The 144,179-nt window shown below is 40.5% G+C and overlaps 3 protein-coding genes across 6 annotated transcripts in view; all 3 read right to left on the reverse strand.

The window, feature by feature from the left end:
- Positions 1-5,812, reverse strand: part of cercam (cerebral endothelial cell adhesion molecule) — a 13,939-nt gene extending 8,127 nt beyond the window's left edge. The window contains exons 1-7 of the mRNA XM_037752856.1: positions 5,610-5,812; positions 3,207-3,317; positions 1,676-1,793; positions 1,341-1,475; positions 934-1,138; positions 684-803; positions 375-451 (exon numbers count right to left, since the gene is read on the reverse strand). Coding sequence (XP_037608784.1) covers positions 375-451; positions 684-803; positions 934-1,138; positions 1,341-1,475; positions 1,676-1,793; positions 3,207-3,317; positions 5,610-5,812 — 969 coding nt within the window. The remainder of the gene's footprint in view (positions 1-374; positions 452-683; positions 804-933; positions 1,139-1,340; positions 1,476-1,675; positions 1,794-3,206; positions 3,318-5,609) is intronic.
- Positions 5,813-26,936: 21,124 nt separating this feature from the next.
- urm1 (ubiquitin related modifier 1) lies at positions 26,937-40,499 on the reverse strand. Its single transcript, XM_037753654.1, has 5 exons — positions 40,404-40,499; positions 37,214-37,284; positions 30,363-30,444; positions 28,392-28,440; positions 26,937-27,819 (listed from the first exon to the last, which is right to left on the reverse strand). Exons 1-5 carry the CDS (start codon positions 40,436-40,438, stop codon positions 27,751-27,753), a joined length of 306 nt encoding a protein of 101 aa, XP_037609582.1. The 5' UTR covers positions 40,439-40,499; the 3' UTR covers positions 26,937-27,750.
- Positions 40,500-45,682: 5,183 nt separating this feature from the next.
- sh2d3ca (SH2 domain containing 3Ca) lies at positions 45,683-108,694 on the reverse strand. Of its 4 annotated transcripts, XM_037753068.1 has the most exons (16): positions 108,523-108,694; positions 106,529-106,795; positions 105,887-106,400; positions 100,945-100,984; positions 61,054-61,182; positions 57,768-57,917; positions 55,445-55,722; positions 55,254-55,331; positions 54,308-54,435; positions 53,853-54,225; positions 51,349-51,478; positions 51,080-51,195; positions 50,617-50,788; positions 50,413-50,524; positions 50,121-50,327; positions 45,683-48,022 (listed from the first exon to the last, which is right to left on the reverse strand). In XM_037753068.1, the coding sequence occupies exons 1-16, from the start codon at positions 108,539-108,541 to the stop codon at positions 47,847-47,849; spliced, it is 2,889 nt and encodes a 962-aa protein (XP_037608996.1). In that variant the 5' UTR covers positions 108,542-108,694; the 3' UTR covers positions 45,683-47,846. The 4 variants fall into 4 exon arrangements, with proteins under 4 accessions (XP_037608996.1, XP_037608997.1, XP_037609000.1 ...); XM_037753069.1 differs by lacking the exon at positions 55,254-55,331 and having other exon boundaries at positions 108,523-108,692; XM_037753072.1 differs by lacking the exons at positions 105,887-106,400; positions 106,529-106,795; positions 108,523-108,694 and adding an exon at positions 103,840-104,057.
- Between the last annotated feature and the right edge of the window lie 35,485 nt (positions 108,695-144,179).

The raw sequence follows: 144,179 nt of genomic DNA on the forward strand, positions 1-144,179 counted from the left end.
AAAAAATGTTTTATTTTTCAGTAATAAAGCTTCAGGTTTATGCTGAATAGTATTGTCCATTGTGCGAGTTTGAAAATGGAATTAAAAGCAGCTGTCAAAACAGGCAAGACACAGCAAGGCATAACGCCATGATTTTGATTAATACCATCCAGGAATCAGAGTAAATATGTAAGAATTTACCCCACTTACAATCATTTCAGACTTAAAAGTTGAGAAGTTACAATGTCTTTCCACAGATGCTGGGACTACCATGGTGGTCAAAACACAATCTAATGTGTATACACAGTATACAATGTAAGCAGTATATCAATATATCAGAAATGATGGCGTCCCTAAAGCTACTTCTACCAGAAAAAGAATGGGGTGTCTCTCACCTCATCAAAGCCCATGAGGTCTCTTTGTTTGGGGAACATGGAGACGAATCGTGAGGGGTGCATCGGAGGACCATCGACTGTTTGACAAAGAGGTAACACATGTTAGAAGAGAAGGACATAAACAATAAAACAAAGCTGAACCAACACAACACGATGAACTTGCACAGACACGGTTGATATACAGTCAGACAAATGCTGTTTTATGCTTTTCATCTATTTTTTTCAGTCTGTGTGTCCCTCGTTTTTTTTTTTATTCTCTGTCAGAATTTGTCTTTATTAATATTATTAGTGAATATAATCTCTTCTTACTCATTGACTCAAGCTGGACATGAACAAAGTTGAGGCGATCGTCTTCCAAGGTGTGTTGAGGCTTGGCCGGGACGTTCAGGTAGCCGTAGCGCTCCTTGTTACACAGGTACATCTGGACCTCTGAGCAGCATAAAATTATGAATGAATCCATAAATAGACATTGTGTAACATCATATGTTTTCCCTCTAAAAGATATAATTGTGGACGTGATTAAAAAAAACATAACCACAAACAAGAAGCGCTAACGAACCTGCAGCCCGGCAGGAGAAGGCGAACACGATGATGTCGTCGTAGGGCCACGAGTAGTCGCTGTGAGGAGGGTAGAAGGCCAGTTTCTTCATGCCTTCCTTTCTTAAATCCAGCAGCACGGTGGAGTGGATCATGGGCACGGGGAAGCAGCCCAGTCTGTGGCGATGACGGGTTGGAAAATACTCTGCTGTTCGACGATAGTATCCCTGAGAGAGAAATGGATTAGGATGTACGGTGAGAGAGTCAGGACAAAAAAAAAAGGGCAATTACTTTAAAACAAATATTTACAGGTGGGTGCAGGTATCAGATATCCATGTGTCGGAGGAATATTGATATAAAGAAGTTATTTTTTCGTCATTTTTGCATGCTGCCTCATGTGTCCCCTTCCACTATCAAGCTCACACTCACCTGTGGAGTGATACCACACCAGTAGTTGGAGTACGCTCCCGGAGAGTCCAGCATGGGAGCGATGGCCGACTTGTTCTCCGCTATCATCAGGTTGAGGGTTTCTGGGTTGGTGAGGATATTGTCTGTGTCAGCGTACTGAAACGGAGACACAGAGGAGGAAAGAGACAAAAAGCAGATTGAGAGTGTCGTGTCTCTGGAACGATCGTTGCCAAAAGTTTTTCTTGGATGCAAAAACGGCAACAGAGAGGGAAGAAAATCTCATCGGATAAATCAAGGGGAAGGAGCCAACATGAATCTTACGCTAATGTCACAAGAGAGATTATCTTATTATGTACCAGGATGTAATCGGCCCAGCGTTTCCTGGCGAAGTTGAGCGCTGCCTGCTTCAGCTTCATCACGTACTCATATCTGCTGTTGGGCCAATGCTTAGGACCCAGCTCTCCTGCATAGGACCTGAGACAGAGATACATAATAAGGACATTAAAGTAGATTGTTGCACTGATTTGCCATTTTCTCATATCTGTATCATCTCATACCTCATGTACGTATTCCACTTTGCAATATCAATATTCTGTGCAATAACAACATTTCATATTCATATGTGCAATATTGGGAAACCACTTATTCAGTCTCTTTTTTGATATCTTGTTTTTTACTGTACACTTACTGAGTATATCTTTATTGTGTACTTGCTTATTTATTAGATCTTCTTTTGTTTTTTTAATGATGCCTGTTGTTGTTTGCCCTGTACCCCTTTGCTGCTGTAATCCTGCAAATTTCCCTGCTGTGGGTCTAATAAAGGATTATCTTATCTTATCTTATCATATCTTACCTTATATCTCATAATCTACAACTAGTTGAATTAGGCTGGTCTCTATATGTAGTTAACACTGTATATGTCTATAATAGATCGCGATTAATTGCATGATTGTCTGTAGTTAATCGCGATTAATCGCAAATTAAATTTTTTATCTTTTCAAAATGTACCTTAAAGGGAGATTTGTAATGTTTTCAATACTCTTATCAACATGGGAGTGGGAAAATATTCTGCTTTATGCAAATGTATATATATATAATGAACAACACAAAACAATGACAAATATTGTCCAGAAACCCTCACAGGTACTGCATTTAGCATAAAAAATATGCTCAAATCATAACATGGCAAACTCAAGCCCAACAGGCAACAACAGCTGTCAGTGTGTCAGTGTGCTGACTTGACTATGACTTGCCCCAAACTGCATGTGATTATCATAAAGTGGGCATGACTGTAAAGGGGAGACTCGTGGGTACCCATAGAACCCATTTTCATTCGCATACCTTGAGGTCAGAGGTCAAGGGACCTCTTTGAAAATGGCCATGTCAGTTTTTCCTCACCAAAATATAGCATAAGTTTGGAGCATTATTTAGCCTCCTTTGCAACAAGGTAGTATGACGTGGTACCCTACCTTTAAAACTGAGACTGCTATAACCTAAAAATCGCAAGTTGCGTTAAAGAAATTAGTGGCGTTAAATACAGCTAGACTGACACTTTATAGAGTTCAGTGACTGTAAGCTGATCAGACTGTATCATTGACAAGCACAAATAATTTCCACTGATGGCCTCTTCCGCTCAGACAGATGTCCACGCAGATAAGACGTACGGACAAGCAGAGGCGTGCTGCATCATTCCTCATTATGCAAAGTGCAAATGAGCGTCGTCTTGAGGCAACACAGTGGAGGTGCACTACAGGCTCTAGAGGCTATATGGTAAACTTTCACGTGTCCTGGGTTAAGATTTGCTTAGATCTACACATGATGTTCGCTTACCCAGATCCCCTGCTGCTGTTAATAACAATTTAATACATTCATATTATTTGGACTTACGTGGGCTGGTCCATTGGTCTCCACTCAACATAATGGTAGAATTTCTGCATGACAGTAAGCCACTCTTTCAGTATAGCTGTGGTGTTATCTGTGTTGTGATCCGTGGCTGCCCTGAGGAGCACAGAGAAAGGTTTTCAAATGCTGGTTTAATGGAGGAATAATTCATTTCAACACATCTTTAAGTGGAGACACCCCAGGTGAATAAGATAAAAATTTCAACGAATAGATATCACCATGAAACTTCCCCAGTTGATTACTTACATAAAGTTTTCTGAAATATTATGTTTAAAAATGCAAATGAGGCACTATCTAATGCTAACTGTTGGTGATTTTAGGAGACATCTACACACAAAAATAGATAAAATAAACCCCTAAATGTGTATTTTGGATGTTTTCTTTTCACTTGTCAAGTGTATGAAAAACAATAATTTTGCTCCGGCGGTGTCTCGTCTTAACACATACAAATAATTACCATAATACCATACCATACCATACCATACCATAATTACGGTCTCATCTCTGTGGTTGAGGAGCATTTTTCTTTTTCTTGTACATGTTTAAGCACATTCTGCTGAAACATTCAGTGGAGCAGCTGACAGTTATGCATATGATATTCCTATCAAATGTGCGTTGGATCTCTTTTCCCTCAGACAAATTCAACAATTTCTGAGAAAGCTTTCTTTGAAAGAGAAGATGGTCATCACAGCACCTGGTATAGTAGACCATTTTGGGCCTAACTGTAAATCAATTAGAAGAACTTCTCTATTTACAATTAGGGCTGCAACTACGATTAATCTGTAGAGTATTTTCTCAATTAATCGATTAGTTGTTTGGTCTATAAAATGTCAGAAAATGGTGAAAACTGTCGATCAGTGTTCCCCAAAGCCCAAGATGACGTCCTCAAATGTCTTGTTTGTCCACAACTCAAAGATATTCAGTTTACCGTCATAGAGGAGTAAAGAAACCAGAAAATATTCACATTTAAAAAGCTGGAATCAGAATTTTGTTTGACTTTTTTTACTTAAAAATGACTCACACAAATGAATCGATCATCAAAAAAGTTGGCGATTAATTTAATAGTTGACAACTAATCGATTAATCGTTGCTGCTCTAACTGCAATTGTTGTTAATTTTTCTTAAATGACTGGGAGAGCTCAGTAATAAAATTGTCAAATCAGGTTTTAGTTGCTTTTGTGAGTTGATATACAGCGAATGTAACGGATTGTGTTAAATGGGCATATTATATCGTCTCATATCGATGGCAGGCCCCTGAATTGAATCAAAATCGTACCGTGGCAGACTTTGTGACATCAGCAAATATCGTATCATTGTCCAAAGAATCAATATAATATTGTATCGTGCTGGGGTGGATTAATGCACAGGCTGGCCTATAGGTTTTAGCCTATAGGGGCCCCATGTTTATGCCATGCCAGTTTATTTTTAATTAATTAAATGTACTTCAGAGAAAAAAAAAGAACAACCTTGATCCCTACCAGCCCATAAGAAACATTTGAAAAAAATTAAGCAGCTGATTTTTTTTACTGCTACTGGACAGAATAACTTCAACGCGGAGCATAAAAAGCACAACGGCTGAAAAAACACCGTGACCAAGATCTACTAAAGAAAATCCCTAAATTGCTAAATATTTTAAGGCTTAGTGTAACGGCTGTCTCAATGTGTGTGTTTCCAAGTGTGTACCTGTGGGCCGTGGATTATTCCTAGCACACTTTTTACACATGGCATGATGAGGAGGGGGCCCCCATACAAAGAGTAGCTTACAGGGGCCCCTGACCACTTTAATCCGCCACTGGCATGGTGATTTATATATATTTATATGATCATCACAGCTCTATTTGCACTGTTAGGCAACCCAGCAACAGTTCAATCTTCCTTCTCACATCCAGGTTCGTCAAAATCAAACTTTAAAATGAACAAGCAGAATGGATTTTAAATGAGATCAGGGTCACTTTATGACACATTAAACTCCAACTCCAGCACCCCACAGAGGCATGTAATACAGCTTAACTGCTAACAGCCCTTAGAGGACAGTTTAGTTTGTGGGTTTTTAATCATTAGCTGCATTTTTTTTTTATGAAAATGATTGCTATAAGATCAGTTACAAACAAGCTGTGACAGAAACTAAAAAAATGGTCATGCAGCCCACCACAGTAGGACCCTGAACGCGTCACAGTAGGACCCTGAACGCATCATCCCTGGAGCGTGAAAGGCTCACAGAGGGAGGACAGAGGGAGGGGTGCTGCTGCTGCTTTCACCAACTCATTTAAATGCAATTGACCTTTTGAACGGCTGCTACAGCCGGATAAAAGGGTGACCCCCCTCTACAAACAAGCCTGGCAGACAGACAGACAGACAGACAGTATCCATGCAGGAGAAACAACCCACCACACAGAGATGCGTTCTTTGGGGTAGTTGAGTCTCTCCAGAGCTCCGAGGTAGTAAGGCAGAGAGTGAGCTGTATTCCGGGCTATGAGAGCGACCACCACCGTCGGAGGCTGCATTTTCGACTCCTCCGGGAACAATTCCTCCGAAAAGTAGCATTCAGCCTGGAAAACAAAGGCCCCTAAAGCCAGAAAGTGGAGTAACATGGTGGAGGTGGAGGAGGAGGTGAAGCTGCTGCTGCTTACAGGAGCTCCAGCTACAGTACGTAGCCGGTGGACGCGTCAGCAGTCCAAGAAGAAGAAGGAAAAAAGAGGAGTTTTCCCAAAATGTTCAACCCCCTCTTACTTAGTGTACAAGCTGGCTTCGGTTTTTTCCCCAAGAACAAATCCAAACGGAGAGAGTTACCTACATTACAACTTCCGCTTTAGGCCTGTATAGTAGCAGAAGAAAAAGTCTGCTACATCTAAAGAAGAAGAAGAAGAAGAAGGCGTGATTTGGCTACATTGTAGTTCTCTCTAAACTCTGACGTTTAGCAGTTAACATCCAGAGGAAACACAGTGGGGAGAAAGATTTGTGATATAGATACTGCATCACTAACAAACTTAAGGAAGTGTCTTTCAGAATCAGAATCAAAATCAGAATTAGAATCAGAATCAGAATCAGAATCAGAATCAGAATGGTGTTTATTGCCAGGTGTAAGAGGTATACACTAGGAATTTGCTTTGGATCTGTTGGTGCAAATAAGTAGTGTAACAAAAGAATAGATAAAAACGTTAGAATAAAATAAGAATTAAAAAAATAAAAATTCTACCAATGTACAATAAACAATATAAGCTATAAACAAAAATAAACATGGTATAAACAGATGCACACAGATGCAAATATTGCCAGTGTGCAAACAAGATATTTTTCAAGATATTACATAGAATTTACCCGTTAAAACTTGTGTTGAAAAGATTCAAGCTGGATTAAAAGTGTGATTTCTGTGGACTTGATAAAGAGTGTATTTCCCATCTATTCTTTCACTGTATATATATATAGAAGAATGTTCTGGAGGGATGCAGCCAACTTTCTACAATACATTTAAAGCTGCAGTTGGTATAATGGAGCAAATATGATTATTATTTTTTTATAACACGGTCACTATATCCTGACAGTAGTGCATAAGACAGGTAATCTTAAAAAAAAGACACCGGAGGCACCTGAAGGTATCTGCAAGATTTTCCCTTAAACTAAACTGTTTGTTTGTTGCCTAGACCTAAAGAAGTTGTAGTTTTGTTGCCTAACCCTAAAGAAGCCTTTTTGTTTGTGTATAAAACGTGACGTTTCATTCAGTTTTACAACATGTTAGACCATGTTGCTTTTAAGTTTCACTTTTACGATGTAGTAGGCGTAATCGGTCCCTAACCACCAACATCTATGGAGCTTATAGCGACTGATAACTCACATTTAATGGCCTGGCCCACTCAAATCAGGTGCTCCATTTCCATCTGAGGTCTTTACTTACTTTGCCTCGCGTTTGCATTAGCTGCGGCCACCATGACGATGGTGCTCCTAATGGCATCTGCAAGATTTCACAGACCGGAGAAAAAAACAACCAATCAGAGCCGAGCTGGAGCCTTGCCGTCTCTGAGCAGCTGTCAATCACTCGCAAACTCTGATCAAACTATGACCAGATATGAATCAATATTCTGTTACTGTAATGCCTATATTTTTCACATAAAATGTTTTCAGAAACATCTTGTATAGTATACTTTTTAGCTGTAAAATGAGAAAGTTTGTGACACAGCAGCCATGTTGAGATCAGTTGAGGAAATACCAAGCACCGCCCACCAGGTGGAGCACAGCCAATAGGAACGCTCTCTCTCTGAAATTACCTGTTTGGCTAAAGTCTCCCGTCACGGGCTAGATTATTTAAAGCCTGAAAACAGAGCCATGAGGAGGTGCAGAAGTCTAGTTTTCTCTCAGAACACTTGAATTACAATATGCTGAAAGGTTATTATGGAATTTTTGCCCAATGATGCTGAAAATATGAATGTTGAAATAAATATGTTTGATGTAATGCTATATTTTAGTCAAGATAATATTGTAAATACCATGCTGTATATCACACAATTATTTATTATCTTTTAGAAAATGGCATATTTATAAGAGAAAATGATCAGGAACGAAGCCAACTGTCCTGCATTTTATTAATGAATTCAAACAATATAGCACCATCGTACCCAATATTAAAAACCATTAAGACTTTTAAATGATGAAATGATTATAATATGATGTTTATAAACATAAACACTGGCATTATGAAACGTAAATGTAATTATTTTTGTTTTGTCTTCTTTTTGTCCTTTATTTTTCAAATGTATCTGTTTGTACCTCTGTTCATAAAATAAATTAATAAAGAAAGCAACATAACATTTTTTTTTAACAATCTAATACATCAGTTTAGCTAAATCACTTGTAGCTACACGTGTCAAATATTAAAAAAGCATAAACATTGTTACTTTGTGTCAACAATAGCACTGCAACTCTTTTCATTATGTTACATTTTTGTATAATCTGTAAATCAACAGATACATTATGCACATTTTTTTAAGGTTCAAAGTTCAAGGTTCAATGTTATTTACTTATTTGTCACTTTTCAACTCCAGCAAAGCAGTCATTGGCAATGAAAATCTTTGCTCTCAGCTTCCTTCAACTATGCTCATAAAATATGTATATATAAAAGGGGAAATCACACAAGTAAAAGTAAAAGCAAAATGATAATCTAAGGCATAAAGTAGTGCAGTTGGGGGTTTAAATATAAACATAAGTAAACATAAAATAGTAATGTAAATGTAAATTTGTAATTTTGCTAAAGACAGTATTTCAGATGGGAATGTAAACAGGATGTAGTATGCATGATAAGAAGTAGTGTATGTACACAGAGGTGTAAACAGGAATGTAGTATGTTATAATGAGAAGTACTAAAATATATATACAGAGGTGTAGACAAGAGTGTAGTATGTATAGAGAAGTAGTAAATATGTATAATATTGTTTGTAAAACAGTATGTAAAGTATATAAAGGTAAAAAAGTAAAGTAACAATGGTGAAGTGTGTTTAAACTGCAGTTTTAGTGCTTACACTTATATACACATTATTATTCACATTATTATTATTATATAATACATTATTAGGCATGTATATTTATTGTTATGAAATATAATTTGTAAGAGAGATATTAGATCAAACTGTATTCTGAAATATACATCAGTAAATGGTTGTTTTATTCTGGCTGCAGTTTCACAGATTCACCAACAGAGGGAGGATTTGATCCAATAGAAGGTCCAGTATTCAGGCTGTGAGTGTCTGTCTGAGGTCAGATCTTATGGTTTTCTTTGGTTTATGGTGGGATGTAACTAATTGCATTTTTCTCAAGTACATTTCTGGAGTTGCTCGAAATTTATGTGAGTATTTTCATGGTGCTTTTGCATTTATTTGGCAACAATAATCACTTTTGCAACACAAAGATAATATATGATGCATTGTTGCAGGTTAAAATACATAACAGTACATACAGTATGTTAAAATTAGTTACTAAATTGTAATAATATAACACACTGAAAGGGAGCATTCTGCATAATGATGACATTTGAGGATTTAAGTACATTTTCCTGATAATATGGGGCGGCTGTAGCTCTATAGAGTGATCATCCCTGTTTCCTACTGCCTGCATGTTGAAGTGACCTTGAGTGAGACACTGAACCCTAAGTTGCTCCCTCTGTTCCAATGCAGATGTCAAATTTCATGTATGTATATGTTGAATACAATAAACTTTAACTTATAATACTACTATAAGTATTTTTACATCACACTCTGGTTTTGCTATACTTCCACTCAAGTATTTCTTCCACCACTGGGTCACAAGTACTGTATATGGCCTGCTGTGTGTCAAAAGCCACACTGAGATCTCTTTTTTTTCCGGATCTGCTGCTATGGGAGCGCATTGAATTACCTCACACACACTTGTGAAGCAATTTGAAATTTCTCCAAAAAAAAGATGATGATTGAAAAAGGTACAAGTACTTTAGGAAGAAAAGCTAAATTGAAAATTAGACCTGAAATAATTTAAGATAACAGGATCTAAATCTCTGGTTGGGTGATTGCATGTTTGAAGCACAGACAAGCTGGTGGGATGCATGCCACAGGGGCAGGAGGGCTTTATGGCTGAAATAGTCTCCACTGGAGGCTTGATCAGTGAAACAAGGAACGATCCGTGGGACTGATGTTCAACCTAATATTCACATTTAAATAAGGAAGAGTCCAAACAGAGCTGGGAGGAAGGCTGATCACTGAATCAGTGGAGTCATGGCAGTTCTTAAAAACAACATTGGAACGCTTATATTTAGCCATCAAAATTTTAAATACAACTCATAATTTGTCATTGAGAAGAGGGTCAGTTTCAGAAGAAGTAAACAGGTGGGGCCAGAGGATCCAAACAGGTGTATCGTCTTTATGTGTTTTGTACTGATGGAACAAGGCCAACAGTTACAAAGCAAAGAAACCAGAAACTAATGGGAACGGCACTGTGGAGATAGCTTTCATTACTCACTTCAATAAATAGTTACTGGTATTTGTCCAGTCCAAGGGTCAACAGATCCTCTTATTTAATAGTCTCCTCCTGATGAGGTCATAACTGGTATAAGCACTTGCATTTCCTGCACTCAAGTGATCAGTTCAGGTTTTGCTGCAGTGGACCACCTTGAACCCCCTCAGTGACCCCTGGAGGTCCCTGGGACAGCTGTTGTTGGTGCTGTTTTCTTTCTTTCAAAGTTCTTTTTATTGGACTTTTACAAATAATCTTACAATACAGTTGTAGGTGGTACAGTCAAGATGTTAAAATGGACTATTTTCAAAAGAAATACAAGAAGCAATGTCCATCACAGGTTACAGCCAGCAAGTTTGAATCATCTTCTTAGTGTGTCAAGAACATTGTCAAAAATGACATGCGTGTGTGTTAACATAACCTGAACCAATAATCTAAATCAGATAGATTACACACAGTAGCACTAAACAACAATCTAAATTAAAGACCACGATCATACTCTACGTACGTATGCACATGCACACGGTTAAATCTTCAAAGAAATCTGACTTATGTCAGAAGAAGAAAGCTTTTTTAAGAATGAAAAATAGGCTACGTATTGGAGCAGTTTGTGGAAAATGCAATACTCATTTCAAGTGAAAAATGCTGTTGTGACACTTAAGATGAGACATTGATAAGTTTCCCAATGGCACATTTTTAGCTAAGAATTGAGTAAGGCTAAGCACTCAAGTGAAAATTGAAGATCAGAAGTTGAGGTTGACAGGACACAGGCTGTGGAAAAAAAGCAAAAAGAGCAGTGATGCGAGCAGAAGAAAGAGGATGAGGATGATGGAAAGAACGGGGAAGAAACGAGAAGAGTCATAAAGACATAAACGCGGGTGGAAAATAATAAGCAAAGTGGTATATAATGAATTTTGACGCCTTTTGGCGGGCTCTCTGAATAAACGGAGGCAGTCACGGCTGACAATAGCGGAGTTGGGTTGAAGGGGTCGTTTGTGTGGACAGGTCAGTGGGGTCTGAGGGTCAAATCTCTCCTATTCATGACACCACAAGTGTCGCCACACTCACACACAAACACACGCACACACATATATATACACGTATGTCAGGGGCACTTTCCCAGCATTTGCGGCGGAGGGAGATCTGGGAGAGTTCAACCTAGGGTGCACTAACTTTTCACTGCGAGGTCAAGGGTGGAGATGGCGTTTGTGTGTGTGGGGGGGTGAATTAAAGAAGGGAAAATCTTTATTGTTTTGACCAGATTGCAGGAAAGAGACTGGGGAAAAAAAAAGAAAACGTGGATAAATTGCAGTTATTGAGACTTGAGTACTTGTCTTAAGTGGTTGGATCACCCAAACACAGGGCTTTCACCCAAGAGGCCAAGGTTTGCATCCCATGTGAAACCATCCATGTGTAGTTGTCTTTGTGTTCTCAAGCGTTAAGTTTCACATTCACTTTTGAAAAGTAGTAATTTTAAGCCAAAACACAAGGTTTTTCCCTAAGCTTAACCGAGTGGTTTTGTCGCCTAAAGAAGTTGTAGTTTTGTTGCCTAAACCCAAAGAAGCCTTTTTGTTTGTGTTCAAAATGTAACGTTTCTTTCACTTTTACATGTTAGAACATGTTCCTTTTAAGTTTTGCTTTCGCAACGTAGTAGGTGTAGGCCCCGACTGACCCACATCACACTTTTTATAGGCTACTCTATCAAAACATAAGCACAACTACAAGCCAAGTATACCTTATAGGCCTATAAGGCAAGAATACTTAATTATACTTTTCTTAAGTATATCGCGATCAAAAGATTAAGTACGAGTAGGCCTACTGTATAAGCCAAGTGTACTTAGACTTTTCAGTATACTTGTCAGTATGAGCCAAGTATTCTTATGTATACCTTTGTTAAGTATATCTCTGATAAGTATATAAAAAGTAAGTGAAAGTATTTAAAAGAAGTATACTAATAGCACACTTGAATAAACTTATTTTTGGTAAGATTATGGTGCTTACAGTGGTGGATGAAGTACCTGAAAGCCACACTTAATAAAAGTACAGATCCCTAACCAGAAAATCACTTTGGTATAAGTTAAAGTCACCTATTAGAATATTATTTGAGTAATAGTCTTAAAGTATCTGGTATTTTCTGTACTTAAGTATCAAAAGTCATTTTCTGATATTAAATGTACGTAAGAATTGAAAAGTTCAAAAGCTCAAATAACTGCTGTTAATTAAAAAGCAAGAAAGTCAGGATTTTGAGATTGATGAAGTGTATTCCTCTTAACATATACACCACTTTAAAAAAGGAGGCTATATTAGGCTTGAAGAAAAATGAGGTCTTCACAACTTAAAGGATTTCAAGAGCAAAATCCAGTTTTTCCTTCTCTCGTAGTCGCATGTAGCATGATCTGACACGCAGCCTGCCTTGACTTGAGCCGAAATCTAAACTTGACTACGGCTTTGAGAGACTTGCAAGCTAGGACCACTAATTCGCCAAATCTGCTTTCTTGCAATAGTAACGAGTAACGAAAAAGCTTCGGGGAAATGTATCTGAGTAGAAGTACACATTTTATTTAGGGAATGTAGTGCAGTAAAAGTGAAAGTTGACAGAAGTATAAAAACTAAAGTAAAGCACAGATACTTCCACAAAATACTTAAGTACTGTAACAAAGTATTATTACTTCGTTACATTACACCACTGGGTGCCATAGCTACCGACAACACCTATTTAATGGCCTGGTAACAGTCGAATCAGGTGATTCAATGGAGGTTAATAGAATTTTTGTGGCACTCAAAACACTGAAAACTGACATTTAGAAAGATCAAAAGCAATGTGTTTTTTTAGAGACAATTCTCCAGATAATCCAGAGTATTTGCTGTGACAAAGTAGTGAAATGAAAACTGAAAAACAGCATGTTCTGCGGATTATTCTGAGTAGCAGAGAGACTTATTCTGAAAGGTTGCTGCTGACTTAATTTTGTTTTACTATTATTTCATTGCTGGGAGCACCACAAATGAAATTCCATTCACCTCCATCGTACTGGAGTGGCTGCAGAAATCTAAATGACAAATATCTCAAAATCCAAGCATAATCTGAAAACGAAAACTCATCTGCATGATGCCACTGAAGATAAAAATCAGTTTTTTGGGAATTACTCATGCATGTGCACACAAATGTGCATATCATCCCTCCAGGCAGCCACTGTGCCACCAATCTCTCCTCCATCAGTTAGAGGGGTTTTAGTTAGCGTGAGAGAATGAGTGGCTGCAGGTTAGGTGATGTGTCAGAGTGAAAGTGCTTCTGTCTTTGTGTGTTGGGACCGGCGGCTGCTATACAGGCAGCACAGAGTCGTGACATTCTCACAAGCTTCCGGGACCTTTATTGCTGTGGCAATAATCAATAGCGTTCCCACAGAGACGTCTTTTGGCTGGGCGGGTCAATACCTGTCACTCAGGGTCTGAGCCGTGGTGGCACATACCCTCTTACTCAGCAGCTACAGCAGCCTCGCTCTGTCTGCGCCCCTCCTCCCACGTCATCCTGTGGATCTCAGGAGTGGGATGGTTCCATAATTTAAGGAGTCGTGTGTTTTATCTGAAGTCATGTCCAATTCAGTATACCTGTATCAGTGATTTTTTTTTTGTGTGAAAATCTATAGTGAATAATCTACATATCTAAAATCCATTGGTGTTCCAGTTGCACTTCTATAAAACAGGGAAAAGCAGCAGATCTTCACATTTGAGAACCAGAGAATGATTTTTTTTCTTGATAAATGACTTCAACGATCAGTCCATTATCAGCATTGTTATTGAATTTTTCTGTCAGTCCACTAATCACTTAACGGTCTTATTGATAACATTATTATATACACAAATATAAAAAAAAAAGTGTGGCTTTTCCTGAAAAAAAATTATAATGATGAATTAATCATTTTAAAAATGTTGGTGGGTCCACAATGAATGTTTTGTTTATCTCTGTGGAAGATATCTGATGTTTGGTTCCCACCTCTAACAACGTTTGTGAGCCAATAGTAAAACAACGTTGGTATCACGTGGTATCTCTGGGGCGTCAGTTAGCGTGGAAAAAAACGCCTTTTAACCGTACATTGCCTGGCAATGACTTGTTGTAAAGTAAATGCAATGGAACGGGAGAGGGAGGATACGACACCTTTAATCTTTTCAGCACTAAACTAAACTTTTTTTGTAAACTGAATGATTATGTAATCAACTGTTGATTCAAAAAACTCTGACCACTTGATGCTTCTGAAACTCTTTCAAAAATGATTTTTATGAACCAAGAATTTCACTAAATCCTGACAGTAGTGCATGAGACAGGTAATCTGAAAAAAATCATGTGCCTCTGTGTCCTCCGGTTTCACAGACCGGAGGAAAACAACCAATCAAAGCCGAGCTGGAGCCTTGCCTTCTCCGAGCGGCTGTCAATCACTCACAAACTCCGATCAAACGGTCAAACAGTATAGGCAACGCTGATCAAATATGAATCAATATTCTGTTACTGTAATGCCTATTTCTTGCTTCAAATGTTTACAGAAACATCTTGTAGTGTACTGTTTAGCTGTAAAATGTGAAAGCTTGTGACCCGGCAGCTATGTTGAGATCAGTTGAGGAAATACCAAGCACCACCCACCAGCCGCAGCACAGCCAATATGAACGCTCTCTCTCTGAAATGACCGGTGATTAGATTTTTTAAAGTGTGAAAACAGAGCCATGAGGAGGTGCAGAAGTCAATTACAATATGCTGAGAAGTTATTATGGAATTTTTGTCCAATGATGCCAAAAATATTCTACCTACTGCAGGTTTAAGTAAGCAACATGTCAGTGTGTTTGTAAATTGATAATGTTTGAATCACAAATTGTCCACCTTACAGACGTCATGTTTCTGCTCACAATGTGTAAAGAGGCAGCAGTATAGATAAATTGATTGCCAAGCCAGGGGGTGGGCTTTTTTCTTTTTTTTTACCCAGGTGGCCAATACTACTGTTTGACTCAAGCACTTAAACAGAATTGCTTCAGTAAAAAAAAAAAAAAAAGACCTGTGTACGTCAAGTCCGATCTTTACACAACACCACTTAGTCAGCACAAAGATGCTCAGACTGAATGCTCCGGAGATGCCTGTAATAATGAGATTATCAAGTCAGTTAGCTGCTGTCATGAATATGAAACAGATCATCAACGAATATATATATAATTATTTTATTTATTTATTTATTTTTTAAATATTCAATTTCAATGTTGTCAAATGAAATACCTGCCCAGTGAATTGATTTAGTAGATAATGATGACAGTGTGGTGTAAAGTCACGGATTTTGGTTGCCAAGGCATGATTTAGGAATTTAATCTTTTTTAACTTTTAAAAAAACTCACATTAATTTAAAATCTTGCATGTTCACTCAAAGGTATTCAGGTTTACTTTTGCATCTTTTAATCCTGCAAAACACCGACACACAATAACAAATTACAGGATATTTGTGAACGCCCTCGAGCCCTGTGATCTCGACAAAGTAATGGTGAGATTAGCTCAGACTTCTCTGCTTCTCATCTTCTCCGTTACTCCCTGGATGACGCTGTCCGTCGCCTCGTTGCCAAGCAACAGCGCAGCCACTGTCAAAGAATTCTGGGGGATGTTTAGGCAGAGGCATGCTTGGGGGGAAGGTGTGTGTGGTTGTGTGTGGTGATGGTGGCAGAGGAGAAGTGGTCTGAGTAGAGAGAGAAGCAGGACGGACACTTTCTCTCTCAGATGTGCATTTATAGGAGAATTTCCTTTTAATCTTTTAATCCCAGCTATTATGCCACTTCATCAAGATCTATTTTACAATCCAGCCTTTCATCATCGGTGCTACAAAGTACGTACATCGTGCGTAATCTCTGATGAGTCAACTTTTCTCAAACCCCAAAAAACTTCACACTCACTCAAATATATGTTTTTGAGGTTTGCGATGAGGTTTAGCCTGGTCACAAGGTCAAATTCTTGACCCCCCGACAACATCGTGGAGCAATCTCCTGTCGGTAAAATGAGATTTGGCTTCTTCCGTTAAAAAGTCATAAAATATTTCGCCCATAAGCAACACTACAGCTTGGCAAATGAATGTGCAGAAAGCAAAAAAGTGCATGTTCATATGAGACTGTAGGACACAGAGAATTTATAATGAAAGCTAAGACTGTCTCTAGTGTGTGTGTCGTGGCCTTAAGATTTCTATGCCTCTCTGTAATTGGCTTCCTGCGTTTGCTGTCTGTCTCCTTTAATGCCCCCAGTTGTGCATCATATTTCCTGCCTATCTCTTACATTTTCTCCACTAACTATTGCGAGCTGCCAGCACAGAAGAACAAGTCTCGCTTTTATCACGGCTGCTGGATGAAACAAGTGTATAACGCTGCTCTCGAAACGATCTTTTTTAGAGAATACAGTAGCAGGTAGATATATGGATGGACTTGTGTTTGTCCACTAGTTTACCTCTTTGTCCATTTGACTCTATGTCCTAACATGCTTCCCACTATAAATTCCAATGACATTCCCTGCCACAGCGTTGCCTCTCTCTCTAACCTCTCCATCCTCTATAGCCGTGCCCTATAGCAGCGGGGAGGAGATGCCTTCACCAGAGGAGGTTTATTTTAAGGATTCCCCTGTTCTCTTTGTCCCCGCTCTCCTCTCCATCTCTCGACGGGATGGTTTCATAGCCCACCCCCGCCGACCGGGCCTCCCTCTCCCCTGCCAGGCCTTTTAGCCAGCGGGTTAAACATTGATTTGTGAATGGAGGGGAGCACAGTGGCCCCTGCGTAGAGTGCAGCGGTCCCCTACTGTTTCTGTGTGTACACACACACACCCCTACTATACACCACCAAGACTAACAGCCGACATGAAAGCTACGCAGCTAAAAGGCCTTAATTCAACAACTGAAAAAAGTTGATAGTGCTATTTAGCCTTAAATTGTTTTGATTAGATTTTTTAGAAACAATTTGGGACAATTTTCATTGTGTTTTTTTTTTACTAACTGAAACCAAATACACACAACTTAAGGGAAAGAGCTAAAGGAACGGCATTTTGAAGGGACAAACTTCTTTCAGTGCTTGATCTTAAAGTGGTCATTATCACCTAAGAACCCGATCGGCGTATAAATAGCATGATACTACAGGGACATTCCACGTGTCAGGAGGACGCATTTTAGGCTTTTCACGTGCCATTTGTACACCATGCAACAAAACAACAGGAACATCTGCAGTTAGGGTTAAGGCAACAAAACCACTTAGTTAGATTTAGGAAGAACGTCATGTTTGGGCTTAAAATAAGTACGTAAATTAAGTAAAATACGTACAGAAACAATGCAACGTATGTGCGGAAAACACGTCACAAACATCACGCAAAAACACGTCACCAACTTCACTAATGTAACCTACAAAACCACTTAGTTAGGTTTAGGAAAAACGTTATGGCTGGGCTGAAAATAAGTTTGTAAACTACGTAAAATACTTACAGTAGCAATGCAACATAAGAACGGAAAACACGTCACCAACATCGCTAACGTAATTTACAAAACTTGGTTAGGTTTAGGAAGCATGTCATGGTGGGGCTTAAAATAAGTACATGAACTAGGTAAAATACGTACAGAAACATCGTAGCATGAGTACGAAAAACAGTCACCAACGTCACCAACGTCACCTACGTCACCAACGTCACCAACGTCACCAACGTAACTTACAAAAATAACACCAGTCTCCTGTCTCCTGAATGGCCTGCGTTTGTTGGACCCATCCACTCCCCTCACAAATGACTCGCCAAAAGCAAGAACGGCGTTCTCACTGTGGGCTAAAGGCCATGCGAATTATCGTGTCATTCCAACAGTCTCACTGCAGTTCGTGCAATAGTCATGGAATTTAATCTATTTGATTCGTGTACATAGACACATATTTCCTTATTTTTTCATGACACTCAGCACGACTTTCAACAACGCAATAGATCGACTTAGTTAGGCTTACGCAACAAAACTACTTAGTTAGGTTTAGGAAAAGAACGTGGTTTAGTTTAGAATAACACTGGAAGTGGCGTAACTTAAGTACGGAAGTTTGGCTGTGTCAAATAAATCAAAGTTCACTTCTGACCTCCTTCATAGATGGCGTTTGCTGCTCTCTATACTTCCTCTGTACTCTATACTTTGGTTCAAAATTTCATGGATTACATACAAACTGATTTCATGCTGACCATCAAGAAAAAATGTGAAAATACATAAATGTGTCAATATTTCGGGATTATTTCACAAACTGCTGTGCGACTGGGCTGGTCATTCATTTTGTGCCAACGGGCTGCAACTAAAAAGTATAACCTATTCATAAACGTTTCACTATCTGAAAACTACTACTTTGCAGGTTTAAAGATGTTTCTTATCCACAAACAAACAAAAATGTCATACTGCAACTGATTCCACGTATCATGTGCATCACTTGTTGAGCTGTTGAGTTTTTGCTACACATATAGGCAACATTTTTAGACCAAAATAACAAATCTTCATTGCAGGTGTCTCTTGTGATCTTCACAGCATGTCCAATGTGGTTTACAGGGTGGAAAAACGTGAATTTGCACTGCCGTACTGGTACACAGTATACACCGAGAGTGTCAAAACTCTTCAGATCTGTATACCACAAGTGAAAGGATGTCAAGGTGAGAGCGAAAGTGGACCCTCTTGACTTCTCACTGGGTTTCCCGCCTCTGGAAGAGGCAGGGCATGAAAAGGCAAAGAGAGGGAGAAGAGAGGGGAGTGGAGACGGAGGGGCTTGCTTTTCACCACTCCAGAAAAGAGCAATGAATGAGTGACTGGCTGAATGAATGAGAGGCGGGCCGGAGCTGAGAGGGGCTCTGGCCTCGTGGATCAGCAGAGGTTAACTCGGCTTCTTCAGAAGGATGAAAAGGGGGAAAAAACGGATTGAGCTTTAAAGAGGAGGATCCCCCTGCGCCTGGGGCGGGATCAGACAGGATGATTTATTAGAGAGAGAGAGAGAGAGAGAGAGAGAAGAGACAGAGAGAGAGGAGGTGGCGTTTGTAAGCATCAAAAAGCTGCAGAGCAAACGCAGCATTCAAAACTGCTGATATGCACGACATGAGGATGGGCTTGATTCAGATTCCAGAGAGAGAGAGAGAGACACACAAACACTTCTCACCTCTTGAATCTCACATATTGGGGCATTTATGCAAAAACCATTTTACGCATGAACATTTTTCAGTGTGCTTAAAATGCAATTATGTGGGCACACACACACACACACACACACACACACACACACAGAAAAAAGCTCTTTAATTTGGTTCTTTTGTTTTGATGCTTGTAAAAAAATCCCATTAGTCACACAGTGTTCAGGATGGAACCAGGTGCGCCTCGGGGGCTAAAAGATTTAACCTTGGTGTTTAAAAAATAAATAAATAAAAAAAAAACAGCTGCACAAGTGCAACATAATGGCAGTTTATATATAGTGGAATAGGACACTGCAATAAACAAAATGACCATTGCATTTGTGCAATTTTCTTGTTTTTTGATTGCATCTTTTTTTGTATATGAACTGTGCTATATAAAAAGTCATTATTTAAAAAATAGAAGGGCCTCTGTCATATGATGAGCACCACATAATAATCCACTCATTTTTTTTTTCTATACAGTATAGGCTGCCCTTTTCTGCAGCAGACATTCCACGTGTCAGGAGGACACATTTTAGGCTTTTCACGTGTCATGTGTACGCCACGCAACAAAACAACAGGAACATCTGCAGTTGGGTTATAAGGCAACAAAACCACTTACTTAGATTTAGGAAGAACGTCATGGCTGGGCTTAAAATAAGTTTCTTAACTACGTAAAATACTTACAGTAGCAACGCAACATAAGTACAGAAAACACGTCAGCAACGTCTCAAACGTGATTTACAAAACCACTTGGTTAGATCTAGGAAGAACGTCATGTTTGGGCTTAAAATAAGTACGTAAATTAAGTAAAATACGTACAGAAACAATGCAACATATGTATGGAAAATATGTCACAAACATCACGAAAAAACACGTCACCAACTTCACTAATGTAACCTACAAAACCACTTAGTTAGGTTTAGGAAGAACGTCATGGCTGGGCTTAAAATAAGTTTGTAAACTACGTAAAATACTTACAGTAGCAACGCAACATAAGTACGAAAACATGTCACCAACGTCACTAACATAATTTACAAAACCACTTAGTTAGTTTTAGGAAGAATGTCATGGCTGGGCTTAAAATAAGTTTGTAAACTATGTAAAATACTTACAGTAGCAACGCAACATAAGTACGGAAAACATGTCACCGACGTCGCTAACATAATTTACAAAACCACTTGGTTAGATTTAGGAAGAACGTCATGGTGGGGCTTAAAATAAGTACATGAACTAGGTAAAATACGTACAGAAACATCGTAACATAAGTACGAAAAAACATGTCACCAGCGTAACTTACAAAAAAAACACCAGTCTCCTGTTTCCTGAATGGCCTGCGTTTGTTGGACCCATCCACTCCCCTCACAAATGACTCTTCAAAAGCGAGATCGGCGTTCTTATTGTGCGCTAAAGGCCATGCAAATTATCGTGTCATTATTTAAAAAATAGAAGACCCTCTGTCACATGATGAGCATCACATAATAATCCACTCATTATTCTGTCGACACTTTGCAACACACTCAGGCCTATACAGTAGGCTGCCCTTTTCTGCAGCAGAACAGGCTGCACATGTGCAACATAATGGCAGTTTATACAGTGTAAATAGGACACTGCAATAAACAAAATGACCATTGCATTTGTGCAATTTTCTTGTTTTTGTGATTGCATCTTTTTTTGTATATGAACTGTGCTATATAAAAAGTCATTATTTAAAAATAGAAGACCCTCTGTCACATGATGAGCATCACATATAATCCACTCATTTTTCTGTCAACACAGGCCTACAGTAGGCTGCCCTTTTCTGCATCATGAACAGGCTGCACATGGTCGCTGAAGGCACCGCTTTATATCCAAGTGCCTGGTTACAGCTTTGCACTATAGTTTGCTCACTCAGAGAGAGAGAGAAGAGGGGGGCAACACAAGACAAACACCAAACGTCATGCAGTGCGGTCAGAGAGTAAACAGTGTCGGGATTGTAATCTCTTTTTGGGGTAGAAAATAGGGCTGTTGTGTCTTTAAGAGGAGCTGCTGGTCCTCTCATCGCAGCTGCTGGCGTGTGTGTGTGTGTGTGTGTGTGTGACATAGAGGACAGCGGAGATTCATTACTTAAGCAGTACAATGGACATTTATCACCCCGTGGTGTTATTCAAATTCAGTACCAAGCGAGGACCTTCTCCACTCCTCTCCTCCTCTTCTCTCTCTCTCTCTCTCTCTCTCTCTCTCTCCGCCTTGGAGCAGCAGCAGCAGCGTCTATTTGTTGGAGCAACGTAAAAGGAAAAAGCCAGAGAGGGCAGAGAGACATGCATCCAGTCAGTCAGTCCGAGAGACCCGTTCAGGAAGGATGGAAGGAAGGATGGATGGAAAGCAGGAGCCGGGATGTGGACGATGCCCGTTGCTCAGCCTCCTTTTTTTTGTCAGCATCCAGCGCGCCTCGCTGGGGGGCTTTTTTGGACGAACGCAGAGAACGCACGTCGTGGGAACTGAACCAAGGACGCACCAACGGGAACTAAAGGGGTTTCCTTTTTTCTTTTTTTTTTTAAATAAATAAAAAAAATCATCACCAGCTATAGAGGAAAGAATCTAAACGCTGCAGGTGTTTTTTTTTTCCTTTTTTTTTTTTTATTATCATCCGTGGAAAAGCCATTGTGCATCTTGAGGCACCACAACTGAACAGTCTTCCTCCTGAATCGATGACACTATACACACAGGTGCAGAAATGGCGTTTTTTTTTTTCTGGCTCGGGACTTTAAAGACGAAATGAAGTCCACTTTGATTCCTTTCTTTTATTCCACCAAACCTTTTCTTCTTTCTTTCTTTCTTTCTTCTTTTAAAAGTGCGACTCTCTTGTGGTGAACCAAAAGGAGATGACATTTTTACTTAAAGATGCAAATGGCACATTCAGCCATCTTAAGGGGGCCCTGAGATGTGTGGACAGACTTGGGGGTTAACTTTACTAAACTATAGCAACCAGTGTACTATAGAGAGAGAGAGAGAGAAAGTATAGGAAATAGGATGCTTTCAAACAAGCAGTAGAAAAAGTAACATTGTGTGGCTGCAACAAAGCCTCCTTAGTATTTTGCAAAAAAAAAGAAAAAAGAATGGACTTTCTTCTAATGTGGAGATTGTGCTCAAGCATTTGATGCGTAAAGATGCGTAAAGTTGCACTACAGGCTTTATTTCAATGTTTTTCCATCGCAACAAATAGGCTATCTGGAGTTTTTTTTCTGCTTTAACACAGCTCACTGTTGGAAATACACTCTTTCAAAATAGAATCCGAGGCAATGCTGAGCAGAGAGGATGTCAAGAATAATGCACAGTACTGCAACTCCCTATCTGGTAGAAAAAAAAGGGAAAGAAAACAGTTTTCAGTGTCAGACGCTCAGCCAATACTGTCAAAGGGCATGTAGGCAGCAGCAGCAGTAGCAGGTGCAGCTGCACGGGGCCTATACAAGAACTCGTGCCACACTTTGTGATTTAAATAATCAAATGCTTCATTCCTTCTTCTTTTTTTTTTTTTTTTAACCTTGGCAGAGGATATACAGAGTCATTTAGCGACTGATTGTCCAAACGCAATTCTTGAGTAAACTCAAAATTCAACCCCAAGAATTGTGTATGGACATCTGTTGCTGCAGACTCACATTCATCACTGCTGCTGTCTTTGGCCAAGAGCCACACCAACACTGTATGTACTAGGCCTCTCCAGAGCCACAAAGAAAGGCCTTTTAGTCTCGTTTTGTGTTGTAACTGTCTCGTTTTGCAGGTAAGATACACATTTTAGCATGTTATGGAGAGGAAAAAAGGGCCAATAAAGTGGAGGAACCCTTCTTCTGATTGGTGTGTTTTTCTAGATGCGCGTCGTCGTGTTTTTGGCCCTCGATTGGTATTTACACTTTTGTCGAAGATCTAATCAAGACTGTTTGTTTTAAATGGCAAATATCGACTTGGGAGCATCGATGTATCGACTGTGTTTGGCAAATAGTAGAAAAGCAGTGAGTTGAGTGCTCGCGCGGAGTGAGGCCTGCACGCAGCACACACATGCACGTGAGACGAGGAAAGCTATATAAAAAAAAACTGTTCCATCAGATGCATGAAGTCATGAACAGATTAAATAGGTTTTTATATTTTAATAAGTTTTGGTTAAGCCTAAAAGCTACATTTGGCTGAAAAAATAGCTTCTTAGATAATTCTATAATTTATTATATATAGAGAGGCTATTTAGAGCCTATTAAGGCAAAGTGCATCCTACAGGAAGGCTCTTAAACCACTGATATATTACTTAAAACGCAATTTTTAAATGCTTCTAAGGGAAAATCAAAGCCTGCTATATTACAGTGCTGTAAAGACACAAGAGGCCTGATGATGACTGATGCTGCCAAACAGCGTCACTGATAAATCACGTGGGGACACTTCTTTGGCCCATTATCTTTTTATCTTTTTTCATTCTTTTCTTTATTTAATTACTTTTTAATAATTGTTCTAATTATTATTATTATTATTATTTTTCAAAACCACAAATTGTTGAACATTTAAACTCATATTAATCTAATAGATAATTAAAACGTTTTTTTTTTAACGAAAATATAAAACAATATATAACCCCTAAAAGATATTTTCTTATTTCAAATATCTTTTTATTTTATTTTGTATAGGTTCCACGTTTAATTGAAAATAACACACACACATACACACAGCCAATGTGTGTGTGTGTGTGTGTGTGTGTTGTTGAACATTAAAGGCTAACCTTTCTTAATTCCAGGGGATCAGTTGCATCCTGTTTGCATCAATGCCTCTGTGTAAAATGGACTGTGCTACTGATTCTCTTTATTTATTTTTACAGAATATCAGTAGCTTGTAAAAATACAACCGTGTATTAACTATTTTAATTGATATTTGAAACACAAATGCGATGATTTTTGCACGTGTTAACAAACACGGAATGTGTTTCTCATAAATAAAGAGTTCCTTTAAAAATAAATAATAATAATAATCAGTAGGTTTAGTGTAGAAAAGCTAAGTCTTGTTACATTGTGATTGTGGCAATAGATGCTATAAAATGCATCTAATTAAGTTATTTGGACATGCATGCTGTATAAACTATATATTTCTACAGTGTTTTTGTTCACACAACTTAACATCCCTGCAGGAAACTATGGGTGCAATATATGAAAACACGATGGAGAGCAAATCTGGCAATAGTTGTTTTTGTCACCATAATCGAAATAATAGGGATGAAGATATTTTCTTCAATGCAGGAATGCAATTTTTCGTTGCAGAAAAAAATCATTTTACAAAATGATCACCCTGATAGTAAAAAAAGCCCCAACTAAATCAATACTGTTATGTAAAAGCATAATCTAGCAGTTCATTTGTATTGGCTAGTGTTTATTATAAGGCTGTTTATTACAGACTGGAGATCACAGGCGCTTTTTATACCCACTGTTGTAACATGAACTGCTCAGAGTCGTTATGATACACGTGTGTGATCTGATGGTGCTGAGGCCACCAGCCAGTCAGTCAAGTGTGTGTGCAGGATGCACTGGAAACTGTGCAGGTCCAGGTAATAGTCCAGACTCTGCATGTATTTAGTAGCAAATGGAAACAGAGAGGGAATAAAATGTGGGTATGATTCCCACACAAGTTATGGAAAATAGGTTGTAATAGATACAATCAAATGTTTAAAGACTTAAGACATCTACAATAGACTTTGAAGCCTTTGATTTTCTTAATATTTGGTCCAAAAATTGTAAAATGGTGGCCTATAAGAGGCATTAAATCCATGCACACTTGCACAAACATGTTTTAGATCATGCATAAAAGTCTCCCAGTGTCCCCAGTATCCCCAGTCAGTGTGTCTGCAGGATGTACTGGAAACTGTGCAGGTGCAGTTAATAGTCCAGACCCTGCATGCATTTATAACTGAGTAACAAATGGAAACAGAGAGGGAATAAATATGATTCACACACGAATTATGGAAAATAGGTTGTAATAGATAAAATCAAATGTTTAAAGAACATTTGAAATCTACAATAGACTTTTGAAGCCTTTGATGTTCTTATAATATTTGGTCCAAAAATTGTAAAATGGTGTTCTATAAGAGGCATCAAGCCCATGCACACTTGCAAAAACATGTTTTGGATCATGCATAAAAGTCTCCCAGTGTCCCCAGTATGCCCAGTCAGTGTGTGTGTGTGCAGGATGCACTGGAAACTGTGCAGGTCCAGGTAATAGTCCAGACCCTGCATGCATTTGTAACTGAGTAGCAAAAGGAAACAGAGAGGGAAGAAAATGTGGGTATGATTCACACACGAATTATGGAAAATAGGTTGTAATAGATAAGATCAAACGTTTAAAGACATTTGAAATCTACAATAGACTTTTTTGTTCTTAATATTTGGTCCAAAAATTGTAAAATGGTGGCCCTATAAGAGGCATCAAGCCCATGCACACTTGCACAAACATGTTTTGGATCATGCGTAAAAGTCTCCCAGTGTCCCCAGTGTCCCCAGTCAGTGTCTGCCACAGTGCTACACTTTCTCCTCTCTGTAACCCCCTCACAGCAGCCTCATTAGCATTTCCTTTCTAGCGGCCATTATCAGCCGGTTTCCCGTTGCAAATCGGACTCCACAGCCGAGAAAAGGTTTTAAGTCGCCCCGGGCGTTCAGGGGAGGGCAGCCCGGGGGCTAGACCTCGACCTCCCGCAGTGGTCCTGGAGTTCACACCCCACCCACCACCACCACCACCACCACACACACACACATAGGCCTACACACACACTATCACACACACACACACACACACACACACCACCACCACCCCTCCTCTTGTGCATATTCCAGCTGAGTGGGGCTATAGGAAGGTAAAATCTTCCTCAAGTCTCATCTAATCAGCCTAAAACTGCAGTGTGATCACAGAGCTTGGCTTAAATCGATCAGATATAAACCATCACCAGGAATTATCGAAGCGTGATGTACAATCCTAATTGAGAAAAGCTGTTTGGCTGTATAGGCCTCTGCATGTGTGCGGTATAGGCTATATACAGTGGATCCTTGCAGCCTAAATTGCACTTTAGAGAGATAAGCTGCAGTTTGTCTAGTGCAGGAACACACAGTGTGGGTTGGGGAGTTGTAAAAGAACAACCTTTACATTGGTGAACAATAATAACATGGAAGACAGCTTTAGAAATTCAGTATGAATATAATTTTACTGCAATTGCAATATTCTTAATACATTAAAGAGAAAACCATCTAGAATTACATTCCCTAATTTATTTATCTTTAATGCATTTTTTTATTTTTTTTAACCAGTGTTTATAACTTGAAATATGCACTCCTGTCAGGAATGCATAAGTGAAATCAAGTAAAGAATACATGTTGTTTAATTGTTCACATATTTTGAAAGAAAAATACTATTTTGATAATTAGAAATTATTGTATAAAAAAAAAATAGTCAGGACTCTTTAAAATTTCTTTAAAAAAAGCTTTTAATCTTTTTTTTTTTCAATTTTGTGAGGAAAAAATATAAGAAACAATTAGAAGTATAAAACATATTTTAAGAATTTATATTTTTTTGCAATCTTATGGTACCAAAAAAAACAAAAACTTTTTTTTTTCTTTGGCAACACTTTATTTTAACCCACCTAATTAGCATTACTAAGCACAATATACATTTTTTTAATAACACACTATAATGGAGTTATAAGCAGATGTAGGGACATTGGTTGGTTTACTAATTATTTGTCAACAACTGTAACTTCACATGAAAAGTATCCATAACTGGTTGTTGGTGTATAAACAGATAATGTATAACAATATCATAAAACACAGATAAAATACATGTCTTATAGGAGAAGTTATAATTGTTGACAAATACATTAATAAATGCTTAAAATGTCCAAATATCTGCTTACAACTATTACAGTGTGTTATGCATCTATTATTACATTTTAAATTAGGAGGGGGTTAAAGCAAAGTGTTACCTTTTATTTTATATTCTCGTGCAAGACTGAAGGTCATTGTGGACCTTGACATAAGGTCATTTTGTCTTTCATGGTCATGCTAGAAGAGAGGATGCTGGGAGATGAAGGTTTACACACCAACTGTCGGTATTTAGCATGTACAACCAGAGCTTCGTATGATAGCCCATTACACCTGTCCAGTTTGATTTTAAAAAAATGTTACGCAAACGTCCACAGAATTGTCACCACACAGTTTCAAAAATGTTCTTCACCTCTGAATTTCCCCTCATTCCTGCACACCAGCATCAATCACGGCCAGACCTCACGGTGCAAGGCTGACACATCCACAGCGTCCAATGGGGTGGCGTGTTGTTGAGATGTGGGGTGGAAAGAGGAGGTGGAGAAAAGGCTGTTACAGAGATTGCAAAGATATGTTTTTGCTATCCTCCATGAAGAGTAGAAATAAACACAACGTTGTCTTGGTCTTGCAGTTGGTAGTCCAGCTCCCCCTGAGGTTCAGAAAACACACACAATATTCAATATTCAAACATCTCTACGAGTCAAAAGGAGAAATATCTGTCTTTTGCTAATACAAATGTGTGCATCGCTCCTGTGTTCCCATCGGGGTCCAATCAATGACAAACTTTTCATTTCATTTACATCCTGTGCTGCGTCCTGTAATTGAATCAATGGATTCAAATTGAAGCGTTCACACCGTGTGTGCATGTAAATATGTGTTCAGATATGAGACCCCAAGGACAAACTTGTCTTGCAGCTGCTTTCACGTTGCATGAAACATTAACTGACTCAAAGAAAATGAGCAATCTCGGTGTCAGTGAACACGCAGGCTAACCTTCACACTCACACACACACAGTCTTGAATTAAATGTTATGTGTATAGTTATATGGATCTATGTATGAAGACATGATCTCCACTCATTTAACACGGTAATGGTGCATCCTGAAAACAGACAACATTGGTTGAGTTCAAAGAGTTCAAAATAATGCATGTTTTTACAAGCTGGAAACACACACACACACACACACACATGTGACAGTGAGCATGGCTCCCAGTGCTCACCATTAGCTCCCAGTCTGCATCATTGATAAGCACCAGTATCCCAGGTCTCCTGTGGGAAAACACACCGTTTTGAGTCAGACCCATTTCCCAAAGGTAACACTCGTACGTATGCGTGTAAAATATAGACAGGGATAGCAGTAATGCCTCCACAGATGTACGTAAAAAAACACAATAAGGGAACAAAATGATCTACATAAAAAAAGCAAATAAAACAAATCAAGAGAAAATGTTCAAGTTGTTTTGAAATATAACAAAATTAAATGAAAGAAGATTAAAATGTTTAACAAAAGAGAAATGTCTTTTTCTCTTTCTCAGGGATACGATTTTTTATTTTCTCTGTGAATGTAAGTCTGTCAAATTAAAACACATTTTGAAATATATATATTATTACTAATTCAATTCTTACTAATTATTCCCATTTAGTCTTTAACTTTTTGGGGTGATGAATTGGGACACAGGAGTCATTTGGAGTCATTTCTTTGCAAGCACAGCCTGACTATTTGATAATTAGATGAATACACAAAAGTGTACACTAGAAACATTTTTTTTGCTGACATTTTTTCAGTCAAAAACTATGATATATATATATATATTTATTTATTTACAATTCATAGGAAAATGTAGCCCGGAGAAAATAGGAAATCAAGTCCGGTGTTTTAATTTTCAACACTACACAGTATAAAATGAATAGACAACCAGTATTATCTATGTAAACAATCAGTATAAGTGACTGCATGTGTGTGTGTGTCCATGTTACAGCCCATATAGGACCATAAACAAGCACTTAACGCATTAAAGCTATATACATTTTTACACTACTCTATCTGCAAATACTGTATGCGTAAAGCACTGTTATTATAGCAATCCCAAACTCTCAAAATAGGGACAAGAGTTTAGAAGAAATTAGCAATAGCTATAAACTCAGTTTCATGCCCTGTTTTGGAACTATGTTAAATTGCATCGTCCCTATCAAATCAAAATCAAATCAAATTGTTTTCTGCCTAACAAGGATTGAAAATAATATATACATATTTTTAAAAATAAAAGAGACATAAGTTGCTGAGGTAAAAAAAGAGTAGAGAGATCGTGGGGGGGAGAGAAAAAACAAACTGTCACTGGAAATTAATAGCGGCCCAAAAATAACATACAGAAGAAGCTTAAAAAAAATCAGCACCCTTCAAAAGAGGATAATGGGGATAATGGGGGGGGAGGGTAACAACAAACACCTATGGGTGCAGCCTTCTGAACGTATGCTGGTGTATTTTATCCCTGAGGAAAATTATTTAGGTGATGTGGACGGTGAGAGAACGCCTGAAGCCGTTCAAATACGCTTCTCTCCACCTTGTAGATGCTCTGACGTCAATGTGAGAGGAAACCTGCGAGTACAAACGTGTCCACACACACACAAAAAAAAAAACAGGGCTGCTTTGAGAAAGAACAAAAGAATTAAAGAAAGGTAAAGATTGTAAACTAATCACACACACAGCAACCCATAGATCTTTTTTAAAAGATAATGAAGAAAACAGCCCTGATGATGGTGTGCTGCCAACATAAAGTACACACATCTAATCTATACGGTTTATAGGTAGGCCAGCTTTTTCTCCATTCATTGGTTAGGTGGTGCTATAAATAGTCCTGCACAAAGGCAGCTGTAAAAGTCAGCCAGTCCTATAAGGCTGCTGTGAGCCCTGGAACCCACACACACATACACACAAGCTCACATGCACACACAGGTAATCATCTTACTGAAACCCATAACCTGAAGGGCTAGACTGTGTTTTGTTTTTTTCCTCAGCAGTTTGGAACTGCAGGAAAAAATGCTTCAGAAAGCTCCTCGACTTCAGTTTCATTTTCACTTTGATCAAATATTACAGTCATATCATGGCAGTTTTGTGTGATGTATAACATATCATATCTTTTATATTGTTGAACACAGATCCAAGTGGGTGTCAAGTGCACGCACACACTCACACAGAGTCTCCCTGGACAAAGAGCTCGGGCCGTTCCTTCAGCAGGTTCTGTTGGATCCAGACCAGCAGCTGCTTCACGTCCCCTAGAAGCACACACACACACACACAAAGCCCATACACAGGCAGACAACAGAGGTCACAGGTCAGGGGTTAAGGGTCAAGGTGCACGGTTCCAGCCCCCTGGTCGATGTGACGCGACAGAAGCACCAGGCGGGACGAAGCTGTGTATATGTGTGTGTGTGTGTCTGCATGTATATTTATGAGTGTATGTGTACGTTGGGGGGGGGGAAGGAGAGGACACTGGAAATGGGGGGGAGGGTTGACTGATGTCAATGGCCAAGAGCGACATTGTTCACCTTGGCTAGAAAAGAAATTAAATTAATGATTTGTGTGTATAAATCTGGAAACGACCCGAAGAGATCTAGAAAACAAAATCCGTCTACACACCTCGACATTTTTTAAAAATGAAGAAATTAAACCCAGGTATTTTCCTAAAAAGCATCTACTTCTTAAAAAATATAAATGCAATAATATTTCTCTCTAGCATCACACTTTTAGTGCCATTTTTTTCAATGCAGGACTTAAATAAAAATGATCAGAAAACCCAATTTCAGAATCTTTCTTTTGTTAAGAGTCAAACATTAAACGCGTTGCTTTCTCGTCTGAGCTTGAATATCAGCAATGCTCGATTTTTTTTCTATGAGTCTGACCTCTTGAACAATCAGACTGACCTCGTCTCCACAATAGGTCGAGCCTCACTCAGACCGACTGACAGAACGCCAGAAAGGCGACGACAATGAGAGGGTTTTAGGGTAAATCCCCACTAAACAACTAACGATGAATATATTAGAGTTACGGCTGTTGTTAACATCCAGATTGTGAGAGCTTTTAGAGAGTAGTAGTAATGCTTCCTGTGTTTCCTTACAAAACTGGAGGTTTTCTTATAAAACAGTGTAATAATATGGACACACAAACACAACAAAAACAAGGTGAATGCAACAAAACACATTTTCTTGTGACCATTTCCTGTGTGTTGCGTGTTCGAGCGTGCGGTGTGTGTGTGTGTGTGTGTGTGTGTGTGTGTGTGTGTGTGTGTGTGTGTGTGTGTGTGTGATCGCAGCTGTCCTCCTAATGTACATGAGCACGACGCCTCGCGATAACAGTTGAGAGCAGTGCTGCAGTTCCTGGTAGCCATATCACACACACACACACACACACACACCATCAAAATTAACAGTATCGGCCTCCTCGACCAGATGAACGATAGAACAGAGGAGACGAGGGATGGAAATGTACAAGGAAGAGAGTAAATAAACGGAAGAGAGGGAGCGTTACAAGGGTGAGAAGAGGAAACGAGAGCAGCAGATGGAGCACGTATACGAGGGTAGGAGGACGACGGTGAGTCAGGTGTGAGGAGAGCGGTGAAGCCGTAGCAGGTAGGCGGCGAAACCACACGAGGGTTGAGGAGTTCAGCTGGATCAAAGGCAGGAGCTAATATCACATTACAACTATGCAAAGACTGCAGGTTTTTTTTACATGAAATACATTCACAAATACGCAGGAGAAAGAAAAACAAATGCTGCATGGTCACAGGTGGTATTTGCTTTCGTTTTAAATTAATTATTCTGTTAGATATAGTCTTACGTTTTGTGCACATCTAAAATTACTGAGACATTTTGGCCAAACATATCTGCTTTTTCACATTATGAAATTATACAGAGAAAAGGGGTTATAATCAAATCTAGGTCCACACATCAGACAGAAATGTGTGTCACCTTATACCGTTCAAGGTTTCATTTATTCAGCCATGACATCACAGAAATGACTGTGCTTGCTGATTACAAAAAATACAAAAAAAAGATACAATAAAATGAAATACAAACTAAAAAAAACAAACATAAAAACCTATTCCACACACAAGTTATAGGAGACATATTTGAAGGCCTACTTGCAGCATTTAGCTTGGGACAAAAAGATTTGTAGAGGCACCTGCGTGGTCACTGTGGCTATGAGGGCAACAGACTGTGATCTATAAGGGGTGTGTGTGTGTGTGTGTGTGTGTGTGTGTGTGTGTCTGCACGTGCAGCCTGTGTGAATGGTGCTCAGGTTAATTGCAGTGCTGCCGGCCAGCTCAGTAGTATAATGATAGTGCTGGTTTTCTACGGTTCCAGGCCTCCATATAAAGAAAACGACAAATACCTCCCCTTGCAACACACACACACACACACACATACACACACACACACACACACACACACACTAGAGTACTAGGCAGTGAATATTGACCTGCACCTCTGCGGGGCTAAAAACAGAACTAATCACTACAGCAGTCATAACTCCTTCTTTGTGGTGACTCCTTTCTTTGCTCTCTCTCTCTCTCTCTGCCTTTAACCATTGGTAATTTTTCTCCACCATTACCCCTTATTCGCTCTTTCATCCTCTCGCCCATTTACTTTTTCATTTGCTCTCTCTCTCCGTCTCACACACACTCTCTCACACTCTCTCTCATTCTCTCATAAAACCTCTCTTCTTTTTCTCTCCTTCATTTCTTTCGCCTTCTTTTTTTTATTTCCCTCCCTAGAGACACACACACATAAGCAAACATGTTAAAAGTTGCACATAGGAAATAAATAGGTTGTCTCAGCTCAATACACTCAGGTCGCTAATAATTCAGACAGCTTCTTTTTTTATAACAGAAACAGTCATCATGGCGCTGCCCTTTTAATGGCTTTCTTGTAAAAGGTTACACATAGGGCTACACATTTAAATCCCCCAGAAGCTAAAAAGGTGGCCTTGTATAAATGAACTGTTTTAAAAAATGGAAGAAAGAAATAAAGAGTTAAGAGAGGTGAAAGAAAGAGATGGTTTTTGATAGCGCGTCGCGGTCCAGGTAGAAAGAAAATCAGGGAGCAAACAGACAACAGAGAAGGGGAAAATGCGTCACAGAGCTCCTGAAGCATCTTGGGATAGCTGCGTTGCGTGGGTGGAAAGGAGGCAAGGAAAGGGAGGGGAGGGGGAAAAAAGGCGCCATTTTGACGCCGATTCAAAACCGTGCCCGCTTTTCTTTTGTGCGTGCAGGTTTTTGTCACCCCCCTTTTCTTTCTTCTCCTTTTCCTTTTCTGTCTTTGTGCGATTATGACGGTCATGTGAAGGGGGGGATGAGCTATCCATCTTTCTGCTGATGCGAGGGGGGCAAAAAAACTGTGTGATCCTTAGACCACGGGGGTTTTGTTGTGTGTGTGTGTGTGTGTGTGTGTGTGAGAGTGAGAGAGAGAGAGAGAGAGAGAGAAAGAGAGAGAGAGAGATAGAGAGAGAGAGAAAGATAGAGAGAGAGACAGAGAGTGGGGGTGGGGTCTTTCAGTCGAGGGTCATCAATCACCGGCTGGGGTCAAAGAGAAATACGAAGGATTCAGAACCAATTATATCTGCCTTCACTGCACCCCTTCTGTACCAACACACACCCCACACACACACACACACACACACACACACACACATTGATGTGTGAGGCGAAATTAGTTCGGAGCGACATTTTCAGGATCAGCAAACCTGCCAGACGCACACAACCATTCCAGACTTCAGATCACAGTGAGCTAATACGTCCAGGAAATGTTACGTCAAAATGTCCCAGTGCTCCTGTGGCGTTAGAATTATGAACTTTGTGCACAAAACATGGCAAAACCGCACACACACACACACACACATATATATATACATATATACACGCAGGTCGGCTGGTGCAGCAAGGTCATATCTGGCTGACATTCCCTGTTCTGGTCAACTTTTGTCTTTTTGTTGTCGTGGTAACATCAGCGCCATGGATGAACACCCTTTGTTTAGTCAAAGACACATATTTCTCTCGTTTGTTCCCTCTCTCCGTAACACACACACACACACACACACATATATATATATATATATAAACCCACAAGACATTTTAACCTCGAAGCAACTTCCATTCTCCTCTCTTTATTTTCTCAATGACCCGGGTCCTGAGCAGGGTTTGGGAAATAAAATCGGGCTGCGGGGCGGGTTTTCCCTCGACTCCCCCATGCTGAGTTAGTGACCCATATTGGAAGGTGCCCGAATCCCACAGCAAAATAAAATCTAATCAATTTGGATCCTGAGGTGGGAGAAGTTTTTATGAACTGAGAAATGAGCACACGCCTGCCTAGTCAGCCGAAATGATCTCAGACCCAAAAAAGAAAACAGCTCCGTCACCCTTTTTGCGACCCACAGAAAAAACACATTATCTTCCCCTTTTTGCCCCCTTCACCACCTCCGTTCACATACACACATTGGCATTAACAATGGGCCACATTCACAAGTGAAAAGGGTAGAAAGGGTCAGTTTAGAAGTGAGGATGGAGGTGAAGAGAGAGAGAGAAGAAATGGGGAAGTGATTGGAGGATAATGGCTTATAGGATATACAGAGAAGTGCAAATAAAAACGATTATAAGGCTTATTTACATTGGATTTAAATGGGTTAATAATAGAGCTTGCATCAACACCGAATATTGACTAATAGATTTTGCTGTTGTATGATATGATATTATAGCATAATGTCAACAAAACCTCAGAATATGGCATATTGGTTCAAATAAACCTGAAGTTCTAATGTTCTGTTATAACATTGTTGTGTTACATCAGCTGTTATAATGTAAGTGTGTTTTTTAAAAGACATAATTTTCTGTCAATTTAAATAAACTAGTAGCTGCTTTTTGGAGCAACACGTGTCTCCATTATATGCTGTTGCAGCAGTGCCATGCCCGCTACACTAAATAGATATAGCCCTGAAGCAAAAAAAAAAAAAGGTACTGTATATCACAAGCCACAGATCACAAGATGTGTCACCACCCTCCCTCCAAAAATCCTAATGTAAATTAATTTCCATATTGTTCATATTTCACTACCAGAGGCCTGAGCTGTATGTCAGGTTATCTCTTATAAAGGAGATAATGCATCTCAAAATACGTTGTAGTGCTGCCATCCCATATAAAGGGCAGATGAGGTGGTTTGGCACTAGAAAACTTTAAAAAAAGGGATGTTGAAGAACCGGGTCGATACGCAGGAGTAGTGCAATAACGTGGCATTTATTAACAAAAACCTGGGAAATTCAATAAAACAACATTTAACCTGAATTAAAGGAACACCAAACAAAAGAAAGCTACAGCCTCACAGCAAGCTGACAACTCCTTTCTCCCCTTCCCTTCCCTTACTCCGGTGAATGGGATTTCACCCAACCAAACCTACCACCTGTCCAGGTATGTTAGTATAGGGTGAGCTAAGCCGAGCAAGCATCCAAATTCACACAGAATAATGAACATACCATTAATACAAGATCTCTGAGTTACTGCTGACATCTCAATCTATCTATCTATCTATGGGCACCCATCCATGGGCACACCAAAGATTAGACATCGAGTGTCATTTACTGCAGAACTATCTTAACTATCTTACAAATTAACAGGTCCCAGCTCCTCCCTATTAAGAGGACATAATTTGTAGGAATGTGCATTCTCAGAAAAATACGATTTGATAATCACTGGGAATTAGTTGATTATTTTTCGAAAATTGCCGCATACCATACACACGTTTTATCGGTGGTAGTCGATTTTTTATGATTTAACGACTATTCGAAAAATTGGAAAATCATGACCAATCCCTTATAATTAGGCATACTTGTTGGCACTTTCCTTGATTGAGGCGTTGAACAACTGATCTACCTCAACATCCTAGGCAGAACAACAAAACGCCTATGAACCAATAAAACAAACAAACTAAACAAGCTTGTGCAATTTATACACCTTAATTGATAATGCATCAAATAAACTGAAACATTGGACTGAAATTAATAATTAAGCAGACACAAAAACACAGTTAAATTTTGGGGAACAGGGCCTAGGGGAAAGGGGAGAAGGGAAACCTTTTCACAGACTTCCTTGCTAATGTTTGGCCATTATGATATAAAAAGAAAACATTCTTTGTACCACGTTTATTGTTTTGAGATAACGGCTGTAATTATGTGAAAATCAGCACAATGCTGATACCTTCGCATTTTTATGCAATCTATCCATGATATTTCCAAACCATTCTCACTGAGGTATATAGGATGATCACAAACTCTTGACTGTGAAGAAACCAAAGAATCCTGCACACTGTCAATCAGGTAAAAGACCAAAACGTCATTAATAAAGTGAATATAAGTGATCGACAGTGTGAAGGATTCTTTGGTTTCTCCTCAAACCATCCTACCTGACAGGAAACCATTGGTTTCCATTCATTTCAGTACACCATGACAGTCATCTTGGCGAGGCTAAACTTGATATGTAAACCATCACACTGAACCTAGTTCATTTAACATCATCATCACACGGTAATGCAGCTAAAAACATGGATTCATTTGAGAGGTCAGCAAAGGTGATGCGTTCATGTGCTGGTGGACTGAGTATTGGTTGACCACATTACATCAACTAAACGGTCCTGTTAGAATATTAACACCTGACGACAAATAACATGCACAGATGGATGTTGTGAACACGATTTCAAAGTTAAATGTAAAAGTTTGTGCGGTAAAAAGTTGTCATTTGGCAGCTGAGATTTCTGATGTCTTGGATGTGATTTGCAGTAAATGGACTAAAGCTTGCAGAAACACTGGACAGGTCCTTTAAGTGACAACTCTAAACACAAAAGTCATTAGGAACATTTCTCATCCTGGGATGCAGCTATCTGACATTGTGTCACTACCAGTCTCTTACACTGTCAACACAGCATTTATTTTAAAGGAATAAAATCAGTTTCACAATAAGGCTCTAACTCTGACATGCACAGACAGGTGACAGGTGATACTCACAAGGTTCGGACTGGTTTGGAAGAGTCACATGATGTTGCTTCACACCATTGAAAAGCAACTCTGCTCCACCACTAGAGAAAGTAAAAAAAAGAGTCAGATAAAACACCTGTACAGATAAAGAACACATACATTTAAGTGGCCTAAACAGGTTGCAGGATTACATATATAAAACTCATTTATGCCGGGTTTCCATCACTCTGAGCCCGGGGCAGTTTGGCCATACAAAGGGAAAGGTTTTGTATATTATGCGTGTCTCAGCGAGGAAACTCGGGGTCTTGAAAGAATCCATTAAGACGTATTGGCAGGAGGTTTAGGCTGTCCAGGTGTACAAACTGCTGCTCCACAAATAATCTGGAGATCAGTGGAGGATGTTGCATCATGGTGACCAAACTGTTAAGTCACATAAGCACACAGCTGTTTAAAGTCTTCTGGAGCAGGACCAAGTCAAGTCTTTATAAGCAAACTCTGAGTGATGATTTAAGTCTGCCATGTCTCTGAGCTTCAGGTCAATAGTGTATTTCTATAGGATGTTTGCATCACTGTGATTAAGTACTTTGAACTGTCAGGTATTTAATTCACTGGATTAGCCAAAAACATTATCGGTTGAACATTAATGGATATTTTATCCATTACTTTGTCAATTGTTTGAAATTAGGTAACACTTTAATTTCACTTCCTAATGTTTTTTTCTTGGGAAGTTTCCTGGAAAGAACTGTAGGTTCATTTGGCAGTAAGTATAGGAACTGATATGGGTGACGTTTGATTGTATGAATTGTACCTGAAAAATGTCTGTGGACCAAAACGTTGTTAATAAAAAAAAAAAAAGAGTACAAGTGATCGACAGTGTGCATGATTTCTTTTGGTTCTTTCACAGTCACAGATCCAACGCACCTGACCACAAGACTTTCTGGGGTGCAAGAACTTGAAGAGATGGTCATTTTGAAAAAGTTCTGAAATCGTTTTTTTTTAAGTCAGTCGTGTTGAGTTTACAAACAGTTGTTGAGCCGTTATTTCGAGGAATTTTCTTGAAAGAACGGCACAAAATCTTAACTTCTTACACGTATAAATCACCCGGGTCGGTATCCCATGCGCGCTCGCATATGCGCGCTCGTGTGTGTCTACGCTGTTCAGACGTAGACTCCAACACAAACTACACGGAAGCACCAACACCACAAAGTTATATCTAGTGAAGCCCGTCTTGCAAAACAGTGTTGGCCGCGGTCGGAGGACGTTGGGGAGACCGCAGCTTTGGTCTCCAGGGCCGGAGTCTCTGCTGTACTCTGCTCCTCTGCCTGCCTGCCTGCCTTCAGTCAGCTCGCTCCACCTCACGTGGTTGCGCGCTCACTACACACTGCAGAAGACTTCGTAGCTCTGAGAATATCCAATGAATGTACAGTGGACGTTTGTGCAGAAATAAATGCTGCAGCTCCTCCAGACCAACAGAGGTTTTCCGTGTCTTGTGAAGACAGCGAGAAACGCTATCGTCTCTGACCGGGTGCCGGTGTCTCCCCTGTTCCCTTCGACCGCGGTCAGGAGACTGAAGCAGGAAAAGCCAACACTAAGATCAGCAGTGATTCATGGAGTGACCTTCGTCTGGTCAGCTAACATTACTGCCAAGCAGGTGAAATATAGAGTGATATTGTGGTTTTAGCTGACGTGTGTCGCCTCACTGTTTTGAGCGATGCTCGTTCATGTCTATTTAGAGCGAGCACAAGCGCGAGCCCGACGCTGACTTTCGTTGACTAAATGGCCACAGGTGTCGATGTTAACAAGCATTTCTGATTCTCACAAACAGTCCCTTTAAATGACTAGAAAAACTGACATTTAAACCCAAGAAAATATTTATTATTGGAAACTTTATTACCCACATTTGTTAAATTGTAGGATTGTCTGCAGACAAATGTCACATTTTTGCATGTTCCTCTGACCTGCTATGCACTGACTAACTAAAAGACCTTCTTCCTATAAATTACTGTAACATATCAGTTCCTTTTAAGGAAATTATAGGGAACTATGGGACCCATAAAATAAAATATTTTCAAAAAAAATAAATGTATATAAATAGGTGCCAGGCTGTTGTGGCTGCGTATGGATCTTCCACCGCTACTGAGGCTCCTGACGGTGTATTAAATGAATAAAGTGTAAAATTGCCAACATGTCTTGTTTGTTCAATCATCCAATCCACCAAACAACTCAAAACAAGAGTCAACACCAACAGGAGAATACACTGTTTACAACTGGCAGAGCATTTTGGCAATTTTTTCTTGGGTGCTACCCACATAATCAGCTGTGCTGCTCATCCCACAAATGCATGATCCTTACAAGTTGGACATCATTGTGAAGGTAAATAAACAGGCTTTCCAACGATGTAGAATAAAATGCCAATTAGCATTGTAACAACAGAGAAATAATCGACCAAACACAAATTTCAGAACCATGAAAAAGGACTATATACTTATCCCCCACCAGCACCACCCATGTGCTTCTGTCTATTGCTGTCATTTTTATTGTTTTATTGAAAAGTCAATTCTCACAGCAGCCAAGCTCAAATCAAGTCCTCGTTTTTTTGTGATGCACTTGAGTCTAAGCTTTATAGTTTTGATGGAGATGGTTCTCCTTTTGTTTTGCAGGTTATTGATTATGTTCAGTCAGATCCCTGCTGGCATGTTTTGCCAGACAGACTTTGCACATCTGGATGAGCTGCAGGAGGAAACGGGAGAGGTGATCACCAGTCCTACCGAGGATGTGCTGGTAGGTCGTGGAGGAGGAGAGTGAGATAACCTCACAGTTTGAGTGTTTTACAGGCTGCACAGTGCAGCATGGTTACAAAGAGAAGATGCTAAAGTCAGCTCTGTTCAGTGCTGCTACTGTGCACGGTTATATGAGTATTTTCCTCTCTGGTTTCTTCTTTTCTAAAACGTATTAGTGCCAACATACAACCTGTCTCTATCCCTGTCAAATGAGAGAGAAGAAGCGACTGCAGGACGGTAGATATTTCATATAAACAAACTCTAAACTAGCAGGCAGCAGCTGTCACACTGATTTAAGGTCTTTATTTACATGAACGAAGGCTAACGATGCAAAAACAAACCAATACAGAGGTTTACTAACATCTCGTCTCCACAAATCTGCTGTCAGAACACCAAAACAGGCAAACTAGACCATAATAAAGAGGTTTAAAGTCGCCTACCCAAACTCCAGGTGGATCTCTGTGGACGCTGCCATACTGTCGGCACACACAGGAAGTAGTGGGGAGGGGAAGTCGGAAGTGACGTATGTGGATACAATTTGGATACAATAAGAGCACACATGAGGTAAAAAAAAAGAGGTTTGATATAATCAGTAAACAAATGTTTTTTTTGTTTTTAATATAATAAATTTAAGATAACGATTTTGGCTTTTTTTTTTTTATTCGTAAATGTGAATCCAACAATAAAAAAAAACGTATTTAGTTGTTTTCCTGAAGGATGTTGAGTAATATGTGAAACGACGAAGTCAACTAACAAAAAGGCTATAATAATAATAATAATAATAATAATAATAATAGTAATATTATTATTATTATTATTATTATTATTATTAATAATAATAATAATAATAATAATAATAGTAATTTCTTATTTAATTGATATTTCCCAAATGTCTTTTATTGACATGACCATAATCAAGTATCAATCATCAATCAATCAAGCTTTATTTATTGTGACTTTATATATGTCAAATGCAATTCAAAGTGCTGTACAGACGATTGACAAAAATGTAGAATGTTAAAAATGGATTTAGAGACTAATGCACACCAAAACAACCAATATAAAAGTTCATTGAATAAGAGATCAATAAAAGATGGGTATTTAAGATAATAAAAGATAAATAAAATACAAGGACATAAAAATGACAGTAAAAATAAATAAATAAAATTATGAAACTACACAAAATAAGCAGATTGTATTAAAATAATGAAATTTACAGTATTGCTAAAGCATGTTATACAGGTTTACAATTTATGTGTGATGATTCAGAATGAAATAAAATAGAATTGTTTGCATACCACTAAATTGTATAGCCTCCACTAATGTATATACAAATATTTAAAATTGTGTTTATGCAATTATCTCTATACATTTGCCAATTCAATCATTTTGTTAACAATTTGTTTACAGGGTAGTTTCTGTCTTTTTTGTTGCTCAATTACTTTTATTTATTTGATCTGTTATATTTCATTTTGAGATATTTGCCCTCAGAATGAGGAGATAAGGAGCCTTTGAGCAAATTCTTTTGATATTTATATTTTGCTTTTTATTTACAACGTTTTATGGATTTCAATTTCAGTTGTAGACTCACGTTATTTAACTTGAACATGTAAACATTTCGGATTGAGTTTTGTTCTGCACACAATGTTAAGTTGTGCTTCTGTGAACTCCAGAATCAACATTGTAAATACCAACTCCTTTATACCAAGGCAAAGAAAGTTTATTAGTATAGCACATTTCAAAGTAAATTAAGTATGTTTTACATAATGCATTGAAAACATACAAAAATAAAGAAAAAATGCATAAAAAATAAAGAAATTAAAGAATAGAAAATGAAATTAAAACATTAAAAACATATATTGTATATAAATACAGGATAGGAGAACAAGATTGTGTTTTTATTCTGGATTAAAAGGCGGTCAAAATTGGTCTAATTTATTATATACTGTATAGTCTAATATCCTCTGGACATTTGTTCCAGCTCTGGTGCTTCTCCATGTTTAGTTTGGAAACCGTAAGCATCTCTGTAACTGATTCTGTGTGACAGTGCACCCATTTATGAACTGGTATTCCCTTGGACTTAACTTTATTTTAGAAAATCATTATATTGGAAAGTCATTAGTAGCCTATACACACGCCCTGTGCATGTGCATGTCTGCATGTATTTGCATTGTGTCTGTCAATATGAAAGTGTGCAGAGGCCTGACATGAGTGTGTGAATGCACATCTGTCTCTCTCTATCCCTCTCTCCCTCCTCACATACATCCTCAATCATACTGGTGACAGCTCCGGTCCCAGTATACGGGGCCGGGGAGGATGAGGTGGGGGGTGGGAGGTGGTCGGTCAGAGGTTTGAATTGCAAATCCGCTGCCTTCTGTTGGCGTCCAAGCCTTAGCGGGCCCTTCCCTGTCTTCATTCATGTGTTAATGAGGAGTCAGTGCAGGGGCAGATAGACAGATCGACCAGGGGCCTTGGCGTGGCGGGGGCGAGGGGAGAGAGTGAGGCGTGGGCGGTGGGTGGGGAGGCAGGCGGGAAAACGAGGGGGTCCTCTTGATGGCGGAGGCCGCAGTGGAAGTTTTGAAAGATGATGAAGACATGATGAGTGGCTGCAGCCTTTCGTTCTGGGACGAGGGAGTATATACTGTCATGGGGCGAGCTCAGAGGGAGGCAAAGAGGCAGAAGGTGGGGCGTGTGGGTGGGATTGTTATGGCTGTATGTTTCATGAGTTATCCAGGAATGATCACACCATCACTTGGGTGTCACGTCACATTTTGCTAAGCTGCCTTGAGGTGCACGTATACAGCCGCGCTTCTGTTGTGCTCTGATGGACACCTTGTGCTTTCTACATCTCAGTATGCAGTGAACAAAAGTGTACACAAATAGTTCGTATGTAATATGATTTGTTTTACAGGTGTAAATATTCAAATTAGAGTTCAAATCGAGAGGATTTTGAGATATTTTAATATTTTAAATGTATATATTCAGTTGAAGATGATGTGAAATACATCTTAACCTTAAACTTTGCAGATATGCTCAATCTCATGTTCCATAATGCTTTAAATTTACAGTTAAAAGGATGTGCTCTCATCATCCAATGCCAATATTCATATGCGCTTTAAATTACAATTTCTCTACCTTGGACTCACTAAAAACAGGATTCACTACCTGATTCATGAGGACAAACATGTTTTCTTAGTTTATTTTTAATCAGACTACTATCTAATTCTGTGAAGGAGTAGCAGTGACCTCTGACGTGACAAATACCATGTTTTTTTCCCTGTTATTTTGTTGGCTGTCTCCAACCTGTATCCCATCCAAACTTCGGTCGTCTCAGCCTCTCAAAAGTTCCATATCTTCCCGCCGTTGAACGTCAAAAGTCAGCGCTACGCTGCCAGGCACCAGCTATAGAGCAGCCCGGGGTCACACATGATCAGATGACAATGACCCACACAATGGATTAGCTATAAAAGGACTGGGGGGAGAGATTAGGGGTGAATTGATGACGGTTGGCTGGCTGGTTGGCTGGCTGGCAGGCCTGGGAGACCTTGGGTCTGTTTCAATAAGGAACATAAAGCGCTGAAATTAACATGTACCATGATACCAAGCAGAGAGAATCCTCTTAGAGATTACATCCATAACATGTTACGCCTATGGAAGTGTATGGAGAGGGGAGACAAAGAGCAGAGCGAGTGATAATTTTCTATTGTGGCATCCTATTCTGCTCTACTCTGTTTGATTCTATTGTGTTTTCTGTTCTACATTACAGCTTTGTTCATCTCATTTCTTCATTCTTCTACTTTCTGTTTTTTCCCAGGAAATGTTTTCACCTGGAATAAACTGGACCCCCCCTCAGTATGACAGCTGCCAGGCCGCACTACTGCCTCCTTCATGAAGGGGGTAAGCAGCAATAGCAACAGCAGTATCCCTGCAACATCTGTGTTGAGGCGCACATACACACACATGTTGACAAAAGCACACGTTGATACGAAAACACACGCATGCACACACACGTACACGCTCACACATGCATGGACACACACACACGGTCCATCTGTCTTTGTCTCCCTCCCACCGCCATCACCACCGTGGGTCTGTCTGCGAAACAATGTGTGATGCTTCGCACAACACGCATGCTCACTTCATACGGTGCATTTTCAGTTCAACGCGAGATGCAATGCAGATTTTTATGCATAATGAACATTTACAAAACACTTAATAGAGTAACCAAAGTGCTCAGGAGGGTGCATGATCCAAGTTGAGGATGATCTTTTGGTCTACCTGGGAAGGAACCATTAAAACTCAGGTCTGCTTGCCACCTAAACTGGACAAGGAACCAGGATGTTCAGTTGACTAAAAGAGGGATCACTGAAAAGTGAATATATAAGAAGGGTCAGCTTTGGTTTGATAGTGAAATGATGCCACCTATTGGCTACCAATGTGCATTGCAAGAGAAGGCTCTTTAACCTTTTAAATGCTAATACATTCTAAACTAGTCGTTGCAAACTAGGAACTGGTGTCTTTTGCTACTAAAACAATGATAGAGAGATAAGTCATTTGTGTTTATATAGCTTTAATGATAAGCCTGGCAATCATCTATATGTTTCTTATTTCTTATTCTCATTTCATTTTTCTAATAATCATTATCAGCATGAAAAGACAACAATGTGTTGTCAGTCTCTCAATACTTTCCAACTTCCTCAGGCTTTGTCAGTAAATACGTTTATGTAGGATTGACTAAAAAGTGTTCATGGTAATGAAGGAACATGCCGGTGCAACAGTGTGGCTCATTCAATGGTGTAATGTAACTAAGTACCTTTACTCAAGTACTGTACTTAAGTACAATTTCTAAGTACTTTACTTGAGTATTTCCATTGTATTCTACTTTATACTTCTACTCCACTATTCAACTACAATTTAGAGGTGCATATAGTTTTTTACTCCACTAAATGTTTTTGTTACTTTGCAGATTCCGATTAATAATACAAAATATAAATCAACGAATAAATTAAGATGTTCTATTATGGATTATTACACGGCTGTGTTGAATACTCGATTCTGATTGGTCAATCAAGGCGTTCTGCGGTCTGTTATTTCCTTATAACAGAGCGTTGCTATGTATAGCAGACCGTTGCTATGGGCGCAGCTCTGATGTTGGACTCTGGCGGACCTTTTTTGTTTCAAAATATTGATTTCTTCAGTCAGTAGCCGTGTAATAAGTGGGATAATGTACAGCTTTCACAACAATGAACGGCTCGCTGTACATTATCCCTTACTGAAGCTACCCAGCAGTATATACGTATAGTAAATTATCCCCACATACACCAGCTGCACTACAGTAATGTACACATTAATGTATCAATAATTATAATCCAGTAATATATAATACAAATGTTGCTGAAATGGGCCATTCTGCATAATGAGTACTTTTGGTTATTGAAGTATATTTTGATGATAATATTGTTGTATTTCTACTTAAGTAAGATTTTAAATACAGGACTTTTACTTGTAATAGTATTTCTACACTGTAGTATTGCTACTTTTACTTAAGTACAATATCTGAGTACTTCTTCCACCACTAAGCTCATTGTTTTTGGACAACAACTGAGGTCTAAGTCACAGAGGAATAAGCTATATCAGTTGGTTTAAGTCTTTTGGTGGAATTTGATACCAGCAAATCTAGCTTACATTTATGTTTTTTTTTTCCGTAACGAAACCAAACTCTTCAACACAAGCAATCATTTTATTTGAAAAAAAGTGAATTGCTATGTACAGTATACGTAAAAAAAACATGAGATCAGTCCTGAAACATTTCTTGTCTTTTTTGCTCTTCACGTTCGTCTCACACAGTCCCGTTATTTAGAAACAACAACGGGAGAATCCACACACTGTCGGAGCATTCCTGTACAGCATTCAACAAATAAAAAAATTTTACATCATCACTTTTTCATCATCATAAGTGTTCTCAGATATCAAACCTAAACCGGTAGGTTTGATATCTAATAACATTGATATCAAACATTGGTCTCAAAACACACACAATAAATGTGTTTTTTTTTTGTGTCTTCCTATTATATTGTATTACAATTAACGATTCAGTATTTTTTGCTGACTAAAGGTCGCCCCCTGTTGGACCACAGCGGGAACTGGCACATGGCTCCTCACCTCATGAACTGATCTGTACAGGTTCACACTAGAAAGACAATCAAACATCCATTTAAGAATCTCTGATATGCAACTCTCTAGAAGCATTATTTTAGAATAATTGCTGATTGATTGATATCGGATATGACTTTAGTTCATATATAGATTATCAGTTTGGATAGGGTTAGAGAGAACAAAGGATATACATTTAAAAAAGGGGCAAAAAGTGGATATTGTGAATGGGTGTCTGTTCCTCAGGGCTCTCAGCCCTTTGTTGAAATGATTGCATAGCTCTGAGAGTTGGCTCCAGCCCTCTCAGGCCCACATGCTGTTAATACAGCAATGATTTAACACAAAATGTAATCCTATAGCAATAAAAGGATTTGCTTGATTGCTGAAACACAAACTCAAAACTAAAAAGACATTCTGTGTAGCAGGTCTGTGTTCAACATGTCCTTATTTGACCCCGTTTGGGAACTTCTTTTATCATTCATTGGTTTTAAAACTGGAAAAAAAGATGAATGACTTCTCTTCGTCTGTTTGGTGTCATTCAAGATTATCCACGGACCTGAAAGATCTTCACTGTATCGTCTGCATATTACTTGAGTTTGAAAAGTTTGACACATTGTTATATTTAAATTAGTAGTTTAAAGCAACATTTGACTTGGTACAACATTTATATCTGCATGCATCAACCATTTCAATTATTTCTGCAACTTTACAAACTGAATGTTGATATACTAAGTGAAACATTGCTTAAACTAAATTTAAAAAGAGCATAAATCCCATTTTCATCCATCTCTTAATGTCGTTTTAAGCAAAATCATGTGCACAAGACACACACTATCAAATGTATTAGTCAAACAGCTACAACAGCGGGAAGTCGCTTTGTCCTCTGAACATTTTTAACAACTCGCAAAGCCCTCATATTGAAGTTGCTGCGTTACTTCTGCAAATGTTTCATTTCTGATACATTTATTAATGCATGCCTGATACATTTTTAATGGGATTCAATGGGACTGCTTGATACATATTTAATGAGGTTTTATGAACATGGCTCCCTCAGAATGAGCACTGGCAGATTCTCACGAGTTTGGTGAAGCAACGTCCATGATGTTGAGATATCTTTTGATCATAACAAATAAATAAGACAAAAAAAAATATGTGAAAGATTAATAACATACAAAAATGAAGGAATGTAAAACATACACACACTCACACACACACTCGCTCACACAGACAAAACATCTATATATGAGCGATGTAAGTTATTGTTAGCATTTCTGCTACAGTGTGTGACAACATTTGTTTAAAACAAGGGAGAGTCTGTGTATTCTCGGAGCAAAGCCAAACTCTGCAGCTCTGTTTGGCCCTCGGGGACGCACCGTACACATGTCACTGTTTGTCACCCACCTCCCACCATCTTCTTTTCCACTTAGCTTGTCTCCTCTTCGACGCCTTTTAAATATTCTAGCGCTAAGTGAGGAAGTCCACATGGAGAAACAGAAGGAGAAGTCCACATTGAGTGCAACACGTGTTTTAAGTGAGACCCTCTTTTCTGTATTGCTCACTGCACATGCTCCGTTAGCTGCCTCTTCATCCCCCCCCTCCCCCTTCCCTCCCAGTGTTCACGCTGGACTCTTCCACATCATCCTTTGCGATGCAAAACAAGACCGTACCACAATGAGTGGTGAGTGCAGATGGGTGTGTTTTGGCGATGTCGTTGGGCGTTGGGGCAGGTGCTATAGCTCGCTGTGGCGCACGGGAGGCTCCAGCTTGTGCGACAGAGCGGTGAGGACCTTGTCAAACTTCTCGTAACGCTCCGATTGGCTGCCCTCAGAGCCGCGGCTGCCCCACAGGAGACGCATCTGAAACTCTGTCTGGAAGATCTCGTGTATTTCTGCTCGCTCTTGGAAGCCTGGAGAGGAGAGGAGAGGGTGTTACTCTTTGCAGATGACACCCATATCATCGTTAACAGAAAACGAAAAAAGTAGAACTCTCCTCGACCAAAAATAAATTCTAGTCGACTAACACTCATACGATTTTGTTGACTAATTGATTAGTTGATTTAATCGACAGATCTGTAAAATTGAGTTTCTCCACAAAGTATCACACAATAGCACCACTCTAAATCTGGTGTTTACCAGGGATGTGCTCATAAGTTTCTTGGAAATAAGTCATTCAGCATAAAAAAAGCATAACAAACAACTAAACGACTGAAAAAATATTAGTCGACTAAGACCAAAACGACCAATTAGTTGACTAATCGACAAAGAGGTGGCAGCCCTAGAAGAAAAGTTAATAAAAATCCCATAATTGGATAATAAAATAAAAACAAGACTGTGGAAAAAAATAAAACTTAACTGATTTTGTCAACTAATAAATAATAATAGGTAATATATTTTTTTACAATGATCTTGTAAAGCACTTTGTGATGTTATGTCTGTGAAAAGCGCTATATAGATACATTTGACTTACTTACTTTCAAATGAACATAATATATATAATAAATATATTACATCAGAAAATATTTGGACATTTTTAATAAAAAAGCGCTCTGAAAAAATGTGACTTGGAATATTACCATATAAATAATACTGTAACAAATAACTAAATAATTAGAGAAAAATTAAATTAATAAAACTGCCAAATGCATGTTAAAAAGTAAGTAAAAAGTAAGTCATAATTGAAAGAAAAATATACTTAAAAAGTAAAAAAGGTAATTAACAAATTAGTGCTGAAAGTCCAAATCTATCATCATTCTGTGTGACAAAATAATCTCAACTCAAAGGTCCACTAACTAGCCTTTCAACCATATTTCATGATCTTCTCCCTTATGTATGACCACTTATCATCATGTGACAGAGTTGCCACACTCCAGGTCACGGGACGACACCTGGAGCCACTTCCATTTGCAGATGAAGACAGTGAGATGAGCTTGAAAGCTCTGAAAAGTGGACCTTTGAAATGAGATTATTCAGTCACACGTATAGCTCCCAAGGCAAAGAATGAAAATCCATGCTGTAATGCTCACTTAAACAATTTAAACTCCCTAACCTGACCCTTTAGATGAACTAAAGATAGCTTTTGAACATAAACATCTTTGGTTGAACCAATTTCGACAACTGTATGAAGTGAGCGTTTCAACTTCGGCTCGTAGAAATGTTGATGAGGGGAGCAGACTGAGGTCAGGCTGATCGATAGCGAGTTATAACAGGAAACAGAGATGTGAGCTGATAGCTATTGACACGCTGTTCAATAAAGCAGTAATGGCCTCAAACTGAGAACCATTGGGGAGGTATTAGGGATCAATACAGTTAACATGGTAGCCACACACACACACGGTCATTTCATCAAATCAGTGATACTGAACACACTTATCATTATTAACAGCATGAGATGTAACACAATACCAGCTGTACACCAGAACCAAAGAGGCTGTGGTGAGAAACAGTTCATAATTTCTTAAAGGACCCTATTTTCCCGTGTTTTTGTGTCCAAGTGAGTAATGGGGACAACATTTTTTGTAATTAATTCTGCACCGATTTACTGTACGTTATCATTTTACGTCCTCTAAAAGTGCTTGTTTTTGCCACTGACAGGCTCAGATTGTTACCTTGTTCTTGACCTTTGGCTTGATGCGGCCTGTTTGTTATTGGGTCTAACCAAGTCTCGCTCAAGTAGAAGTATCGTTTTGCAATCTCGCGTTGCATCCACATTGTCGAAATCAGCTAAATATTCAGCCATAACATTAATAATCTTTTCCTAAGCTACACATTCTGTATTCTCCAACACAATAAACTCTGATAGCACACCTTCTCTCCACTCTTGCTCACGTTTCAACTGTTGTCTTTTGGCAACAAGTCACATGAAACAACAACAAACTGAAAAAGCGAAATGTAAGTAAGCCCAATGCCCAACCGACCAATAGACTGACAAACCAACATTGCCATACATAGAGCCGCGCTGCTAGCATGGATGAAAACAACACAGATGCCGTCTCATGTCGGCCTTACCCTGCAGTTTGGTCTCAGTGTTGGTTCTATAGATCCCCCCGTGATGTGCGATGGTACGAGCCGCCTCTAGGTGGTACATCACCACGTCCACTCCCACCTCCGCACTCTCCCAAGGCTCCAGCGCCTCCCCTACCGCCATGCCCCGCTCCAATAAGGACAGGACGGGAATGATGTGGGGAAGGGAAGTGTTGGACAGGGCGTTCGACTCTGTAAGCACAGGAGAGTTCAGCGTTGCAAATAAATACACACTTTTGCACATTTGTTGTACGAAACATGCAAACTAAGATCTCACCTTTGCCGTCGTTCATATTCTTCATGAAAGGTTTGAGTTTCTTCTCATATAGAATGGCGCCCTCTGTGTGTCTCTGGCGTAACGTCACCCACGTCTGCTCCAGGCGGGAAATCTACAGCAATGAGTGACACAACAAAAAAATCTAAGAATGCATTTGGAGTTTTTGTGCTTATGATGGCGACTTGTATCTGTGTCTCTCTTAACCTGTGGCAGCTCCAGGGCTCTCATCACAGCAGCGAAGCCAAACATGTTGCCCAGGTTGCTCTTCAACTCTGCTGCCAACTGGATGGTCTTGTGGAGCAGCGCCGCCCTCTCCTCCGTGCTTCCCGTACAGCCCAGCAGGTCCACCGCCATCATGATAGACATGGTGTAGAACCTGAGAAAAGAAGAAACGCGCTATTCAATAAAATGCATCAATAGATGTTAATTGCTGCTGCTGATAGGGAAGCAGGGGGGTGTTGAGTCAAAGCCTATTTTGAAAGCCACTCTGGAAAAATTCACATTGTGGCAGACTGGTATGTGTTACAAGATAAGAACAAAAGAGGGAAGAGAAGAGGAGAGATGGAGGGGAAGAAGAGAAGAGTACAGATAATCTATAGCTGGATTAATGAAGGAGTTAGTGAGGGATGTATAAAGGAAGACCGAGGGGGAAAAAGCGTGTCTGTACCTCTCCAGTAGGTCAAGTCTTAGCTGGTGTCCATGTGGTAGTGTCAGCAACTCCAACCCTGAGGACACTCCCATCATCCTTTGCGTCTCTGAGGTCACGCCTAATATTCTAGCCACCTGTCCAAGAGTTTGAAAAAAAAAGATTAGCTGTATGTGTGCAGGCATTTTAGTGTATGCGATTATGCAAGTCAGCATGTGTGCTTTTGTATGCATGATGTGTAAAGCGTGTGTGCTGCCATGTGAACTGCATATATTTATGTGTGTGCGTACCGTGCAGTCGGCCATGGTGATGTGTTTAGCGGCGGTCCGTGCGTCCACCTCAGCCAGCAGCTCTTTGACTCTCTTCAGCACCGACATCTCCAGAGGCTTATTCTCAGCTGGCATAAGGCAAGACTCGTACCTGCAAAGGTTTATGATTACACCATATTAGAAAATACTGAACCAGGACGGAGGCATGAGCATTGGCAAAGAGTGCAAGAGAGGAGTGTTGTAAAGATAAATAGGTTACCACATGATATTTAGTAAACCTGGTAGGCTCATCCAGAGGTTTTATGACACACAAAACCACTGGATGACCACGGTTTGACTTTATGTTGATCATGTAGCAATCGGGACCAAGTGGGCGGATTATGAGTCAATGAGTCCCTGGGCAGAGACATGAAAAAGGGCCCCACCATCTCCCCTACATAGGAGCAAGACACACTGTGCATCTCTTTGTAGTCGTTATGCATCTTTTCGTGGTTGTTTTGTGTCTCTCTGTAGTCATTGTGTCTCTTTGTAGTCACTGTGTGTCTTTTTTGGTCATATTGTGTCTCTTTGTAGTCACTGTGTGTCTTATTTTGGTCATATTGTGTCTCTTTGTAGTTGTTTTGTGTCTCTCTGTAATCACTGTGTGTCTTTTTTGGTCATATTGTGTCTCTTTGTAGTCACTGTGTGTCTTATTTTGGTCATATTGTGTCTCTTTGTAGTTGTTTTGTGTCTCTCTGTAGTCACTGTGTCTTTTTTGGTCATATTGTGTCTCTTTGTAGTTGTTTTGTGTCTCTTGTAGTCACTGTGTCTTTTTTGGTCATATTGTGTCTCTTTGTAGTTGTTTTGTGTCTCTTGTAGTCACTGTGTCTTTTTTGGTCATATTGTGTCTCTTTGTAGTTGTTTTGTGTCTCTTTGTAGTCACTGTGTGTCTTTTTTGGTCATATTGTGTCTCTTTGTATTCACTGTGTGTCTTTTTTTGGTTGTATTGTGTCTGTTTGTAGTTGTTTTGTGTCTCTTTGTAGTCATTGTGTGTCTTTTATGGTCGTTTTGTGTCTCTTAGTAGTTGTTTTGTGTCTCTTTGTAGTTAATTTTCCATATCTTTGTAGTGTCTGTGTCTCTTTGAATGACATTTTGGTGAAATGGCCAGGTGAAGGCCAGGCGGGCCCCTGTGCCTGTACCCAGTTGGCTCTTTCAGTAATCCATCCATTTCGAATGGCAGCCACCCAACCCTCCGTCATAGGTGTAAGGCCTCTGGACATATCAACAAACCGGACTAATACATATGCAAACCAACCCAAATACACAGTATATTTTCTACACAATGTGACACTCAACACTAGCTCTAACATTAGTCATGCCAGTCAGTCAGTCACTGGCTCACACTGGTGCCTCAAACATAAGTCGCCTTTACTGACTTAACTGCCAATTTTCCCCCGTAGTGTTAACACTGTCAATAATCCCCCTCTGCAGCAAAATTTCACAGGGGACGCTTAGATGTCCAAAGCTGCTGCCGACTCGGTGTACCTGTCCATTTCCCTGTGACAAGCCTCATCTGCTGTGCCCTCCCATGGCACTGTAAGCCCAATGAAATATACAGTATCTGCTGTGTCTCTGACCACAGCACAAAGTCTGCCCTCGGGCTATTTCCCACAGGATTATCAGCTGTTTACTCAAGTCTATTTTCCAGTCTCTGCTCACTCATAGCTGTGCTGCAGTGCCTGCACGAAATTGCCTCACTCCACTATTTTGCCGTCTATGACAAAACGTCAGCAGGGGTATTGACCTTTGGACACAACCAATTTAAATTAACCCCGCTGTGGTGATGAGATCTAACTGTGGCTGTTACACGGTTTCTTTTTAGCTCCCTTCAGCAGTTTTTTCTATTTTTATTGAGTCCAACAATTTGACTCAGCCGAAAGTCCAGCCATAAAGTTAAAGCAAAATGTTTGGCCATATTTATGTACCTTCTCTTCTTCCTATGGACATGACAACTATTCCTTAAATGCATATTCAGCCTTAGCACATGGGCGATGAAACTTGATCACTGTAATCCAGATTTTTCACTCAAAGAGAGGAATAAAACAAGACAGATTCATGCAGACGTGTCTTCCACCGTTGGTGCAGACAGTAATCTGTTGTGTGCTGTTTTTAGCAACTTTCTAACTATATGGTTATGCATATTATTTTTTGTTGCACAAGATGAAAGTTGGCAACTCCAGCACCACACTATGCATTTGAAAGTGGTCAAACAGTCGGTTTTTGACTGTCCAAACTCCCCTTCAGCCCTCAATGCATGTAACTGAATTAGCTTCTGAATTTCTTTCTATTCTATTTCTCATCTAAATTCAATTTTCTAAAGAGGGAAATAGTGGTAAGACTCACTCACTCCCTCACCAAACTTCAAAAGCTGTCTTTGTGCTGTGAGTCCCTTTCATAAAGTACTCCAACTCAAGTTAAAAGAAGAGGTTACATTTGGAAACACCACGAAGCCCACTCCTGTGTGTGTGTGTGTGTTTGTCTCGTACTTGGATGGCCTGAACGAGGACGCTGTCTCCACTTGTGGTGCGCTGAACATCCCCTCTCCTTCCTCCCTCGCTCCATCCTGTCTCCCTTCTTCCACTCGCAATCGCTCCACGTAGCCTTTTGTCGGGGGTTTCGGGGGCCCAGCGGGGCAAGGTCTGAGGTCACAGTAGCTCCCTGCTGTTTCTGAGGAATGTGATTGGTAGCTGGGATGATGGGCAGGCGTGGAGTGCGCCGAGTGAGAGGTGTGCGCGGGATGCTCTGGAGGGTTGTTACCGGCCGATGGGCTGAGCTGGGGGTCGCTGGAGCGGCGCATCTGTGGGGACGGTGGGACGACAGCCAGGACCCGCCCGCTTGAGTGGGCCCTCTGCCTGGTGACTGAAGAAACAGAGAAAGGGGAGTTTGTAAATGTGAAAGGGAGAGCTTTTATTTTTCATTCATATGCTCGTGTGTCACTTACTTGCACTATATGCAGGAGACAGCGGGATTTCCCCGACGGGTGACAAGGGGCAGCGGTACTCCTGAATCTGGTCCATGCTCATCGCACAGTTCCGCATTGCGTCTTTATGGTGGTGGATTGTCGACGGGCTGCAAGCACAGCATTTTTTAAGGCTGTTAAAAATCTTTGGGTATGGATTTAAAAGCTGTCAAGGCAGTGAAGGGGAACCTCACAAAGCGGTGCAGTTCAGGGTGTCACATTTATCAGTTTGAGATGACAGGAATGGTGTCGTTACAGATGCAAATGATAATTATTTCAGAGTGAGATAGAAGTGGGAGACATTTTAGTTGGTTGAAGACAATTCTTCTTCTTCGTGACACTCATATTCTTGTGTTATTTATGAATTCAAACCAGTGTTAGGAGTTTAAAGCAGGAGCAGAGCATGTAGCACAGTGTGGCTTCTTAAGAAAAGATTAACTGCAAATAATAAAAACTAATATTTAAGGTGCAAAAATCTAAATTTTTAGTGCATTAAGTGCTGGAAAATGTTTTCAGCAATCATGCCCAAATACATTTTTTCACACATCTTTGCTTTCTAAAGCCCAGTGCGTCAGTGCAGCATTGGTTTTGTCCCACGCTTTAAAAGCTTGCTCAACTCCTTTCCATACTCCCAATGAGGCTAAAATGTATTTCCACTGTACAAACATTATTTGTCTGCTCCTTCTTTGTAGATTCAAGTTTCAAACAGCCTTTTTTGTGTTTGAAACTTGAGCGATCCAGTGCAGAATTGGCGAGTGAAGAAGTCATTTTGCAACTTTACTCTGAGGAAACTAAGAGGACTTGATGCTCATCACTTGGGGAGGTGCTAGTGGTGTTTGTGAAGTGAGGGGACTTCAGGAATGTGAGAGGAAAAGTGTACTAGTTTAGTGCTCAAACACAACACTAGTAATACACACACACACACAACCTGCAGTTGGGCACAGGCTCCGGCTCTGGTTCTGGCGGTGCCACTGGTGTCCTAACTGGACTGGGACTGTCTGAGTCACTGATCATGTGTACAACATAAAGCAAGAATGAAACATTGATGAAGACTGCAAAAAAAAGAGACCGTCAGGGTTTCATTATTGGCTGCTCATCTTCCTCGTTCTCCCGGCTCACCTGTGAGGTATCATCTTCTCCGTCGTCAGCCCGTCGGTCATGGTGACGCTCCGCCTCTTGATGTACGCTCCCCTCTGACTGGACGGCGAGTAGGCGGAGCCTTGCTTGCTGCTGGCCAGAGCGAAGGTGGCCTCCAGGTAGCGCAGAGGGAGGGTCCTGCTGACCGGACAGTAGATGTGGACGCCGCTGGACTGGGAGACCGGTTTGCGCTGGCCCACGTAAAACCGCACGAGCTCCTGGACCGAGTCGAAGCTGTCGGACTCCAACACATACTGCACCTGAGGATAGAATTTAATATGACGTCTTTATTCATTTATAAGAAAGAGTTTTCTTTTCATGATCTGCAATGCCCCCCATTAACCTTTATTAAGGAAACTATTAAAGTCAGAGACAGTAGGAGAGTCTGTCTGTCAGAAACAAACACGTTTTACATCATTATCATCATTTCCATTCAGTCACATGTTCGGCATCCGGTTTGATATGAGCTACATCATTTCAATTTTCCCTGAAACATTTAGCCTAATACATAATTTCTAGTGTTCAAAGGACACAATAATCATATTCTGTGTTATGAAACAATGAATTCACAATCAGAATATCAATTAATACAGATGCTAATAATGAATGAATAATATAAAGGCGTTGTGCCAGTATAAATGGTCCCCTAAGCAGGACACAGGCCACAGTATAAATACAGACTGCAGGCTGTTATTCATGTGCAGGTGTTTGTTAAACAGGCAACAGGCTACAGAGAGAAAACACTGCTGCTCTGCCACTGATAACTGTGTGTCTTTATTAGTATTAGTACAGTTCAGACATAAATAGCTGTTAAAGCCGACTGACAGCTGATCCAGCTGTGATCAGCTGCTGCGGTCATCAGAAACGGACGTCGCTCCACGTGACTTTATTCTCTAAAAACACATTTCCTCGCTACCTCTCTCCTCGCATCTATTCCTCGCCTCTTCCGCTCGCACCTCAGGTGGGACGGACTAAGACGCGAGGAGAGGAGTCGAGGAAAGGAATTGAGGAGGTACGAACTCGTAAATGGGAAAGCCCTCTTGACTCGCCGAACACAGATGTAAATAACAACGCTAAAAATGCATCACATTCAGGAGGCTATGGGAAACACTCATGTCTATAAAGGCCAGTAAAGACTGTAGTAAAGACTCAATACACCACTGGTTCCCAACCTGGGGGTCCCGACCCCCACCAGGGGTCGCCAAAGCTTCACGAGGCCTTCTTGATTTTAAGTAATAGGCAACTAAATATATACAGTTGGCCTATATCTCAGGATTTCATTCATTTCTGTGAAGAAAACTAAATGAATGTTTTTAAACTTTGGATTATTAAGGATATAAACAGGACACAGAAATTGTGTTAACTGGCCTGTATTCACTGTTCTTGTCGTCCTCTTGTTGTTCTGTTAATGTATTGTTGAGTATTGTCTTTTGTCTTGCAATAGAAGATATAAACAAGATAAGGGAATGGTGAAGACCTGAACTCAAGCTATATTCACAGAGCCTTCCCTCTCTGCTAAACAGCCCCGTCCTGCTTTAGAAAAGTAAATGGTAAAATGGTAAATGGACTTGCATTTATATAATGCTTTTCTAGTCTTCCGACCACTCAAAGCACTTTACACTACATGTCAGCATCCACCCATTCACACACACATTCATACACTGATGGCATAAGCTGTCATACAAGGTGCCAACTTTGCCCATCAGGATCTAATTTAAATACTCATTCACACACCGATGGCTAAGCCATCGGGAGCAATTTGGGTTTTAAGTGTCTTGCTCAAGGACACTTCGACATGTGACCGGAGGAGCCGGGTTATCGAATCGCCGACCTTCTGATTGGTGGACGACCTGCTCTACCCTCTGAGCCACAGCCTATTAAGTATGAATAATTGTTAAAAATTCAATTATATACATAATGCAGACAGATTAAAAGTATTAACGGTTCCTAAAAATAACAGCAAACTCATCTCTGATGCAATATTCACCAAAATAATCTGCTCAAAATTCATCCAAATCGAATTTCAACCCAAATTACACAAATTTCCTGCAGTTATTGCATTCTGTGTTCTGAACTGTCATTGAATAGAACATGAAATATCCATAAAAATATGTCACTTAGTCAGGGGTCGTCAGTTTACTCAATGCTAGAAAAGGGGTCCCTTCGGTAAAAAAAAGGTTGTGAACCAGTGATGCACCCTAAATGGAACATACGTTATGTTATTAGTTACACTGACACAAAGTAAAAGGCCTCTAGTTGTTAAGAAGTGATGAAACACACAGCCAGTAAAAGCTTTAATACGTACCTTGGTCTCAGTGGATTTGACCAGGACCTTGCTGATCTTGAAGTGCAGCACCTCATTATCCCACCGACAGGTCAGCACGTAGTCGCCCACGCTGGTCAGAGAGTCACGCACAAGGAAATCCCCGTTCCGTACAACCAGAGTCTCTGACACCTAGACGAAAAAAAAAAAAATATGTGTATGGTTTAAAGTTAGTAAAAACAACACGGGCTCCAATCTTAAAGAGCTGGAAGCAAACTTGGCTCACACTCGGCTACAGCATGTGTGAGAATATTTTGTTTCCGACACCATTGTTGAATAATTGAATTTAGAGAATCCTGATTATTTATAACAATGCCTTAGGACAGTTTGTTTCTCTGAACAAACACAATCATCTCTCTCACGTCCCTGCTATGCACAATTTTGAATTGGCAATGATGGATAAAACGCCAAGCGACGACGGCCAGACTGACTTTCAGAGGATGCATTTTATTGAGTTCAGCACTGAGACGTATTTTAAATGTATTGACAAAACGAACAACCCGGTAAAAGCAATCTCCCATTCGCGGCCAACGGAGCAGCTTGGGGCTGTACATCTCGCTGATACCAAACGATGCAGATGTGTCTCTGGTGTCTGTGAGACAAATATTGATCTTGTCGTAGTCATGCAGGGAAAAAAGGGAATCACACATATTTCAAACCGAGCGGTATTCCCTTTAAAACGACGCGCAAAGAGGCGAGTGTAGAAGGCTGAAGGTGTGACGCTTTAAATTCACTCAATACAGAGGGGATAAAAGGCATGAAATATGCAATGCAGCATAGCACAAGGTAAACAGTGCTTCACACACCAGCAGGAGGCAGTATATACACAGATCAAAAGCTCAGACTAAGCAGGATCCTCTTATCTCTCCCATTACTAAGCACCATTCTGTTGTGGTGGGGTTTTGTAGCTGACGATTTGGAACAAAATACATATCAAAATATATATAAAATAATATGACTAGGAAAGCCACACACTTTTGACTTGTGCACATAGAGGAAGTCTTCACTTTAAAAGGGAAGAAGAGCAGAACAGAAGGAAGAAAACAAGCAGGAAGGAAGGATAGGATGTACAGTAAGTCTAGTCGCTAAGTATTGTTTTGGTAACCAGGGGGCTCAGGGTTTCCCCAAGTTTCCACTGGAGGAAACCATGCATACATGAATATTTTATGTAAATTAAAAGAGGAAAGACTCACAGATGGCTGATTTGAATCCGTGTTTATGTGTGTGTTTGTGTGTGTGTGTGAGAGAGAACAGAGGTTGATCAAGAGACGGAGGCTGCGTCTATGAACGAGTAGCCTCCACATGTGCATGCAATGTGGGTGTGTGTGTGTGTGTGTGTGTGTGTGTGTGTGTGTCTCAGTCACCAGCTGCAGAACTCAATTGCGTACATCAGCAACACACACAGCTGTCTGTTTGGCAGAGCTTCCCCTCCTTCTGAGCGCTAAAGCAATTTCTACTGAGCTGTGACAGATGATGGGATTCAGTAATCAGTGTCATTCTGTGTGTAAAGCGTTTAAACTGCGCTTTCAGAGCCAGAGACTTTGGCCAAGTAATCGCTTGACTAATACTATTGGTTTGACATTAACCGCATCATCCCACTCAGAAAATACTATTGTGTTCTGTACTTTATCTCATTTAATTCGGGCTTTTTGAAATGTATCATGACATGTGGGGAAATAAAAAAACATTATTCATTATTTATTTCACTGCCACAAGGACTAACAGGCAGTTAGTGATATGAAGTTTAACTTGAAGCTTTTTATTTGTATTTTATTGGGTTTCTTGACAACTGAAGGTTTGAAAACTGATCGCTGAGTAGTAATACATTGAAGGGGACATAATCACATTCATTTCCAGGTTCGTACTTGTATTTTGGGTTTCTACTAGAACATGTTTATGTGCTTTAACGTTCAAAAAACACATTATTTACTGTCCGTCTGAATATAACTGTATCCACCCTCTGTCTGAAACGCTCCGTTTTAGTGCCTGTCTCTTTAAGACCAGGTAGCTCTCAAGCTGTGGGTGATATATTCTAATGAGCCATATGAATGTGACATAGGCTTGTTGAATCACGTTTTCTGAAAAACTGACTGGGTTGTGTTATTTCACAGTTTGTGGGTTGGTAGGTACTCGAGATACCCAAAATGTACAGTATGTGCACAAGCACTGAAAAAGGGATTTTTTCATGATATGTCCCCTTTAATGTTTTGGTTATTTCTAAGAATGAAAGTTCAGTGTGTTAGTGGAAACACATTACACTTTATTTGATTTAACCAAAACACAATGCTGCAACTATGACTACAATGCTGCAACTAACGATTATGTTCATTCACAAACAAAGACAAGCAGCAAATATTCACATTTGAAAACCGAGAATTATTAACGAGTTTTTGCTTGAAAAATTACTGAAATGAATGATCAATCATCAAAATAATTGCTGATTAATTTTGCATTGATTGACTAATTAACTAAAACAATGAATTGACTAATCATTTCAGCTCTAATTGCTCCAAAGTGCTGCCTGCATAGGCCTGTGTGTATAGCCCATTTTCAACCACAGGAACTTTCCCCCAGAACTATAAGAACCTTTTGAAGAACTCATTGCATTTTGACCGCAGGGACCAGGGTCTAAATTAAGTTCCTGGGACATTTTACCCCCCGAAAAAAGCCCTGGTCGGGGGGGTAGTACTTTCTGAAACTGAAACTTCCGGGGTGGAGTTTCATTCATTTCATTCATTCATAAAACAAGGAAGTACCCTGGTATCGATTTAGGACCATTTTAGGACGAGAGGAGAGCATTTGTCTTTGTTTGATAACATCAAAAGCTAGGCTCTGCTGTCAGCTTCCTGACTCATTTTAAAAAAAGACAGAAAAAGAAAGAGAGATTGTGCGAGCGAGCTGAGAGGGCAAGCAGTAGAAAAGATAGACAGCGTGGCAGTACTGTGAATGAGAGAAAAAATAGGTATTTTCTGATTGTTTCAAGACGGTTAGGTTCTAAAGCACAAATAAATAACCATTAAAACACTCAGCAGATGATGAAACGCGATTTATGTGCGTGTACTATATACGTTTGTGTGTACCCGTGTATGTGCTGGGACATACTGTGCACAGGAAGTGCGATACCTCGATGGTTTATTGCCTTGCATGTATAATATCTGTGTACCCATCTGTTCTCAAACATCCATCCAGCGTCATGATTTAACTCGATGTTCCCTGCAGTGCATGTGTACATATTCCACTTGTACTCCACAGTGTGTGTTTTGTTTACCTCTCTGGGTATGTGTCCATGGTACCAGCCATGGCTCCGGATGTCAGCGGCGCTCAGCTTCAGCTCCTCCTCCAGCTCCTTACGAAGTTTCTCAGGAGGAGACTCCAGCAGGTACTTCTCCTTGGAGAACTGCGGGGAACAAAGACGAGAGGACAACAAGACATCAGTGGGAGTGATGAGTCGACACAAGGGACTCCTTGCACGACATGTTTGCCCTTACAGTGTATTCACATGTAAAATGGACAACAGATCAGTCTTATATTACGTTGTATTCATTTCCAAGAGGAGCTCGAGTACATAAATAACTACATAATGTAGAATTTACAATACAAAAACAAATAATATTGAAACACGGGTGTATGGTTCCTGGCTACAGCAGAGTGTCCTTTACACAGATACACACAGACATGCACAAAAACACACACACCTGCGTTACAGAAGGCAACACTGCAGGGAAGCAACAGTGTGTGCTGCTTTCTACACAAGCACACACTCAGGCACACTCACGCACGCACACACACACACACAACACACACACACACACACACGCACGCACGCACACACACACACACACACACACACACAACACACACACACACACACACGCACAAAACAATCCAATCGACCCTGACCTGATTACTGAGAGGCAGAAATCATCATGAGTACGCTCTTATTGTTCTCATGCACAGTGGAGACCTAGCTTTAGCTTTTCGAGTGTGGTCACTCGGGATGGCTCATAATAATGCCGAATACACACAAACACACACACACACATTGGTAAATACAAATAAACGGATCAGACTTCAGATTTCAAAGCTTCATATTTCTGTTTGCACAAAGAATGGCACTTGGGCGAAATCTGGGTTGTAAAACATGGGAATTTAATTCCACATATTTTAATGGTTATTTTAGTAAGGTATAATGTACAGCAAGCTGGTCATTGTTGTGAAATAAACCCCAACAGGGCGATACGGCACCCCGATATGTAGCAGAGGGGTCTTGTATTGCCTGGAAGGGGTTTTATTTCACAACAATGACCCCCTCGCTGTACATTATCACGCTTATTACACGGCTACTTACTTAAGAAATCAACAATTTGACACAAAAACGGTCCGCCACAGTCTGACATCAGAACTGCGCCCATAGCAACGGTCTGTTATTCATAGCAACGGTCTGCTATAAAGAAATAACAGACCGTAGAACGCTGTGATTGACCAATCAGAACCGAGTATTCAACAAAGCCGTGTAATAAACACAAATAATCTACAAGCCACGCTTGTCTGAGATAATGATAACAAGCATACAAGCTTCTTAAATGATATTGACACCTGAATTGGTTGAATCCACAATCAAACTGAGATGAAACTATGTGCACAATAAATGATTGAAAACTGTATGTGTCTGATCTACTATTTGAGTAGGTACAGAGAGGAAAATAGGAAATCCCACAGTGGGACCTCGATGTTACGTGACTACGCCATAACAACCGATGATTGTGGAAAGATTGAGTTCAGATTGATGATCTTAGACGAGGCAAACAGGGGACGCACGAACACAAACAACCTCAAAAAACACAAGGCATCCACACAGGAATAAACAGCGAAAGGAAATCATCTCGACTCTGCCAATATACGAGGAGAAATGAGACTGGAGACCAAAATAAACAGTAAACAGCCTCGTCGCTAAGGCCGGCCTGTCGTTCCTCCTAATATTTTCCTTCAATCTCTCCCTCAGACTCAATATTTTTCTCCTACTTTCTCTCCGGCTCACACTCTTTTCCCTCTTGTTCACCGTTCATCTTCCTCTCTCCTTTCATCATCCCTCACAATCACAAAGTTTCATTAAGTTTTTAGACTTTTGCTGAATGCGTGCGACACACAAAGAGAGGGGCGAAGACATTGCAAGAGAGTGTGAGCGAGGATGGGAAACTGTGATGATCCGTGTGTGTGTGTGCAGAGTGTGTTGCCGCCTTCCCGTGTGAGTGTGTGTGACACGAGGAGACTACAAGAGCCAAACAATCGATCTTATCGTCTCCAGGTCACTGCAAGATGAAATTATTAACTTCCTTCTCTCACCTTCTCTTCAGCCCTCTCTTCTCCAACCCTCGGGGGAAGATGGAGGAAGATCGCCACGGGGGGGCTCACTCTCCCAGATTAGATTTGAGGTGTGCGAGCGCACGTGTGTGTATGTGTGAAGAGGCCAATAAAAGAGCAGAGGGGTCAAGTGTGAAGTTATTGCTTTTCCTCGTCTCCCTGGAAACCCAGGAGGAGAGGCCTGCCGCTGAACTGATGCTCTACAATGAACTTGGTGTGTATAAGTGTGTATGTGTGTGTATATATATGAAGGGTTATGGGGCAAATTGAAATGTCAGTGGGGCTCTATTTATGATACGGTTCATGGAATAGGCTGACATCAGTGGGGACACGTTGAAAGAGGGAGGAAAAATGGATTGACAATAAAGGAGCGGTGGAGAAAAAGTGATTTGACAAGGATGCAGGAAACAGCTACTTTATTGTATTCCAACATATGAGGGGAATGGAAAGTACGCTTCCAACACACACACAAACGCAGCCATCAATCTAAGTTAATATTGCAGAGAAATTCCTGTTTTCCTTTATGCTGTAATAGCAGACACACTCTCACAGAGCACAAAAAAGGGGAGGATAAAGACTGAAATTGTATTCTGGAGAAATGTGTTGACTGGTGAGAAAAAGGGAAAGACACAAAGGGAATAAGTACAATGGGAGACATCCACAATGATAGTACTATTCTAATTATAATTACCAGGTGTATGCAACTCTTATACCCCCACCTGTCCCCGCTTAGTCCTTTGTTTGCCATAGCAACATATCATTGTGTTTGTTTGCCTGTTGGTGTGCAAAGAAGAGTCCGTGAACACAACAGCCACACAGAGCAGCAAAGAACGTCGGATCAAAAACACAGAGACCGACACACTTATAGAAACCAAGATGCAGACGGGACAGAGACGGACAGACAAAATAACCGGCATACATAAAGACAAGACATCATCAGACATTCAGGAAGGCACTGAGGCAGACAGAAAGACAGACAGAAACTCATTAATGTAGACAGAGAGCCAGATCCGCAAGAAGACAGGTAGCCCATTAGCAGATGAGAGAGTTTAGGCAATTTAGCAGCTGATGCAGGACTTTGTTTCCCCAGGGGGGGCGAAGAAGAGAGGAAAAGTGATTGGTGTGTGTGTGTGTACATGCAGGATGTGTGTGCATTCATCTATGTAAAGCGTGTGTGCATATGTGTGTGTTCTACATGGGTGGCACTATTAATGGATGGGGCTCTATTTTTGGTGTGAGCTGCAGAGAAAGTAACACCAGGTTACCAGAGAGAAGAGCACTGTTATGATATAGCGGTGGCTGTACTATGTAGTTTGCATGGATGGAGGTGAGTGAGAGGTTAGGGGCGTGTGTGTGCATGTGCGAATATGAGTTTTATAGATAACTACCCAGTGTGATCCATCACCTAATTTATACCAACATGCACTTAAGCCTCTCACCACACCCTCCCCGGGTGAGAATCGAAGCCGCTATCACTCAAGATCAGTAAGAGAAAAAAACCAACCACCTAAAAGGAGAATAAATGAAAGGGATGATAATGGGGAGAAATTCTAAATTTATGCACATATTTATACATATATTATGCACGCACACGCCTTTTTTTAGCATGTTGTGTGTGTGTGTGTGTGTGTGTGTGTTACTGCGGCTCTTGGTTTTGTTCTGTTGTCTGTTCCACGATGAATTTCATATGTTTATTACTTTGTCCAGTTTGCATGCTTGCTGTAATTCTTTCTTTGCAGTTCTAAAATACAGTAAATCATCACTGCATGTGGTTCAGCTTGATGTTAAGTCAAAAATACACAGCCACAGGTATTTAACGATGCACAACACAGTGGGGCGGAGTGTTCACTCTGGCACGAACCAGCATGTTGTTGTTTGCGGCTGAACCAGTTTGTTTGCTAATTCTTGCGGAAGGAGCACAAAGCCAAGTACCTTGAGCAACTTAGAGGGATGCCACTAAAAAACAAACAACTCCGAGAGCGGAGGCATGAATGCGGAATGAAATGGAAGATAATTGCTGACAAGAAGAAGAAGAAGAAGAAGAAAAAAAAATCTCTGGTATTTAGCAGCATGGATGCAAAGTGAAAAAAAGAGAATGAGAGAGCGTCAACAAAAGAGAGGAATGCGTTCTAAACAGACTGCAGCACTTAGATCTGAGCTCACGTCAGAATGCATCTTTCTTTTGCAGCTCGTGGGCTAGCCTCTAACCCCGTTGTCATGGTAACGCCCCCGAGTGGTGGTGATGGTGATGGTTGGGGGAGAGGAAGGGGGCTGGGTTTGGGTGCGCACACACACACACATCAGGGTCAGGGGTCCAATTCTTGAAGAACCTTTCTATCCCTTGATCTGCTTTCTCTTTCTCCTCCTTCAGCTCCATGCGTCCCCTCTTTTGGGGAAATAGAGACCAGGATTATTGCTTAAAGACCCTTGAATCCTCCTATCTCCCATTACACACACACACACACACATGATAGGAGTTCATGTGTACGTATACGTGGCCAGTATCACCCCTGCTCCAGACCGTTATAATCCCTCTGTGCCCTCCAGCCTGATTTCCACTGTTACATCCACGCTGATTCACACGGGTATAATGCTCTTTAACACACATGTAAAATGATATGAGCATTAGAGGGAGTGCTGCTGGTAACATTAGACACGTTTTATATTTACCCTGTATTTTTTTTTCTCAGCGAGGTGAGAAGGCATTGAATCGAAGCTAATGAAACTGCTTTTGCAATGATGTAATAAAGGAAAGCTCAACGGTGGGTTCAGCCTGAAGTCAACCTGCAGTTTTACAAGCATGAACCCTATCAACAATGTTTGGCAATGTCTCTGACTTAATACCCTGGGATTATTGTTGGAGTAACAACAGCAACTCTTATGGTAAATGGACTGCACTTACATGGCACTTTTCTATTTTAGCGGACAAAGTTTACAGACTTTTGGTTTTACTTCATCATCATCATTGAAAAGACATTATCTATGCACACTATACTGTCACGTGTGCACCTAGATACAGTAGTTACTATATTTCACATGTTTTTCCTGTGTTTCACCTGCCTGATTACTAACTCTACTGTCATTACAGATCCTGTTACCTTCAGAATTGACCCTCAGATTCTTCATGGTAAATGGACTTGCATTTATATCGCGCCTTTCTAGTCTTCCAGCCACTCAAAGCACTTTAAACTACATGGCACAGTCTTCGGGAGCTATTGGGGGGGGAGGGTTAAGTATCTTGCTTAAGGACACTTCGACATGTGGAGTGGAAGAGCCGGGGATCGAACCTCCGACCTTCTGATTGGTGGGCAACCTGCTCTACCTCTGAGCCACAGCTGCCTCTTCAATGTGCGACCTGCCCTGCATAAGACTTCCACACCAACTGTGCTCAGTCTAGCTGGACAAAATGTCAGATAATGAAGAGGACTCAGCTCAAAAGACAGCAACAAACATCCTTTTCAATAATTAACTCCTATTGAAATGTGTCCCTTGCAACGTTTAAAACAAAAAAAAACAACATCATCAAAAGCACAGCCGGTGCAGTATATTAGATAACAGGTGGAATAACAGTTCACATGCAAACAGATTGGCTCGCTAGTGATAGTGCTAGCTCGTCCGTCGAGTGTCTCCCCCTCATATCAGCCTAATTGATGCAGCAGAGTAATCAGCTGACACAGTATGGTATTTATTAGATGTTGTTTCCTGACACCTGTACTTGCAACAGATGATAGTTTAAAGGTCCCATATTATGCTCATTTTCAGGTCCATACTTGTATTTTGTGTTTCTACTAGAACATGTTTACATGCTGTAATGTTAAAAAAAAACTTTATTTCCCTCATACTGTCAGCCTGAATATACCTGTATTTACCCCTCTGTCTGAAATGCTCCGTTTTAGCTCATTTTGACCGAATTGCAACAGAATTGCGTTGCTAGGCAACAGCTTGGGTCCATGTGTATTTCCTGTCAGCTGATGACATTACATACACTGCAACCAGGAATAAACTGGGACACATTGAGAATGTGTACATTTAAAATTGTGTCAAGGGTCTAAATATTGTATATTCGTGACATCACGAATGGGCAGAAATCCTGACAGCTTGTTTCAAACGCAGAGTTTCTGAATACGGGCTGTGTGTATTTCCCTGTGGATTGAGTGTCTCGATACTTTCACAGTATTTATATAGGACTTAAGCCTGCTTTATAATAAAAAAACTTGAAAATCTCACTTTTTTATAATATGGGACCTTTAAAGTAAAACTGAAAGCTTCAAACACTTTCTGAAATGACCCTTCTCTTATAAGGTGAACAGCGCTATTAGTAATTAGGCTTCTTTAAACCAATCATACCAAATTTGAAGTTCCTAAGTTAAATAGTTTCTGAGTTCTGCTCCGGAAACGAAAGTGTGACACGTGAACGGACGGAAGGACGGACGGAAGGACGGAGGGAGCGCTATATACTACGACTACGTTGTCGCGGGGGTATAATAAATTCATACATATATATGAAGTGATCAAGTGGCCGCCTCTCTCTCTCTCTCATAATGTGATAAGTAGGTAAGGTGGTTTGTTTTGGGCTTGTTTCTATAGACCTGGTTGCTTGTTTCTCTTGTGAGATCTGGCAACACTGCAGTGGAGCAGATGCAGACTTCCACATGATCTCACTCGAAAGATAACTCAAGAACAAAATGAATGCAAATAAACCTAAATGATTCATATATAAGCGAGTAAATGGAAGGAAGAATTAGATCCAGAACCTGTTGGGCCTACACCAGTTTGGGATGAGAATCAAAGCTTTTTTTTCTGTAAGTAAGAACAGTGTAGTCACAGATCCGGAGACAAACACACACAAACACAGAGACAGAAATAAGAGTGCTGATGTCTCATGTGATCAGACAGTATCAGAGAAGCAGCTTCAGACAAAGAGAGAGAGAGAGAGTGACGACTGGTGTAGAGACAGGAAGAGAATATGAGACTGATAACAGTGACCTTCTACTGTCGTTAGGAATGAGTGTCTCCTACAAAAACGCATGTACACACACAAACACACACAGCGGGCATTCACCCCCTAGAGGCAGCTGGATGCTGATATACACCCTACAGAAATATATAGATACACACACACGCACACATACCGTATATATAGAGGAGTGGTGTGAGCTGTCAGTCAGTATGGTGTCAGAGACAAAACCCCCTGGATTGAGTGACAGCTGGTGGACAGGATATGACATACAGCTACGCTCCCTCTGAGACGGCAGGAAGCACAGTGCCGCTGTGCACCACGGGGCTCCTCTCTATTCTCAAAACGATATACTCTCTCCTTCTGCTGTGCATTGTTACTTCCTTTCTCTCTCTTTTTTTCACTTTTCCTCCCTTCTCTCAAGCCCATTCTCTCTATTCACTCAACTGCAAGAGCCTTTACAGATATGAAGCAACAGTGACAAAGGCAACATTTTAAAATCTATACATTTTGTTCCTGCATTATTGTTGTTCATGTACGATTCTCTCTGACCGATCAGTTGTTCTGCGGTGTTTTAACTCCACCTTCTAGTATCGGCACAGCTCGCTCGGATCCTCGACCAAAGGTGGTACCAAAAAATGGAGTGGTTCTATTGGTAACATCCACAACTTTTGCTAATGGAAAAGTAATCAGTCTAATGAAGTGAACTGAACTGAACTTGACTGCTTGGGGGGGAAACGTGCCATATGTAGCCTGAGAGACACGACCCGGGGGAGAAGGAAGTCCTCATTAAGTCTCGTCTGCTCATAAAGCTTAATTGATCTGACAATTGAAAGTGACCTTGATGAGCATATCGACGTTTTTATCAACTCTCCTCTCATGTGAATTATGGCGGCTGGACAGTAAGAAGACTCTGTTTGACAAGTGAGCGGGGACATCCTAACGCCCTTGTGTGGAAGCAAAAATAAAAGCAGAAGGATGAACCCAAAATGTCTGTTAGAATCATCCTTTGCACCGCAGCACTGCATAAGCCATAGCTTCTGCTATACCTCTCAGCATCAGTTTGGGCAACAACCATAGACTGACTATATATAAGAAGTGGACGTAGTCACTGTGACGTCAACCATTGGTTTGTAGACTACGGTTTCGAAGACTCGAGATCGGCATTTAGGGCATCGCCTTCTTGGTTATTGGCCGTTGGATTATTTGCAACCAGAAGTGACACAAGAGGGTGGAGCTAAGTACAACTGAATGACATTTTTAGGCGACCAAACAGGTTATAATGAACTTTCATGAACTGAAACACATTGAAAGGATAAAAGTTCTAAGACTAAAACACAGACAACACCCAGACCGGACAACGCCGTGGTAGCGACCTGTCAATCACAAGGTAGCCACGCCCTAAAGCATCCCCTGCTTTATGGTCTATTTGACTCTAAATGGGACCATAATGTACTAAATGAACATCATGCTGTATTGAAGAAGACTTGAAACTAGCAATTGAGACCATAAACTCATGTTTACAATGTTTACTGAGGTAATAAATCAAGTGAGAAGTCGGATCATTTTCTCATCGACTTCTATACAATCAGACTTCTTTTTGCAACCAGAGGAGTCGCCCCCTGCTGGCTATTAGAAAGAACGCAAGTATAAGGCACTTCAACCCTACAACCCTTAAAGCTCCCTTCTCCGGCTGAAGTCATTATAGTTGAACTGTGGACTTGTGTGTATAAAACATACATAAAACATGTCAGACCATTTGTTATGCTTTATCTATTGAACACAGTTATAAAGCTGCGTCCCCAGACATCATTATTAATGCTGGGAAGTAAAATCTTGTCAAAACCAATATGAATGAAGACCACAACTATGAAAAGCTGTAAAAAATGTCCTTTCATTAATACTCTAATGCAAGTATGTGCCTTCCTCTCTATGGACCAAACCCATCTTTTCTCTCTGCGTGTCCCTCTCTGACTCTTCCATTCATATTTTAATGTCTCTTCCACTGTGATTCCCTTCGTTTCCTGCTTTTTGTTCATGGCTCAAAGACCTACTGGAGCGTTTCCTCTCTCTCTATTTCTCTCTCTAATCAACCTGGTGAGCAACATCTATCAGCACTTTGATGAGAGGACCATTACTGAGAGTGAAACACAAGTGTATGTGTGTGTGTGTGCTTGTCATTGTGCAATAGATATATGCCGACAACCAGCTGCCTAAAGGGGCTGAATGTCCTCTCCCTGAATGTGCATGTGTGGTTTTGTGCATTATTATTATTATTATTATTATTATGTATCCACAATACTGTCACTCCTGTGAATTGAATTCTGGCTCATTTATCAAAAAAAAACTGTTGTATATGGAGTGTTTGCACATGACAGCGCTGCCGGCGCCAATGAGAGAGAAAACAGAAAAAAGTAACCTAGATATCACAGCAAATGCAAAAAAAAACTTTGTTTATCCCCACAAACGCGAACAGACGGAGAACGATAACACATACGCACACAGATATAAATACACATGACATGCGGATAACACACACACACACACACAGAAGAAGATTTTAATGATGTTTGACTGTTAAGTGTGCCTCCTAACTGCACGTTTCTCCCTCGCCTCCTGACCCGTGCCTCCTCTGCTAAACAGGCCTATAGGCTACAAACACCGTCTCTCTCACACACACACAAAGAGGGGAGGGGAGTAAACATCCATTTCCCTGAAGCGTCCGCACAGACACAAACTCCCTTTTTCCCAGAAATGCACACACACAAACTGTAAGACTGTGTACACACAGGTAAAAATAGAGTTGGTACACTGATAACTTGTCGAGTTATTAAAAGAAACAGATCGGAGCGCTGATGTCACCCAGAGCACCACACAGATACTGATTAGAGAGATTACACTGATTCAATTAGACGTTTTCTCTGGATGAAATTAGATAGCTTGCTTGAACGTAATTCAATTCAAATTAGTTCAATACTTCTGCTAATGACACAGCAATGTAGCCACACACATTGCGTCGGTGTAATTGGATGCACAATTTAACACAGTTGTATTTGCGTAGGCTCATCCCATGGCTAGAGGGCAGAGTGCAGATGGCTGAGGGCTCGGGTCTTGACTGATGTGGTTAGATTAAAGGCTTGGTAACACTTCATTTTACAGGTCTGCACATTTTTATGGTAATTAGGTGATTAGCAAGTAACCTATTTGAAATTTCTTTGGAATTTGGAATCAAAAATGACTTTATATATATGCTAAAACAGCATATAATCGTTAAAATAGGGCCCTTAGGCTTGAGAAGCGGCTGTGCGCTGCTCTTCATCGGAGGGGGAAAATCAAAACTAACAGAAGACACTTCTGATCAAGCACAAATCTCACTGACTTATTGTCTACACAAATGTAACCTGGTAGCTAATGTAATTATTCAGGGAGTTTTAAATAAGTTATTTGCTAATTATTATCTATTTATCAGCAGACGTGGAAATAAAGCATATCAGTTAACTTTGTATTCTTTTCCTGGAAATGTATTAAATAACAGTCGCCTCACTCACACCTAAACCATGGCCTTATAGTTGCCAGTAGCTCCTCACAGGACGCTGATTGGTCTAAACCACATTACTTGAAGCCTGACAAGATGGATTTTCATGTGATCTCGTGATATCGCAAGAATCCAGCTGCCGTTCAAGGTAAGGTTTCCACTGGACATGGAGCAGCAATGCATTATCATGATGCTACTGTAGGTTTACAGACGTCTTACAGGCTCTGTTTTGTTGATTTCACTAATAAATATTCACATAATTGTGCCAACAGCTTTTAGAAAACACTTTTATTTGCTTACAATTTGCACAACTTACAGCGTAAAAATGTGCATGTGGCAGAGAGAGAGAGACAAGGGAGGTATGGTAACACAGTGCTTGACTGCAGATGTCTGTCTGTCTGTAATATGGAAACACTGTTGCAGTAATGAGGGGATGGAGAGATGTCCATTAAACAAAATCATTATCCAGAATAAACACCAGATGCCAAACATAAAATAAGACACACACACACACACACAAGCACTCACACCCCACTCCCTTACTGTCGACTCAGCAATGCCACACCTACAGATGCTGTTGCCATGGTAACTACCATACTCTGCATGCCCCAGCTGGTGTTTCCCTGAGGAGATATGTATGGGTGTGTGTGTGTGTGTGTGTGTGAGAAAGAGAGAGGTTAATGTGCCCCATGTGTGCTCTGCTCTGTCATGTGCAGCGGGGTGTACTGAAGAGGAAAACATGGCTGGTTGGGAGCAGTTATCATGGGATCCTATTGTGTGTATGATCATGTGTGTGTTTGTGTGTGTGTGTGATCTTTTTCCTATGGTTCTGTATTATATTTCAGTCATCAGTTTTTGCTATTGACCGATCAAGCGCAGTTCACCCCCGACTGAAGACCAGGAGACTTGACAAATCAGCATTCAGCTTTCATTTAGAGATATTGAGGATGGACAAAACAGTGAATGAAGATAAAATGCCACAAAACCATTTAGATCAACTTTTTACTGCCAAGAATTTACTGCCAAAATCTGATCTCAGTCCAAATTAATTAGAATCCGATAGTACCACCACAACAATAGCTGAAAACAAAGCCATGGAGCCACACCGGAGGAAACAAATACCTCAGCAGCCCACTCAATCACACAGCTTTTTGCTATTTTTTCTTACAGTGACTCATGCTTTAAATTTACACACATTACAGCATGTGTGGTGACCTGGGTTCCTGCCAACATGGCTGAAAGGATTTGAGACGTAGAAGTAGTAGTCATGTTTCCACTGTAGCATCACTCGCCACAGGAACTTACACAAAGAATAACAAAGGATTTAGCAATGAATGTGTAATCTATGATATAATAGCTAATTCACCATCGCTGTGGCATTATGTTGTGTATTTTGCTTTCTGTGTTAACATCTGACATAAGGAACTTACAATGAAAATGTCATGATCTGATCAACAACATTGCGTGCAAGTATTTTTACACAATAACACATATCCAAGACGCATATAAAAGCAAGATAAAACCTGACTGAGCAAACAGTGGCACAACTAAACGGCTGGACTGTTTATTGCATCGCCTGTGTGCATGATTGTCCCTAAAAGCCGTGTTCCCACCAAGAAGTTCCTGGTAATTTTAGTCCTGGGACTACTTTTCAAGGAACTAAAAGGTTCATTCAGCCCATTGCTGTTTCCATAGCGGTGTAAAGACCTGCAAAGATTAGGCAAATTAGTCCGCTGACGCATGAAAAAGCAACATGACGTGGGATGAGGCCTGCTGGTGGTCGCAGCGGTAAACACACTCAATGTGCCCGTCTGTTTCATCTAAAAAATACATTAGAACAAAATAAAGGTTTTGTCTCACTACGGCGATATCTATTGCTACATATATTTATTTATGAATGAAATGCAGAGGAAGAAAATTAAATATCTGTCTCCACAGAAAAGTCATCTGTTGAGTGTTTAATGGTTATTTTTTTGTACTTTAGAACAAAACTACCATGAAACAATCAGAAAATAAAAAAAATGTTTCTCTCATTTACGGCACCACCGTCTGTCTCTTCCTCCGCTCGCCGATCTCTCTCTCTCTTTTTCTCTCTATCTTTTTTAAAATGAGTCTGGAAGCCGGCAGCAAAGCCCAACTTTACTTTTAATGTCATCAAACAAAGAGAAAAGCTCTCCCCTCGTCCTAAATCGATACTAGAGTACTTCCTTGTTTTATGAATGAAGCAGTCCAGTTGAAGCAGCGGTGCTGTGTGTGTGTGTGTGTGTGTTTGACCAATCAGCAATATTCCTTCCTGAAAATCCCACTGCGAAAGTTCTTGTGCTTTCAGAAAGTACTACTCCCCGACCAGAGCCTTTTTGGGGGGTAAAAAGGCCCCAGAACTTAATATAGATCCTGGTTCCTGCGGTCGAAATGCAATGAGTTCCTCAAAAGATTACTAGTTCTGGGGGAAAGTTCCTGCAGTTGAAACAGGTCTTAACAAAACAGGAACCCTGTGGGTTATAGCACTACTAATGGTCAAAAACTCCATGCTGTACCTTTAAAACAGGCTATTTATTTATCTATTTGCCATATTTTCTTCAGGACATTCCCTTTTGCATTACAATTTGACATTTAGTAATGATAAAGAATAAATACCAGACACTGTTTTTTATCACGTAGAAACTTTTTCACAACAGTTTTCTTTCAAGATGTTTATTAGTCCTGACTGGCACAGTTGAATCGACCCCGTCCATCTTTCCTGGCTAACGCTCAGAGTAATCAAAGGGAATTGAAGCTTCGCTGTTCAATCACTGCATTTCGGCCTCCCTTCCTTCGCCTCTCATACTTCACTTCTCCCTCGCTGCGGTGCAATTTATAGACCGCTCGAATGTACACACACACACACACGTCTGACTCATCATATGGCTGTCCTTTACTTCGCTGCTTTATTCTCCACCACTTTCCATCAGATATCTCCACCTACCACGCTTTAGGCAAACACCGACAGACTTATTTTCTGCACTTCACATGCTCTTTATTTGAAAATTTCTTCCTCTTATCTTCCCCAGATTTTTCTAGGGAAGATGGATATAAGTGGAGTGGAGGTCAGTTATCTCATTTCCCCTTTTCTTCTTCTTCTTTCTTTCCAGCATCACGGTTGACCTGTCCGTCTCATTTCTTGCTTCTCTTTCTTAATATGTACTTTATTATCCCGCCAACTCACTCCATTACCTTTTGTCATTCTGCTCCTCCATTCCTTTATTCCCCCACTTGAAAATTCTCCTTTATTTCTTCTCTTCTAAGTTAATCATCACCGTCTACTGTCAGTTCATCTCTCTCTCCCTCCCTCCCTCCCTCCCTCCCTCCTGTTCTAACCTGCCATCTCTCAACCACACATCATATCGTTCCCCTCTCTGTGCACTCTCCCTCACCGATCCACTCAGCCGGTCTGTCGGCGTGGGTGTGTAGTTGTTTGTGTGCGTGAATGTGTGTTGATATCAAACAACAGCAGGAGCATCACCTTGTTCCATCGGCGAAACAGAGACAGAGAGACGGAGAGAGAGAGAGAGAGAAGCAATGCACTATAGGAGGCAGAGGAGAGAGAAAGAAATGTATAAAAAAATAAGCATTTCAGGCATTTAAGCGACCAGTCCTTTAATTTATATAATTTTTTTTTTCTTAAAAAAAACTGTTATACACACTTCTACACCAGTTTCATTTGAAATCCTAATTTTGTTACTTTAACAACCCAATCTACTTAGGGCACATGTATGCATAACAATGAGCACATTCAACTCAGAAGAGTTAAATAGAAGGAAAGTTACTACAAATCAGGCAAAATGTTCCAATGTTTTACACAGCAGGGAATGTGTTACTTTGGCTTGCACTTGTATAATTTGCTTAGTCATTTTAGCAACCTTATATTTGCCTTTGATGAGAGTACAAACTGTATGATTGGTCTTTCTAACAGCCAGCAGGGGGTGACTCCTCTGGTTGCAAAAAGAAGTCTGATTGCCTACTTCTCACTTGATTTATTACCTCAGTAAACATTGTAAACATGAGTTTATGGTTTCAATTGCTAGTTTCAAGTCTTCTTCAATCAGGTCGAATAGAAATGTCTTACTCAGTGTTCGGTTGTACTTAGCTCCACCCTCTCGTGTTGCTTCTGGTTGCAAAAAAACAAGATTGCGACGGCCAAAATGCCGAACTTGAGGCCTCAAAACGGCAGTCCACAAACCAATGGGTGACGTCACGGTGACTACGTCCACTTATTATATTTTATAGAATTTGGTCTAGACCTGCTCTATATGAAAAGCGTCTCAAGATAACTTTTGTTATGATTTAATGCTATATAAAAATAAATTGAATTGAATTATATACATTCTATGCATTTCACTCACAGTAAAGAACATCCTCTCTTTGTCTTTAATTGAAACAGGATCTGTCAAGAGTCTATGACGACCAGGAGCAGCTGGGACGGCTGAAAGATGTTCTGGGCAGTTTATTCACTCGGCTGTTAAATACAAATCTAACCTTTCATTTTGGCAGCTCAGAGGAGAGCTTGTGATTCGTGAAGAATCATGAATGTCAGCAAACTGGAAAAAAAACATTATTTTAAAAGAGACCTTATCCTGACAAATATGCTAATGATGGTATGTTAAATCAGCGACCACTCACAGTGACAAACACCTTTGCCCAGCTTGATCCCAATCTTTCTTCAGAAAGACACAACACGACCATTCACTCACACACAATTACCCCTAAGGGGCTGTGCCACTCGCTGTCATCCTCTCTTCTCTGGGCTGAACCATTAATGGCTAATTTGCAGGCTTTTGGGGGTAAAAGGTCAGCAAACTGATGGATGGAAGGTCTAAGGACTCATCAATACTAACACACACAGACACACACACACACACACACACACATACATAGATGTCTAGGTGCAGACACGCGAATTTAAACATATTGCAACCAATCAGATGTACCCAGCTGATGCGCGCACACAAACATCCATTCCCTTCTTGCCATTTAACCGCAAGCCAGTACCATTACCATCCATACTAGCACCATCTATCTTGACATTGACAGGTGTGAAGGGAAAAACCACAAACCCATAATGCATTTCTCCAATGCAGTTAAATAGGAAGGGGGAAAAGAGGGGAGGAAGCAGTATTTGAAGGACAGGCAGCAGAGAGGCTAAATGAGAGGTTGGGGGGGGGTTGGTGAAGAGGGAGAAGAGGGCCTTAAAATGAAAATAGAAATCTGCAATGCTGGAACACAGAGCAATTTATAAATGCCCTCTTCTCGTTTGTGGTCAAATGACGGACAGTGCAGAGGGTCATTGTTTTGAAAATAACTAAATAAATTGTGTTTTGTACTTTAAAGGGGACCTAATATGCATTTGTGCTTTTTTCCCTTTCCTTTAGTGTGTCATATAGTTTTTTGTGCATGTAAAAGGTCTGCAAAGTTACAAAGCCAAAAGAGAGTTACTTTCCCCCACAGAAACACTGCTCCTGAACTGCCTGAAACGCCTTGATTGAAGTCCCGCCTTTTCTTCTGTAACGTGGTGATGTCACCAAGTAACACATTTGCATAATACCTGCCTAGCGGCTAGTTTGGCACGCCCTCAAACAAAGCTAGTTAAAGCGGAGCTGGAGCGGAGTCCGAAGAGTTCGGTTCGGTTGACCAATCACAACAGAGTGGGCCAGCTGACCAATCAGAGCAGACTCAAACAGGAGCTCAAACAGAGCGTTTCAGACGGCCAGTATGAGAAAAATAAAGTGTTTTTTGAACATTAAAGCATGTAAACATGTTCTAGTAGAAACCCAAAATATAAGTATGAACCTGAAAATAAGCATGATAGGTCCTCTTTAAATTAAAAACATGATGGACATCTATTGCTTTTATACTCATTACACCTAAACATAATGCACTGCTTCTAACTTCAATAAAGACCTCTGCGGCGCAAGCTGCAGCCTCGTTACTATGGATACACACGCATATGGTGACACAGCATCCAATTAATTAATCAATGACTGACAGCAGAGGATTAATCAGCTTTGCTGGCTGAAACACAGCCAAGAAATAGAACGTAGATACAAACACGGTCACTCTCAGACAAACAACCTCAGCTTTTGATGTTTTTTTATTAGCATACACAAATTCAACTTAATTGTATATATTAAGGGATTAGGTTTGACTCAAATTGGATGAAAACAGGATTCACTACGCTTGAAAACGGGGCTCGCTTCCTCATATCTGTCCGTGAAGCCAACAAAGTAGTGCGTGTCTGGGAATCCATGATGGAAACACTCAACTTTTCAGCCCAGTCGCCAGGAAAAATTGTTGGCAATGGACGCTTCAATAAACCAGGGATACATTGAATGTCAAGTGACGTAGTTTAAATAGCCAAAAGAGATACACCGGGTGGTTGGGTCCAACAAACTCATGGCTTTCATCCAGGAGACCGCTGTTCATGTCCTGTGCATCCCGTTACAATCAGCTGTTTATTCGTGTCCCATGTTCACAACATTCAGTGTCATTTTCACTGTAAAAAAACATAGTAGTTTTAAGCTCAACCATGTAGTTCTTTCCTAAACCTAACTACAGTGGTTTTGTGGTTGTTACGTTATATTGTTAAGTTGTGAGGTTATCATTGAACACAAACTAAAACCATAACCAAGTATTGTTGCCTAAGCCTAACCAACGGTTTCACGTTAACCATGTGGTATTGCGTTTCTTCAAGCGTGACACAATGCTGATATAAAAAGTATTTATGAAACATATTTTTGGTTCAGAAACGTCACCATTCAACATATCTGTGGTTTGCAAAAAACGTCCAAATGCCAACATTTTTTCTGGCGACTAGGTTGCACTTTTAGATGGAAGGTCACAGCAGGGAAGTGCATCATGAACAAGTTTATCTGTAGCTCGGTCATGGTGTCATCCTACCCTCCGTCACCGTGCTGTGTCAGTACACACACGCACATAAATTTTGCCTAGTCACGGTACAAACAACGACCTATCGACTGGCCTTGGAACTTGACACACAAATGCACCACGTGCTCAGGAGGAGGTGATGACGATGCAGCTGAAGATGCGACCGCAGAGGGCAGAAATAAAGAGAGGCGCAAAAAGGTAAACAGACGACGAAACAGGAAGAAAACAAGAAAGAAAAAAGTTACACAGGGGGAAAGATGGGAGAAAATAAATATGGGTATATGATGAGACAGAAATGAGGAACAGTTTGATCCCATAGGTCGACCACGGCTGCGAATCAATCACTTTTATCCCCCTATTACCAGCACACACGCACACAACCTTCCTCGTCACCCCTGATCATGCAGACCGTTGGAAAGAAGCACGCCCTAGAGCTGTGATGCCATTGGCCGGCAATGATGTCATCTCCTCCTGGAGGTTGAGCAGCGAGCTGAACAATTGGCTGGCGGAGGCAGACAGTGGGAGAGCGCCGCTGAGGTATCAATTCCATTCATACAGAGGCAGCAATGGAGCGCGCGCGTGTGTGTGTGTGTATATATGCGTGTATGTGTGTGACCACTCCCCACTGAGGCATACAGGCAGAGCCATTAGGGCCGCGTCCATCATTCAGAGACGCAGACGGTACCTGCTGGGATGCTCCCTAATGGACGCTCTCTCTGTCACACACACACATTGGAATTTCGCTCAAATGCACACTATCAAATATGCAAGTAATCAAGCATGCACACACACACTCTTGCACAGACACACACACAAGTGATGGGGGTTGGGAGGGTTGAGATGGGTGTTGTCTCCCTGTTGTTACCGGGCTGTTGTCATGGTGATGACGATGATGGAGCTTTTACTGCTATAGCTGGGACATTGCGATAAACACACACACACACCAGCACACCTCTTTTCACTGATGCACACCTTTTGAGAGCAGCTTTGCCCTTGCTTTAAAGCAACAGAAAGAAAAAAAAACAGAAAAAGGACTCACTTCAGTGTGTGTGTGTGAAGGTGTGAGTATAAACACTCCTGTGGGAGACACTGGAGTCGTTCCTCTAAGAGAAGCTCAAGGGAAATTAGCCTGTGATAGCCTGTTAGAAAGTGCTGCACGCTCACTCTTCTCTTTCTCTCCTTACATGTTTTACACTCCCCTCCCCCCTTTTCGCCACCCACACCTCCCACTCCTCACCCAAACCCCCCACCCACCCCCCTTTTTTTTTAGAGTATGATGTCACTCGCAAGCTTGTAATTGCCAGCATTGCTGTCGGGATTTCTTCCAAGACTTCACGTGTGAACACAAGATGTGAAACTATGCAGCCCTGAATCTCATTTCAACGCGCCGCAGTTGAGAGTTTATATGAAAAATTCAACATGCACACTATGGATAGATACAAGTCCAGATAGCACACACTGAAAGCCATTTCCCCCAACCATGATAATGCAATTTGAGATGTCCCGATAACGGAAAATAATTGCCTTCCTTCTAGGCTGTTCTTGTCCATTACTCTCTTATATCCGGACACTTCTATTGCTCACTTGTTACATACTGGAGACATAATAACTAATATTCTATCGACACAGTCTTCTCATCTGTCCCCCTGGTTATGTGTATGCATGAGTTATACGTGTTCCAGCACACGATCTGTGTGTCCACGCTGCATGAATTCTATCTTATTAGCAGGAGTGTAATCTAATTTGAATTGAATTACATCCAACAAAGCTATCAAATTTCTGTCAATTAAATCGGTTTAATCTCTGATCAGTATCTGTATCTGGTTTGCAGTAACACCCCGATATGCTTCATTAATACTAATAAATGTTATCAGTATCTTAAGAAATATTACACTATCTGCCAAATCTATCAGTGAGCACTTGTGTTGATAATCGCTTTAAGGTGTTTGATAAGGATAAATGCAAACTGTTTGACATCATAGAGACTAAACAATTCATCGATGCAGACCCATGCAGGCATGTGTAGGCATGCACACATACATGAGTGAATATGTGTGTGTGTGAGAGACTGAGCAAGTGTGTTCATTGCCATTCTCAGCTGCTCTCTGCAAATCACCCAGAGACGCTCTGACAGCCCTGAGTCTTTTCTTAAAGGAAAATGATGCATTAAAAACTCCGCAGAGGTCCAGGGCCTTCTGTAACTCAAACACACTTCACCCAGTGGGATTTATTAGAAATCAGAACAGAGCAACACTGGTATGCAGAGCTGAGATATCTAAAGAGAGAACAATTTCCCTGGCAAAACGGACTCTGCACTGAATATTCAGCCTACATAAATAAATGAATAACTTCCTTTCAACAATATTAATAAGGATGCAGTCCAAACACTTCATAAATATAAAACAAAAAACTTCAGTTTTTAATTACAGCTTCCTCTGAATCATTCATTTGGACGACGGAAATTTCTATAACAGGCTATGTACAGGCTGTTCCATACGCTGTTCGTCGCTATACCTACGAAAAGTAATGCACTGTAATTCGCATAATATATCCCACGAAAATCAATTTGCATGTAATCCAGGTAATGGTGAACCAGTATAAAGAGCGACAAACGCTGCGTAGGGAGGAGGTCGGGTTGGATGGGTGGTTCTATCACCCTTGGAGACCAGTGTTCATAACCCGTGTGAAACCAGAAGTCAACGTTGAATTATTTGTCACGGAACTTCCATAATTAAGTTACGCCACTTCGAACTAAGTAGTTTTGTTGCCTAAACCTAGGTAGTTTTTGTCACGTCACTTCCGGTGTTATTTTAACCCAAACCACAATCTTTTCCTAAACCTAAGTAGTTTTAGTCACATAACTTCCATAGGCTACTTAAGTTACACCACTTCCGGAGTTGTTTTAACCCAAACCACAATATTTTCTTAAACCTAACTAAGTAGTTTTGTTGCCTAAACCTAACCAAGTGGATCTTTTCCTAAACCTAACTAACTAGTTTTTGTCACGTAACTTCTGCACTTACGTTACACCACTTCCGGAGTTATTTCAACCCAAACCACAATCTTATCTTAAACCTAATTAAGTAGTTTTGTTGATTAAACCTAACCAAGTAATTTCCTGTGAAGACGGAAGTTTATTTTGAAAAGCCTGAATACATGTAATGAATGGAAATTAACAATGCGTCACATGTTGCTGGACATTCGTAGGAAAACGCATGAAAAATTAGGAATAACATTTCGTAAGATATCATACGAACTGTTGTATGAAGATACGTTAATCTGTAAGATGATAAGCTGAAAGTAGATATTCTTTAACATTTACTATATTAACACTACGCTAACATCAGGACCATTTCGCTTTCTGAGCAGGTGCTATACTTCCAGATTGCATCCATTTCAAACCAGAAGGCCCTACTTTTTTTTTGTATCAAACAATGGGCCGTTAAAAGCATGAGAGCACAACTCCCCGTGCTGGAACGGCTATTTGGTTTCATTTGGGAGGAACTGAGCGCTTTAAAGCTGCGTCCGCCTTTGATCCAACAGCCTCCGCTTCCTCAGAGGTCAGGTAAGGTCAAAGATGAGGAGGGCAAACAATCACCAACCTCCTGCTCTAAATCCCTTCACTATGCCACACTCCCTCTCAGCTGCGTCGTTCCCAGCATATGTGAGCGCGGCGTGTCTGCGTGTGGATCCACAGGCATGTGTGATTTCTTCAGCGAGAGACTAGTGGAGAGACTTCAGAGGATTGATTCTCACACACACACACACTGTTCAGCCCTCTGTGTCAGCTCTGAAGGTTTGCTTGCAAAACTAACAGACACTTGACTTCATTCATCTTTAAACTCCACATTAGAATTTGTGAATGGATGTAGAAGTAAGAGAAGCGAGAGAGCCTGATAAGAAAAAAAAAGAGGAGAGGGGAATATTATTCTTATTCTCGATCAATGGTGAGCTAAGTGGATGCAATACATAAACTGTGCTAATGGGCGATGCTATCAACCTACGCTCAATGTGAAATTATGCCTTCATGTTCGCAGTTACCAAGAGCTCTCTTGCAATTTGTGATCATCTATAGAGCATTTCTCTCCATCTAAAAAGGAGCGTCTGTCTACACTTTGCAGCATTCACACCTCCCTTCAAGTCCAGGAACAATCAGCCTTCCATCAGCATCGAGCATCATGCATTTTTCAAATGGAAACGCCCACTCAGCTGTTACAAAAAGCAGTGACGTAGGTTACCAAAGTAAGCTAATCGAAGCTAATCAATAAGGTTATGAATAATGTGAACGCGGGCACTAGCTGAGACAAAGTTACCTGTGCTAAGTTTGGAAATAAATAAAGTTTAGTTCAGATTTTTTAAAAGTAGGGTTGTATGTATGCTCCCGCATTCTGCGAGGTAAAATTACTGTTTTTGTGAATGGAGTCTGGTGGCTTTGAAGAGAGCGATACCTTGCCATCGGACAGCCCTTTCTGATGGGGAACTGAAGCCGTTATATCACTGAGTTCAGAGCCATCAGACCAGACGCCATTCACAAAAACGGTCAATTTACCTCGCAGAACACGGGAGTTGCTGATCTAACCGCTGCATTGATCGGTTAATTTGTCCATCTGCTTCTCCAATCTGGGAACTTGCGACCGTCATCTATGTTACTATATGTGACGTTAATACACTGGAGATAATATGTATATATGATGTATATATACTGTACATGTAGCAGCGTCATCATGCAGAAACCTTCGTCAGGTCATGTGGGAAACAAATTGTACGCTAAAACACACATACTTTGACCAAAATTTGAATGTTTGGATTTGAATACATAAAGAACACCACTGAGAAGCTACAGAATGACATAAAAACCTAAAAAAAAAAAAATATTTGACCCATCCTTTAAATAATTGCTGGATCGCAGAGCAGTGTTGAACATTTTTGAGTTTCTATAGAGGCAAAGACACTAAAAGATGAAAAAAGCAAAATGTAAATATTCACCAAAGTAATTACTTTCATCCCTACATCTTAAATGTTGAGAGAAGAAGATAATTACAATGCTGAGGGTCATTTTTTTTATCTTTAACCTGCAGGCAGGTATTCTTTAGAATAATCTCTCTCCTCCACCTCCACCAGCCTCTGTTTTAAGTGCCTAGATTGTCATTAAATGAACAGCAGCGTTCGCCATACGTTTCTGCTCTTGTGCTATTCTAGTTTAAAGATTTCCTCTATCATGTCAAGAGAAAGAGCAGATGATTACATGAAGCACTGAGCTGGAAAGCTCTGTGATCCTGGCCTGCAGCTAAGAGTCATGATATGCAGAGACCATTTTTGCATTTTCACTTGTTTGAACAGCGAGCACATTAATGCGCTCGAGTTCGCTGAACCATACAGCGCCCGAAGACACGACAGCCTGGCCACATTTATTTAAATGACAGTATTTAGAACCTTTTCAGTAATGCCACCACCTGACTTGCTCTCAGGTCTGGTCTTATTTAGAGCTGAGCTTTTAATGCGTACCATCAACCTTGCAAACAAGTTAACGTTATTTGATGAGAGGCTCAGTGAACCATATGTCAACACATCTGTTAATCCACATTCTATCTTTTTCTAGGAATACTTCTTTTACCTTTTAGAGTAAGCCGCCTTGTAGTGACCTGCGGCTGGAAGGCCACTTCACTCTCAAGTGTTTTCTCTGACCTGTCTGGCCAAGATGAAGATTAAAAGAGAACCTGAACACAATGAAGAATGAGATGGTGGTGGACTCTTTAGTATGCTGTTAAAGCTAACTCAACACTTCCTATATAGCTGCTTCACAGAAAGAGCCTTCAAGCGAAGACGATATAAGCCTTCTGTTTGGCTTTTACATGGCAACTGCTGAAAAGGTAGGTTCGTTTCTGCAGGTTTTAAGTGATGTTAGATGCTACATCACCTCGTCTCTGCTCAAATTCTTTGAGATTTCTCTCAAAGATCAGAGCCTTCTCCACCAAATCCAACTCTCTAACCTATGTTCACGTTTTCCTGACAAGAAACATCTTGCGATCAGTTTTCTCTCAGAAGCAAGGGCAGGAGTAGCAGGATGTTTTTGTAGCGCTGCAAGGTGTCGTCGAAGTGGATGTTTGGGTGTAAAAAGGATTTGATTTTGACTTTTGTGCAGTGTTGTAGTACTCAAAATCAGTCTTGGGCTCGAGACCAGTCTCAAGACCACTCTTTGAAGGTTTGAGAATCGACCGCATTTTAACTCGGTCTTGTCTCGGTCAGACAAAGAGGACTCTCGATTTTGTGGGAGATCACTAAACTGTCTGTGCATTGGCTGATTTATTTGTTATCATCATTACTGTGATTGCTCATAGAAAACAAAGAAAAAATTCCCACATTTAAAATTCACCTCTGCAATGCCTTTTGATTATTCTATTAAGGCATTTCTCCTGGTACACTTATACATACATATATTTACAGTATATATGGCAATAAAAGAGATGAATGAAGAGGAATCTTCATTTGTTTTCTGTGGGTGATTTTATGGGAATGTGGATCTTTCAGATCTATTTGAGGACTGTTTATAGTTTGCAAGTTCCTTGTTTTATTGTGTGCCATGCAGTGTGGGACTCTCACTGGTCTGGTCTTGACTTGGTCTCAACCCCTCAAAGCCTTGGTCTTGTCTCGGTCTCGATACACTCTGGTCTTGGTCATGACTTGGTCTTGGTTTAGGTGGTCTTGACTACAACACTGCTTTGGTAACTTTGGTTTGCATCCCGTCTCCTACAAACAGTTGCAGGAATGATGATTTCTTTAGACCATGACCTAAATCTTTCCCTCACAAGCAACCAAACCTTAACCACAGAGGTGGCAGATTAGAAAACGCTCATATAAATTGTTTTTTGAGGACACAAGCAATGTTGTCCTACTGATAGGGGCACCAGATCGGAAAATGCTCAAAATGCATTTTGTCGTTCAGGTATGAGGACTTCTTTTAGTGTTCCTTTCTTCTTCTCACTCTAATGAACTCTCACCAAATCAGAGAGGTTGCAAGTGTCAAACAAACTTGTAGTTAATCTGAGGAATTGTTGACTGATTACGCCGTCTTTAACTGATCCTGACAAACAAACCAAAGAAGAACGAAGAAATGTGAATGAAGAACACATTCACAGAAGCACCACACACACACACACACACACACACACACAAAAACGCACACACAGGCAGGCTTTTTCCTCATTACTGCCAAAAACATCACAGTGCTCTAATGAGGATATGGACTCTGGCAACATGGAACAAGGCAATTCAAGCACAAGCACACACACACACACACACACACACACAAACACACACACACAGCTGCCCTTCACACTATGAGCCCGAGGGTGTGACAGGCAGGCACACCAAAAGAGGATTTGTGGTGAAAAGCTTCGGGGAGGAGGGCGAGAGGGAGAGAGAGAGAGAGATAGGAGGAGTGGAGAAGAGGGGATTACATGGTGAATATTTCAATACTAAAACATACCAATTGGCTTGGGCTGCCTTTCTGGCTTGGACAGACAGATACACACACACATAAAGGCATTAGCAGGGCCATATCTTCTACAGCTAGCTTAGCACTGACTAGACTGAGAATGGGATGATGGGTAAAGCTAATATAAAAACCAAAGGGGCCCCCCGGGGATCGGACCGACAAGTTGATTGCTGGTTAACCTGACTGGATCAAAACCAACCATTCACTTTAATACTATGTCATCTTTTGGCAGAAAGTCTAAAACGCATCACTGAGAGTAGATAAAACTCAGGAGGCGAGGGTGTATGAAATGAGGATTTTTTTTTTTGTTACTGTAAAACTAATAAAATCAAAGGACAGATTGTGAACTGTATGTAGAGGAGGTTTTAAAGAAATGACATACAGCCAACGGCGCCGGTTCAATTTCTGTTATTAAACTGTGACCTTCTCTCGGGAGTAAAGAATAGACGAGACATCCAGCAAGGACGTCAATGCAATAAAGTTCGCCAGTTTAATATGTATGATCTATTTGTCGCAGGGTTCCTTGAGAATAATCCTCCCGCTGCGTGTTATGAATGGAGCTCTGTGATGATCTAACTTGTTTATATCACTACTGCTGAATATTTTACAAAGAAATCTGTGAATTTATCAGTGTTTATTTTCTATATTTAATAAAAAATAAACCCATGCAGATAAAAATCAGATTTTAGCAGTACAATCTGCACGCCAACAATGCATTTCCTTTTCCTTTGTCTCTTTGAGTCCTTCATTTACTGTAAACTAAACGTGATCAGGATGTTCTTGCAGCAGGAAACACAAGAGCTTCGTCCGAAATCGCATACTATGCAGTACAATATGTGTACTATCGTTCAACGTTCATACTTAACAGTTAAATTGAAGCGTTATTGATGTTACAGAGCTGTCAGTCAATGTCTGTTATTAACGATGTTGTCACAACACATTGCATTGTGGGATATTTATGCCGCCGTAGTGTTTAGTGTTTGCATACTGCAATATTTCATCGGAAATAGTATGCAATTCACGTAACTATTGGTTTCAGACATACTAACAACTGTTTTAGCGTACTAAATAGCATGTTAGTATGGAATTTTGGACGCAACCAAGAACTTTTGGGTGCACAGGGGCATAGAATCAAAGTGAAAATCTAATCTAATCTACTCTTTAATAATTCAAATTAAGTAAAAATTTGTGTAAACAAAAGCAATGAGCCTTATATTCTACTCCTGCATTGTCATATTATGTAAAGAATAATGTACAGCGAGCCGGTCACAACAATGACCCGCTAGCTGTACATTATCCAGATTATTACACGGCTACTTACTTAAGAAATCAATCATTTGACACAAAAACGCTCCGCCATAGTCTGACATCAGAACTGCAAACACCATGAGGTGCTGGATCGCTGAGAATCTCTGTGCACAATCAGAAACTTGGTTAACAGTGCACTGGACTGGATGGCAGAGAGGTGCCATGTTGCGAGGTTGGAGGTCGACAGCAGCGTTCCAGATACAGTCGGGCTGCAGGAACGCTAAAGGACATAGGGACCGGCTGCCGGCTGGCATGACGGCTGCCACATGCTGGCCGGGTCAGCAGGGAACGAGGCTACGGTGCCGAGTGGCAGAGAGAGAGGAAGGAAGGAGAGGGGGAAAGTGGCTCGCAGTAACGAAAGGATTAACTTCAAAAACAATTTAAGTAGAGGGGGCAGCTCTGTGTATTTGTGAGTCCATGCATCTGTTAATGTATTTGTGTGTGTGCGTATGTGTGTGTGTGCGTGTGTGTGTGTGTGTGTGTGTGTGTTTTTCTGGGGGCTCATTGGGGGTTTTAACGCTGCAGGAGTCCAGCGGACAGTTACATTGCCCCAGTTACACTGATGCACTGGAAGCACTGGGTATAATGCAGACACAATGGTTAAGCTGCACGTCCGTGTATATGTGTGTGTGTGTGTGTGTGTGTGTGTGTGTGTGTCCATAGTTAGCATAGTGCAGTCTAGACCAGGGGATCAAGTGTAATCTCTCTCCACTGATACAGCTGATGAGTCGTCCATTGTCGCTGTATCAACATCATCTTTGCACGTACCTTAATCAATTCGTAGATGGATTCAAAGTGCTATTTGTTTTATGTAGTGCTGTCAAAATTGACACAATAATAACGCGTTCATGCAAATTCGTTTGAACGCCACCAATTTCTTTAACGCATTAACGCAGCTTGCGATTTTTAGGTTGTATTGGGCTCAGTTTTAAAGCTAGAGTGAAGATACTAGTATCATATGAACCTAGAAAACCTAAGGAATCCATCGGTACCAACCATGTTATACTAGCTCCAAATGTATGCTAAATTTTGGTGAGCAAAAACTGGCATAGCCATTTTCAAAGGGGTCCCTTTGACCTCTGACCTCAAGATATGTGAATGAAAATGGGTTCTCTGGGTACCCACGAATCTCCCCTTTACAGACATGCCCACTTTATGATAATCACATCTGCATGCGATGGGCAAGTCATAGCTGTAGTTGCCTGTTGAGCTTGAGTTTGCCATGTTATGATCTGAGCATATTTTTTATGCTAATGCAGTACCTGTGAGGGTTTCTGGACAATATTTGTCATTGTTTTGTGTTATTAATTGATTTTCAATAATAAATATATACAAACATTTGCATAAAGCAAGCATATTTGCCCACTCCCATGTTGATAACAGCATTAAATACTTGACAAATCTCCCTTTAAGGTACATTTTGAACAGATAAAAAATGTGTGACCAATTTGTTATTTATTACAATTAACTATGGACCATAATGCAGTTAATCACGATTAAATATTTTAATCGACTGACAGCCTTAGTTTTCATCACATCTGTGTTTATTATGAAAATAGAATGGTTAGAATATTCTGTAGTGGGAGCAGTTTTTGCTGCTGTGGTTACTGACCACTAAGGAACACTCATGAAGCAACAGCCTGCACGAACAAGCCAATCTGCAGTCATTAGCGGCTTTTTTGCTGCTTTTTGGGGGGAGTAAAACACTGATAAAAAGATAGATCTAGATCAACATCACTGGTTCCCCTGAGTGTTCACAAATTCACACACCAGCCAGGCAGCGAGTAATCTTTATGTTTTCAGATAAAAGAAGACCCAATCACAAGTTGCAGGTGTCTAAGAGAAGTGTAAACATCATAACCCCCTGGAGGGAAAAGTAAAAGCATCAACATGACATTGAATGCGCAGAGCAAGTAATGATTAAAGCATCACTTCTCTGAGCGGCAGTCAGACACTGTTTGGGTTACATGACACTCAGTATTGTGCTTGATGGGCTGTGTTTAATTAGAATGGATCGGGGGGAATCAATATTGGTCTATAGACAAAATCGCACTGGTTTTTAAATAAACCTAAGTTTTTGGGAATTATATATTTTACAACAGAAAAGCTCCCACTTAACTCTTAACCCTTCAGCGACTGCTAATTAATTCACACATACCCTAACCACAATCACCACTTCGCAGGAACCCCCACGACAGACTCAATTAAAACAACTTCATTACTCTGAAACACTTCACTCTAAACAAGAGCAGATGCCTCCAAAACCTAGAAAGACGAGAGCCAAGAATATCCCTCTCTCTCCGTGTCTTTCTCTAGGAGAGACATTTGTTTTTACAACAACAAAACAACCAAAGTAATCCAGCGCTGACTGTCTCGGCTGGTCGTCACACTGACTAAGTGTCCTGCTGCCATGCAAGGGGCAAGGTGGGACACACCAACACCCAACATGAGGATTACCGCCCTGAAACGCAGTTAAACCGCACACACAAACACAACTCTGCTGCTTTCCCCGTTTAAAGTAAAGCCATAATTATAACAACACAGTCGGCTACAAACAACGTGGCAGGGAGAAGAGAGTACGTGTTCTACTACAACCACTTCAGTCCAACACAGATTCATATAACCCCAGGCAATAACATCTTTTTGGTTCCTCATACTATTATCTCATCTATTAACCAATTCTCTTTAAGTAGTCTCTTCTTTTGTCTCGGGAAATCCTTGAAACCCTCACACTGAAAAGAGTCTCATAACTGTGCTTTACGAACCAAAATGTGCCAGAAAACAAACAGAAAAAGTTGTTTTTGTTGGTCCCTGAAGGAGCAAATCAAATGTCAAGCAAAACAGACACATACAAAACATACTGTAGGTGTCATTTTGTCCCAGGAATAAGGTCAGATATTAGGTTCCAGGCGTGAAGCCAGAATTAGACCGAAGTAAACTGATACTCTACTGTACCCTTCACACATTCTCTCACACACATTCCCCCTTTCTCTCTCTCTTTTCCCCTCTTTAGTCCCAAACCCCTCTCCTCCCTCTATCTCTCTCTCTCCACGCCGTGATTTCACACAGTCCATCTGACACCCAAGTACTGTACGGGCATCTATGATATCATCAGTCTGCCAGCTAGCAGGCTGGCTGGCTGGCTGACTGACATTACCGGCTGCCGGCCGGGACAGGAGAGGAGAGGAAGCCAACACACCTCCCGTGAATGCACACAAGCACAAACACACACACACACACACACACACACACGTGCATATGGACAAATGTGCCAAATGTAAGTAAACTATATGAAATCAGAACACACATATGCCTGGTGATGACATACTGCGAGCACTGTTACACACCAGGAAGCACACAGTATCACAACACACACACACATATATAGATGCTCACTCACCTGCACCTGCATGAAAGACCCCCGGTAGAAGCAGCATGCTGCAGCCGACAGGGCACTCCACAGACTACACCTCTCCGTCATGATGGGTGCACACCTTTCTCTTCCTCAAACCTTTTCCCTCTTCTTCACCTCTTCTTCTTCTGTCCTCTTCTTTATCCACCCACACCCAGGGTGTCCGATCTAAACCCCCAGCCCCTGGGCTAAGCCTGTCCCGCCCCTGCCAGCCTCCTCCTCGCCTGCCTCTCTGCCTGGCTAACAGCCCCTCAACATAGTGCCACCACTACAAAACCAGGGCTACCGAGCAGAAAACAGCTAACACCACAGCTTACAGCTTGCAGGCAGCTGCTGGTAAACCACATCAGCTATACAAGCGAGCCCGCTAAACAGCTGGTACCGATGGCAGCGAGAGATATTGCAGCCTCCTAAACATCCTCCGCTGCAACCGGCTTCTGTCGCTCCTGCTCTCTCTCCCTCTCACTGCACTTGCTGCACTTCACGCGGCTGCTAGGGATTACCTCATTGCTTGCTGATGAAAGGAGTGTGGGTGGGGGGAGGGCGGACCAGAGAGAGAGAGAGAGAGGGTGGGAGGGATGGATGGATGGAGGGAGGGATGGAGGGAGGGAGGGAAGCTGAAGAGGGGGGGTGTATGGTAGCAGGCACAAGCAGAGAGGAGTGCTGTCGAAATTGCAGGCAGAAAACCCCACCAACCCCACCCCAACCCGACGACCCCCGCTTCAGCGCTGAGACAATGCTGACACGGGGTGGGGGGGAGGCGATGGACTCAGTAAAACAAGGAGAAAGTGAGATGGGAGGAGGGAAAAAGAAAAGATAATCAAAAGATGAGCTGATGAATGAGGAAGATGCGGGTAAGAGGAGAGAAAGGAGGAGGAGGAGGAGGAGTGCAGCCTCCCAAAGGAATCTAACCTTTCTTTTGCCATGAAAGGAACCCAGCAGGGGTGCACCCCCCCCACCCACCCTACCATACACACACACACAAACGTTTGAATGCAAATTCACACCTTTTATTCCACCTACAAGTCCACACACACACACATACACACACACACACCCCTATAATATATTACTAGAGATGGCAGGAGCTACATCGCTTTTGGTTCCTGTTGTGAAATAATGTTGATAGTTATCCTTCTGTGTGTGTGTGTGTGTGTGTGTGTTTGTGTGTGTGTGTGTACACAGCAGAATATAATGATGTGTCTCTAAAAAGCCATGCAGACTGCAGCTAGACAGCTCATTATAGGCTGAAACACACAGGCAGGTGTTTCAAGGATAACACGGTGTGATATTCACCGGCCCATTTGACACACACACACACACACACACAAATGCATACGCACACACACACACACACACATACACACACACACACACACTGGCAGGGAGGATGTCAGGGAGGGAGGGGTGGAGCTCTGTCTCTAGAGGCCTGAGTGAGTGAGTGAGTGAGTGAGTGACATCATTGAGGACGCTTCACCATGGCAACACTGCGAGAGCACTTGACAGCATCCAAAATTCTGACACTGCATTTAGTCGGGTCTGCACCACTGCAGGGAAGCATAACGCAAGAGAGGGACATAGCCAGAGAAGACATATGCAACACAGGTGACAAAAACTTCTTACTTGGAGGACATCTCTGTGCCGCCCAAAACATACACACACACATGCAGCATCAGAAGACGGCAGTAATCACTCTGCTAATCTGCCTCTTGAATGCATGCTAGTGGGTCACAGGCAAAGAGAGAGAGAGAGAGAAAGGGCCGCTAGATAAGGAGCTACAAGAAGACACAGGGTGGATTCATTAACTGCAGCGACTCCTCTTAATGTAATCTCAAACCATCCAGCGCTGGATTAGACAGATTACACAGCAGGGACACAATATAATCCTCATAAGAGGGGGCCCTGTGCTTTCCTTCCTCTCAATCCTCTGTAATACCATGGCAAAACAATCACAACATACAGCGTGTCACATCTGGATACTGCTGCGCCACACACACGCAACTCAAAAAAAAAACATGTGACAATGTGATGGAGTTTAAAGCATATATGGTCCGCTTTGAGTTTATCATTAAAATTGGCAGTGTTAGGCTTGTAATTCCCACTCAGACAGGCCATAATGAAAATGTATTGCACTGTAAGGTCCATTAGCTAAAAGCCACTCCACAAAATTACACTTTTATCAGACCCGTTCTTTTTATATCACACCTTCCTAATCCTAACAAGTGTTTTGATTTGTGAAAAGAATCCCCGCTATAAATGAGCACATCCTCTAAAATGTTTTGAAGCTAACTGGATTGTAAATGTTGTAGCTTGTGTTTAAGTTAAGTCAACAGATATCAAATGGCTGCCTTTTGGGAGCCGTGACGTTAAATCAAAGCAGCAGATTCACCGCGACTGAGTCATACCGTGTTCTCTGGAAATACTTGATACAGAGGAAAATGTATTGTGCTCTGCTGCACTATGATATAATACTCAAGGGCAGATATTCTGGTGCTGTCAGTATAACTCGCTCTTTTTACTTCCTTTTCATCAGCAACTTAGAATAACTATGTCTTGAATTGAGCTGACAAGTGACTGCATGTATTGAAATATCAATATTATGAATCTCTTACAGACCTACATATGGTCGATTCACAATTGAATTCAATCCGACATAATTTAACTGAGAATACAATACAAGGACACTTATCCAGGAGTGTGACCAACCAGTCCACAGTCACATTGTGTACCACACTCATTCCACAGTCATTGTTTTGCAAGTCACAAGTAAGGGTCAAGTCTTTGCTCTCAAGTCCTAAGTCCTAAACTTTGGGTTTTGAGTCCTAAACAAGTCATAATGCACTCTTCAACAAATGTAATGCCATTTTAACATCAGAGTAACTGGCGCCAACTAGGTCTGCACAATTAATCGAAATTTTGTCAAAATCGCAATATGGCCTACAGCAATTTTCAAATCACAGGATGAGGAGGAAATCGCAATATTTGTTAAAGGTGAAATGTGTGTCAGGTACAGATCCCCGAAAAAAATCACACCATAATCACTTTAATATGTTTTTCAGTGAAAATGAGGATAATGAAATTATAAATGATCATTCTCTCTAATATCGCAAATCATATCGCAGTCACAATATCAGTCAAAATAATCACAATTAGATATTTTTTTCAAAATTCGTGCAGCCCTATAGCGCCAGCTGACGCTCAGTGGCCTAACATAGCGTTAGTTCTTCTTGGTTTTCTGCACGGAATTAAGTGGAAGATAATCAAATGCAAGTCCCAATAATATTCACCAAAAACAAAGAGTCCAGAGTTCAACAAAAAAAACACGACTTTGTGGGAATAAATAAACAAGAAAAGATAGAAATTCAGTTTAGACAGTTCCGTTTTTTCCCTACGAGTAAATCCTCTTCCCAAACAAATCAATAAAGGGTCTCTCAAAAAGTAAATAATCCCAGTATTTCTGATGCTGTCGGAGTTACCTCCGATACCGGGCAGTTTATCGTTTTTTTGCACACACTTTTTAAATAACATATTTTTTAATCTTTGGGCTTGGGGGGAAGGGATTTCCAAGTCAAAAAGCGCAAGTCCAAGTGAAGTCACGAGTCTTTGGTGTTAAAGTCCAAGTTGAGTTGCAAGTCTTTTTTGGTCCTGTCATGTCGAGTCTAAAGTCATCAAATTTGTGACTCGAGTCTCTACACCTCTGACCATACTACACACTAGTTCATCAAGACAAACAAAACAGATGTGACTCAATATAAGAAGTAAAAATCACCAATATAATAAAAAAAAAGTTATTGTTACTTATTAAACGGCTTTGTTGAATACTCAATTCTGATTGGTCAACCACAGAGTTCTACTGTCTGTTATTTCTTTATAGCAGACCGTTGCTATGTATAACAGACTGTTACTATGAATAACAGACCGTTTCTATGGGCGCAGTTCTGATGTCGGACTCTGGTGGACCTTTTTTGTGTCAAATTATTGATTTATTAACTAAGTAGCCGTGTAATAAGCGGTATAATGTACTTTAGCCGGTCGTTGTTGTGAAATAAACCCCTTCATGGGTTAGTGCCGGGGTGCCGCATCGCCCTGTCGGGGTTTATTTCACAACAATGACCGGCTCACTGTACGTTATCCCTTACATATATTCATTATGGAGATAAATGTGACAATGCATCGACATATCATCAAGCCCCAGCCTACAGTGCTCCATAACATTTAAGATGTTTTGGATCTAATAAGACTGAACGCTCCACAGACACAGGTTTGAAGAAAAATGGTGGTAACTTCGCCCCCTTTTGTGCCTTTGGGAAGACTAAAGAGAGTCTCCTTCTTACTTTACTGTCTTGTTCACTTCATTACCCTGAATCGCCTGTCTTGTTCTCTTTCTTCCCTTGCTTCATCCTCACTTTGTTTCCACTATTGCTTCCCTTTAAATCCTTTTATCTATCTTCCTTTCATTCTCTGCATTCACAAATGTGTCTGTCAGAAAACATATGTACAGGTACTCTTCTGCTCATTGAACCTATCCTTTCTCTTTTCTGCATTCCCTCAACTCCCTCTCGGCTCTATCGAATCCAACCTTTCTCCAACCCTTCTTATCACCCTCCTCCCCCCCTCATCTCTCCCTCCACCTTATCCCGACCTCTCATCACTAGCCTAACCTCCTCCTTCCAGCCTCCTCCGCTCTCTGATCCCTGTCTTTCCTCCGTCCTTCCCTTCTCCTCCGTGGCCATCCCTCCGCCTTCCTCTCCTTCCACACCTCTATCTCTACATCTCCTCCCCTGCTTGGAGGCGGTCTTCAGTTAAATATTAATTAGTGAGCCCCATCCCGCAGGCTGATAGGGAGCACAATGGAGAATCCCTGCATGTGCCTGCAAGCGTCCCACTAATGAAAGGAGTGTGTGTGTGTGTGTGTGTGTGTGTGTGTGCAGAAAGACACACTGTGATAGAAAGAGAAAGACAGCGAGAGAGTGTGTATGTGTGTGTGAGAGATGAAAAGAGACACACCGAGGGCAGATCAAGATTACATGTGCACACATATCTTTACGTGTGTCTACGTGTTTGCACACGTGCGTCTCTAGAAACAAAGGCCGGGCTCCGTTGGGGGTTAGCGGGGTACGGCTAATGATCTGTGTGTGTCTGATTGTCATCAGTGTGTTCTCACAGAGCGGACCCCATTCACCGAGCGGTTAATCCGTATCGAACCACCAGATGTGTGTTTCAAAGGCCGTTTGAAACATCAGCCTGCGATAATGATGCACATCGAGAGGAGGAGGCCTGCCGGAGAACGCCGCGACTTTGTCCTCACAGACGTTGCCGAAAAAATATGAATTTAGGTGTGAAATAGCGCAATTAAAAATCAGCTGTCCTGCTTTAATCGCATTAAAATGACTTAGCCTTACACAAATGCGTTGCTGTAGCAACTAGACACATCTCGAGCGTGAATAAAGCAGTGCGTAATACTTTTTTTAGAGAGATCAATGTGCCATTATTCCCTGCTTCGTGTACCGGTTTGTGGCATGGGCACGCTGACCTTGAAGCGGGTGGACAAAATAACAGAAACACTTGAGAATAATATAGCCCTGCAGCAAATATCAGAGCTTTTTTTCTGAGACTTTCAGAGGTGTTGATTCAAAAATGGCTATTTTTGAGGCTGCAGTTTGTGAAGTAAATATCCAATAAGGTTTCTTTCGTTCAGTGTTGCTGATGGTGCGCATGTAACCACTGGGCCTCTTTGCTAAGGCAGTTTTTTCTGTATTTTGCATGTGGTCGTAGGATTTTTTACCACCATCATATATTCTTTTAGTGTTTTATGACTGAAGTACCAGCAGTTCAGGCAGCGACCACTGTGCTGTAAAACATAATTGCAAAAGGTAGTTAAGACAACAAGCCATTTAAAGTTGAAAACCAATTAGCAAAGTGTGCTTGCAGATTGTCAGCAATTTAAGCCACATTAGTGGCGTGGCTTGAGGGATGGCGATGCCGGTCGGTCAGTCGGTCAGTCGGTCGGTCGGTCGGTCGGTCACGTTGGTCGCCATCAGAAGGCCAAAGTTTACAATTATCCAGTTAAATTATCTCAACATTTAGATCGATTGCCACAAAATTCAACCCAGTATCACGCCAAAGTGTGTAACAGACCTGCCTGTCCACCAGAGGATAACATGTCAATGTCACGTTTTGCCTAACATAAAGAAGTGTAAGAAAATAGAAATAAAGCCGTATGTAACATGTAAATTATGTACATAATGCTACAATATATAACACAATATATGTAGAGAAATAAAAGTATTACACGCATTTATGAAGGTGCAGTACCAGCAGGGGCAACAAAACCACTTAGTTGTGTTTAGGAAAAACGTCATGGTTGGGCCTAAAATAAGTACATAAACTAAATTTATTACGTACAGAAACAACTTTACATAAGTGCAGATAGCGAGTCACAAACGTCACTAAAGTAACAAAACAAAACACCGGTCTCGAAAACCTGTCTCCTGGTTGAAAGTCCTGTGTTTGTTGGATGCATAAACCTACCCGCCCGCCCACCCACCATAAGCGGTCTTTCTCACTTTTTATTCTACATCACTAGCTCTGAGCGTAGCATTTTTACGTGGATGCGTTTACATTGCAGTCAGTTCAGACTACATCGCATTCTTATGGCACGCTTTTGCCATAATTGTGTCATTCATACGCCTTTTCGTGCGATCGGGCTGCAAAATTTGTTAAAGACATTCACGGTCCCCAGAGGATGATGCCGTACCGACTTCAATGATCCCCCTGACATTTCCTGGAGGCCACCATGAGTTGCTGACACGACCAGATCAGATGACAAACACGGTAAACATTACCTGCTGAAATTGTCATTGTTTTGCTTGAATTGCTGGTCAGCTGCAAACACTGAAAAATATGTGTAGCAATGGAAAAACTCTACCATGTCACACTTTCACCAAACTGGTATTTACTGCAGGGTATTGCACTGAATTGCATTGGCCCTTTTCTCTTTGGTGACCTATATAAACTGATTCATCCGTGATGTAAACATAGTGTGTGTGTACTGTATATGTCTGTGTCTGTATGAGTCTTTGTTAGTCTGTCTGCACGGTAAAGGAACAGTAACTGGAGCCTTTCCAGGGGTGTGTTACCGAGGGCCAGCCCTGACAGTTTACACCCCCTCTCATTTACTGAGGCGCCACATTAATTCATCTACTGTAATAGTCACACATGCACCCACCCACAGGGCACTGCCGTAATTTAATCAGGCGGCACACAGACAGATTTTGAGAATTCAAACCATTCGCATAATCAAACATGGGGTAACGCACAGACACACAGCTGAGCACCAGTGTGACTCTATAGTGCCAGACGTATGTTAATATACCACATATGATCCGAGCCGCTCCACTTCCCCCCTCAAAGTAGCACCAAACCACTAAATAGGACGCGAGACAAAGCAGGGCTGGGCTGCAGTCATAGAGCCACAGACACACACACATACTGTAGACATCATGCACACTGTTCAAAAACAAGCTCACACTTAGACTGAACAATTTTGATTAGTTACTTAATAACACAGCATCATCATCATCAGGCCTGTTTTATCACCAACCTCAGCCATTTTAAAACTGCTTTTTACATCTTTCACTAAAAGTCACAAAAACAAATCAAAAACAGTAGATATTGCTTGACCAGCCGTGCGTCCACATGAAAAATGAATGATGATGGATAATTTATGATAAAGCCTAACTTGTCCTGAACGCTTCGGGGCTTTTCTTACTGATTGCTTATTTTCTTTGTACGGATCAGATCGGTTTGTCTGTTTTCGTTTTATGTGTGTGTGTGTGTGTGTGATACTGTGTGCGCGTGCGAGTAAATAAGTACATGTGTGTGAGCGTGCGCGTGTGACAAACCGGGCGAGAGTCACTGGCCTGGGCTCTCCCATTATAACAGGGAACTCTGAGGCCGACTCCTGATTTAAACATCAGCTGTCATAAATGTTTCAGGGGAATGGAAGGAGATGGAGGGATTGCTGGCAGCTTTCAGGGAGAGGGTGGAGCGGTGAGTGGTGGTGGTGGTGGCGGGAGGGGCTGTTGTGGTGTTTGAGAGCAAGACAGGCGAACAGGAAACAAATTTGGGTGTCAAAACATGTATAAGGATTTGACATAAAGTTGGAGTTTAAAGCAGAAAACAACGATCCTACCTCACTTCTTGCTTTTTAAAATCTGAATGATGTGCTCGACGCGTGTTCATCCAATATTACACAAATGAAATATTAAGAAAGTTCATGTTAAAAGCTGTCACATGTCAAGCTCATTTAAAATTGAAAAACTTCAGAACCAAAAGCAGCATTTATTTTGTGTGAGCGTGAGAGTAGCGCTAATGGTATTAAGTACAGGGGCGTCTCTTGGTTGCATATACTTTAAGTCGGGTGGGTCACCTCACCTGAAATAAAGACCACGTCACTGACATCATAAAAAATGTATACACTTTTATAAAATGAAACATTAAAGAGCAGAGGTACTATTTCCGACAGAGCTCTCAGGCCTTCATCTAGTAAGTAAATTGATGACAAAATGAGATTTGTCAGAATCTGGGTCATGGTCAGAAATCTACTTACCCGAGGTCAATTTTTACTTGCCCTTATACAAATAGTTTTATTTATAACAAAAACAAAGTTAATCGTCATGTTTAATCTTTATTTAAGTAAATGAATCTGGTGATTTGCCCACATCCTTTAACGCCACCTAACTAAACTCCTGTTTACCGGATAATTGAAATGCTCGCTTGCACTCCAGCTTATAAACTTTGTCTTTACCTGCCGCAATTTTCTCGCCAGTGTCCGATTGGTACTGTGTATGTGCAACTCTCAACAGAGATGTGAAGGAGGCTATACAACACCCTCTGTCCTTTACAGTATGGCTCTCTCATCGGAGTGCGACCCTCTCATCTTGCCCAATCGGGCATCAGTTATGGGACCTTGAAGTATTGTTTGAGGCAAGATGAAAATGAAGATGTTAAAGAAGTGTAACATTTACACGCTATTGTTCTGCCTCCAACATTAAAATCCTAACAAGGGAGGCAGTGTGGAGGGATTTAACTGTAGTCGATGTGTTGTGGTCGGAGGAAGTCGGATATATTTGTTTTACAAAAGGAATACAGGTCAGGGTCACAGGAGAAGGCTTTTACCGCCCGCCTGTGATAGATAATCAATAAAAAAAACTGATCCCAAGAGCTCAACAGTTCACTTCCCTTCCCCTCTCTCTTCTTCTTTCCTCCTTCCTTTCTTGAGCTTCACTTTCTTGACTGTAACATCCCGCTTTTGCTCTCAGTTTAAAGCCCAATATCTGTATTAATGTGTGTTTGTGTTATAGGGATGCATGAATCCCTATCATCCACCTCCAAGGTCATGAAACAGCTTCACATGCTCTCTGATCTATAAGGAGTTCACATCTCCTCCAGCGTGTGGCACCACCTACTGGCCAGACTGCAGCACAGACCTGCTCCCTATAGCTGCACGGTGCTGACATTAGCACTGCCTCACTCCAAATTCAATTAGCTAAATGGCAGACTGAATTAGGCTAAATGCAGAGTGAGCCTGCTGAAATGAGCGAAGCTGTTGAAGACTAAAGGGCTAATAATCAGCCACAATTACATCTGAGAGCTCACATTAAAAAAAATCTAATTCAATAATATGGGGGAGAGGAGGAAACTCAAACTGGAACGCCTGTGTAGGCTGAAAACTACAACTCATATCTGCTGGCATCTCAAGCGTTACATGTGTGTGCATGTGTGTCACTGAAGACAGAGTGATGAAATGAAAGGATTTCTGTGGGAAAATATGCAATTACACCCACACACACACAGTCATGTTTCCATTAACCACTACTTGCCTAATCCTAACCCTAACCTTAACCTTATCCTAACCTTACACCAAGTCTACACCCTAAAATGTAATGAATTACGTTATGAGGATGTGCATTTTGTCCCCAAAAGGAAGGCGAGTCCCCACAATGTGACTTTGTAAACAGATTCATGTCCCCACAACATGAGTCCCACAGGCCCACACACACACACGCCCACACACATCCGTACAATCTTACCACACATTCAAGGACATAGACGCAGACAGAAAAGGACAGGACGAGGACACACACACCTTGAACAGAGCTGACTTACCTGCATATATTCCGCCTGGTTCCGTGCTGGCTCCATGTGGCTGAAGAAATAAAAAAAAAAAAGAGATGAAAGACGGGAAATGTCATAACAGAAAAAAAAGGCTGTAAGCCTCTGTCAAATGGTGCGTACATGTGTGTTTGATCTGGTCTTGTAACAGGTGCAGCACATGTTACCACAGGCAAAAAACATGCCTGTATTCCCATGACCCATTTCTGCTGCTCCAGTGAGTGAAATGTTGTTGCAGGCCAGCAGCTTCATGGAAAACGGACAGATAACAAACCCCACCGAGCATCTAAAGGTTGCCGAATACAGAGCCGGCCCTCTCAGATCTCTCTCGGGCGCCATAACTCACACTTTTACACTCATGATGCATCCGGATCATGTGTCAGAGCCCCGCTGCGCTGCAGTCTTGGGAGCCATACTGTGGGTACTTTGTGATATACGGAGCGAGCGCGGGCTTAAAGGGGCAATTACACTCCCGGACAAGTTTTAAGATCAATCATTCAGCGCAGCTCCCAATTGCATGATGGGTCTCACAGGACCCGGAGCAAAGCCGTGTTAACACATGACCACAGAGAGGCCAGATCAAAGGGTCCCGTCGTGGCAGCGGGCTCGGAGAATGTTAATAGGTCCCATGGCAGAGGAACTCTACATTCTCTTCCTAAGCTGCTCCTGCGCTCACACTAAAGAAGAATGGTTGTACAAATGTAAAGCATTTGCCTCCATCATTTGCACTGATAACAGCAGCATTTATCCAGAGAAGAATGTGACGGAGCTGCAAATAGAAAAAACATACCAATCATGTATGAAAACAAACAGCACCCCAGACTTTAGATAGGATGGAGGCCACCGAGCACTACAGCGGAGCTGATGTCCATGCCAAGCATATCAGTGGTGGTTCATATAGACTTAAAGACATGCCTTGTGTTTATGCTCTGAAATCATAAGAAATGATTTATCTTGCAAGTCAGATTTCAGAATACAAATCTACGTAATCTTATGCAAAAGTCCTTGCAGTTGTTTGATTACTGCAGTAAGGCGATCTTTATTTCATATCTAAGTCATTTTTCCAGCAAACAAAAAACAGCTCGGCAATCAAGGCCAAGCGGCTGCAGGCCCGAGTCAACTCACTATAAACAGCACAGTAAACTAATAAAAGCGACTGTTGGAAACACTTTTATGATTTGACCTACTTGAATTTATTATTACACATAATATGTCACTATATTATCCTCGAGTATTATACTATGAACTTGATATTATGCTTGACTTTTATTCACTAAATATTGAAACTGTTTTTATTGTAATTCTACTGCTGCTACGTCTGTCTACTCTGTACGAGCAGCAACCGCATCGAGGATGGAAGAACAGAGGTTGTCGTATGTTGTACAATTTGTAAAGCCCTCATACCCCCATGTTCAAAAGAAACTTAGCAAAAGTGCACTCTTGGATGCCTCTATGGTAGATAAAACGAGATAAAGTGCCCTCTAGGGTGCCCTTCGAGTGGAGAAAATGTGATAAAGTGTCCACTGGGGTGCCCTCTTGGATGCCCCCTATGGTTGATAAACACGATAAAGCTCCACTGGGTGCCCTTCCAGTGGGGAAAAGGAGATGCAGTGCATTAATGGGTGCCCTTAAATGGAAAAAAAAACATGATGCAGTGCCATATAGGCTGCCCTACATGCTATAGAAAAGGCTGCCACCACATGCAGTTGGTGCCCCTTTCATTTTTTGTAGTCCACCACTGAATTAATGAGTAGCATCATTATCAATTAATCTGCAGAATTTTTTCCTGATTAATCAATTCATTGTTTTATCTATAAAATGTCACAAAAGAGTGAACAATGCCCGTCACAAAGGTGAAATATTTAAATTGCTCGTATTATCTGACCAACAGTCGACCACCAAATGATATCTAGTTTAATGTCAAATATGACATATGCGAAAAGCATAAATTCCTCATATTTGAGATGCTGAAACCAGCGAAAGGTTGCCACTTTTTGCTTGAAAACTGACTGAAATGATTAATCTGCTGCTGATGAAGTTTCTGTTGATCCATTAATCATCTAATGTTGGGCATCCCTCTTCCTCCCTTTTTCAATTAGTGCCCAATAAAGACGTTGAAATGCTCAGGCAAAAAGAACAAAACCCATAATTATGACAACATGACAGCATTTCATTTCAGAGCCAAATCTTAACCAGTATCACCAACAACAAAGTCAAATTGTTTTTTTTCCATGAAGCAGCCAGACAAAGACAGGCAAAGAAGTGAAGAGCTGCACTTTGACCAGAGTAAGAAAGAACAGGAAGTGGTAATGGACAGACAGGAGTTGTAATTTAGGGCAGAACAGACACAGAGAGATCTTTGATGTGCCCATACTGAACTTGCACTTACACCATATACAGCCATGTTTCCCACGGTCCCTATAGGCTGAACTAATGGACTGAGGCTGCACGCTCACACATGCACGCCCATGCATGCTGCACACACACACACACACACACACATACACATACACGGTGTAAATATGATACTGGAGGCAGTATAGGGAGACCTTAATGGCATGTCATCATGGGAAAGCAGCGAGGAAACGCAATCTGCTCTGCTGGAGAGGAGGAGTTTTACGCACAGATAAACATTTACCCTCAAAACTCTCCAATAAACTTCTTCTGACTTTGTTTGATAAATCCACTACAACATTATGAAGCCCAGCAGCACACACAAAAAAAAAAGCTTCTTCATGTCAGATCTCCTGTGTGTCAGAACGAATCAATGCAAAATAAGAAAACATCAGATCCGCAGCTCTCCAGCAGCAATCTGATCAATAAAATGGATCAATAACACCACCGGCTGCCTTTTAAAAAGTGAAGTAATGAATCCTGTTATTGTCTCACCTCACACCCCATGGCCTGAGGCGAGTCCTGTCTGTCCACAAAGTCAGCACTGAACTGTGAACTGTCCAAACTTCACCCTGTGAGTCCACGCGGAACAGTCCAAACCGATTTGCGCCCTCTGGCGTTACGCACAGACACGGACGGATGAACCTGTTGTGAACGCCTGTGGGCAGAACTGTGCTGCTGCTGCTGCTCCTCTGTTCACCCACTGTTACTGCACTCTTCAGCTATGTTTTTAGTGCTGGAATATAACCAGGACCAACATTTACTTTAGGAATATGCAACATGTACTGTATATTCCAGTGGCGGCCGGCCAATAGAGGCCAACAAAAAAGTGAAGGTATCAAAAAATTCAGATTATTAATACAAAATATAATTACATTACAATAAAATTACACATATTACTGGGTGAATTCCATATTTAAAACACAAATATTGACAATTTGTATAATTAGTATTATTATTATTATTAGTAGTAGTAATAGTAGTAATGATTTTTTGTGTGTGACTCAGGGAGGGTAATGTTTTTTGAGTCACACACAAAAAAACATTACTACTACTACTACTAATAATAATAATAATAATACAAATGTGATTATATTTTGTATTAATAATCTGAATCTGTAAAGTAACTAAAGTTGTCAGATAAATGTAGTGGGAGTAAAATAATATTTCCCTCTGAGATGTAGTTGAGTAGAAGTAGAGAAAGTAGCAGAACATGGAAATATACTCAAGTAAAGTATAAATACCTAAAAAAAATTATTTAAGTGCTAAGTTACATTCCACCACTGAGTACATTTTATACTGTTGTGTTTTTTAAAAGCATTATTTACTCTTCCTGTTGGAATAAAATAATTGTTAATTATTTAACTGCAAAGTAGTAATGTGTTTTTTGATACCTTCACTTTTTTTGCATTAATCATACCGGGATGTTTGCTGAGATTGATTGGATGTGGCACAGCCCCACCAAGAAAAAATTCCACCAGCAGCCACTGGTATATTCCTTCACTGAAGTAAAGGTGCCAAAAAAACAATGTAAAAATACCTCATTACAAGTAAGTAATCCTACTTAAGTGAAAGTACAGTAGCAGCTAAATATACTCCGTAAAAGTAAAAAGTACTGTTTCTGTAGGGGGGGAAATGGCCTCTGTGACACATATTTGATTATATATTTGATATAGGTATTCTAATTACAAATACTTTGGAATTTGGATGGACAAAAGCCTAAATTTGAAATGCCATATTGACCATCTTGCAAAGAAAAATAAAATTCTCACTGGGTTTTCTGTACAGCCTGTTTTTCCATAGCATCAAGAAAACTCTTAGTTGCTGGCCTTTTTCCTGAGGTTTGTCACTAATTCTAGCTTCAGGATCCATCACTGAACCTTATACAGCATGGTATAGTCATCCTTCACTCTGTGGAGGTTACAACATTGGTACATTTCAGTCTATAAGATCATCCCTGGCAAATTTCTTACTTACTTAAGCCGGAAGTTTGCATTTCTCCAAAACAGTTATAATCTTAGGTCACATAAATGGCTTCAGTGTAAAGTGGCTTCTATCAGAACAGAAGCTGGTAAAACAAATCTGTTCCACTGTGGACTTGGAACAATCTGCAGGCCAATCAGTTAAATCAGGTAGTAAAGCAGAAGCCACCTTAAGACCTTTATCGTGTCAGTTAATACTGCGCTTTAGTGGTGCACACTCCCAAATTTTCAATAAACTACCACAAACCAGTTGATGAGACTGGAGTTTTTGGGGGACCCCTGGACCTCTTTCGGCAGTTCTCCAATTTGGAAATAAAACACATTGCCTACAATCATTAGTTAATAGATTCATAGTTATTAATGATTCAAGTTTAGTTTCATTAAAGCTTTCAATAGCCTACTGTGCATGCCAAACAAATCTGCGTCAAACTGGTACAGGACAGGCCCATAAATGTACGGCACTCTCTCATCTCCTCAATCAGTAACCTTTCCTCCCTCAGTGACTTTATTGTGTCATAACTGTACACATCTAAGAAAACAAGAAAGTAAAAGCAAATCACCAGTAAATGCTGTCAGAGGTTTGGTTTCCTGTGTCTGCTCCTTCTGTCAGCTCTCTGCTCTCTGCTTTCTCCTCCTTTGGGTCGGATACAGGGCCGGACTCTGACCCGTCATCCTCGTGAGTCCGGGTCTGATCATTCCCGCGGCTGGGAAGTGGAGGTGATGCTTCAGGGTTCAAGTCTACGCTTGCCTGGGTGACGCCCTGCTCGTTACAAGCCTCTGGTTGGAGTGCATCACCTGAGCCACCAGATGGCGACGTGGCAGATACGGGTCCTGGGATGGTGTTTGGGGTGTTAGTGACATTAGTTTCTCCTGTAGGTTCAGGCTGGGTCTTGGGGTCAGGGAGAGAGTCTTTGTTGAGCCAAGTGTCAGCTTTAGCTCCAGATTCATCCCCAGCCACCTTGGATGAGGCGGCTGTTGGCCTCGGGGGCTTACCACGATCTTTCTCCCCTGCAGGTCGCTGGCTTTGACTTCTGTTGATGCTGCTCTTACTCTTCTTATTGCTTTCGGGGCCTCCTAGAGAAGAGGGGACGTGAGAAACAACACAAAATCTTTGTCATGGAGAAAATTGTTGTCCTATTTCTCAAAAAGATTTTTTCCCAGGCTAAAGATCATGTTGTTCAATGACTTTTGCTGCTTTATACCTTTATTGCTCTTGTCTCTCCTCTTCATCAGTAGCCGTGGCAGGGTACCCATGTGTGTGTAGCTCTCACTGGAGCGGATGTAGCTGGCAGTGCGAGGACGCATGGCGCCCATGTCGTCCATCGTTGTCTCAGGAACTGGAGCCAGGATCGCCGTGGTGACACCGTCAGTGCCATCTACGCCAGACTTGGACTGAGACGACTTGGAGTCTGCTTTCTCAGTGGAGCGGCGAAAGGAGAGGTTGGTGAGGCTACCAAACCACTTGAAACCTTGATAGGGGAACAGAAAAGAAGAAGAAATGCTCAGTATATAACAAGTCTGTGATGTTGTTTCATGTGTTTGCCCACCAGCCAACCCAAATCATCCACATTCAGGCAACCTCTCAATTAGATTTTTTGTTAGGCAGGAGGGCCAGAGAAGTTAAAGGGGAACACCGCCTAAATTAAGAATTTGATTATGTTATTTCCATGGCCTAGTAAAGTTCAATCAATATTTCTGAACATGAGCTACTCCCTCTCAAAGCCAGAAACCAGAGATGTAAGCCTCATACTTGTGTGTGGTCATAGGGTATAAAGTCTGGAGCTGCTCCATAGACAATGAATGGGAGACTGATTTTGTGGACCCACAGAATGTTTGTTTTCTTTTTTATACCCAAATGAGTTTTATTCTATTGTAGTTTTCTCAGTTGTGAAACAGAAAATGTTCCTGTATACTCAAAACATTCCCTTGGGTGCTCTCAGTGTCATCTAGAACATCTCTCCCAATTCATTGTCTATGGAGCGGTTCCACACTTTATACCCTATGAAATCACAAATTTGAGTTTTAACACTAGTTTTTGGATTTGGGAGAGAGTTGTTCATGTTTACTAATATTTTTTTAAATTGTTTTAGACCATAGGAATAACATGTATGAATTTTGAATATGGGCGTAGTTCCCCTTTAAAGATTATGAGTTGATTAAAACTGCAGAATATTTTTTTTAATTGATAATGGATCAAATGACTAAGTGTAATGTGAAAGATGTCGTTTGTAGTGATGAAACAACAGAGAATTAACACCCAATTGCAGTTGCCCTCACATCAACAGAGCTTTTTAGTGTCTTTTAGCTCGTTGTTTTGGTTTTCCGACTCTCAAACTCTGCTCTCATTTACCTCTCAGCAAAACAGCTCTTTTTACCAGCAACCTGCCAAGCACCAAGCGGCAGACAAAGTTATCAACTAGCTGTGGAACATACTGGAGCATCCTGTGAGCTAAAAACATGATGTGTTTATCAGCAGTTGGCGAGGACTAAAACAGAACTAAAAAAGAGACTTACATTTTTACCAGATGGATAGACACACGACTCAAAATGAATTGTCGCTCTGTGCCTGCTAGATGTGTAAAGTAAAGTAAAACTCTAAGTGCAGCTTCAATGAAAAAAAAAGGGTGTCTCTCTTTCTGCACAGCTGTTACAGCTGAATTCCCTTTTGAAGAGCTACAGTGTTTTGATCGCTGTACAGATGAGATGTAACATACTGTATGTTAGTGTGTATGTGGTTGGGTGGGTGGGTGCATATGTTCCTGTTTAGTTGTCTCTGTGTGTCAGCACCAGTAGGCATACAAGTGTTTTGCTATTTGTATAAATATTTGCTTTTACCAAACATATACTGTATATACTGTAGTGTGTATAAATTAAATATAATAAACAATGCAAAAACAGGTCTCTAAAATCCATTTACTGTACACGTTTTCTGCTCTCAGAAGAAATCATTTCAGCTGCCAGTTGATTTTTGCATCATTATCACCAAATTGTTGCAAAACTGATATGGCAGTGTCTGAGAATCAGTTAACCTAACCGACACCCTGGTTTACTATATGTGCAAACACATGAACAAAGTGCAGCTGCTCTACGCACAAACACACACACACACACACAGATAACCACACAGACACACACACACACACACACACACACACACACACACACACACGCACACACACACACATACTGTACTCACTCAGTTTCCGTATGCTCATGTTGTGGCTGTATAAGATGAGCTGCAGGTGGCTGACAGATGGATCATCTGAGAGGAGCTGCAGTACAACAGAAAGAGGAGAGCCAGAGAGGGGAGGATAACTTAGTTGCGGAGGCGGAGAAACCTCAGTATGAACCACGGTTCCTCTCTGTGGGTGAGATATACTGCACACAGTATGTACGTGTGACAGAGACAAAACTGAGAGATGAGATGCAGCGACAAGGGCAGGGCAGACCGTGACACTTCCTGTGTGAAGCTGAGAGCACCAATGGTGACAGGAAATGAAACGATAAGATGAGATGAGATGACAGGCATATAAATATATGAATCATGTGAGGGTGCCCTTTGGTTGGGATGAGAAAGTGTTGATAGGATAGGTAAAGTGGTGATGGGTGTTTCAAACTGAAGTGCTGATTGGTCACTTTTGTCCCATTAAAATAAAAAGCGGGTTATAAACTCATCCAGTGAGGTCATAATAACTGTCACCTTTGAGATCACTGATTATCAAGCTATTTCATCTTACCGATGCGGTTTATAGACATTGTTAATGTTTGATTAGTATTACTAATGCATTGTTATGTTCATTTGTTCTTGTTCTTTTTACTTCAGACTGCATACTCAAGTATTGCAATTACAGCTATTCTATCTACAGTATCTACCAGTTTGAAACTTCAATTATGTTTGAGTAAATTAGGCTCAAAATGCCTCCAGAAAGCTAAACTCAACATAAATCTGTGGCATCATCTTCCTTGTAAGCCCCTTTAAAAAAAAAAAAAGCCCACTGATGGATCAGTCATTATAAATCCATGCTTTGCAGCCAAACATTGTTCAAACCCACAGAACTTTTAGTAGGAAGTTTCCAAACATGTTAGGTCGAATTTTGGGTATATGTGCATAAAATGGTGCAAAAAGACATCTAGAATATTCCAATTTGATGGAAAAGTGCAGTTATAATAACATGGAGTCTTGGTTAGACACATCATATACTGTATATGGAGGTGGAACAAACAGATACAGATTATATGTGATGCTGTGTGGAATAAGGGGATTTTTCCAATCTGTTCATAACTTGCTCGGTTTTTTGTAACTTTGCTTAATTTGCATAGATGTTTATTTTCAGGACGGCTTCAATAACATCACTTTTGCATAAGATAGATAAATAGTCTAAAGTTAGGAGGGGAATTTCTTTATTTTTTTTCTTCCCCTTTCTTCAAAGATTATTTATTTATTTTTTTCATTTATTATGAAAAGTGATGCCTTCGAAACAGAATGTTACTCATTATGTTGGAATCTTCCTGTTTCTTTATTTCTATCTTTCCTTCTCCTATTTATTTATTCTTTTACAGCATTTCCCTTTTCTTTTTTTCATTTAAGCATAATGAAGGAACAAACTCCACAAATACTGTATATTTTCAATTATAGTTTGACATTATATATGTCTACGTTTATTTCTTTAAAAAAACGCGTGATACATTTAATTTTTATGTAGTTTGTTGTTTTGAATGTCAGATCAGGGAGATCAGTTAAGATCACATCAGTGTAGTGTCTACTACTCTATTAGTGTGACCCATATGCCTTCATGGGCTTTCACTTCCTGTTGACACTTGGGTGTGCAGCTTCTGCAAAGAGGCCCTTTTGTCTTCCTGTTAAGATTGTACCGCACCAGTATAGATGCAGCTGTGAAACTGTAGGTGTGAAGACATAGAACAGAGTTAAATACATTATAAAGCAAAATGAAACTCCAGCACATCTGAAATATTCAAGCACTCCCTTATTATTAAAGGCAACATCATCAGCTGAGACTGGATGTAATATGATTTTAAAATATGTATCAGCATGTAAGCTGAAAGAGCAACAAGGGCTTGTTATTGTAAATTAATTTCATTCCATTTTCCATCCAAAGATGCCCTGAAGATAATAATTCAGACTTCACTGCTCAGTTCATCATCACACTGTCTGGTTTTATTGTGTTAACAAAACTAAACTTTGAACTTCTTAATCCAGGGACAAACGGCTCTTTGAATGCACACATGCGTCCTCAACCAAAAAGCTTTTTGTCACACAAGTTGTTCCCTTCTCAGTAAATGACCCAGCATCTCAGAAAGAGTTACTACAGAAACATTATAGATCCTTATCTTCTGTTAATCGTCCTCTGGGTTGCACCAAAGGTCCCTGAAAAAAACAAAACAGAATACAGCCACACTTACTTACTTCCACCCCATATGTACTTCACCACAGATTACTGTAGATACATGCATGTTTGATTCAGAAAATTGCTGATAAATTGGCCTTGCACATTTCCAATTAGGAGTCATTAAGACTCATAATGACTCATGTAGAAGACTCTGAATTGCTGCCTAGTTACCGGCCTAATGGATTGTTTGGTTCCATTATACATATATGTCTCATGTAATGATTTTTGTGTCTTGAAAGGTGTTTTTGTGATGATATGTTTTTCTGCTAGTGACTTTGGTGCAGCCTATAGACCCAATCAAATGAACATGGCAGCTGTAATCCACCAGTATGGAGGCAGATGGAGTAAAGGGAGAAATATGATGCAGTGTGGTAAACACAAACACACATACAATACAGTATGAGCACACACACACCCTGAGGTAATGGGTTGGACTTCATTTTAGACTTTGTGTCCCAACCTGGTTTTCCACAGAAGTAATTTGCTGCTAGAGTGAATGACTGTGTGTGTTTGTGCGTGTGTGTGTGTGTTGTGCCTGCGTGTGCTGCTTTAATTTCACCTTGATGAAAAACAAGACCTCAATAATTCAGCTCTCTGCCTCCTCATACGATGACAAATATCAGTCACTTTGACCCGAGGCCACGCTGATACACACCGCCGTGTAAGAAAGACTCACACAAAACTGAAACCTTATTTACACAAATATAGAAATACTGTCAGTCTGACTTTAAACTTTTTAAACTTTATAACATTTGTCATATACAGTACATACAGGTACACCTGTTACTTAGATTCTCTTTATCTTATTTAATTTCCCACATTACATATGACTTAGCTTACAGGATAAATCCAGTGTAGTAACACTTATGTTCCTCAATAGCTTATAGTTATACATGTTATTCTTGTTTTTTGGTTATTTATGATTATTTATAAGTATGAAATTGCTGTATGCTACCAGAATAAAAAGAACTGATAGGGAGATCATATATCTAATTGATGGAAGGTAACTATTATCCTCCTTTATTATGATAACATTGTCAGAAATAGAATAGACTAATGCTTTTCTCTTATTAAAAAAATACATGAACATATTTTAAAAGCCCTACAATGTAGACTAGAAACATAAAAACATATGGTTTTATTGATTTTTCCTTCTTGCTTCCATTATATTTCCAATAATGTCAGCATTAAGTATCAGTGAAGTGGTGCTGATACAGACTGAGAGACACCAAGCGACTGGAAGTTGGCTGGGAACCGCTTGGCAGTTAGCTGGGAGGGCAAATTCTATGTGGCTTCATCCATATTGTATTCACTGGTATAATTCAGTTTATGTTTTAGAGCTTTGCAATTATGTTTTTTATTATTCTCCAGTCGAACCTGCTGTAATTAAAAAAAAAAAATTGCAAAACACCCTCCCAGTGCAGCACCTAAACAGCACTTGAATGAATTACTCTGAGCTGTTATCCTTGAATGTATATTATGTAAGTTATTTCTGAATGACGTCTACAATATATTCTGTATCTGCTGTGCCTTACTGTGCAATACAGAACGTGTGTCACGCTCCGATAAATTCACAAAATCATCTATCCTGATGTTACCACAAGAACAACTGATTTGTCTTTATTAGAATGTGATTGTGAACTTTAGTATGATAAGTGTGTAAGAAGCATTTCAATGTTATATCAAACTTTAACTGCTTTAAATACTGTTGGGTTGTGTAATCTACAAAAAAAATGGATCATATCACCACAGCTTTTCATCTTTGTTTGTTTTAAGCTCTCTGTATATGTTCCCTACTATCATAGCATTTGTTTTCCTTTTCCAGCTGACTACCTGTCACTTATTATTGTATACTGTCCAATAAAAGAGAAATGCTGCAAAAAAGGATAGCCGTAAAATGAAATGATGGTGGGAGAGGAAAAGGTCAAGACGGCAGTGTTTCAGATTGTGTTGCCATCAGGTTTTGGCACTTTGGCATTGACGTGGCCTCATAAGGGAGGCTGAATTATTGAAGCCTTGTTTGTCATCAGGGTGAAATTAAAGCAGCACGGGCGCCTGGGTTAGCTCAGTTGGTAGAGCGGGCGTCCATGTATTAAGGCTTGGTCCTGACCGCGGCGGCCCGGGTTCGAATCCGGCCTGTGGCCCTTTCCGCATCCACTCTCTCTCTCCCCCCTTTCAAGACTCTATCCACTGTCCTGTCATAAAAAAATGGAAAATGCCCCCAAAAAAATAACTTGAAAAAAAAAAAAAAAGAAAAAAAAAAAAGAAATTAAAGCAGCACACATTTAACCTGGCACACACGGACACATCCTTTGTGAGGACCTTGACTTGACGTCACACTATATGTCTTTCTACTGCTGCCAAAATTAAAAATAAAACAATTACATGACGTTTGGTATGAAATGCTTGAGTCATCATAAATGTATCTGGATACATTTAAGAACAATATGGACATAAAGACAGTAGATCAAGAAATGTATACCCCCCTTGGCTCCCTTGTATTTGTAAAATATATTTAAATTGGTGCAAATAAAAATGTGACAAAATGTTTTAGTTATTATACACTTAGTAGCCACTTTATTAGGTACACCTGTACAGTCAATTGTAATTCAATGCAACAGCTCTGCAGTAACATCTATATTTACGAAGCTAATAATGTTCCGTTTTTGGTGATATTGTTGGAAATGTGTTAAATCAATTATATGTGTATTAGTGAGGCCATAGACAGGTCATTAAATGGGCGTTATCAGTGAGCCTCATAGATGTGGGTCAGTAGGGCCCTGCTACACCCACTAGTAGGTTTTATCATTGATTCACATGGGCGATCACCAAAAGAAGCAATAAAAGAAGATCCTAAAACACCCCAGGAGAACGGGGTCACTTTTCAAAGGTAGTTAATTTAGGCCAAAACACAATCTTTTCCTGTAAACTTAACTAAGTGGTTTTGTTGCCTAATCCTAAAGAAGTTATAGTTTTGTTGCCTAAATGTAAACAAGCTGTTTTGTAACGTTTCCTTCAGTTTTACAACGTGTTTGAATGTGTTGCTTTTAAGTTTCACTTTCACTTTTAAAACGTAGTAGGTGCAGCAGGCCTCTGCTGACCCACATCTATGAGACTTATGACGAATGATGGCGCACCTTTAATGAGCTGATAACAGTTGAATCGGGTGCCATAGTTAAAGGTGATGTTGTGCTGGACTACAATATATTGAGAGGTGTTTCAAAAATTTTGTCCACACTAATTACATACATGAAGGGGTCCAGAACATCTCTGAATATAATACAGTCAATACAACACCATCACTAACTACAATCTCAATGCTAAAATTGAAGAACACCTGAATGACAGCATCAACAAAAACTGAATGTTATAGGCTTCATAAAAGTAGATTTTATGGCAGAGCAGTTGTATTGGATTTGGAGGCACAAAGGTCCAATGTAATGTCATTTCATTTATACCAAATGCTTTATTTTGGAGCTTAACTTTGGATTCTCTTGAAAACTTCGACTTCATCAGCACCAAATATCACAAATACATCAATAGTGAAGTCGTACAGCACAAGTTGTTTAGCATTCATGATGTGCGTCTGTGTGTGTGTTTATGGCACGCTGAAAAAATTCATTAAACTTGTAGTTGGATAGTGTACTCAAATACAGTGAAACATTTAAAGTGTGTCATCATGTGTCTCAGACTGTAGGGGGCGCCAAAGACAATTGAATTTCACATTAGAGAGGAAAACACCTGCCTCTATCGGACCAACAGACCAATCGCAGCAGAGAACTGTATAATGCATTACACAGAGCCAAACATTTGAAATAATGCATAACCTTGGCATCTTTTTATCCACTCCTAGGAAGAAAGATTACAACTTCAACAACACTACAACAAGCTCTCTCTGTGATGCTCAGATGTTCGCTGACTGAGTTTGTATTGAATCGTTTTGGAAAAATATACTGTAAGGAGACCTGAGAAGACTTCAGTTTACAGGAGCTGTGCCAGCTTTGATTTCTGGCAGCTTGTGTCTCCCTGTAGACAAGGAGGAGAGCCAGGCCAAGGACTCTGAATCAGTATTCCTTATACCGCGGATGCTGGATTGACTGCGGAAGTTTTTTACTTTATAAACATCAATAAAAGGGACATTTGGGAGGCACTTGATGAAGACACACGTTATTTAATTGGCATTTGTTGACCCATATGGCCTTGACTCTGACAGATTTAAAACAGATAGACAATTTACACACCATTGTCCCTTTCTGTTTTACATAACTGGGTCAAACCAAAAGTCGTATATATACACATATTTTATGTATATATGCATATTTTTGAATTTCCTATGGGTGTGAGAATTATTCTCCATATTTTTCCTCATAATTACGTACTGTAGAAGCATTATACTGCCGAATGACCTTCTCTTGTAGCCTGCTGTTTGTTTTTGGCACAAACCTGCCAGTCTCTGCAGCTAATGTGCCTCTACACAGTCAGCGTTGGCCACCATGTTGTCTATTTTACTAGCGATACCAAAATTGTACTAATGATTCAACAAAGTCATAGACGATTACATGTAAATATGCATTGTGCTATCATATGACTTCATTGGATTTTTGTATACTTTTGCAACAAAATAAGATTAACTGAGAGTAAGTGAAATTGTTTAAAGGAAAATATAACCAGTGCTATTTTAATGTGCATTATCCGCAAATGCTAAAAGTCAGTTGAGAGCACAACTGCATCGACTAAACATTCAATTAGCCAACAATCTGCTGTTGGTCCGCTGCTATCCATTACTGCGTCATCCCCTGTGTGGTTTGGGAGGGAAGTCAAAAGGCCAGCTTAGTAATAAGGAATACAGGTGTGAGTGTCTTTAATGAGTCGAGCAGGCCAGCCATCTGAAGGTGACTCATCATGCGCCAGGTGCAGCTCTCATAGTAGCACTCTTCTCTGTTGGTGAGGTGTTGAATCATGAAGAGGAAACGACGATTCCTCAATGAAATCTGCAATTTATTTGATCTTTTACCATATTTCCTTAACTCTACATGCATTTAGCTCTATTTCTATATCATTGTTTTTGCCTGTGCATTGTCAGGGATAAAGGTGTATTGGTCTTGGTTTGGATAATCAGGATATCATGAATTCTATGCATTTGTTTACTGTATTATATAATGCATGCACATGTCCTCCTATCAAAATGTATATATATATATTTATAGTGTTTATTTTTAGTGATCATTCCACACTCAGAAACAATTGTTTTTTGTCATTGTTGTTTGTCTCTCTTTATTTTTATTTAGTTATTTCTTTTTTGATTATTGTTTTCTTTAGTTAAATAACTAAATAAGTTAATTTTTTGTATTTTTATTTTTGTTCTTAATTTTTTTTCCATTCTTTTTTGCCTCTGGGATTCATGACTGCTATAACTTGCTGATATTCTTATATTTTGTGAGGATTCATATGTATTGGTATTGTATCATGTCATTGCCCAATGTCATGTTGTGTACTAAAGCATTACAGTCCACACAGGAACACTATCACGAGTTAACGATGAGCAATGGTGATGAAATGCTTAATAAAGCATAGGTCAACTTCTTAATGTTAATAAAACACTCAACTTTTTTAAAAAATTTAATGGTTTGAATTAAATCGTATTAATTTTTTGCCTTGCTGTCAAGATTGGCACGTTTTAAATTATAATATTAAACATGAAATTCTCATATTATCTTGGAAAATACAGATTATTGCTGTATTTACTGTGACAGCAGTGAGAGTAGCTGCAGGCCACATAAGGTTACAGACATGCATTAACCCTACCCGGGGTCATTTAGCTTCTACTTCTGGCCCCTGAGGAAGTTCACCGGAGCGGTTGGGGATTAAGTACTTAATGTCACTTCAGTGAGAGTTGTTGAAGGGTGGGATGAGTTCTTCTAATTCACTTCCTTGTCTGGAGTTCCTGGCTTTCCAAGGATTCAATCCAACGGCATTCAACTCATATCTCCAAAATAATTAGGCTTCTGCCACCGTTTCCCTTCAAATTGGCGGTGTTAAGAGAGTCATCGGAAGCCAAGTGTTTACAAGCTAATACTTGTAGAGACATTTTCAGCATTTTGTTATTTGTACGATGGTTACATGTTATATATTGTATGTCTTTAATGCACAAATTTGTACATATTTCTTAATTTCTTATTTTTCTTATTTACTTATATTTCTCTACATATATTGTATAATATATTGTAGTATTGTGTACAGAATTTGCACGTTACTTACTCCTTTATTTCTACATTTCTTTATGCTTATATAAGAGCAACTATAACGTCCCAATTTCCCCTCGGGCACCAATGTAGTATTTCTGATTCTGATTCTGATTAACTGTGGGGTGGTAGGTTTTTCACATACCACTACTTTTTTAAAACAATCCTCTCCGTTCTGTGCATGTACTGTCAGTTTTCAACCACTAGAGGACTGCAAATAACTGAGATTGCAATATAATGCAAATTGGTTGTGCTCAATTTGAAAGTAAGCAGTAAATCATATTGTAATTGAGTGCGTTTGAAGAAGCGGTATGCATGCGGTGACTGCAGGTGAAGAATGATCTGCATTGAATGTGCAGTAGTGTTTTGGCACCTTGTGTGAAATTTTAGAAGTTATACTGAATGGAATGAGATTCATGAAATAAATTACGAGCACCGCAGAGCATTCATAATATCAACACTGTTTACCATCTTTGCAGGTCAATTTGGTTGTATAATAAATCATCGCATGGTAAGAAGGGTCGGCCGTAAGTTTTAGCCACTGGATAGTTAAACAGCGGATTGATTTTCTGTGAGGAGTAAATCTCAGGAGTGCCAGTTGAGTAAGATGATAATTCTCCAACAGACATTATTGAGCTTCAAAGGGACCTCGGTGATTACTGGGATTGGTCTCCCAGAGGAAAGGTTTTAAAAACAGATGGTGAGCAGAACCAGAGGCAGGTCCTGTCCTTGCCCTTTACTGATGACGCTCTCACATATGGAGTGAGGGGAAGATTATCGAAATCAGCACAAAAACATTCAAGGAGAATAGAAATAATCTGGATCAAATTCTGGGCATCAAGTCCGAACCAACATGTGATTCATTGTAGCTTAAATCCCAGACTTCATCAGCTGAGGCAAAAGGAGATAAATACAGTATATGCACGGTTCTGAGGGGCGATCAGCACCACGGACAGCGGTCCAGAGAGGAAAAGTGTGCAGGAAACACTGAAAATGGAGTGAAACAAAAAAAAAAGAGCTAAACTTACAGGTATCATTAAACGGTATTATTACTCCTCTAAAGTGAGATACTTCCTGTTGAAAGAGGAGTGGAGAGTTGAGCCGATGTGGCCAATCAATTCCTGTTTTTAGGGCTAGAATTTCGGAACACTCTTTGGGTACCGTGAGGTCAAAGTGTAATCAGACCTGACTGCAAAGACGTGATGCTTTCACCCCAGTAGTGTCCGAGCCATGGTTTGCTATTTAAGCTGAACAAGAGCATATAGCAAGGCTCAAAGAAGCTGATAGATATACAGTATATATTTTAACATTCCAATGAAATAATCCCTTTTTAAATATTTCATTACTTTTCATCCACTGCTTCCGATAGCTCACTTACAGTCCTACAAGGACTTATGTATAATATATTGCACTAAAAGCAACCCCACAGATCCCAAATAGGCATAATTAAGTAACTACATGTTTTGCAATATGCATGCAAAAGTTCATCGTGGGTATAAAATTAAAACTTCCCTTTCTTCCACTTTCTCTCTCACACACACACACACACACACACACGCTGTGTCAGCTTAATAATAATCGTTTCTTATTCTCTCAGCATCCACTCAGCCGGCACAGACTTTGACCCAACATGTGACTGTCATACTGAAACCGCGAGCTGAAGAATGAGTAAAGGACTACCGTAAACGAATAATAAAAAGAGGTGTGGTGAGGGTGAAAAACAAGAGAGGAAGGAGTGTTTGTGTGAAAGAGACTGACACAAAGAGAGAGAGAGAGAGCTAGAGAGGAGGAAATAGAACAACAAAGAGAGGAAGACAGCAGATGGTGTCAGGGATCATTGTGAGTGTAATGCCTGCCAAATTAAAACACAGCTTGATGATATCCCCCAATTTATCTCACTCCACTGGGTTATTGTCTATCTATCTATCTATCTATCTATATATATATATATATTTATCTATCTATCTATATATTTATCTATCTATCTATCTATCTATCTATCTATCTATCTATCTATCTATCTATCTTAACATATAATTGTTTCATGCAGAAAGTTAAGAGTTGTCTTAAAGAATATGGTCTTCGAAAATGGAAATTTGAACGTCTACAATTCCACGTCAACCGGGCATCTCCATCTTCTGAGGAACACCATTAGATAGGATCGAAAGCTCCAGAACAGCTACTAATGGGCCTTGTGGTGAGATTGTTTTGCCGACTGCTGTTTTTGTAAGGTCAAGAATGACGTTATCAGTCTCAAATTGAAACTGTGGTGGTTTTGAGCCCTGTCCTAAAGCTTTAAGTTCTTCTAAAATCTGGTTTACCGTAATAAGCGGCTCTTAAAGGGACAGTGTGTATGATTTAGCGGCATTCAGTGGTGAGGTTGCAGATAGCAACCAACTTAAACTTAATGTTCTCCAAGTGTGTAGGAGAACTATGGTGGCCGCCGCAAAAACACGAAAACGACAAATGGCACTATCTAGAGCTATAGGGTTGGTTTCTCCGTTCTGGGCCATCTCCGTGAAGAGGACCTGCTCCATATGTAGATATATACGGCTCATTCAAAGGTAATGAAAACACAACAATTCTTATTTTCAGGTGATTTACACACTAAAGAAAACATACTTATTAATATTATATTCCATTTCTGCCAATAGATCCCCCTAAATGTGACACACATTCCTTTAATCGGTTACTTAAACTATCAGACTGTCATCCTGTATTTTGCACCTTGTATTCGTGAACTCCATCTAACTGTTTTCGCTTTGTCACATACGCTGTAATCACAATTCAACTTGTCGGCGGCATCGCTGGAGAGGATAAATTCAGTGTTCGCTCTGTTTTGAAATTCATGAAATATGTCAGGGGCTCACAATGCACATTTGCATAATTCTGTATTACTGCTCTCCTGTCTGCCTATTGGGTGAGGCGAGCAGATAACCATCGCACGAGTGAAGACTCTCACCGACTGTGAAGAAGTGTAAACCTTGAACATCTGCTAACCTGCAAACCTTGTTTATCACTGTAAACGCTATAAAAAATATAGCGAATGCTTTTGAGCCCTGTCTTTTTAAAATATTTGAACTATTATTTTTGCCACTAACATATTCCACATGGCTAATAATGTCTGTCTAGCTTGTATCCTGCACTGTGACCCAATTTCTGCAAGCAGATCATAAATGTTTCATCGACTCTAATCTAAAGCTACTCCATTGGATTGTTATTTGGTTGATGTGCTTCATTTTATTGCGTTCATACTGTGAATTCTAACCTCTCTCTTTCTCTTTTCTCTTCGTCTATCCATCAGCCTCCTGGAATCAAACCAGGACGCCTCCTGTCCTTTGATCTCTGCTGTCTGTTTCATGGATCACACACACACACACACAGAAACATATGCACATACAAAATCACATTGTTCAACCTTGAGTGTCCTTCCCCACAGCTGACTGAGAGGGTGAGACAAAAACAGAGAGATTGAGGGAGATGGGGGAGGTGCAAAGTCATCAATTATTTATGGATGAAATCTAATAAGAGGCAAGAGTTTAGATGGGCAGCCAGCGAGCATATTGACAGATAGACAGAGTCTCTGTTTGCTGCAACGTTACAACATCATTATCATGTGGAAAAAAAACAACGCTGAAATGTTGAAATCAGAATATAATTTTCTTTGTTTGTGTTTCTTTGCCGTTCAAATACTCAGCTGGATTGCTGTAATAACATTACATGACACATTATACTCTGTTTGAACATGTGTGTGTGTATGTGTGTAGGGGGTGAATGCATTTGAAGGAGCATCCCAATGTTTGGGATTTACTCCAGTTGAAGCTCATTTATCGTCCCGCTATAGAAGCTTCTTTGGTATATTTTCATCATAAAATATACGATTTTTGACACAAAAATTCACAAACACACACACATGTGCAATGCCACAACACAGTCTCTGAGACACACCAAGATCCTTTCTGTTTGTGAAGTATTCCGCTGTCCATATTTGCATACTTATTTGATCTGCGGGGTGACTACAGCAGCTTCCTAGTTCCTCATTAAGAGCATTTTTGAGTATTCTGATGTCTACTCATGTGTGACTGTGCTGGCAGCTCCAACGGTGTTCATACAAAGCCAACTAAAGCCTACTATGAACCCTCTTTCTGTGAATAAATAGAGAGGGAGGTTTTTGTTTAAATAACGATTCATTTGTAAGAATATACAATAAAGTTCAGCTCTCTTTACCAGCATGGCAGTGCGTATTTGTATACCATCATTACCTAACATAACATAAAATCCACCAAAACTCTGCAATTTTTTCAATGTTTTATAGCTCTAACCACAAAATTGTCCACACCTTTGCCTCTTTCTTTGACCTTGGGCTCATGGGAAATGGTGTACAGAAATTCTGAATAAACGTGATATGTCACTGTTTTGGTTTCGCAAAAGTGAAGCCGATGAGGAAGTGCCTTAAACGTGCATTCTTTCTAACAGCCAGCAGGGGGCGACTCCTCTGGTTGCAAAAATAAATCTGATTGTAAAGAAGTCTATGAGAGAAATGACCCTACTTCTCATTTGATTTATTACCTCAGTAAACTCTGTAAACATGAGTTTATGGTCTTTCAAGTCTTCTTCAATACATCATGATGTTCATTTAGTAAATTATGGTCCCATTTAGAGTCAAAAGACCATAAAGCCGGGTATGCTTTAGGGCATGGCCAGGATGGACAGGTCACCACCACGACGTTGTCCGGTCTGGGTGTTGTCCATGTTTTTTTCCTACAACTTTAACCCTTTCACAGTGTGTTTTCAGTTCATGAAAGTTAATTATAACATTCTGGTCACCTAAAAATGTCTTATTCAGTGTTCGGTTGTGCTAAGCTCCACCCTCTCGTGTCACTTCTGGTTCCAAAGAACCAAGACGGTGACGACCAAAATGCCAAACTCAAGGCTTCAAAACAGCAGTCCACAAACCAATGGGTGACGTCACGTTGACTACGCCCACTTCTTGTATACAGTCTTAGTCTACAGTCTCTTAAAGGCCATATTTTTTCATGCTCTACTGTCAGTCTATAGGGTCAGTTCACCCAAATGACAAGAACACTCTTCTCACTTACCCCCACTGGTATCCAGGCCATGCAGATAGCGTGGGTTTTATTTGCTGAGGTTTTGAGAGATCAGCTACTGAGACATCTGCCTCCACCCAAATACAACAGAGGTGAATGCAATCTTGTGCATATTAAGAGTAATCCATATGTAGCCTAGAGAGTTATCTCTATTTTTTATAGTTGGTAGAAAATAGTGAAACAGCAGGATGAGTCATTGATTCTGCAAAAACATATCACTGTTAAGTTTTTCAAATGTAATCTTTTGATGCTTTGAGTACCGCGAATAAAATCACATTCTCCTTGGCCTGGAAACACAAGTGTCAGATAAGAGCTTAACCTTCTTCATGTCTAAGCTACCATAGGTGTAGGTGAGTTATGACAATCACCAGTGACTCTAAAGAAAAATGCTCCAATCTCATCACCATCTTCCTCCTCAGTATTGATGCAATCACTGCAAACAACATCAAAGATAGTTCAAAGACTCTTGATCCTGGAAGAGTTCTGGTTACGAACCAGATAAAAACAACTTCTTTATTAGTTAGAGAGTGGAGGGAAGTGTAAAGGTGTATAGCGTAGGCGCCGCTAAGAAGAAGACAACTAATGGTACTAATGATGTTTTTCTCAAAGTGGAAACTATTCCAGAGAAAGTTCAAAGAGTTTCTCCACCAGGGCAAGTGACCATGGTATAATTGGGTTCAGATTATTTGGGTGCATTAAGTTTATCCAGGTATATTTGACCACTGTACACATCTTATCCATAATTTACAGTAAAAACAAAGTACTGACTACCACTTGAAAGACGTATAGGCTAAATGCCACACTTTATGTCCCCATAGAGGTTTGCAGGTGGAGTTTTCTTTCCCGCATCTTAGTCATTGGTTTTACCCCTCAGATTCTGGTTGTCTCAGTCAGTTTTTCACCACAGAGGCTCCAGTAATGAGAATGATTTACTTATTCAGCTATACATGGGATTTTGATGGCTTATGAGCTCACTCTAAAGCACTTTAAAAGGACTGTATGTAAGTTTTTACACATATAAATTTGTTTTAATTGTTTTTTATGGCCAATGTGTGAACAGGTTGTAACCTAACTTAAAAAATTAGACCTTCCGCGACTTTCTGGGTTTCCTCTATCAGCCTGTAGACTGCTTTTAATGTGTTTTCTAGGAAAATCCAACAGACGTGACGTCATGCACGCTCGCGAGCGCCTTTACTCTCTTCAGCTCCACTACAGGGCTAACAGTGTGCAACCACAGCTAACGTTCGATTAGAAATAGAACGCCAACAAACGACCAGCCCCCAACACAACTCAGACTCCAACTCAAACTCCACGGAAGCACAAAAAAAACAAAGTTATATCTAGTGAAGCCCGTCTTGCAAAACAGGAATGTGACCAACGTTGGGGGGGGAAACTAGGATCAACATCGGCCAGGCCTTTGATTCATGGATTCGTTTGGTTTTGGGTATCAAAACGGACCCGAGCTGGCAAAATTCCTATTGGACAGGCAAACTAACATTACTACCAAGCGTGTGAAATAAATAGTGATATTGTGGTCTTAGCTGGCTAATGTTGCTAATCAACATGATGCCTGTCAATCACGTTCAGTCTTGAGTGTTTCGCCTCGATGCTCGCTCGAGTCTACGTCGTGCGAGTGTGAGCAACAGGACGCTGACTGTCGTTGACTTAACGGCCACAGGTGTCACTGTTAACAAGCAATTTCTGATTCTTACATCCAGCCCCTTTAAAAAGGACAGAAGCATTGCAGTTGTTCTGAAGTCTTCAATGACCTTCAGAGTTATGGAAATCACAGCAGGACGTGTGAGAGAAAGAAGCTGACGGGGCTGCTCTGTTCCTCACCAAGGCTCAGAGGCACAGGGCCTAATGGACAGTGAGTCTGAGTCAGACAATATCAGCTGAGAGAGTTTGGGAATTGCAGACTCTTTTAGTGTTTGTGAATGTCCTTACAAAAGCCCTCAACTGTAACTGGCTATTTTTCTACTAACATGTATAATATAAGGTTTTTCTTTTTCCTCATCTGAGTGGAGTTAAGCTCAAGTCCTCCAGTTTAAGGCCTTCAGGGACGTGCAATCAAGCTGATGAATCTCTCCATTGAAGCTCATCCCCGCCGTGAGAATACTTTCTCTTTATCTCTTCACAATGTTATGCTCCAACAAATGTTTAAAAGACCTAGCTGTCCATGAGGCTGGCACACATCAGAAACAGTTCTTTTGAAAGGTGGTTTAAATAAGTGTAAGGGAGGAAAACACAGAAAGCTGTAGTTAAGATAAGACACAAGACGCATTCAGCATTTAGCAAATCAGCGTAGCTGTGTGTTCATACGGACTGGATATTAAAAACTTGGATAAAGAATATGACTTTTAATCCATATATATCACTCCGTGCTGTCCTATAAATGATACTTAAATATGATTAACTGTAATGATCAGATGTATCACCAACCATCCAGGCTGCCGCTGCTGTAAAACCGTCGACACTGAACCTGATTTGTGAATGACAGAAAAAAAAGAAAGGGATTTATATATGTACGTGTGTGTATGTGCGTGAGTGTGCGCCAGTTAACAGGATTTGCTGACGGTGGCTATACGGTATACGTGACAGTGTTTGATCCCCCTGTAATATGGAGGATCAGCGAAACGCATACATGACGTGTTTGATCATGCAAAGTCACACACTAACACACTCACACCATGGAGGAACAGATGTGTTGCATTGCCTTTGAGCTTACTGTACACCTTTACTAGAGTAAGTGCTTACAGTGTTGTGCAACAGGCTGTTCTCATACCCTTCGTAGCTATACCTACGAAAAGTAATACACTGTAATTCGTAATCATCCCACAAAATCAATTTGTATGTAATCTGCATAATCGTGAAATAGGAAGTATAAGGAGCAACCAACGTCATGTAAGGAAGAGATCGGGGTAGATGGGTGGGTCAAAAAACAGCAGACTTTCGCCCAGGAGACCGGCGTTTGTGTCCTTTGTGAAGCCAGAAGTCAACGTTGGTTTTGTCATGTAACTTCTGTACTTAAGTAACCTAACCTAACTAAGTATTTTTGTTGCCTAAACCTAACCAAGTGTTTCAAGCAGAGCTATATTAACCTCAACTACGATCTTTGCCTAAATAGTTGTGTTGCCTAAACCTAACTAGTTTTGTTGCCTAAACCTAACTAAGTAATTTTGTTGCCTAAACCTAACCAAGTCAATCTTTTCTTAAACCTAACAAAGTAGTTTTGTTGCCTAAACCTAACCAAGTCAATCTTTTGCTAAACCTAGCAAAGTAGTTTTGTTGCCTAAACCTAACCAAGTCAACCTTTTCCTAAACCTAACTAAGTAATTTTGTTGCCTAAACCTAACCAAGTCAATATTTTCCTAAACCTAACTAAATCATTTTGTTGCTTAAACCTAACTAAGTCAATCTTTTCCTAAGACTAACGAAGTTTTTTTGTTGCCTAAACCTAGTCAAGCTGATCTTTTCCTAAACCTAACTAAGTAGTTTTGTTGCCTAAACCTAACAAAGTCAATCTTTTTCCTAAACCTAACAAAGTAGTTTTGTTGCTTAAACCTAACAAAGTCGATCTTTTCCTAAACCTAACTAAGTAGTTTTGTTGCCTGAACCTAACTAAGTTGTTTCCTGTGATTACGGAAATTTATTTTGTAAAGACTGTATGCATTTAACAAGCGAAAATTGACACGTGTTGCTGGACATTCGTAAGAAAACACCCGATAAATGATTAATAACTTTTCATAAGATATCATACGAATTGTTGTTATGAGGATACGTTGTGTGTACCGGCTTCCGCATTGGCAAAAGAAGAAGGGTGAGGGTTACATTTAGCTTTAGGGTTCATTTTGTCCCAAAGGTCACAACAGAGCTAACAGAAGGGCACTGAGGCTGACTAGAGGCACACCTGGGCCTCTCAAGTGCTCCTCTGGTGTGACTTTAGGGCAAATATGAAGCATGGAAGTGTCCAATTAGGGGCACAGACATACCGTGGTGAAACATAGGTTTGACAAAAGCCTCACAGTAAAAGCAGCAGGCAACAGAAAGAGAGATTTATAAATACATAACCTTTAACCTCCTTGGTGCTGCCATCGTCTTAACCTCTCGTTCTGATTTAGAAAAGTCTTTTCCCACTTCAGCTCTCATGTCAGATCCACCGTGACGAGAACAGAGAGCGTCGGCAGCATTCGTTGCTCTAATGATGCCCCAGCTGCCTGCCTGCCTGCCTGCCTGCTAGACTGTGTGTGCACTCCTGACAAGTGACATGATGCATTGCTTGATCTCACTGTTCGTACGATATCTGTCTGAAGTGTATTCGTTGGCGAACTCACTGCAGCATGAATAAATGCAGGCCTTATTAAAAAGGAAGGTTTTTGATTGGCTCTTTTTGTTCTTTATTTAAGGTACCACGCTCGATGAGTTCGCAGAATTTCAACTGCTCTGTAATCTTTTACACTTAAAAGTATTTTTTAATTTTCTTTTCATTCTGTCTATGTGGCAAAATGCTTGCTTCATCTTTCACTATCTCACAAACAAAGACACCTTTATCACCGATACATCTGGACTCCAATAAGGTGAATCCTGCCAGCTTACACAGGAGGAAGGGAGAGGAAGTGAGGCCTCAGGTGTTTGGTTTCATATAGAAGAGCCTGTTGATCCTTCATTTCTCCTTGTCTCCCCCTCCCTTTTTCACCATCCTCGTTTCTCTCCACTGCTCCCTTCGTTAACCTGAGGCCATGTTGCTCCCACAACACTCAATCTCATTTCCACATGCATGCTATATTTTTCTTATATTCCCCTCCCGGCCTCCCTTATTTCCCACCTGTGATTTTTCCTTCCTGGTTGTAATTTTTCTCTTCACGTTCAGTTACACTTCAAGCTCTCACTTCAGTATAAAAAAAACATGATGAATGCTGCGGGGCATGGCTCATGGCATGGAGAAGTAAAATCCTTAAGGGTGAATACAAGACTCTAACTGGATGGTGGGTGTAAACAACATCACAATATATTCAGGAGGCTCTCCAGCATACATCATTTTCAGATCAAATAAACCAAAATTAAACTCAGAGATCAGAATAGGTTAGCATGTTGCAGGACTGCATATTGCTTGAGGGCAAATCTGGTTTGAGCCATTAAAACACTTGCTCAATGTACTGTGTGTGAATCTGATATGTGGGCAGCCACTCAGAGGTCTGGAACATAGACTGTATATAAAGATTAACGACATGACAGCTCCCCAAAAGTGAAGCCAAAACATCTCAATCGCCCCCTGGTGGCTGGCAGCAGTATAGGTCATAAATCCCGCCCCTCCAAGTTAGCGGATGGGCCAAACTAAAAAGTCAATGTACATGTCAAATACATTTTCCCCAAAGATGGTTTCTGTCATTTTAGGTAGTTCTTATCATGCTGATGTATGTTCAAGTGTTAGTTTTTCTGATGAGTTTAGTTTTAATTAATTATTTGATGCTAATCATGGTGAGACGTCATGATTAAGCGTTATCAGTCGCTATAAGCCCATAGATACGTGTCAACAGGGGCCTACTACACCCACTAGTAGGTTTTATCATCTATTCACATGGTAGATTACCAAAAGAAGGTATAAAAGAACACGACGGCGACCTCTAGTGACCTCAGTAATTATGGTAGGAGCAGAAATGGAAGTCAGGCGCTGTAGTATAGACACTGTGAAACTACATAAGTGGTGGAGGAAACACAGGGAGACCGGAGTTCGCATCCTGATTGGAACTAACAACGTGTAGTTGTTTTGTGTTCGTAGTTATTTTATCCCAAAACACTAAACTTAACCACGTTTTTTTTTTTTGCCTAAACCTAAAGAAGTTGTAGTTTTGTTACCTAAACCTAAAGAAGCCTTTTTGTTTGTGTTAAAAACGTAACGTTTCATTCAGTTTTACAACGTGTTAGAACGTGTTGCTTTTAAGTTTCACTTTCACAATGTAGTAGGCATAGTAGGCCCCTACTGACCCACATCTATGGTGCTTATAGCGACTGATAATGCCTATTTCATGGCCTGATAAAAGTCGAATCGGGATCATTTGACTTCACTTTTGTCGTCCATTTATATATACAGTCTATGGTCTTAAACCAGGCTTGCAAAACACAAAATGTTAAAACAATTTAACTGAATTTATACACACACACATACTAGAATTAAAGGAACATGCAATAGTAATGGACTCTGTTTTCACAGCCAGTTATGATGCAAATAAAAGATCATCACAGAACTATTGGACTATTAGAGAACTTCCCTAAAATAGATGAAAACATATGCTTCAAACCCAGTGAGCTAGTGGCAAAGTCTTGTTTTATTTGGTTGGAGTGACAACTTTGATTGTCTTTCCATGTTTTATGTCATGGTTGTATTTCACAGTTTTGCCACAGTGTAAAGAAAAGAGGGGGGTACGGTATTCTGCATCATTATTCTCACTTACACTCGTCTCTCCATGCATCTTGTTTCTCACATTTTCCACATCTTCCGAACTCATTCTCACACTCTTGAGTAGCATGTGTTATCTCACAAACAGAACAGCCTGCAGTCTCTAACGCTGAGTTATTTAGCCTCTCCGTTCCTCCTAACCGGCTCCTTTATAACAATTATTGTTTATCGCACTGCGACACAACAGTCCTACAAGACAAATCCCTGCGAGTACTCAGTGATAGATTGGCTGGCTTCACACAATAGCTACAGTGAATGAGAAAAAAAAATGAAGTCATGTTCATGGCTTAAAAATTTAGCTAGAGACCTGGAAATAAATATTGTTAGTGTTTGACGCTACAGAACAGTTCAATTTAATGACTCCGGGCTAGAATTTTTCCAGGATTCCTGTTATTTTAACGTCACTTTTCCCCCCCACTTTCTCCTAAAATATTGTCTTTACATTGGGAGATGAGCTCAGATTCCAAAACCGGTTTCCACAGTCAACTGAAAAAGGGTGAAATGACGGCCTTTGACTGTAAAAGTTGACTGTTTGATGGGCATAACAGCTACCGTCACTGGGGGATAATGAGCAGGCACAGACAAGTTGCCAGTTGTGTTGTTGGTCTCTTCCTTCACACTCCGTCAATTGCTCTACTTCACAGTGCCAAAAATAACCAAGCATGATAAGCTGAGTGACAAATTACATTCATGTTAGTGTTGACACCTATCAGAAGTATACTTTTTTATATATTCTTTGTTTTCTTATGTACCCCTCATACTGGGGGGGACCAACATCAGCCGGGGAAAATGTGGAGTTGAATATTTCAAGTAAGCAAGCAGGGTAAAGTGTAAAGTAGAAGGTGGACAGATTTTTGACAGGGCAGACAAGGAAAAAAAGGGGGATGCTTATCAAGCAAACAGATCAGTCAGATGCACGCATGAATGGTAAGCATTGGCCATTCTATGAAGCAATCTACGATGAAAGTAATGAGCCAAATCATAAAATCCAAAAGCACAGTTGGAACAAATTCTGCCCTTTTTTAAAAAATTGTTTGTTACTCACCTCTCCTCTCATTTCAGATCACTTCCTGTCTTTGTGTGTTTTCCCGCCAGTTTTGATTGTCTGCCCCGCCCTGATTAGTCTCACCTGTCCCTCGTTAGCCCTGCAGTCACATGACCTGCAGCTCACCTGCTCCCACTTTGCCAATTTAGTCACTCACTATTTATACCAGAATAGGAGTATAGAACAGAAATTCCCATTCAAATCGACGTAGCAAGATGATCGGAGTGGCGGACATTTTTATGTGCATACCATCGTCATTGCAACTGTTTTAACTTACAGCAAGTCACGGACTCACTGAGGTGGGGTTTTGCACAACCAAACGAGCAGCGGAGTAGTACAAATCATGGAGAGGATCTTTGGTGCAAATCGTTGCCTTGCTGCGAGAGAGGAATTAAGGATTGCTACCAGATGAACATCAACAGAGAGACACACAAATGGAATGGACGGTAGGCCAAAACAGAGGCTGCGTTCCAAATCGCATACTTTTTACTTTTAGTACATAGGCTACTGCAGCTGTCCTTACACAGTATGTACTGTTGCATGCAGTATGCATACAATTGGGACATCTGGTGCCTTCAAATGAAACTCGTGAGCTTGTCTTTACAGCATGGGATGTCGTGTATACACGATATGCTTGTGGTTAAGTCGTGAGAACACCAACGGCAATATTAATTAGAAGCGGTGAAAAAATATTGTTTGTGTGTTTCTCAGTGGGACACGACTTCCAATAAAGTTTCAGCCCTATTTAATCCTGTAAAGTTACTTTTCAATATTACTGCTGTAAACAGACATTTTATAGAGAACTTAAAACATGTATTTCGATCCAGTGTTTGTCTGTGTGCTACAGTAAAAGACAACCAATCTGGCATTGATAAGTTCAAGTCTTGTACATTTTTGTGATGTGCCACCTGTCTTCTTACAATAGTTGTGTTTAATATGCTCCTCAGAAGCACAGAAAATATATTACCATACTGATGGCAGGCCTTAATTGGAGACTTTGAGCATTTATTGTAATGTGTATGAAAAAGTACATTAATCTATTTGAATACATTTTAGTGTATTGTCTGTGTTACTTCTCTCTGCAGCTCTGTGTATTGAAATGTTCTAAAACTGCTGCACTGTACTGATAAAGTTTAACTAATTGATTTGTGTCAGCATGTACTAAATAGCCAACATTGGATGCCTCATGCTTTTTCCCAGCACTCAGTATTGAGCCGATAATTCCATATCAGCCTGACTTCCTCAGAGGTCAGGAGAAGTTCAGGTGAAGGTCACAGGTAAATGCCTTCTGTGCTCATCTTGGATCACTTTTTCAATTTCTCTACAGATGAGTGACCTCACCTCTGACAGCCCACCCTTCCATTGGCTCTCAACCCAATTAGTGTGAGTGCATTGATTTAAGTCAACTACGTGAGCTGTCCCCTATTGAGCAGCTAGTCCTTGGGGCTGAAGATCAATAAACATGATCATTGATTACTTATGTATAATGAGTATGGATTCAGTTACGAATTTTTACATCCCTTCTATTTTTAACCATATTACAGTATTTATGATGCTTCTATTTTTATTCCTGGGTTTCCAGCAGTGTTTTATTATAGTGGAGGTATGAAATGTATACATTTTTAATGAAATAAGACAAAAATGAGCCAATGTGCTTTAAAGCTGCAGTCGGTAACTTTGAGCAAATATGATAAAAAAGTGATTTTTATAAAACTGTCAATATATCCTGACAGTAGTGCTTCTAATGGCATTTGCAAGATTTCAACGTGCCACAACTAAAACAACCAATTGCAGCCCAGGAGTCTCTACAGCAGCTGTCAATCACTGCTGGCGAAACTCGTGATCAAACGGTCAAACTAGGCAGCGCTGATCAAATATGAATTCATATTCTGTTACTGTAATGCCTATTTTTCGCCTCAAATGTTTTCAGAAAAATCTTGTAGTGTACTGTTTAGCTGTAAAATGAGAAAGTTTGAACAGTCGAGTTTAAACCAAGCACCGCCTACCGGCCGGAGCAAGCTTAATCAGAGTTCGCGATCATTGATTGACAGCTGCCCAGAGACTGCTCAGCTCCAGCTCGGCTCTTATTGGTTGCTTTCCTTCTGGCACGGTGAAATCTTGCAAATGCCATTAGGAGCATTAGGAGGAGGCAGAGAAACATGATATTTTTTTACAAATGATCTGTCTTATGTACTACTGTCAGGATATAGTGACCGTTTTATAAAAACAAATTTTTATCATATTTGCTCAAAGTTACCGACTGCAGCTTTAAAGGAACAATATGTAGGACAGATAACGTGTAAAATGGGTAACAGCTGTCCAAATTCAAAACATTGGAGCCGTGGCCCTTTCCGCTCTTCCGGTGTGACTGATAGCAGCACACGTTTTCACAATTTCAGGGGCTACCTTCTACACACAAGCACGTTAGCCTCTGGCCAGCAGCAGTAGTCGGAATCACTTCACCGGCTGTGCGCCTCAAATACCCGCTGCCTTGATAACCCAGCTGCACGCGGACCACAGATTGCCAATTTGTTTTATAAGTGGCAACGGGGTGTAGAAATGGACAGTGGACGGGATAACACCGGCCAAAATAAAAACAGATGTTCCTGACCGGAAAGTTCAAAGGTGAACATACTGGCTGTACTGTAGCATTGTTGTCAGAGAAACCAGTATTTCAATTCAGCATGTTTCCTTAATCTTTGATGACATATCATGGTCATTTTATGATTTGTTACACTAAATATATTACACATTAGTCCTTTAATGGTAAATTGTTTTGTCATGTTCTATGTATGCTTATTATACTAATATGCTAACAGTAAGAACGTACTAATCACCATTGTCTTTGATGGTGGATATGCTTTGAATATTATGCTGTTGTGTTGTGATCCCCCTCTCTCTCACTCACTCACTCACTCACTCACTCACACACACACACACACACACACAGACAGGCATGGTGGTCTATCTCACTAAATAGTTAGAGGAACAGGTGGTTGGCCTCTTGTGGCTTTACCAAAAACCCTATAAATACTTCCACTGCTGTGTTACCGTAATTGTTATCAACATCATCGTATTCTACAAGAGGAAATGCCAACACCTACTTTATCAGCCTATTTACCAAAAAAGTATAACTTCTTATAAGAGAACTAAATTGGCTCTTTGCTCTGCTGCTCCTGTATGATTTACTTGATAATAACTTTATATAATAAAGTGCAGAAATGATCCCACTTAAGGTAATAAAGCCCCCACTCTCCTGAGCTATTTCTATGTTCTCATCAATGTGTTTTGTTTCTCTTGAGCTCTGGTCCCCTATGCACATATCTGAGCACCGACACATGTACTCTACAAAAACAACGCTGGTTAGTGTGACAGAAATTCCAAAACATCCTGACCTCATTGCTCGGATGTTCTTTTCTTCAGCTGAGCAAAAACTGTCTGCGCGAAAGGACCACAGCATTGTTGGCAAATAACCTCCAAAGCTCTCCATCTATGTGTGTGTGTGTGGATAATAGACTGATAGATCTCATTGTCTAAATTTACAGCGTCGCTTGGTGTTAATGAGGGTGGCGTAATTCTGCTGCACAAGCAGAAAATACCCGGAGACCTCACAGGAAGAAGTTCACAGCTGTGCGTCAGGGGGTCTCACTTATACGATACTTGGATTCCACCGTTCACATATACTTTGTAATATATGCTGCGATGCATTCTGCAATCAGTAATTTTATCTCAAGGGTCTTTATGTTTGGTGGAATTTAGACACCATGCACTTGAGACAATCAAGACTCGCAGGGGGATCTTACATCAGCGTCTGTGGGGGGATGTGGTCCTCCACATGCAGTCCTCAATCTGAGGCGTCCGTCCTGATCTGATCTGCATCTGGAAGGACAGATGTTTGACATGAGTAATGTAGGTGTCTATTCAGGCAGTAAGTTTGGGGTTTATTTTGATTTTAAAGATACCTGTCTCAGAAATGCCTCCATCCCAATACAATCCATAAAACAGCCCGTCAACAGTTTCCATGCTATTATTCAACTATTTCTTCACTAGATCCGAAAACTGTTCACAGTGAAGTCAGATTATCAAAAGTAACCAGGAAGAACACATTGTTGTTGAAATTTTAGAAGTATTTTTTTTTTCCAATATCTTGATCAGACCAAATTGCGATTTTGTTTCACTGCATTATTCAGTCTGATATAATGTTCAAGTTAGCCACTTTCTGTTTGGGAATTGTTCATTCATATTTATCGTACAAACATGAGAGTTGTATCAATCCTCATATCTATTTGTAACGCTCAGCAAAGCAGTGCATTTCCCTAAATGTCAAACTATTCCTTCAGCTCTCTGCTGCTACACCCAAAACACAAGTCCCCCCACGCCCCCAAAGTAAAAATGGTAAACATAATACCTGCTAAACATAATACCAGTGTATGTTATCATTTAGCTCAAAGCACAACGGTACAATCTTGTTATTTGATCACTTAAAGTTAAAGCACTTTTTATATTTTTTTATCATTAAAGGTGCAGTATGTAATACCTGGCCACATGCTCCAAATAAATAGGGGACAGCAGCATTTCACCTCTACTACTGGGTCCATGCAATCTCTAAATTTAAAGTCATCAGTTATAAAAAAAAGAATAAATAAAGTCAACTACTAACTAACAGCAGGGCAAGAATACCACCCAATTCAACTGTTATCAGGCCATTAAATAGGCATTATCAGTCGCTATAATGACCATAGATGTGGGTCAGTAGGGGCCTACTACACCTACTATGTTGTAAAAATGAAAGTAAAAACAATACGTTCTAACACGTTGTAAAACTGAATGAAACGTCACGTTTTGAACACAAGCAAAAAGGCTTCTTTAGGTTTAGGCAACAAAACTACAACTTCTTAAGGTTAAGGCAGAAAAAAAAAACACTTAGGTAAATTTAGGTTCAAAACATTGTGTTTTGGGTTAAAATAACTACGAACACAAAGACAACTACCCATTGTTAATTTCACACGGGATGCGAACTCTGGTCTCCTGGGTGAAAACCCTGTGTTTCATGCTCTTTTATACCTTCTCTCTGTGATCTACCATGTGAATAGATGATAAAACCTACAAGTGGGTGTAGTAGGCCCCTATTGACCCACATCTATGGGGCTTATAGCGACTAATAACGCCTATTTAATAGCCTGACAAGAATACACAAAATTCCACCAAAACTGAAACTCTGAGAGCCAGTCAGACTAACGCTGCTATCTTTTAATCTTCACGCTTTGATCGTTTATTTATTGGATTAAATCCGAAGTGGCAGAAACGAGAAAATGTGTTAGTGGAGCTGTGGCTAGCAACTTAAATTCAGCCAGTGCAAACCCCTTACAAAACAAGATGACGTTCATTCATTTCATTTCATTTTTTGAATGAAAATGATGGCCATATCTTACACATTGCACCTTTTAATGTTGATATCAATGAACTAATTATATGGCACTGGGCTTAGATGACGGGAGGAAGAAAAACAAATGCACATATCTGTCTTCAGTGTCTTTTTGTCATTATAGATCTGTTAAGGTAAATGCACTTCATGCTGTTATATTCTGTTGCATGCAGGATTTCCTGACCACGCAGCCCCCATTATTTTGAAATTCTACTGGGAGGAAGAAAAGGAGAAGGAGAGGAGACGGAGTCACAAGAGAGGTGAGTGTGAGACTGAGAAAAAGGAAGGAATAATGAGAAGAGTGCTGCGTGAGAAGAGAGAGAGAGAGATCAAAAAAGCAAGGGGGTTATAAAAAGATATAAAAATCTCTGTGGGATATGCGGAAATGAGAAATAAATTAATGTAAAAGTTGAAGAAAAAGCCGATGAGATGAAGGGTGGGAGAAAAAAAAAACGATCATTGAAAGCCTGACAGCAAGAGAGAGACGGAGATGTGGAGGTGACAGATTTCTGAGTGTCTGGGGAAAAAAAAATCTGCAGCAGGTGTGAATCTAGTCTCAAGCTGCAGAACACACACGCACACACACACACCTACTTGCACATAATACACACAACGGAGACATCATTTTTTCTGGCAAGCTGTCTTGATTTGCCCTTCCTCTTTCTTCTAACCGGCTATCTATCTCTGTCTCAGACAAACAAGCACACATTTATGTATTAAACCATCTGAGAAGGATTTTAAAACATGACTCTCTGTTCATTTTCTCTTCTTTTCTGTTTTTTTACTAATTAAAATAATTTGGTAATGTCACTCTCTTCCAGCATCACACACACACACACACACATACTGAGATGCTGCTGATCACTGATTAAAGCTCAAAGCAGACTAAATTTAGACAGGATTTAGATTGTCTTAACACGATGGGAAGATGAAGAAATTTCAAATTAATTTGAACATTTTGATGGTCTTCATTGTTGCAAAATAGTAAGACTAGAAAGAAGCCCTATTTCTTTAACTCAAAGGAACTAAGAACACGGAGTTACACCCCTCATTCTTCTTTCAGCTTTTACTCCTCTACTATCCTATCCTCTTTTTAATTCACTGTTTCTAAACCTGACATATCAATATATCACTTCATATGTCAGTCATTTTGTGCTAATGAGGGGAATGGTTGGACACATATAGATTTGAATAAAAACCAAGCTTAGCTACATTCATTCATCATTAATTCAATTTAAAACTTTCATTTGAAGCTGCTTCGGCACAGTATCACAGATCCTGATGGGTTTTGCTGTTAAATTGGAAGACAAAACTGTCAAAAAATCGATATAAGGAGAGGTTTAACTGTAATAAACGACTTCCCCACCAGAAATGAAATTCTTTTATCAGTGACAGGATAATAAAAAAGCATTAAACCTGCAGTAGGCAGAATATTGTTGGCATCACTGGGCAAAAATTCCATAATAGCCTTTCAGCGTATTGTAATTCAAGTGTTCTGAGAGAAAACTAGACTCCTACTCCTCCTCTTGGCTCTGTTTTCAGGCTTTAAAAAGTCTAACCCGTGATGGGAGACTTTGACCAATCACAGGTCATTTCAGAGAGAGAGCGTTCCTATTGGCTGTTCATTCAACGGAGGCAGCTGTCAATCACTCACGAACTGGGATCAAACGGTCAAACTAGAGAGCGCTGATCAAATATGGATTAACATTCTGTTACTGTTATGCCTATATCTCGCCTCAAATGTTTTCAGAAACATCTTGTAGTGTACTCTTTAGCTGTAAAATGAGAAAGTTTGCTCCGGCTGGTGGGTGGTGCTTTGTATTTCCTCAACTGATCTCAACATGGCTGCCGAATCACAAACTTTATCATTTGACTTTATCATATCACTTTCAAGCATTTGAGGTGAGAAATAGGCATTACAGCAACAGAATATTAATTCATATTTGATCAGTGCTGCCTAGTTTGACCATTTGATCGGAGTTCGCGAGTGATTGACAGCCGGCTCTCATAGACGGCAGCTGAACGGCAGGCTCCAGCTCGGCTCCGGCTGGTTGTTTTCCTCCGGTCTGTGAAATCTTTTGGATGCCATTAGGAGCACCGGAGGACACAGAGGAACAAGATTTATTTTTCAGATTACCCATCTCATGCACTACTGTCTGGATATTTTTTTAATCATAATTGCTCTATTTCTACCAACTGCTGCTTTAAGAAAATGTCAGTGGTGTTTGTGTGTTTTGTGCACAAACTCCTGCGGGGATAAAGTGTATCTAGGAGAAGTCGGTGCAAAAAAAACACAAATATTTTGGTTGATGATTTTAGTTGCCCGTGTGCACATTTAAACTCTAATTGGGGCACCCACTCATCTACAAATATGCGGACACATGCACTCACACATCTCCCTGTGCTACAAGGAGGAGTAGACAGCTGCCTCTCTAAAACTGAACTGTAATTAACACCTTTAAACCCGACATGCCAGACTCATAAATAAAAGAAGCAGATTAAGGGCCTGGGACACATTAAAAGTGGATTAGCTCCACAGATGTAAATATCCCGCGCTCATTTTCATCATAGTACCCAGATATCCAGCGCCTGAACCACCATTAGGGAACCGGGAGGGCAGAAATGGACGCTAATGTTGAGTGAGGGAGTAAGAGAGGGTATTATAAACAGAGACGTGTCAATCACACATAACTCTTTTGGATCTAAGTCCAGGGGATTTGCATTGCTCTGTAATACTCTATTATGAAATACACACCCATACACATACCATTTGTCAGATATGAGAAATGTGTACGCACACAATTAACATAACACTTAGCTTGAATCAACAGTAAGACCTCTAAGTGTATGAATAATTAATGATGGTAATGTTTTATTTTTGCACTTAACTTTGGTTGCTGTGTACATAGTTACTCTGCATATGGTATTTTATGGAGGTAAAGTGATTGTTTTTACAAAATGATTCAATATCAAGAGGTACAGTTACTACCATGGTTCACATGGTCGATCACCAAAAGAAGGAATAAAAAAAGCGACCTCTAGCGATCGCAGTAATTATGATAAGAGCAAAAGTGGAAGTGAGGCGTCGTAGTATAGAGCAAGAGTTCTCAAACTTTTTGGGACCAGGGACCCCTTATAGAGGAGATAATTTTCCAAGGATCCCCTCATAATCACAATACCGATTAAACATTATATCATTTGTACTCTTATATGCCAGTGTAACTATTTGTATTTGAAAAATGTTCAACCTAAATACTTCAGACCTGTTTCATAGTGAAACAGAAACACCTTTTAGTTTGAATCATGTTAAGATAAGATACGATGAGATAATCCTTTATTATTCCCACAGTTGGGAGCAAGTAGCAAGACTGGTATAGTCCTGATAAATCCAGATATTTAAACTTATCAGTCTAAAGCTGACTTTTAATAAGTGCTTCAAATTCAAAATAATTAAGTTATTGCTGTGTGTCACAATCATATCAGAGTTTCTAGTGGCCACAAGCTAAGTTGGGTGGGAGTAATGGATACAATATGCTTGTTTTATTGGTGCAAATGGTCCTCATCTGTAGATTTGCACTTTTTAATAATGCAGCACAATTTTATAATTTATAGCAAATTTTTTCGTGGACCCAGCAGAGTACTACAGACTCAGAATAATCAGAAAATAACTCAGAGAATCACTGGGGGCGATGGATGGGACACAAAACACAGTATTTTCACCCAAGAGACTGGATGTATCCCAATGGAAACCAAGAATGTGTAGTTTTGCAGTTGTCTACAATGTAGTAGGTGTAGCAGGCCCCTACTGACCATGTCTATGAGGCTTATAACGACGCAATGCACATTTAATGAGCTGATAACAGTCAAATCGGGTGGATATTCAGAGTCTGGATTGGAAGAAAACCTTGGAACATTTTCATTTGGAAGCATTGCTCGACCACCATCAACACAGTCCTGCTTCACATATTTTCCTCAACGTGGCTCTTGACGTTCTAATAAAACAACATATCGGTGCTACGCTGAATGAATGTGGAACCAGCATGGCACCACACATGGTGTGAATTTATACTGAGCAGTCATTTGTTGAGATATACACAGTGTTTTATAGCTCCATATTTGTCAGATGTGACCTGACATTTTTTTCATTTTGCTTTTTTGGAAGATCCATGTTACTGTAATGTTTGCATATGAAGTCACTGACACACACTCGCTGGCATTAAATTAAATCACATTATCTGCCAAAAGCCGCGTAGTAAGACTTGATGAGTCAAGTCATTACTCATCAAAAATGGTTTCCAGGATGGAATCATCTGTGATTTTCAAAGTAATGAATTGTGATTTTTGTGTACAGCTTGATTAGCCGAATATGCTCAAAAAGATGAGCTAATGATGTTAATAGCTTTGCAAATAGACGGACAGGATCACAGAAGTTATGCTCAATATTACTGTGTTCAGGTGTATGGGGGAAGGAACCTGCCAAAATCTAAAATAAATAAATAAATCACTCGATATTTAAATAAATAGGCCCATGTCATTAAATTAACCAAAATAATATTAGAAATAAATGTAGGCATTAATTAATTTATAAAATGTGACATAAATTGATATGTCATGCTTCGTTATTTATTTATTTATCTTTGCATTACTTCCCCTTTCTTTATACTCTTCTATTTAATTTTCCTTTTTATTTATCTATTAAAACAGAATAATAGCATTTTTATTTTTTTATTTTGGCAGGTTCCGTCCTCCATACAGGCGGGGTAGGTGTGTGTGCTTAAGTGAGTGAAACTCCATGTAACATTTAAAAAATCAACCTGTCTGGTGTGTTGACAGAACCACTAAACATATTTGACTGATGCACTGACTTTGTCTCTGCAGTTTGGAAACCAGTGATCTGGAACATTGTTTGTTATTTCCTCCTTTCAGCCTGATCTAATGTGAGGTCGGTTATTGCTCAACAGATGGAAGGATTTAGGCAGACGCTGTCGCTGTCTCTCTCACCCACAGGCGCAGACAAAACAAATTTTTATTTGTCACGTTTTCTGCCATTACGAATGTGATGTATTCCCAATGCTGATGTGATATCCAGTATTTGGTAATAATCTCTTTCCCAACACCTGCTCGCACTGCGGCTCTTTATTCATTAACAACCACCAGTTTAGATACGGGAGCCTCTCTATACGTCTTTCTCTCTCTTCCCCCGTGGCTCTCCCCTTGTTTCTGCTGCTTTTGAAGTGCAGGAACATCGAGGCAAGGGGTCTGGAGAGAATCTCAGGAGATAGAGAGGAAAGATTTGAGTGGAAGGATGTGAAGATGGGGGAAGATGAAAGCACTGAGATGTTATGTAGGATGGGGAAGGAGGGAGCGGGCAGGTGGTTGACAAGTAATGATTGAGCATGTGGAGTAGAGGTTGAACAGGCTAGATTGATGTCCCCCACTGATGTAAAGTAACCAATATTCGTCAAGGTCGAGATCAATGCTGCAATCAGAGCTACCCTGTATGGGTTTCCTCTCTATTGTGTATCTCTGGCTTTCTTTCTCTGCTTTTCTTTCTCCTTCCTTTGTGTAAAGTCACTGTACATGTGATGGGATGTCATATGAGCATGCAGTCAAATTAAGACACCTTCAAGTTATAGCTCACACTAGCCCGACTGATACAACAGCGACTAAGGCAGGAGTTTTCATGGTTTCACCGCTTTGCATCATCCAGCCAACGGTCTGTTTTAGTTGAAGTCTGTTCTCTCAGCTTTTGCGTGTTCCCACTTCTAAAGCTGGGTTGTTTTTGGGCAGGTGTGCATGTACAGTACAGGTGTCTATTCATTCAACTGTGAGTGTATCAACGTGCCAAGAATACAAGGCAGGTAGTATGTTGCATGCAAATGGCGAGACTGAATTTGTGTTACTTTCCCTTACTAAATGACACGGTCCCTTCATAACAAAAATTGTCACCTTCTGCACGTTTAAAGAAGAGCAATAATGATGGATCATCGGATGTCAAATTGTGAAGTTGTGTCACCTCGTTATTGTTGGTGTGTGGAGAGCTTTATTTTCAAAGCAAAATGTACAAAGTGCTCAACAGAACACCAGATAAGGAGATGAATATTTTTTAAAAAGCTGGTGTAATGAAATTAACAGATATTGAAATACTAATAAAGGATTACGTCTTTCAATATAGAGCCAAAGTAAAAGCTACTGTATTAAGGTTTTGGGGATTGATTTAAAAGAAAAGACTGAAGAGTCTAGCCGGATTTTCTCAAGCTTACTGAGAAGGCTTCATCGCATGTCTGTATTTCGGAACAACTAACATCACCATCTGGGTACAACATGATTACATAGGTCGACATCGTCCAGAGTGAGCCCCGGAGGTAATTAGTGAAATAAAATGAGTCTACTTATGTAGTCTGGTTTTAGACGTCTGATTCATCACCCATGTCTCTGATGTGTTAGACATTTCAAACTAAAGGTAGTGTCGGTAAAGATTTTAGAAATATTTTCTGTTACATTTGTTGAAATTCTCATTACATCCCGACAGCAATTAATAAATCAAATGCGAATTTTTCGAATGAAAGGGATACCTGTCTATCTATCTGCCTGCCTCCATCCACTTTGCCACCGGAGTCTTCCACAAGCTGCTAGCTTGACAGCTGTGAGTACTAACAGTAGCCATGTTCACGTTCATAATGATAATTTGAGGGAAGTGGCTTTGGAGAGAAGCCTGAAGCGACGGACTGTCAGCGTTGCCAACTTGCCGACTTTTTTGCTTAGATCTAGTGACTTTTGGAGCTAGTGTTGCTAGCTACTTTCATTGGAAAAGAGTTGGCAACACTGGGCTGGCTTTTTCGGTTGGATCATTTTCAAAATCTAGCATACTCTTGCTAGTTTCTCAAGATTACCAACCCTAGCTTTAAATGGCAATTAAGTCTGATTATCAGGCTACTGCTTTTGCTGGATGCCTAGATGATATATGATATTTCAGTTGTCCCCAAAGGATACATTTGTTTTCCACAGGGCGGTCAGGGGTCAGGGTCAGCTATGGAACTATGTTGGAGCCAGAATGCTGTCAACGTGTTGCACAAGACACTTGCCATCAAGGATGGTATGACTTTGTTTTTATTTCTTAATGAGTTTCGGTCTAAGAATAGAGACTTTGGGGGAAAAAAAGCTGCTGTTGTGTTTCAGAACAGCGTGTGTTGTGTTGGTGAGAAGGCCTGATGATCCTGGAGTATTAAGGCGAACAAAAGAGAGTGTCAACCCTTTTGATGGGTGTGTATGTCATGCTGTCACCACCAGTACAGAGAGACAGAGATCGGGTCTGACAGCCGAAGGCTTGAGCTGCACACTGTGAGTGTGTGTGCGTGTATTATTTGTGTGAGGTTTCGGGTGGGGGCAGCAGTGTGGTCTCACTTTACCATCACCTGTCACTGACAACAGATGTTCACACAACAAGGTTATTTACCAACCACATTGTGTGTGTGTGTTTATGTGTGTGTGTGTGTGTGAGGGGAAGTGACTGAGAGTTATCGATCTAAAAAGCCCAGATATGAAACAACTCTTCCAAAACACACATACATGCCCTCAAAGCAAATCCATCCTATTTGTACATCACCAGTATTGTGGAGGTGTCATGTCATCATTTGCTCATTCCATGTGATCCTAATTTGACGGCTCTTGTCTTCACATTTCTGAGATGGAAAAGGACATCGGAAAAGGATGTCCTTCCCCAAAAAGCCACTCCGAAACATATTTTTCCATCACCTGCAGTAATGAAGCTGCACAGTGTTGGCAGAGGAAAATGTTTCCCCCCCTCAGTCCATAGTCCACCACAGCGCTGCATTTAAAGCTCCCGTCTCATCCATCACGCTCCAACAATAGAGATGTCGTCCACTCCCTAGACAGCTGTTCAGCCACAGACTGTGTGTGTGTGTGTGTGTGTGCCTTTGCATCTGTATGTTTATGTATGTGTCGATGTCTAAAAATGTGTGAGTTTGTTTGTGTGTATAATAAAGCTCTAACATTACAATAAGATTGTATTTAAAAAGTGATACACACTAAACAAATTAGGCTTACAAAGACTCCACATCACCTGTTTGACACCAGCATTGTATTATGTTGAACGGCATTCATTTAACAGATTGATTATACCTTTGTTGACAGTGACACGCTGTCTCCTCCGTAATATATCGAGGACTTTTTTTTAATTAGAAAAGAAATTAGAACCGTGGTCTGCATAATCACGGGTATTAATAAGCAAGGAGAAAAAAAATGAAAGAACTAGATGGATACGTCCATACACGGTTGATAAAAAGTACAAAGGGTGGTGGGGTGTTGAAAGTCAGATTAGTATTTATTGAAACTTCCTGTGTGCATCCATGTGTGTGAGTCCGCCTTGCTCTTATGCCGATGCCACGCTGGCACCGCCATCTGCTGCCCGTCGAAGTTCTGTCCGGCCCAGCGAGACTCCTCAAACACACACACACACACAACTCCCTATGTCTTGCTTTTGGTCAGACAGCCAGGTGGCATCACACCAATTGACCAACGGTTGTTAACGCACACGCTGCGACCTACGGAAAGTCCCTCTCCATCCTCTCGTGCTTCTTCCTCTTTCTCCATGTGCACGTAGGCCTGATTAACGCGCAGTAAGGGTGTCTGTCTGTCCGTCCGTCTGTTTCTCTCTGTGCCATTTGGCCTGTTTCTCCGCCTTGGATTGAGAACATAGAGGAGCTCTTCCTCGCAAACCACCACACAGTGTTTATGTGTGTGTTTTTTAGAAGACAACTCTTGAAAAAGAAACTCCTTAGAGGGGTGTCAGATGGCAGGCGTTTGTGTTGGTGTGCGGAGAGGAGAGGGGGGGGATGGAGAGATGATGGGGGCGGATGAAGGAAGGGATGGAAAGAAACGGGAGGAGGGGGAGTTTGCTCTGTTCTCTGCTCTTCAGCTTTTGTTCTCTTAGATAATAACTCTCCACCCCCTGACTCCAAAAACCAAGGGAACCCCTCCAGTCTGGAAACAGGAGTTACATTCATGCTCATATGACAACTGATTATACGTATATATATCCGAGCTGACAGGATGATTCGCTGTGGATTTTCGACAGTTGGTGCTGCAACTGTGTCAGATTTCTCATAGTCAATTATAAATGCCCTATGTTGCCCTAAAAAACACGCT

This window comes from Sebastes umbrosus, chromosome 19, assembly GCF_015220745.1.
Source record: "Sebastes umbrosus isolate fSebUmb1 chromosome 19, fSebUmb1.pri, whole genome shotgun sequence".
In the NCBI taxonomy this organism is placed as follows: domain Eukaryota; kingdom Metazoa; phylum Chordata; class Actinopteri; order Perciformes; family Sebastidae; genus Sebastes; species Sebastes umbrosus.

What these genes read in the sequence shown, in the direction of transcription:
- urm1 (XM_037753654.1), bottom strand. Translation starts at nt 40,438, where the DNA reads ATGGCAGCGTCCACAGAGATCCACCTGGAGTTTGG. An exon ending in TCCAAACCAGTCCGAACCTT is followed by an intron (nt 30,445 to 37,213) that starts GTGAGTATCACC and finishes GTGTGCTTCTAG; the next exon opens with GGGACGTGAAGCAGCTGCTG. An exon ending in TTTGTCCAGGGAGACTCTGT is followed by an intron (nt 28,441 to 30,362) that starts GTGAGTGTGTGC and finishes GTTTTCCCACAG; the next exon opens with GAGACCTGGGATACTGGTGC.
- sh2d3ca (XM_037753068.1), bottom strand. An exon ending in ATGGACACATACCCAGAGAG is followed by an intron (nt 57,918 to 61,053) that starts GTAAACAAAACA and finishes TTTTTCGTCTAG; the next exon opens with GTGTCAGAGACTCTGGTTGT. An exon ending in TCAAATCCACTGAGACCAAG is followed by an intron (nt 55,723 to 57,767) that starts GTACGTATTAAA and finishes TTCTATCCTCAG; the next exon opens with GTGCAGTATGTGTTGGAGTC.